The 144179-nt window shown below is 37.3% G+C and overlaps 8 protein-coding genes and 1 long non-coding RNA gene across 23 annotated transcripts in view; 4 read left to right on the top strand and 5 right to left on the bottom strand.

Annotated features, from left to right (window-relative positions):
* The window catches only part of LOC110372408 (dual specificity protein phosphatase CDC14A), a 168351-nt gene extending 165603 nt beyond the window's left edge, over positions 1-2748 (top strand). Inside the window, exon 8 of the mRNA XM_064041695.1 lies at positions 1-2748. This exon is cut by the window's left edge and continues 1727 nt beyond it. The gene's annotated coding sequence lies outside the window, so the exon portion shown is untranslated.
* On the bottom strand, positions 2737-33384 carry LOC110372398 (fibulin-1). 2 transcript variants are annotated; one of them, XM_064041693.1, is made up of 24 exons: positions 33108-33384; positions 16260-16431; positions 15957-16035; positions 15524-15661; positions 15052-15259; positions 14599-14763; positions 13959-14168; positions 13501-13650; positions 13273-13378; positions 13117-13178; positions 12890-13018; positions 12451-12607; positions 11439-12022; positions 10896-11078; positions 10411-10518; positions 9939-10064; positions 9343-9543; positions 8318-8469; positions 7646-7860; positions 7097-7248; positions 5386-5521; positions 4707-4827; positions 4181-4299; positions 2737-3771 (listed from the first exon to the last, which is right to left on the bottom strand). In XM_064041693.1, exons 1-24 carry the CDS (start codon positions 33163-33165, stop codon positions 3609-3611), a joined length of 3894 nt encoding a protein of 1297 aa, XP_063897763.1. In that variant the 5' UTR covers positions 33166-33384; the 3' UTR covers positions 2737-3608. The 2 variants fall into 2 exon arrangements, with proteins under 2 accessions (XP_063897763.1, XP_063897764.1); XM_064041694.1 differs by having other exon boundaries at positions 14599-14721.
* LOC135118833 (uncharacterized) lies at positions 29925-30900 on the top strand. Its single transcript, XR_010277816.1, has 3 exons — positions 29925-30421; positions 30629-30691; positions 30769-30900. It is a non-coding gene; the product is annotated as an uncharacterized LOC135118833 (long non-coding RNA).
* Positions 33385-37183: 3799 nt separating the features above from the next.
* On the bottom strand, positions 37184-47009 carry LOC110372422 (delta(24)-sterol reductase). Of its 3 annotated transcripts, none has more exons than XM_049849670.2 (10): positions 46726-47009; positions 43314-43517; positions 42420-42575; positions 41532-41756; positions 40934-41028; positions 40418-40592; positions 40063-40206; positions 39485-39682; positions 37981-38115; positions 37184-37492 (listed from the first exon to the last, which is right to left on the bottom strand). In XM_049849670.2, exons 2-10 carry the CDS (start codon positions 43503-43505, stop codon positions 37289-37291), a joined length of 1524 nt encoding a protein of 507 aa, XP_049705627.2. In that variant the 5' UTR covers positions 43506-43517; positions 46726-47009; the 3' UTR covers positions 37184-37288. The 3 variants fall into 3 exon arrangements, with proteins under 3 accessions (XP_049705627.2, XP_049705625.2, XP_063897944.1); XM_049849668.2 differs by having other exon boundaries at positions 46824-47007; XM_064041874.1 differs by lacking the exon at positions 46726-47009 and adding an exon at positions 43785-43838.
* A 701-nt stretch (positions 47010-47710) lies between these two features.
* LOC110372428 (carbonyl reductase [NADPH] 3) lies at positions 47711-50702 on the top strand. 3 transcript variants are annotated; one of them, XM_049849671.2, is made up of 3 exons: positions 47711-48584; positions 49411-50067; positions 50352-50702. In XM_049849671.2, exons 2-3 carry the CDS (start codon positions 49422-49424, stop codon positions 50558-50560), a joined length of 855 nt encoding a protein of 284 aa, XP_049705628.2. In that variant the 5' UTR covers positions 47711-48584; positions 49411-49421; the 3' UTR covers positions 50561-50702. The 3 variants fall into 3 exon arrangements, with proteins under 3 accessions (XP_049705628.2, XP_021184802.3, XP_049705629.2); XM_021329127.3 differs by having other exon boundaries at positions 47711-48772; XM_049849672.2 differs by lacking the exon at positions 47711-48584 and adding an exon at positions 48840-49057.
* On the bottom strand, positions 47877-48296 carry LOC110372429 (protein lethal(2)essential for life). Its single transcript, XM_021329132.3, has one exon. It carries the CDS (start codon positions 48294-48296, stop codon positions 47877-47879), a length of 420 nt encoding a protein of 139 aa, XP_021184807.2.
* A 57-nt stretch (positions 50703-50759) lies between the features above and the next one.
* Positions 50760-69200, bottom strand: LOC110372427 (uncharacterized). Of its 4 annotated transcripts, none has more exons than XM_049849661.2 (17): positions 68948-69200; positions 63047-63162; positions 61656-61730; positions 60418-60531; positions 59805-59954; positions 58190-58276; positions 57593-57782; positions 56844-56975; positions 55946-55987; positions 55795-55864; positions 55063-55184; positions 54232-54774; positions 53360-53970; positions 52888-53060; positions 52313-52462; positions 51856-51962; positions 50760-51538 (listed from the first exon to the last, which is right to left on the bottom strand). In XM_049849661.2, the coding sequence occupies exons 2-17, from the start codon at positions 63077-63079 to the stop codon at positions 51222-51224; spliced, it is 2916 nt and encodes a 971-aa protein (XP_049705618.2). In that variant the 5' UTR covers positions 63080-63162; positions 68948-69200; the 3' UTR covers positions 50760-51221. The 4 variants fall into 4 exon arrangements, with proteins under 4 accessions (XP_049705618.2, XP_049705616.2, XP_049705617.2 ...); XM_049849659.2 differs by having other exon boundaries at positions 55063-55217; positions 68948-69199; XM_049849660.2 differs by having other exon boundaries at positions 50760-51508; positions 55063-55217; positions 68948-69199.
* Positions 69201-70234: 1034 nt separating this feature from the next.
* On the bottom strand, positions 70235-84939 carry LOC110372425 (collagen alpha-1(I) chain). Of its 7 annotated transcripts, none has more exons than XM_049849651.2 (20): positions 84830-84939; positions 83170-83265; positions 81656-81838; positions 81324-81454; positions 81031-81204; positions 80768-80896; positions 80307-80693; positions 80076-80226; positions 78945-79573; positions 78753-78861; positions 78045-78178; positions 77495-77642; positions 76993-77091; positions 76475-76618; positions 75791-75949; positions 75036-75150; positions 74510-74640; positions 73828-74045; positions 73338-73668; positions 70235-73244 (listed from the first exon to the last, which is right to left on the bottom strand). In XM_049849651.2, exons 2-20 carry the CDS (start codon positions 83237-83239, stop codon positions 72475-72477), a joined length of 4212 nt encoding a protein of 1403 aa, XP_049705608.2. In that variant the 5' UTR covers positions 83240-83265; positions 84830-84939; the 3' UTR covers positions 70235-72474. The 7 variants fall into 7 exon arrangements, with proteins under 7 accessions (XP_049705608.2, XP_049705607.2, XP_049705612.2 ...); XM_049849650.2 differs by having other exon boundaries at positions 84737-84931; XM_049849655.2 differs by having other exon boundaries at positions 78045-78163; positions 84737-84931.
* Positions 84940-85767: 828 nt separating this feature from the next.
* LOC110372389 (catenin delta-2) lies at positions 85768-130839 on the top strand. The gene is made up of 20 exons (XM_064041872.1): positions 85768-85923; positions 91501-91664; positions 112395-112515; positions 113640-113765; positions 114168-114323; positions 114789-114874; positions 115838-115976; positions 116554-116650; positions 117179-117358; positions 117501-117682; positions 118804-118963; positions 119564-119753; positions 120130-120221; positions 120550-120725; positions 121971-122112; positions 122619-122791; positions 123334-123499; positions 124061-124189; positions 125720-125850; positions 127048-130839. Exons 2-20 carry the CDS (start codon positions 91624-91626, stop codon positions 127174-127176), a joined length of 2616 nt encoding a protein of 871 aa, XP_063897942.1. The 5' UTR covers positions 85768-85923; positions 91501-91623; the 3' UTR covers positions 127177-130839.
* Positions 130840-144179: the final 13340 nt, after the last annotated feature.

The following is a 144179-nucleotide window of genomic DNA, read 5'->3' as shown; positions in this document are numbered from 1 at the left end:
ACATTTTGTTGTCGTCTTGTGATCATTATCAGTTTTATATAATAGTATATAGTAAGTATGTTTATTCGCCATGCTCAGATATTTTATGAACTGCTATTATTTTTGTGATTGCTTGATGTACACTGAGACTTGGTTTGTGCAATATAAAGCGTATTTTATATAAACTAGTTGACATATGACCTGACATTGCCTTGGATATATTTACTACATATACCGCGATGAGTCTTAGGTATACACTTGATAGTTTTTATTGAAATAGTCTAATATAACAGTATATATACAATAGTATATAATTTTATACAGTATAGTACTTCTTAGTGTGCATTAATTTAAGACGGTTACGTTTGAAAGTTGTCACAAATGCTGTGTGAAGGTAGCTTAACATTATAATGTTAACGTTAGTTGTAGACGTGTTAAGTGTTTATACGTTTTTAGGTGAAACTAATTATTATATTGTAGCATTGTTTAGTCACAAATATAACAGTTGCGGTGGAAATATAACTTCTATCACCCGACCTTTGCTCTAGTAAATGTTACGGTAGATATCACAAAATTTATAATATTGTTTTTTTTATTTATTTGTGTATAGATTTATTTACTTATATGCTTGTTATTGTCTGTTACTGTACTTTATAAGTATTTTATTTTTTTCGCAGTATTATGTTTTGAGAAATCTTTAAAATGTATTTATTATATTTTGACCGCAACTGTAGAAATGTTGAAGCCTATCTGAAGTTCCAAACTGTACGAATTTACAGTGTCATATCAATTTGTACACGCTTGTGTATCGCGTCCTGTCGCGGGCGACTCTATGCTTCTGAAATAATATTTTGGTGCCTACAAATAATAAAAACCTATCTGTTGCTTTGTTTGCTAAGGATCCAATTTTAACATTAACTCCATACAAGTAATCAAAGTCAAAAAAGTTAATCGAAACTAGACTAGTTTTCACGTTAAAATTACAAAAGGATAGCACTCCCAAAACTCTCTGCAGAAATGTCAGGTATCTATCTCTAAGCAAGAAAAACTAGTGGCGCCTTTAGCTCCTGTAGCACCCGGGTGCAATCATTGCCCATTATTTAGATCAAAGTCCTTAGAGATTATTTTGAGTTCACAAATATCTTAATTTCTATAGTATTAGTTAGGTTGTGTGGACATAACATAATATACATGGTATTTGTAGGCACTAAATGTAAAAAAATAACTATAAATTCATTACTGTTGAATGTTGTGAAGACTGTTGTCTATGCCATTTATCGTAATAGTATTATTTAATTAATCTGTACTTACAGTTTGATTCCTTATTCAATTATAATTATTTGTAGACATACTATAAATTATAATAATTTACAAGAGTTGTTTTTGGTTGTCATTCTATTTTCTTTCTTTTCTGTTTCAACTCTTTATTGAAATTGATTTTGTGCCATTTCTTTGAATTAAAATAAATACATAAATTGAATTGTAAGTACAGTGAACAGTATAATAACGATACGCTTTAGAGGTGCGGCAGCTAAGGAAGGTAATTTGTTCTCTAGTAATCTGTTGTCGATAATTTTACTGACATATCAATATATCGATGTTTGTTTACCTTGCACTAATGTTTATAGTTTTGTAAATAAGATATGTTTTTTTTTTTGTGATTTGATATTTGGGCGCTTTTTAACTTAAATGCTTTTTTTAAGGTAAGGATATTTTATCCCCTGGTAACTCAAAGATAGAACCACATCAGAAAGTTTCTTTTGCAGAATCTTGATTCAAAAGGTAATGGTTAAATAAAATTATTTCCTTGCACTTAATTTAGCTATTGGTAAAAAGGCGCTCAAATGTAAATTATTATTATGATTTTCAAAAAATCTCCATTTCAATCATTTGTACAGTTCTATCCAAAATGCAGTGTTATAATCGCAATGTTTTTGTACTACTATGTATTTAGAATTTTATTTTTGATTAATTTTTATAATTCGAATTCTTTTTTTTGTGCCCTAAGGTCCAAAATACTTTTGTTTTTTGTTCTTCGATAAATTTTTCCTTCTATTTTTCCGTTCGTATATTACTATGTTTCATAGTATAATATTATGATGTTTCCATCTCCAAAACTTTGTGTTATTAGTGGAGACTTTGGCTATTTCTCAAAGTTTTGCTAAAGTTATTTTTCCTAACCTATAAATATATCCTAATTTTTGGACCTTGTGGCTAAAAACTGCAATGGTGCAAGACTGTTTTTCCACTTTACTTTAAATCACAATTACACTAAACTTGGATTAATAGGTGCATAAATAAGTATATATTTGTATATGTAGAATAACTATTACTTTAAGGACAATTGCTTTGTTAAATATTTTTTTGTTTTTATTTTTCTACTATATTATTCATAAATTGCAATCACAATACACAGGCGTTTATTAGTCCAAGTTTACAATCAAATATGCGAAATATAATAATTTGTAAGAGTTGTATTTTTATTGAGGATATTTTTATAACAATAATATGTTGGTGCGCAGGAGTGGATGGAAAAGGGACCAGAGCGTTGTAGAGATACAGAATTTGTATTGTCATTGTTTTGCATCTGTTGTCTAGATATAGTTTAAAATATTAATTATGTTGTGATCTTGAGATCTAATCAGTTACTAATGTAATGTGCACTTACCATAGGTATATATTTGTATATAACCGAGGTATCACCATCGTTTCGTGGTGTACAGAAATATGCTTGTGCTTAATAAAATTAAAAAGATATATTCCAATTTATTTTTGTTGTTTTATTTACATTGTCTAGAATAGAGAGAAAAGGGTACAAAATAAGCAAGGCGGAGTTCCTTAATTATTAGGTATTTAATACCAGACAATATATAAATATTAAGTAGTTACTACATATAACGTATAACAAGAAAGGTAACAAAAAGTATGACTTACAATATTTTATTACAGGTAATGGTTGTTGCACAAATGCTCTAAGTACGTGCAACCATGTTAAAAGTTTGATAAAAAATAAGATAGAAACAGGCAGTAGAAGTCTTCATTGCTAAACAAGCGATATATTTACGCAAGTAAACACTAATCGCCATAGTCAAAGGCCTAAGTTCACCGACAACATAAGCGTTAGTTTTTAAACAACTGTTCACTAGCATTTTTACATAGAATTTTCAAACTCATGTTATGTATGTAAAACTACTGTTTATGTTGTCATTGAAAATGGTCTTTAGCCCTAGATGTGTCTTTGGGAGCTTGTCGGGATAGTACAATTCTTGTCCGAACCACTTAATTATTTCTTTGATTAGTGGTGGGTGGGCAGTAGACACTCGTTTAAACAATCTGACCTGATCATAAATAAATAACGTACTCATTTTCGACTTGATGTCTATTTATTATATTTTTCCTCTTCCACCAACGCATCTACACATTATTAATATAAGATTTTGTGAAGATAGTTACTTAGTTTTATGTTTTTTTTTTTGTATAAATACAATTTTTAAGTTCCTTTCGCAAGGAATCTCCCTTTTTTGATTTGTGTAATTGACTCTTGAAGTCGTGTAAATCAAATAAATAACTAGGGTTGTACTATCCACAACAGTCATCTTTCCTTACGTCTACCTCTAAAACCTGATCCCCTAGTACTCATACTGCGACACAATGACGACAAGCCTGGCGACTGCCGACCCTGCGAACATGGTGTGCTGGTACAGCGACATGGTGAGCTCCAGCTCCACGACCTGAGGACCTTGCAGTGAGCACAGGAGAGAGATCACGCAGGTGTTGCCTGATGGCCGCATGCTGAGGATGGAAAGAGGTTTTTTTTTTCGTCATTAAGCTAGATTCTGCTTGATTAGTTAGAAGTTAGTCGCCAGACTCAGTGGCGGCTTGCAACTAAATTCAGTGCCCGAGAACGCCGCTTTTGGCCTTACTGGCTAGCTTCTATTACCCGTTATTACCTAAATAGGATTTCGGAGCAGCGACTTATCTTACTCAACTATAATTCTTCAGATTGTTTGTGATTTCAGGATTTTAGTGTCTTTAGTTTCTCATTATAGGGAACGCCATATTACTTAAAGAAACTTGGTTGAGTTCTGCCAAAGCTTGGGCATGTGCTGCTTTTTGGTTCATTAAAGAAAAGATGGGAAAGAAAAACCTTAAAAAGCTAGATAGATGACCATGGTCAAGTATTTTAAGTCTGTAAACTTACTCAAAGCAACTGAGGCCAGCAGGATTAACTCCTGGCGACGCTTCCACAGATATCATTCTCATCTCGAAGCTCACGACGGACTCCCGCCACGCCGGCCCGTGCATCGTGAACAAGTCCACCTGGAAGTTACAAATGAGTAAATAGGGATAGTAGTAGGTAATTAAAATTTAGTGTCCCTTTGACTTCATGGAATATGATTTGAATAATTGATTTCTTGAAGTAGATTAAAGTAACTACGTCCAAAACCTTGAAGTTGACAAAGGTACACGCAACTTGTGAACCTTTTCTTTTTCTTTGTCCATTAAATATTAATTCGGGTCATATGGGGATGCAGGATTAAGTAGGTACTATCCAAACAAATCGTAGTTTAATATCAGATTCAAAAGCGTTTGACGAAGACTATTTGCTATATAGGTACCTACCCACTTATATAACATACATATAGTAAGTAAGTATAAGTAGGTACCATAATCGTAACATAATTGAGAATCACTAATTTTACGAATAAAAAATAGTAGCTACTTACACTCCCTGAAGGCAGATAGATGTTGGCTACGAAGGTGATGAAGTTGTAGCTGTAGGTACTGGGCCGCTGCAGACACGTCCAGTCGCCCACCTGGCACGAGCGCTGCACGCGGACGCAGCGGCTGGAAGGTAATCATCAAGTTTTATTGGGATTCTTAATTAATTTGTTTTGGTGTAAGGATTTACATGATGATGGTGAGGCGTCTTGTCACAGGTAATACATACATGACATTTAATTTATTTATCGTAGTCCCCGAACGCGTGTTAAGTTGTTTGTGTCCCTATTCACATTATTTTCTACTCCAGTCTTGCCAAGTTATGAAGACCTAATACAAATAGGTCTTCGCTGGTAGATTTATGAATTGAGTAGTGTGTTAGGCTGTGTCACAAATAACATAAATCTAGCTCCTCGAATAAGATCTGGTTAATAGAAGTGCTAAAACCAATGGATTGATGAGTGGGCTTAAAACATATGATGAACCCTCAGCAAGTAGTACTAGAGGAAGGCATGATAGATTGCCGATTGCCATTTAAGCTATAGACTTACTCCCCAGTGGGGCCCATCAGGGCCAAAGCCTTCCAGGACTGCGGGATAGTTCGAAAGACTTACCGCGGCCCTGGTACATAAAAGGCTTCAGCAAGAACATGTTGGATTTTACCTAGCTATATTATAGACTTACTGTTTATCCTCGAGCCGGTATCCAGCAGGACAGTCGATGTGGTGACAGTGGTAGCTGCCGCGTGTGTTCTGGCACACGTGGCCCGCCTCCGCGCTGTGGGCGCAGCGAGCCTCGCCTGTCTCGCACTCGTCTATGTCTGGAGGGAGAAAATGGGCACATCAGATATTCAGGTTCCCTTAGTGGAAAGTACAAGATTTTTGTCATGGTCATCCCCTGCCACTATATCCTAATCATAATGTGGATACATTCTCGCTGATCATCTTCCGCACAACATGATCCTCATTTCTTGGCATCCCATGCCTTAACATGATTATCCCTTAAATTGGCAGTGTACTCCACAAAAGACATTAACTTTTTTTAAATCGAATGTAGTACCAATCTTTAAAAAAATACAATTTTTTGTTCTTTTTGGCTTGTCATTATTGTATATTTTGGTAGAAAAAATATTTGAATGTGGTTCCATTGAAAAATAGCTGTCAAATTCAAAATGTCTTCGAAGCGGTCTGGTGTATCCGGGTCACGGGTAAGTTTTTTGTGTTTTTCTACATTTTTTTGGATGGGACTTGTGGTTATTTGGCTTTAAATTGCATAGGAACATTATAAATAATATCAATCATTCGTAATTTTGTGTGTAAATAATGTAATCGCAATTTTATAAGTTCATAACTGTGTATGTACTCCCTGAATACCGTTGCCAAGTACGTAGTGAAGTCCACAACATAAACTTTGGTATACACGGAGTACATTGCCTATTACTTAGAAATGCAAACTAGCCTTTGTTTGTTTGGTTTTTCTGTAAAATGACTTCAGTTGTGTTGTGAATTGTATGTCATACAGCATGTTCTTTTTCTTTTTCAGCAGTGCTTGAACCTGAAACGACCTGATTTAGCAGATATGCTTATATCTTTGCACCCGACCCCTTTCAAGACGTCGGCTCTTGAAAGGGGTCCGGTACATGGTGGAATTTGGGTAGGTGAAGGAGAAAATAATTCAGAAACCTACAGCTGAACGGCCGGTGGACAGTGTCAGAAAATGCTGTCGGACATTTTCCAGAAATAGCAGATAAGCAATCACGCTGTAGGTTTTGCAAAGATAGAAGAACTAAAGTTTTTTTGCGTGAAATGCAATGTGCTCCTGTGTTTTATGGTAGGAGAAAGTAACAAAAGAAATTGCTTCCGCTAATCTCACACGCAATAAATGCATATTATGTAGTTTGATAAGAATTATGATTAATAAAGTGAAGATTTTACTAAAATGTGTTTTATTCATATTTTGGCAACGTACTCCACGTAGTACGAACAGAAGAACCACTATAGTTGGCAACGTACTCCCCGGAGTACATAGATTTTCGCGAAAACTGTAATAGGTAGATTTTTTTTTCGATTTTTTTCTGTCATCTGTCATCGTAATAAACCAGGAAATAACAAAAAATAAGTAATTTTTTGTAATAAATTGATTTGCCAATTTAAGGGTTAAGGAAGGGTTAAAAAACTTAGTAGAATTTATAATGTACCACATTTGGGTCCTAGATTTTGGGATAGATAAATTGGACCCAGCTGTGCTTAACATACTTGATGCTAATCAAAAGAAAGGGTAAAATACAATTAGAGAGAAACCAATCCAAAACCTTGACAGAGATAAGAACAGTCCGATTCTTTATTACTCAATGGCCAATAAAGGTTATATGTTTTCGTAGGTCCTAGGTCCTTACCGACGCAGCTCCTGCTATCCTCAGAGAGCCTGTAGCCAGCAGGACAGGAGCAGCGGTAGCTGCCGGGCTCGTTGATGCACTCGCCGCCGCACAGCTTGCCGCGGATCCTCACTGAAGAGTACTCCTCGCATTCGTTCACGTCCACGCATTGTCTGAGAGGAATAAGCAGGTACAGAAAGTTTGTCAGGCAAATACATAGATTCTACTCCTCAACTGTCAACACAAAACATGAATAGACGAATTGCAGTAACTCGTTGAATCAAATGTTGCAAAAGGTTTCAATAATGGTCAGTTGTTTCGACTCTAAATATTATCTTTATAAGGAGAATCAGTCTAAAGGCTCGACCCTTTTAATTTGGAGAGAAATCCAGCGGCTTCTGAGAATATGAATACTTTTGTTTTAACTGCTTGTATGCCGCTAATCATAGAACAATAGAAAATCATTTGAGTCTCGAGTATATAATTCAGCGCAAAGGATTAAGCATACAAATGAAGCAGATCAAAACTGATCATGTTTGCAGATCCATCATTTGTATAGGTTCAACTTACTTCGTCTCCTCATCCAGTCGGTACCCCCTCTTACAGTAACACCGGTAGCTGCCCCAGGTGTTGGAGCAGCCCTGGCTGCAGACCCCGGGGGTCTCGGAGCACTCGTCCACGTCCACGCACACCTTGTCGTTTGAGGGGGCGTTGCGGAACCCCTCGCGGCACGCACAGCGGTAGGAACCGTATGTGTTTAGACAGTCGGCGTTGTAGGCACATGGCTGGGGATGGGAAATGGAGATCATTTTATGGGTGTATGAATGATTGGTCAATCATTTAGATAAGTCTATATCTTTACATGTAAAGCCCAGAACCCACGTTTGACGTTCAAAAAGTGCTGTTTTGCAGCCAACTTTGAATAAATGGTTATTGATTATTTTTTACCACTTTTTACGTTATTTATTTACATTGGAGCTTGGAGGTGATTCTATATTTGTTTTTACTTGAATAAATTAGAAAACCTCAGAAGGCCATTTTGTACAGCAGCTTGATAATCTGATACTTAGAGATTATGTCATCCGTTGTCTACATAGAGCCTCGTAGATCGAAAACCACAGTATAATGTGATCATCAGAGTAAGTTTAGAGCTTAAAGCAGTTGATGATTTCAGACTTCATGTCTAGATTTCCTCGAGAAGTTTCCCTCCACCATTCTACAGAAGTTATGAATAAGACTTACGTTGCCATGCATGCATTCATTGATGTCCTCGCACTGGTTCTGGCCGACGAGCCTGTGTCCGGCGGGGCACTGGCACGAGTAGCCTCCGTAGAAGTTCTCGCAGCGCTGCTGAGGACCGCACTCAGAGACGTTGCGGGCACACTCGTCGATATCTGTGTGGGGAAGGAACATGATTATAGTTTGAAATAACTTATGTGCAATAATAAGTAAGACAACGGAAAATAATAATGTTTTCTAGTTTTAAAGACCTCAACAATTTTAAAGACTTTAGTAGCAACAGATGACTTTATAAGCAGACATGTAGGTAGCAAAGAGGACAATTCAAAACGATTTAACTGCTGAAAATGCCATTAATTCGAAAACAATAAAAAATCAATTGTTGTCTCACGTGCATCTTCGACTCAAAGGGCTAAAGGCGCGGTTCCACCGCGGTGCACGGAGAGGCTACGCACGTGTATTAAGCTTCGCTTTGTAAGAAAATGTATGTGGTTGTGTCCACTGCAACCCACGGAGAGGCTACGCATGAATTGACGTCATTGATACACGTGTGGCTTACTCGAATAGGCGGTTACATAGCTCAACGCTGTCAACGTGGGTCTACGTTTGAACTGGAGTACACGAATAAGACCCACGACTATGTACAGCTCGGTTATCGCAGAGCAGTTTTCAGTCATACACGTTGTGGAACGTGCCACGCTATGCATAGTCGTGGGTCATATTCGTGTACTTCAGTGGAAACGTAGACCCACGTTGTCAAACAAATGAATACACGCAGCTAAAATGCGCCGCGTGTCCGTGCACAGCGTGTACTGCGGTGGAGCCGCGCCTTAAGGAATGAATTACCTGATCTAATTTCAGCTGACCTAATTTTGTTTGGCACATGTGTAGATTTTTTATGGTCACCTCCGACTGCCTCCCAGTGACTTATTTGTTTAAAAGTGCTCATGGAAACAACCCAAGCAGAAAATGGACGTGCTATAATGGTTGACCAGGTTCTTGAAGTTCTATAAAAATTCCCCACTCACCGTAGCACCTCTTATCAGGCGTAAGCTTGTACCCCCAGGGACAGGAGGCCACCATGGCGCCGGCGTCGGGCAGGCGCGTGTAGGCGGGGCGCGGCGAGTAGGGCCCGCGCTGCCCGTACTGCGCGCCCACTGTGATCACGTTGCGGCCCGAGGTGGGGGCAGGGGATAGGGTGCGGGCTGTTGAAGATGATGCTGGTGGTGCTGTGAATTGGAAATATGTTAAGGGTTAAGAATGTTTTCTACATATGTGGTATGAGTTAAGAATTTTTTCATCGATCACATGTGGTAAAAATATATAGGTACTCTGATTCGTAGAATTTGTACTGGTGCAAGGGTCTCATGATTACTGATGAAAATATACGTGCCGGCCGATGAGATTGGTCATTTTTTTTTTAAATTTGATTTGTAGTAGCCGTGATTACACATTTATTTACGACCTCTTATCAGGGTAGAGGAACTTTACCAGTTTTCTGTTTCTTTTCATTGTCGCTAATAGTCACATTCTCAACATGTGATCATCATAATGTGAGGCCCGAATTCACCAACAACATTGACGGACTAACACTTTTTCACACGAAAATTTTCAATTGACTTACAGTAAGTTGGTCTGTCAACCTCCCCGCGGCATCTCCTGCCGCACTCGCAGCGGTATCCTCCTTCCACGTTGATACAGTCTTCGCGAGGTGAACACGTGGCTTTGTTCGTTGCGCATTCATCTATGTCTGCAAATTATTATAAAAATAAAATAATATCCATCAAGTTGTGTAGCCACATTAACTGATGTTGAGTGGATCAAAATTCAAAGCACTCCCCAAAAGCTTTTTCATCATTTATTGATAGCATCGTCATGTCAGCCGAAAGACGTCCACTGCTATACAAAGGCCTCCCCCAAGGTTCGCCAATTTGCTAAATCTTCAGCTACCCGCATCCACTGCTTCCCGGCGACTTTGGACAGATCGTCAGTCCTTTTAGCGGGGGGATAGCTAAGGCACTCTCAAATTCCGATGATTTTTTAACACATTTTTAGCCTTTTATTACTCTGCCTGGTCATAATAAAAATGATCTTACCAACACATCTGCCTTCACTGGAGTCGTAGGTGTAGCCCAGCTCGCAGGGTGCTGGTGGATACCTGCGCCCCGGCCTAGCGGGGGTGTAGCCCCATTCCGGAGAGCTTACTGCAATGAAATTATCTTAATTAATAGAAGGAGTTGTTATTTGAGTACATAATTAGATAGAAATTAAACTGCAAAGCGACGTCGAAGATGAATGTATCTCTCCAATAAATACAAGTTTAAGTAGCGTAGTGTTCTAAGTTACTCTAAAATTGCAAAGAATGTCGCTGTAACTGTGGTCCTAGCTAATTCTTAAAAGTAGAAGTGGTTTGTTGTGTTGGGATAAAGGAAGCCACGTTTGGCTGAATCAAAGACTCTATGGACTGAACTTACAGACTAATGTTCTACGTGCAGGAATTTTTGCACGTCAGGTGTTTCTTTGTAAACGCACCGCAGTAGGTACAGGATTTATTTTTGAGTAAAGTTAAGAATAAACTCACTGGCAGTCCTCTCAGTGGTGGTACTAGTGGTAGTGGTACTAGTACTAGTGGTGATCACCACGCAGTAGCCGCCGGGCTCCCTGCGGAAGCCGGCCATGCACTCGCAGATGTAGCCGCCCGGCTTGTTCACGCACACCTCTGTGTTCTTACAAGAGTGCTGCCCGAAGGTACACTCGTCGATATCTGAAAGGTAACGTAAAGATTTTTATTTTAAACAAACTTCTGTTAGGAGTCCCTGAGATTAGCGCGTTTAAACAAACAAACTCTTTAGCTTTATAATTTAGTATAGTAGATAGGCCTTTGCAGGGGTTGGATATGCTTACAACACTCAAGACATGGAAACGATCTTTAAAGCTCAGATTAACTTCTAATTGAAATGTGTGCAGTATTCTATGACTGTCTATTTTTATAATTTTGTCATTCTCCAAGCTGCTTCACCTGGTTAATAAAATTCGTTTGCTTATCGGGAATAGGTGCCAAGCAGTACTTCCTTATTTTTACAACTGGTAGTTGAGATATGTTTTTTTATTTTTATTAACTTACCAACACAGTTCCCTTCAGCATCTTTCTCATAGCCATCCAAACAATGCAGATCATTAATGTCGAACCCTGGCTCCGGTTCATCAGGTTTGTCTCCACCTATCTCATTCGTTCTCCTGTCTTCTGGTGTTTCAGGAGTTGGCTTAACTGGAGTTTCAGGTCTTGGCGGTAGTTCTGGAATCGGAGGTGGCTGTGGCCTGGGTTCAGGAGTTGTGTACACATCAGGTCTGTAACGAGGATCTGAGCCTGGTCTTCTAGGGTTGTCAGGGCTGGGATAGTATTCTGGTCTGCGATAATCTGGTCTCCTATTGTATGGGTATTCAGGCCTTCTTGGTGTAACTGGTTTGACTGTGGTACTCGTTGTGGGTCTTCTGGGGTAATAGTAGGGAGGGTACCTGGGTCTGACAGTAGTGGTGGAAGAAGTGGTAGTGGGTTTGGGAGTGGTGGTAGTAGTGGTGGTGGTAGTGGATGTGGTGGTGGGTTTGGGAGTGGTAGTGGTAGTCGTTGTGGTGCTAGACGTTGTGGGGATTGTTGCTACTGTTGGAACTGTTTCTGGGTATCCGCTGTCGGTTGTTGAGTTCTCCTCGCTGTAAAATAACATTGTAGTCTTAAATAAAATATATTCTTCATTTACTTCACCACCTCCCAATACGGTCCATTGCAATTGACACCTCCATGTTATGTATTTTTTTGCAGCTTTTACATAATATTGTAAGTTAAATGCACCAACGATACTATATAAATTACTAGATCCTCCTAAATCCTGAGGCAATATATTAATATTTTCTACTAGCTGGTGCCCGCGACTTCGTCTGCGCAGGTTTAGTATTTCGAACAATATGTTTACAAATTGTAGCCTATGTGTTATTCTGATGTATAAGCTATATTATTGTAAAGTTTCATTAAAATCCATTCAGTAGTTTTTGCGTGAAAGAGTAACAAACATCCATACATCCATACATACAAACTTTCGCGTTTATAATATTATATAGTAGGATTTTATCTCAATACTTACTCTGAGTCATAATACTCGTACTCATACATAGGCGGGTTGGTGGTGGATGTGGTACTACTGGTAACAGGCTTCCTGGTGCAGGTGAAGGTACCCAACAGGTTCAGACAGTGCTGCCCGTTGTCACAGTTGTCCAGCTTCAAAGAACATTCGTCGATGTCTGCAAGAAGGTTTCTGATTAAGTCATCAACATAAAAATTGGATAATGCACCGATGAAAATGAAGGACTGTAGCTTAGATATATAGGTCTTTTGACATATAAATATATTAAACAACTTTCGTCTAAGCATCACTGAGTCAAAGATGGCCCAGTGAATTTCTTTAAAACCTTGGCCTTCTGTTCTTAAGCAGATTCATTTTAAAAAGTTTGCATATTATTTCATTTTATCCAAACAATTATTCTGCATCTGTGTTCTCATTATGATTATTTTTATGTACTGACCAACACAAGACCCAGAAGTGGAATCCAGCTCGAACCCATTCTTGCAGCGACATTCGTGACCTCCAAACGTGTTGATACAGTTCTGGAACTGGTCACAGAGATGTGTGCCCTCTCTGCACTCGTCGATATCTGAAATGTAGAGGAAGCACGTCATACCCCAATGCCTTAGACTACCACTACTTCCAATAAAGAATATTACCATTAGGTATGATATCAATCGTACTCACCTTCGCATATTGATCCACCTGGCCGAGCCCTTGTTCCTTCTTGACATGTCTTAGTAGCCAACCTAGAAAATACCATCATGAAGTTATCTAACTTAGAAAAAACGATATTATGTATGCTGTTTGTGAAGATAAGCAATATATAAAGCTGGTACTTACTTGGGTAAAGTGCTAATTTTGGACTTGCAGTTATAAGCTCCGGGTAGATTGATGCACACCTCAGTTCGCTGGCATACTTCTGAACTCTCTTCACATTCATCAATATCTGTAACAAATCATTCAGGATACTCAAGCTTTGGTAACTAATCTTCCAAGAATATTGGAAGGAAACTGGTTTATGTAAAATTCTGATACTCTATTTATTGACTGTAAGTAAATTGAGGATACCTTCGCATATCCCAGTGGCACTGTTGACCTTAAAGCCAGGAGCGCAGCGCTTGGACACGTGATCCTGACAGAAGAAGCTCCCGTGTGTGTTGATGCAGTGCTGTGATAGATGCTGGCAGTCGTCTAGGCTTTCACCACACTCATCGATATCTGAGAAAATAAAAATATAATTAAGTATATTGAACAAGAGACGCTTACTGATAATAACAAGACATATGAATAGTGAGTTACTGGCTGCATAGATCATAACAGCACGGTGATGAAAATAAATTAGTGAACAGCTCTCTTGTAAATCAATTTGATCATAAGAGAAGTCACATTCTTAAATCAGCAGAATTGGGAAAAAGATATAACAGATGGATTCTATGTCTTTCAAAGGCAATAAACGAACACTGCTCCTTAAGTTTAACAAGTACCCTGTACATAGTAAGCAAAAGCAGGTATTTCATCATACTAACCAACGCACTCATCATCAGGTCCCGCCCTAAAGCCTGGTGGGCAGATATCATTCTTAGGAGAAGTGGAACTGACGGTAGGCTCAGTGACAGCCCCAGGTAAGGCCTCTGTGAATGGCTTGCCCGTCTTCCCGGCGCACTTGTAACCGCCTATCGTGTTCTCGCACAGGTATTTTGGACAAGGTGGTCGGGGCAGCTGGCACTCGTTGATATCTGGAATTATGATAGATAGATAGATTATTCTTTATTACACACCAAGAAAATTAACAACACACAAAGAACAGTACAATTGGCGGTCTTATCGCTAAACAGCGATTTCTTCCAGACAATCTTTGGAGGGAATTTATCTGAAGAATACATTGAAAACGGGCAGTTCAGGGTATGTTCATATTTCTAAAAATATTGAGAACAATGAAGTGTGTTTTATGTAGACGATTTCATTTACGTATATTGTGTTTCTTCTTTTGGATGCTAGGGGAGTACCATAGTAATGTTTATTAGCAGCTGACTAATTTGGACTAAGGATGATAATTCCAGCTAAGTTTGATATTGGCATTGGTATTCTTACATCCATTTGGTATAACTAGATTCAGAGGAGGTATGCCACTGATCTACATCATGAAATACTTAGTATTCTACTCACCATCGCACACCTGGTTGATGATATTCCTCTTGAAGCCAGGAGGGCAGCTGAGGCCCACATCCCTCTTCTTGATGGGGACACACTTGAAGGCGCCGGGAGTATTGTGGCACACCGTGTCCTCCGCTGTACACAAATCATCCGTAGCTTCTGCACACTCATTTATATCTATGTGTGTAATGAATAAATACATACATATAGAAAAGAAGCAGAAGATGGAAAATAAAAAGAATACATATGGATAAAAAACAGAAGATGGAAGATAAAAGTAATGATAAGTACTGTAAAGGCAAGTTTTTAATTATTTAGGCTATGCAAAAGAGATGTCATTAGATGGTTTGGTAGTGGAATATGCAAATATGTAGCTGCAATTTCGTTATGGCATAGATATTTATAAATCAAGCTTCTATAACTTTATTTCAGAATCACGGTGTACTAAAATTATATCAGCCATACCTTTACATGATTTCTTATCAGGTTGAAGTCTAAATCCTTCTCGACAGGAACACCGTATGACTCCATCGTCATCGTTACACTCATGTTCACAAGAGTCTTTGTTACACTTCTTCTTCTCCACTTTCTTCTCAGTAGTGGTCTCTACCTTCTTCTCTGTCGTAGTCTCAGGTTTCTTTTCTGTAGTCGTTTCTGGAGTTTCTGCTGCTTCCTAAAACGTTAACAGAACAATTATAACTTTCTTGTGAGGTTTCATTCACACTTAGAGCCTGTGTCATATTTGAGTAGGTTGCTAGCTTGTGCGGTGCAAATACTTAGTTAGAGTTTATTATTGGTGAGTAATTTATTTTCTCCATGAATTTCTTTATTTTATTATTAAATTAATGAAAGACAAACTTCGACATCTTTTTGGCCACTAGCCTACTTCGAGAGTTGTTCTAGAACTGTTTGAAAAATTAAAAATAATGATATTTACCAAACAGCAGGCATGGAAGGCCCCCTTCCTCAGCGCAGTAGAAGGACTGACACCCTCGGGAGACGGTGCGGATCCACACGCCGCCTTGCCTTGAGACTCTCCCGTCCATCTTCCAAATGAACACTCCTCACAACACGTCTGGAAATAAACTTAGTTTAGGACATAACTTACAAATAACTAAACTAAATATAAATATTTAGTATAAAGCTGAAGATATTGTATGCTTGAACTAGCTGATCTCCGGAATTATTAGTTAGTCCTAATTTTTAAATACTTTTAGAGGTAGATGAGCCGAAAATTGAAGAAGGCTAAACTTTGTATTAGGAGAGCAAAGTAGCTCCCACGGTTCCACAGAGTTAAATCGCTGGCGAAAACGTGTTCAAAATATGATAATAATTAATCAATTAAACGAAATTAAAGGAGTTGGCATTACCGTTCCGATCTCCGAATCTGCAGTACTACATCGCTTTGAAGCAGCTAATTTCATTCCAGCTGAACATGATTCTTTAAATCTGAAAATCAAATCAATTGTTAAGTAGATAATCTTTCCTTTGGCCATTTTTACCCAATCTCTAATATATACCTACTGTTTTTATTATGGAAGTAATAAAAAGAAACCTTCATCTATATTTACATAAAAAAGAAAAGGGCGTCTTCCAGTATTGGAGACCCCAGGATGCAAAGAGAACTTTTGTCCATTATTCTTTTTTTATCTCCAATAGATCTAATTCCTTACAAGAACTGCTGTTCACAGCAGCTGGCCACCGCAGCAAGACACACAGTCATCTGCTCCGGCTCTATATCTGCAGGGGGGGCGACGCTTGCGCATGACGCTACTGTCATGGCCGCGCTCTCGCCGTGTGCGCAGCATGTGTCTGTCACTTCAAGCTCTTCTGATGATGATAAGGCTGTGGAAGATGGGAAAATTGGTGTTAAGACAGATGCTTTTTGGTCGTTTTGGGAGATTGAACCAAGTTTGGTTGGAATGTCTGAACTTTTGAAGGGGCTTAGAGAATGGTGTGGTGAAGTTGCTTAACTATATGTTTATTTCGTAGTGGCCAAATATTGTTATACCTATATTATGCCGGTTAAAACAGAAGACGAGGAGAAGGAGGTTTGTTTTAGCAGTTATTTGTGGGCGTGGGTATCATTATCATGGCTATATTTTATTCGAATGCGAGAAGTTTCCAACAGATTCGGCTGAAACCGCGAGATCGCCTACCACTATTAGGTATCCTGTCTTTAACTAAAGCAAGACATTGTCAGTTAACCGGTTAAATACGAATCGCTATTTAAGTGCAAACCGCAGTTTGTGTTCTGCAGTAAGCATTATCCAATTCAGGAGAATCAGGTTGAAGAGTCGCGGGCGGACCTTATCGACAATATGCATCAGAACATGCGTAGGATTCACTTCATCTACAATGTCATGTTGTAAGATTGCTCAGTGACAAGACCCATTGATAAGACTTGTCATTTCATTTCAAACTTTTGAAATTATTCCTTTTGACCAAATTGCTTTTTGTTATTTCGTGTGTGTAGAAAGGGACGCGGTTCTGAGGAAGTTGCGTTAACCTATCATATGGGAGTCATGAAATGCGACATTGAAATCTTAAAGTAGTACACATGCATATCTATAGGGGTCGTATTTGCAATCTAATTACTTTAAGTAATTAAGTAGGTTTACCAACATAATTATCCTTTAAACATCACGATGGTAAAACATTAAGATTACATAACGAAATGCTTATTTTAATTTTATTAGAGTACCAACCGAATCAAAAGGGTACAACGGGACCCTATTACAGACTCCGCAAACCGTCTATAGCCAGGCCTATGTAGGTACCTATCTCATAAACAGGGCCGCGCCGACCCTCGGCAGCGCCTGTGTGCGAAACCTATGAAGCGCCTCTTTTTTAACGAATCATCATAAAACGAATTTAATTTTTGAATGAATATTTTTAATTGTTAAATTTGACTGAAATAAATGTTCTCCAGTCAGCGGCGGCCCTAGCCATTGCGAGGCTACGTGCGGCAGGTCTATGCGAGGCCCTTTGTTCTACGTGAAAAGTCTGTTGTGAGCTAGGAGTTATTTTCTTGTTAATAAAAGGACTTACAAGCGGCGCTACCTTCTAGGTTCGGCTAAAAAAGGATTGAAAAAATAAAAGAAGTTTAAAATAAAGCAGAGCGTGGCGAGCGCAAAAATTTTTGAGCTTTGGGTCACTAAAGCGCCTAAATTTGTATATTAAAGAACGGTGCAAGGTGCAGTCGCGAGCGCAGCGAGCGCGAAAATTTTTGAGTTTTGGGACATAAAAGTACTCTAATCATGTTAGAAAGAACTATACCGACAAGCGAACAGCCGCGAGCGTAGCGAGCGCGAAAATTTTTGAGTTTTGGGACTTTGGGTTTTAGAATGAACGGTAGGCACTGACAAGTGAACAGCCGCGAGCGTAGCGAGCGCGAATTTTTTAAAATTGTTTGTTAAAGCTAAGCGTCCACTTGTCGGTATCGTACGCAACGGACGTATCGCACGCAACGGATCGTAGTATTATTTATATAGAAACTCAAACAAGTGCGTCCACCTGTCCGCATCGTACGCATCGCTTTCTACCTAATTTTTTATAAGTTTTAATTTAGACAATATATAAACAATTTGACAGCTGTATGCCCTAACATTACAATAGCATTACGAATTATGCTAACTATGCCAGTTACAGTAGCAAGCGCGGAAAGGTCCTTTTCTAAACTAAAACTTATAAAAAATTACCTGCGCTCTACAATGAGTCAGGAAAGATTAACTAATTTAGCAACAATATCCATAGAGGAGGCCATACTACTAGTATTACACACACTTTCAATCAAATGATTGTTCATTTGTTTTGTTTTACCTTAGCTATCTCGTTCGTTAAAATCGAGGAATACCCGTGATCGCATCGGGCTACATTCAGAAACTCACTCATACTCAAACAAACTCGGCGCCTCTACGGTTTTAAATAACTAGTACTTTTTCCCTGGTTCAAAGAACTGCCGCCGTTTTAACGTTGAGCTCGTAAGGAATGTAAACTAAAACCCTAAACGTAAAATGAAACCATAAACGTGAATAATAATAAACATTAAATATTGAGAGACTTGTTCAATAAGCGTTATAGATGTTTTGTAGTTTACAAGGCCTATGTTGCGCCTATTGTACCTAATTGTCGATACTCCACTACAAAAAACAATCATATAGGTAACAAAAATAATTTAGGTGGCAGTGGCGGCGCGGCGCCCCTATTGTCTTGGCGCCTGTGTGCGCCGCACACTTCGCACACAGGGGCGGCGCGGCCCTGCTCATAAACCTTGATACTTCAACAGCTAAAAGTTTCATACATGATGTTATGACAACAAATACTGAAAACCAGAATATAACAATTATTTCAGGAGGCTAATATCAGACATAATTATTTTAAGTCGTTTTATACTGAGATTGATACATAACGGAACCCTTCGCAAGCGAACCGGACTCGCACTCGACCAGTTTATTACTTGTCTAGCATTAATCCAAGCTCATGTGTGTCTTACTAATTGTCTGATTAGGATAAAGTCAAGAACACATGATGTTGGTAGTTGTCATATAAATTGTCGTGAGATGGGATCGTGTGCTCACTGCTGGCACAAACAGTTTGCATTGCTTAATAAGGCTCCGTGGTTGCACACGATCTCGATTTTCATATATTTTGGGAAGAGATACATGAATGAGATTTTATTTAAGTTATATGGAGGTATTCCCAATATCCTTATTTCCTTCTCAGAAACTAACATTCCTGTAAATTCTCTAATAATCTTGTATTTATCATCAGCCTTTTTATTGTCCCACTTCAGGGCACAGGCCGCTTTTCTTACAGAGAAAAGAAAATATCACCACTACGATTGCTCAAAGGATTGGCGATCAATTATTATTGATGTTCTAGGTAGGTACCTAATCAAACTTATTATTTTTATAATCAATTCTACTAAGTCTTAAATTGCATATTTCTTGATGAAATACGACACTAAAAACAAATTGATAATCTTAAGAAAGCACAGAACACCAAAGAATTAATAGGTACCTACTTTACCTAGGTAGATAATAAAAAAAAGTTATGCATGTAGGTAGGCTTTCATTTCTAAAATATTCTAAAACATTTATAAATCTGTCTTATTACATTGTGTTACCACACTAACAATCGTCAACTTTATTATCATTGTTCGTGCGACGGAACGCCGCCGTCGGGCGAGCCAATGTTGAGACCAGAAGTTATGCATAGACAACGCACACGCCGTGATTCGTTTGGACAAGAAAAACTTTCGGCAGAAATGTCAAGATGGCCGCGGCCAATTTGCTCTCTCCTCGGCACGTCTCAATTAAAATATTATAAATGTGTAAGTACGCTTAATATCGCAGTGATTCCCAAAAAAGTTCAAGTCATAACGCCGTCGCAACATAATAAGTGGACCTTCTTCGTCGGATCGTACGCGAAAGAACAATATTTACGAAAAGTGTTGTATGGACGCACGTGGTGTGGTGGCTTGGCGTAACGTGTGCTGCGAAGTGAGACGTGCCAACTTATCCTATTCCTTTTGCATTTAAGTCCTATCCCTTTTCCAATCTGATTTTCGGTTCTTCTTCCATTGTGGTTATAAAATTTTCGCATGTCAAGCTTGCACGGTGTGGGGTGATGCGCATACGCTTCAGCTCGCCCGCATAAGGAACGCCTGTTAGCTAAGTAATCGCTGGAAACCGTGAGTACCGAATACATTTATTTATCAAGCTAAAATGGAATCATCAGATAAAATGGATAAAATGCTAAAAGATTTAAAAAAGAAGCGTGCATCGACAAGATGTCGGCTTACTAATTTCAAAAAATATGTATCTTCCTTTCAAAACGTGAACTTGTCATTTCAACAGCAAGAAGAGCTAAAATTACGCGTCACAGGTGCTCAAAATATCTTGTTAGATTTTAATGAAGTTCAAGGTAAGATAGAAGATATCTGTTCTGAGTCAGAAATTGACATGCAGCTCGAATCGCGCGAAGAGTTTGAGCAAGAATACTACAGGGTTCTTGCCCTTGTCAGAAGCATGGCAGGCTCTGATGAGGGATCTCAGCAAGATTTGCCGAGTAACAGTACTGCTAAAATAAAGTTACCAACCATCACAATTCCTAACTTTGATGGAGCTTATGAGCAGTGGCTAGAGTTCAGGGACACATTTTTGTCACTAGTTCACAACTGTCGCAGTATAACACAAATTCAAAAGTTTCACTACCTGAAATCCGCACTTAAAGGAAGCGCTAAAGCTGTAATAGAATCATTGGAGTTCTCCGCTGACAATTATAACATTGCATGGGAATTGTTAATCAATAGGTTTGATAATACTAGGCAATTGGTTCACAATCATGTAAAGTCCATGTTCACAATTCAAGCGTTAACAAAAGAATCTCCGGTGTTATTAAGAAAACTAATTGACAATATTTTGAAAAATCTCCGTGCATTAAAACTATTAGGTGAACCAACTGAGCACTGGGATACATTAATTATATATATTGTAGTTTCCAAATTAGACCCCATCACGGAGCGTGACTGGGAGGAACATAAAATTAATTTAAACACTGTTAATAATTCAAAGTCAATAATTAAATTGGAAGATTTATTACAGTTTCTTAGGAATAAAGCTGAAATATTAGAGACTCTCATAGTATCACATAGCAAAATAAATACAACCAGTGGATTTGAAAATAAAAAACAAACAAATAATATTTCCACATCTAAAGTTCATTGTAATGTAGTTACTAATAAATCTAACAATAAATCACAATCTAAGTCTACAAAGTTCTATAAAAATTGTTTAATGTGTAATGAAAAACACCCTTTGTATTCTTGTCAAAGTTTTCTTGATTTAAGTGCGGAAGATAGATTAAAAATAATTAAAGACAAGAATTTGTGTATAAACTGTATGCGTTCCGGCCATTCTGTAGGTACTTGTGTCTTTGGTCCGTGTAGAAAGTGTGACAAAAAACACAATTCATTAATTTGTGAGGTTGCTAACTGTAAGGATAAAAGGTCAATGACATCTAGTGAGCAATCAGCTGTTAGCAATTCAGAGCTTGACACTAGTAATATAACACATAGTAACTCCTTACAAGTACACAATATTCAGGCGGGCTGTAACAATGTGACTAAAGTTGTCTTATTATCAACTGCCATTGTCGATGTACGTGGCCAATCGGGTGAATACCATAAAGCGCGCGTTATACTGGATAGCGGAAGTGAACGTTCATTTGTTTCGCAATTTTTCATAAAGAAATTAAAACCTAAAATTATACAGTCCACTCAAAATATACATGGTGTCGGAAACTTAATAACACAGTGTTCGCAATCCTGTACTATTGAGTTTCGGTCACGAAATGGAAGTTTCGCTTCGCGTGTTCAGTGTTTAATTCTCCCGCAAATATCATCAAAGTTACCTACAACAACTTTGAATATAAATCATTTCAGTATACCGGACAATATCACTTTAGCTGATCCAAAGTTTTACGATAGTCAACAGATAGATATGTTGATAGGTGCGGATTTGTTTTGGGAGGTTATTTGTGAAGGTAAAATGCGACTTACAAACGGCCCTTACCTTCAGAATACAAAGTTGGGTTGGGTCGTGTCTGGTTCAATTCAATGTTTAAATAATCCACCTATTAAAAATGTTTCATGTAATTTTACACAGTCATCAATATCTGATGATGATTGTTCATTAGATAAATCTTTACGCAAATTTTGGGAAATAGGTGACCGTGAATAATAATAATATCGGCACCGACGAGGAACTCGCATGCGAAGAACATTTTACCAAAACAACAAAGCGACTGGCTGACGGGCGCTTCTGTGTGCGAGTGCCATTCAAGCGTTCGCCTGATTGCTTGGGCGACACTCGTACTCAGGCCGAAAACCGGTTTTACTCGTTAGAAAAGAAATTACTACGTAATGCCAAGTATAAACAAATGTATAGTGATTTCATACACGAATACATTGACTTAGGTCACATGAGTCTTGTTCAAACGTATAGTACACCGCATTATTTTTTACCTCACCACGGAGTGTTTCGTGAAAACGCTACTACTACTAAATTGCGTGTCGTTTTTGATGCCGGAATGGTGTCGAGTTCAGGTATTTCTTTAAATCAAATACAGATGGTTGGTTCCGCCATTCAAGGTGATTTAATTTCAATTTTACTTAAATTTCGCGAAAATAAATACGTGGCCTGTGCAGACGTCGAAAAAATGTACCGCCAGGTCTTAATAGATAATAATCAACGTGATTTGCAGCTTATCGTGTGGCGCGACGATCCGTCAGAACCGTTAAAAATATATAAATTAAATACCGTAACTTATGGCACCGCGTCGGCACCATTTCTTAGTTGTCGATGTCTAAAACAATTAGCCGAAGACTGCGAGCTTCCGTATGTTGCAGAGACGATTAAAAATAACTTTTACGTAGATGACTTAATTTGCGGAGCGAACAATATCCATGATTTAAACGCAATTTGCGAGGGCACTAGTCACGTGTTACAGTCTGCATGTTTTATTTTACGTAAATGGGTTTAACTTTGACCGCGCGAACCTTAATGATGTGCAGAATGTTACTAAGCGACTCGCAACTGGCGATAACACTCAGAACAAAACTTTAGGTATTGGTTGGAATAATGCGTCAGACGAATTGAACTACTATTCGCAAATAAAATCAGACTCAATTATTATTAGTAAACGCATTATTTTATCGCACGCAGCCCAGATTTTTGATCCGTTGGGGTTAATAAGCCCGTTTATAACAATAGCCAAGACATTGTTACAAAAATGTTGGTTATTAAAACTAGATTGGGACGAATCTGTTCCTAGTGACGTAGCTTATGTCTGGAACCGGTTTACTAGCAACTTATCTTCGCTTGGCAATCTACGTATACCGCGATATGTTATGTGTTGTGACCCAATACATACTGAACTACATATATTTACTGACGCCTCGCAGGTAGCGTATGGTGCCTGTGTTTACGTCCGCACTATTAATAGTGAATCTGTCGTTACGGTGCGCTTGTTATGCGCTAAGGGTAAGGTCGCACCTACGAAACCCACAACTATACCTAGGTTGGAGTTGTGTGGCGCGTTATTAGGAGCGCGATTATATTCCAAAGTCATTGGCTCTCTACGTTCTACAGTCAATAATGTCGTTTTTGGACTGATTCCACCGTTGTTCTAGGATGGTTGGGTATGCCTCCTAATTTACTAAAAACATACGTCCAGAATAGAACGGCAGAGATCCATGACCTAACCAAGGAGCACCCATGGAGACATGTCTCTGGCAAAGATAATCCTGCGGACTTAGTGTCGCGAGGAGTATACTTAGATACACTTAGTTCTTCATCATTATGGTGGGACGGCCCACAATTTTTACACAATATAGACTTTGAAATAAAAAATACATCAAGTAATAATAACGTAAATTGCGACTCAGAGTTGCCCGAGTTAAAGTCTAATGTTCTTTGTCACATAGTTAATCAGTCAATTGATGACAGTTTATTTCCATTTTCCAAGTTTTCTCAATATTTAAGATTGAAGCGTTCTGCTGCTTATTTATTTCGATTTATTTATAATACGCGCAATAGAAATAATAGGCGAACGGGCTTATTAACCGTCACGGAGCTCGAATATGCGGAACTTGCTTTGGCTAAATTGAGTCAACAAGAATCTTTTCCCGATGTTTGCGAGTCGCTTAGTAACAAAAGGGTTATAAAGAAAAATGCGCAATTGCTTAAGTTAAATTTATTTCTTGACAAAAACAATTTGATAAGAGTAGGTGGACGAATACAACATTCTGAAAATTTTAATTTTAACAAAAAACATCCAATTTTATTATCTGCGAAACATTGGTTTACCGTGCTCCTCTTTCGGCATGAACATCTCCGTACCATGCATGCTGCGCCTCAGCTATTGTTATTTACAATAAGGGAATCTTGGTGGCCGATCGCCGGTCGCAATCTCGCAAAATGTGTAGTGCACAAATGCGTGAAGTGTGCACGTTTACGCGCGACCACGGTTACTCCGATCATGGGTAATTTGCCTCAAGAACGTCTCGACCCTGGTTATCCATTTATACGGTGCGGCGTGGATTATGCGGGACCGGTGTTCACGTTGAACCGTAAGGGTAGAGGAGCAAGGGTTCAAAATCCTACATTTGTTTATTTATATGCTTCGTTACGCGTGCTGTCCATCTGGAACTTGTAAGCGATCTCTCATCCGATGGTTACATGTTGGCTCTCAAGCGGTTTATCTCGCGGCGTGGTAAACCGATTGAGATCTTTTCTGACAATGGCAAGAACTTTGTAGGTTTAATGAACGAATTTTCAAAATTATTAAATGATTGTTCTGATGACATTAAAGAATACGCAACTTCGCAGACTATTAAATTTAAAATGATTCCATTTTATGCTAGCCACTTTGGAGGCTTATGGGAAGCTGGCGTTAAGAGTTGTAAGCATCACCTCCGTCGTGTAGTTGGCAATGCACATCTCACGTTTGAAGAGTACACTACGGTTTTAACGCAAATTGAAGCTATTTTAAACTCACGTCCTTTAACTCCCATGTCCACCAATCCTCTTGACCTTCTCCCCCTTACTCCTGCTCATTTTTTGGTTGGCCGTCCACTGACTGCGCCTGTGCCTGCCGACGTCCACGATGTTCCTGAACACCGACTCACCCGATATCAGAGGGTTGAGCAAATACGGCAGCACTTTTGGAGGCGTTGGTCTAAAGAATATGTGTCAGAGCTGCAGACCAGGAGCAAGTGGCAGGAACATAAAAATGACCTAAAAGAGAACACGCTTGTCCTTCTTAAGGATGACAATCTGCCACCGTTGAAGTGGAGCTTAGGAAGAATACTGAAAACCTACCCTGGGAAGGACGGTATATCTCGTGTTGCCGATATACGCAAACAAGACGGCGTAGTAAGGCGGGCATTTTCCAAGATCTGCCCGCTTCCTCTAACCGACAATTAATACTACAAATCAAGCCAAGGAGAGAGGCGTCATTCAACTTTGAAACCTGACGCTTTCAAGGCCGGGAGTATGTTACCACACTAACAATCGTCAACTTTATTATCATTGTTCGTGCGACGGAACGCCGCCGTCGGGCGAGCCAATGTTGAGACCAGAAGTTATGCATAGACAACGCACACGCCGTGATTCGTTTGGACAAGAAAAACTTTCGGCAGAAATGTCAAGATGGCCGCGGCCAATTTGCTCTCTCCTCGGCACGTCTCAATTAAAATATTATAAATGTGTAAGTACGCTTAATATCGCAGTGATTCCCAAAAAAGTTCAAGTCATAACGCCGTCGCAACACATTGATTAATATAAAATATGACTAAGAAAAGCGACATTATTGAAATCAATCCACTATCTAACATGCTTCAATGTTTATAATTATCGCTTGATAATCCCGATGACCTAATGTTCAAAGATGCAGGGCCGATGTATGTACTGACTGACTGACGGACTGACCATAAAACGTGCTGTGTACAAGCAAACGATGATTTTATTACACCTGCACTGAATTAATGAGGCTAATGAATACTTTATTACTTGTCGGTAATTACTAGTACTTAGTTGGATTTTAACTAAAAGATATCGATATACTAATATAAAGCTGTAGGTAGAGTTTGCTTGTCTATATGCTCGAATGCGCTAAGCTCATTTACTACCGGACCGTTGTGAAAAATTCTTTCTTTGTAAAATAGGCCTTTTGCAGAGAATGAGAGAACGGCTAAGGTACTTATTTAGCAAAGGTTTCAAATAGTTCCTACGGGATGCGGGTGAAACCGCTTGATGAAGCTTGACATAGTTTAAAATAAAACATTTTGCAATATTAATCAAAGGATCAACTGATTTAATATAAGTTCATTTCAATAAAAATCTGGGTTGATTTGAATAGATGTCGGCTATTATAGAATTGAAAATGTTATTAAAAAGAAACATAAACTCAACTTTTATTTCGCCGACTTAATAAATCTAGCACCAAATCGCAGCCAGGCCGACAATATGTCTTACTCGACAAGGAAGGAGTGAGTCAACTTCACCTAATCAATTAATATGAAGTAGGTAATGACAAGACATGTCCTCACGTGATGATCATACTACTGACGGCGAGGGTAGCGTGACACATTTCTCTTTCATCATTACATGACCACTTAGGACTTACATAAACAGATTATGAGACAATTTCTATGAAATGTTCTTAGTTTGTTCTCGGAACTGATGTTCACTCACTCATTTGAGTTTTGTCGAGAAGCTTTTTGACAATGCAGTGGTCAAAAATGTATCAAAACATCCTGCGCATTTTTGGGGCTTCAAATGGCTGGCTTAGGTACTTCAGAAGTGCAAAGTTGTAAGCTGTAAGTGGGGTTTAACTTCTTGAATGCCGCTGATTAGAGAACAATATAAAATCCATTTATCTCGACTAGATCTGCGCACCGGCATACAAGGGGTTAATTAATACCACCACAGGCAATGTTTGTTTTGACTTTATGTAATGAAAAGATTTTTTATAATGTTTAAGTGATATTCTTGATGACAACGTCACAACGTGCATCATAATAATTAAGTGTGTTGCTCCAGTCATATAAAGATTTCAATAAATAAAATCAGAAATAAATCTGAAAAATTTATCTGTCCTCCAGCTAAAGCTTTTAAAAATGCTGAGGTCACATAAATAAAGAAGTGCCTGTTGACAAAGAATGTTCTTTAATCATCTCGCTTCAATTAATTCTTTGTGGAAAGCTGACAAACGTCACCTAGAGGAAAAGGGCCAATTACTGAACACTACATCAAAACGGCAAAAATATAAACCGGAAAATATTGGAGTAAAAAATAATCCTAAACAGAAAGAAGAAAAAAGACGCGGCACACGTATCACACACGATGAGAAAATAAAAAGAAAATTACAAAAACAAGTTAAAAAAAAACTAAAAAAACTTACTAATTAAACACCACATTTTCAGTCCATTGGTGTCCTATTCCTATTATTTCTACTCCTATACTTTTGTTTTACAATATTAAAACTGAAAACGAAAGCATTGAGGTTGCTCTTTATTCCTGAAAGCCCACAAGATAATTTAGCTCGCAAAACTTTATGCAAACGTAGTTATAAAAATCTTATTAATATAGAGCACGTTGGTTTAACTGATCCCATCTCGCTGTGAATCGCGCCACGGCGTTTAATGAAATATTTAATAATTCCCAACTTGCCTCAGACCACGTAGTGTAACAGTACCCAAGGAAAACAGACTTTTAGTCGGCCGAGAGTTTGTTTGGGCTCATAAAATAAAATGGTAATTCTTACATAACAGCGATCAGGTATTTGGCCGGTATTAAGACCGACTGCTACCGGCTGATACCGACCGGAATTTTCATAAAAATATTTTTTGGACAACCATTGTGTCAACTGTCGGCCGACTGTTTAGTTTTCAGTGTGCGGTTACTCTAAAGTTAAACAATTCTGATAAGCCGCTAGTTTACGTTAAACTGGCGCAATTTTCTAGCTTTACTTGGAGTTTTTGAGGGTTAATCTTTTTGTCTTTTATATATTATTTCAGGAGGTTAATTTATCATAATTTATTAGGCTTTATTCTTAACGATAAACACAACAAAACGATAAACATTGAACTGCCTCTTAAGATTATCTCCGAACTTTAAATACCTACTTAATTGTTTTAATTTTACCCTATGCAGCTTTAATTTTGTATTTGCAAGGGTTACATACCAATACAGGTACCTATCAGGTATGTCAGAACGTACACAGAATCAAGTAAAGAAGAACTGCGGTAAGTATATCGTGCTCAAACCTAAAACTTGTATTGGTAGTAAAGTTTTTCCTAGGTCACCACTTAGGATATTGCTCCATCAATCATCGTCGAACAATCACACCAACATCAACCCAATTCCTGGACAACTGATGGAGATCTCTAAGAATTATTTCCAAAGAGTTCCTAAAAGAAAGTTTGGCATATTACCTTGATAAGAGTAAATACATCGATTTTATTTTAAGTAGTATTTTGATTAACTTCAGCTGATTTCAGCGATTAAGAGGGCTATCACAAATTTTCGAGTTTTATACGAGTTTTGATGCGTCATTATGCTTTGGATATAGTCACAAAAAAAAAACAAAAATAAGATTAAGAAAGTTTGATCATTTATCTTGGGGCTGTTTTCAATAAATATTTTAATTTGTCCACGTACATCAGTAAAATCTTTGTCTCTGCAAAGCAGTAGCGGATTTACCAATAGGCCAAGTAGGCCAGTGCCTAGAGCGGCAGATTTAGAGGGGCGGCAAATTTAGCAATTTTTTTTACAGGTTTTTTTTTATAATTGAGTATATGAGTACACAATCCATATATAAATAAACGATTAATAAACGCAAAATTAATAAACTGTAATATATACTTAGGTACTTACGTGATCATGAATGTTAAAATATTCTAATAGCGTTTCAATAAAAATAAAATAAAAAATCCGCTCGCTTCGCTCGCGGTTTTTTCATCATTCCTGGTTTGTTCTGCGCTCTTTGAGTCCTCAATCTAACAAAAAGTTAAAGCACCGAAGTAGCAAAAACAACTGACGCTCTACACTGACGATTTCTAAGCTGTTTATGAGGTGGAGAACTTTTGGAGTATTTTTGTGTTCCAAGACTCAAAAAATTTCGCGCTCGCTGCGCTCGCGCCTTTCGCTTGTCGCTGACTATTTTCTGATTTCTTTAGGTATTATTACGTCCCAAACATCAAAAATTTCGCGCTCGCTACGCTCGCGGCTTCTTCTATTTGCACTGCTTTTTTCCACTCTTGTTTGGGTAGGCATTTTTGTGTCCCAAAACTAAAAAAAATCGCGCTCGCTTCGCTCGCGACTTTTTCACTTTACGGTGGCTTTTTTTTTACTTGTTTTCGTACAAAATTTTTGAGTTTTTTACAATTGTCGTTTTTTTTGGGGGGTGCTCAATAGGTACTCCGCCCCGGGTGCCACCCGATGCTACGCCGCCACTGAATCATAGCACCCGAACAAATGAACCGATTTCAAATTAATTTTTTTTTGTACTACAGGTGTTTTACGAGCGAGTGTGACATGTTTGATGAAAATCGATTGAGCCGTTTAAAAGTTACAGAGGTTTTACGCTTCAAAGTCGCTGACATATAAACTTGTTACTTAACATTAAACTCTTCGGTACATAGAGGCTTGCAAAAATAATCTAGTAACTGACAGAAATATCATTAAGTTCACAATCATTAGAGGCGGCAAAAATTGAATGGCCTACTAGCGGCAAGTTTGTAAATCCGCCACTGCTGCAAAGGATGTTTCATAAAATGTTGCTTTTGGGAATCTTTTGATGCTTCAGTACTACGAGGATATAGCAATTTAACCATTTATAAAAATGTTCAAGATACAACTATATCTTGTACTTGTGCTTGCTTACACCAATTTATTACAATTCATACAGTAATACACCAAAAATAATTCTATAAAACTGAGAGTTACTGACAATTTTCCGTACAAAACTATATTTTTTATCTATGAAAGTATAATCCAAATTCAAATAAAACATATTTAATAATTAAGGTGGTATTGTTATAAAGCTTGAAAAAAAAATTGGTCTATTTAAAAGTAAAACAATATTTTAAAATAATTTTTGTTTGCAATGCAAAAATCAATATAAATCTTGTGACGCGCGGTGTTCAACTTTAGTCAGCGCCAAGCGCTTATCGAGGGAGGACGTATCGCTCGCTGTTGCGCCGCGCAAACTCGCCGGAGCTCGAAAAATATAGCGCAACCTGCGCAACGAACTCGTTTTGATACTAGTGAGTTTTTATTTTATTTATTAGTTATAATGATCTGATTGAAATGTAATATACACAAGTATTAACCCATGATATTCTAATGCGAAAATGTTATAGATTGGGTTCTCTTTTTTTGATGTTGATTATATAGAAATATGTACGTAAATGTCATCGTCGTTAGTTTCGCTGTTGCATAATAATATTATTGAATATCTTTGATTCTTGCAGGATAATGAAAGCATATTTAATTCAGATTATCAGACTCAATCGGATACCAGTACAAATAATATGGTAAGTATTTTTTGTCACTCGCAACAGACATATTTGTTTTAATAAACTATTTACATTCCTAGTTTTTATTGTTGCAGGAAAATGAAGATACAATACATGGAAGACGAATTATAGATTTTAGTTTTTTTATAAATCAATTACTTATACCTAATTGATAAACATGGTGAAAAGTTTGGTTGTCGATTAAATAATTTAAAAATTGTAAACGATTATTTGTTTATTGTAACTCAATCGAGCTATTCTAGGTTATAAAATTCATCGGTACAAATAATATTTCATAAACTATAAAACCAATAAACTATTTCGAAAATAAAAGTGGCAAAGTCTCAAGTTTGTTTGTGCCGCGTGGCGGTCCGCAGGTGTGCGTTGCGTATTTCACTAGACGCACACGCGCGCAAGTGCTGCCGGCTATCGTCTAATTTACCTAAACCTGAGCGATTCGATTTTGTAATAGCGCTCTTAATTCGCAGAAGGATACCTAACTGTGTATGTTGTAGATACCTTACTTTTAAAAACGTTTCAGACTCACGTGTGTTTAAGACATATAGGTATTTGTATGAATTATTATAGGTAAAGTTATAGGTAAAGCTGAAGACTTTAATTCAAGGGGACAAACACTACTTTTTATTCAAGTACCTAAGTACTTAGTAAAAACTGAAGAAACGTACGTCTGCTTCAATTAATCTAAACCAATTTTAGCTAATTTGAAATTAATCGAACAGCGACAATTAAAATATATTGGATTAGCCAACGATTATCATTATTGCCCGATTAAGTACAGTTTAACTAATAATTAGGGCACTTTAGAATTGGGTTAATGCTTAGTCACTAAATGGGTGTACTTAAGCGTGCTTAGGTATACACCGGTCAGCTTATTAGTACCCTAATTACATATTAATAAATTATCACCAGTTTTAAACAGGTATTATGAGTTTAAAATATGATTTAACTTAACCATCTTAATTTTAATCAGAAAATACAGTTTGTACACTTTTTTCCAGCGTAAAATACACCTCAAAATTTTAGGAAAAACTTAAGTAGGTAGGTACTAATATTTTGTTCACAAAGGAATTGTAAGAAGTAGGTAGAATTTTAAAGGAATTATGGGCTGTGGGCTGCTGAATGTAAACTATAAGCCGCTACCATTGGCGCAAAGACGATCCCATATTTTTCATTTCAACGCTGAAACCGGACTTACACTTAACTAAAAACACTTAAAATATCAAAGCAAAACGCTAGTCTTGTAATCAGTCGTGTAATAAACTTACGAAACTTTATCTGGTGACGTCATAGGTGGATAACCCGGCCACATGAACCCATAGTAACTCTGGACCGTGTCACATTTCCACTAATCTGCCAGTTAGCTTAAACAGCAAACAATTTATCTTTAATTGTAAGTTATCTGCTTCTTAGAAATCGCGGTGGTTCTTGTTTTTTAATATTTTTTAAGAAACTGTTAAGTTATTGCCTACTTTTATCGATGTTTGTTTGTTCTTGACATAATTTTGTGGCATACTTACTTATTTATCGTTTTAATGTAAGTACTGAATAGCTTATTTACTCGCTTGCATTTCCCTGCATTTTTCTCACTTTCCACTTTTTTTTAAATGAGAATACCTAGGTGTTATACTTACGTATGAGTCGGGTTTCTTTTTCACAACTTACCTACGTAGGTATTTCAATTTTAAAACATGTTTCCTTTTTTCCAAAAATATTGACATGAATTCATATCGTTTATCGCATTTTATGATGTGTCAGTCATAGGGTGCAAATATGAAATAGTAGTAACAATCATAGACCCTGTTTGGCACAGCTAAGTTATGTATAAGTAAATACTAAGTAGGTACATTTTGATATAGTATCTATTCAGACTTAACCAATTTAAAATTGATGTTGTTAACAGCGGTCGTAGATCGCCTAACAAGTTTAAGTTAGGTTTAAGTTGGCAGAACTCCTGACCGAAGTTATGCATAAGTTATCGACAGGCATCAAAGTTTGCCGAATCGAATCGACTGGGAAGCTTCTATATCAAGAACCACTTAGTAATCAACTTAGTACTGCTTATTGATCCTAAGACGATTATTAAGTTGAGCTTAAGCATTTAACATTAGATATTGATTCTATCTTAGATTGTAAGGTAAAGTAGATCTTAGACTTAGAGTTAATTGCCCTACTTTTAGAAAATTGCGTTAAATTTTTCACATGATTAATTCGGTCAAATAGTAACGTTTTTTTAAGAATTATTTAATATTCTGTTTTTAGGAGAGTAGAGTAATTTTTACTTTAAACTTAGTTTTTTTTTTTCTAGATTTTAACCGCAATTTTCGCCAACACGCGATGCACATCATAGATATAAATACATACCTAGAATAAAACTATATTTAAACAATTGTTTTGCAACAAAGAAATTACTCACCGCTCACAAAACTCGCCGAAAAACACAACACTAAATTGAACACGAATAAAGTCTTCATTTTCAAAAAATTACAAAAAAACACACACTTAAACTAAAACGAGAGCGTTTTCACTGTGTTATATTTAGTGTTTTTAGTAACCATAGTTTAATATTTTAGTTATTTAGTAGTATATTCTGTGTTGAACCGAGATTCCGCGCGTCTTTAGAACAGTCGCGGCCAGCAATGATAGGGCGCGCGGGTCATACTGTGATAAGATTTCTGCGCATGACACCCGCGCAGACGGGGCATAGTTCAGCGGGAAAAACTTTTCGAAAACAACGTGTTTTTTTTTTTCTAAACATGTAGGTTGGTTGTTAAAAGGACAGTCCCGTTTCAATTAGTTTATGGTATCCATAGCCAAAGTAAACCTTGGTATCTGAAACTTTGGAAGAAAAGTCATAATTAATTATGTACCTAATACGTATCTGCGTACAACATTTACGACAAATATTCAGACTTATTTACAAGATTTTAAATAAAATATAATAGAGTCTAAACCTACCTAGGTAAGTACTTATTATTAAAAAAACGTAAAAATCGCCGTCAATTGGGAGCCAAGAAGCAATTATTTTAAATATTTCATATTTTTTCAAGCAATACAAATTCAGGAATTTCAAATATTTGTTAGTATTCTTTTTTTGGAATTTTCCCCGTTAACAAGTGGCGCAACAAAATCCCGCATCGAGGAGAGAGTGTGAACAATGTGTGTACTTAGTAAGTTGCTAATTAATACGAGATTGTGTGTACTTTTGTCTGTACAAGCACACTTTTGTATGCACATTGTTATAGTACGGGAGCGAAAGGGAACGTGCAATCTGCACTAATTACCACCAACGAGGTTATACCAAATTAAGGGAGGGCTATTGTTTTAAATTACTTATTTGTTTTGGCAGCAGTCCTTGGAAGATTTTAGTTTGTTTTAAGAATGTTTCCTTGAGCAAGCTGGAAGGACAAACTTGATAAAAAAAGCAGCCATCCTCCTGCCCTTATCCCAATTTTATTTCGGGTCGGTGCAGCATGTTTTCTCCTTAAATACCTGATAAAAAAGTATAAGAACATTATAGAAATTTTTATTTATTTATTTAAAAACATACACACTATCATTACAGTTTACAACCATTAAAGAGTGTCTCCTCAGTTTAACTCGGACAAAAATTGTTTCGGTCTTTCGGTAAACTTTATGTTTAGAAATTAATAATCTTTCTTAGAAGAAAATGTTGGGTTTTTCACCAGGAATAGATATATCATTAATAGACCATGACCTGTGACACATTTCGCGATACAAAAGCTGGTTCTAAGTATATAATCTTGACTTAACCAACGAGACCGATAAATAAAACATATTCTTTAATTATTACTTAGGTAACTCATATTTAACTCTTAGTTTTATACTTCTTAATCTTTAGTTTCTTTACAAGTTATCGTTATTAAGCGAATTTCGTAATATATTTACTATTTACTAAATGTATAGTTAATAACATTATTATGTTCATTAACCTTAATGTTATCAAGCGTCAACACATTTGGTATTAGCCAATTCGTTTATTTACAATTTGAGATAAAACTAATTGAGTATTTCATTCTATTTGCACCGAAAGTCGTTAATTTGGATCTTTTGTCCTTTTAATATACTAAAGCCGTAAATATCTTACGTTGTTCAATATATTAAAAAGACACCCAATAAAAATGCTTTTAATTATACCAATGTATCTTCTTCCAAAATACAAAAAAAATACTCAATAACTATAACAAAAATAACATTTTCAAAAAAGCTAAATCCTCTCCTTAACTACTTCTTTCATATTACATAACCGTGAATTATGAAAACAATCAAAGATCGGGCAATTAGTGAAATGTACACAAATATGTGGTAGGTACCTACTTGCGCGCACGCATCGCTTTGCGTGGAAATTGGGCACGGCCAATGGGTCAAGTGCGGGCGATAACGACATTAAGTATATCTGTCTGTACTGACTTGAGATAAACGCGTTGCTCTGAGAAAAACGAGAAATTACTTATTCACCGAATCCAATATATCTAAGATACACCTCGGAACAATGCTGTGGACGGTCGAGTCGGTAAGCGGATTCAGTTGCGGTTATCCGCCCGGCTAGACAGAAACCGAATTGCGAAAAACTATTGAAACGTATGGTTTAAATCAGACATTCCTGGTGGTTGAGGGGTGCTTGACTTACAGGCACCTTACGCCCGCGTTTTCACCTTACACACGGTAGGCAGTTTTTGAGTGAGAGGGTTGAGCGGATCCCGTAGAAGCCATTTAGATTAACTTGAGCTAAGTTTCGCCATAAACCGAGGCAGAACGCGGCGCCGTCTGTAAATCACCATATTGTGTTACCAAATGAACCAAATTCGAAAATCTTTCTACTGAGTAAGTACTTAGTCATGGAACCTTGTAAGACTTGGTATGACTTTCGTATAGTCAAACTTCAACCAAAAAGATTGCGACTCAAAAATATTGCAAACTCAAGGATACCTATTATGCGTCAGTTTGACCGAGATTTACGTTGACCTCAACGCACCGGAAATCCTTAGTGCAATGATGTTCAAAGAACTCATCAGAATCGAAGAGACTCGTTTTGAGGGATTTCATCACAAATTGAATATAATCCTTGTAAAACACTGGTACTCAGCTGTATCCGATTATACTGGAAGTCGACCCCACCATAATATGTACCTAGTTGGGAGTCTCCGGAGTTAAAATTTAGAAAGAAAAATAAAACCAAACTTCAGAATACCATATAAGTAGCAGAATATTTAGTATTTCTACAATAAATAAACCAGAAAAACCAGAACATTGTTGGCATTTTTGCAGACACCTAATAATCGTATCATGATGCCTATTTCTTGAATGTCAATGTAGGCAGAGGAAATGTCAAACGCATCATTTGGCGGGAACATGACCATTGCGTTCGTGTCTATGGTACGTATGTATAGTTGTATATTCTACGTTTAGCAAGACCTATTTGCGTGCAAGTTAATCTTTAAAACAAAGTGCTGAGCCGATTAAATTATGGTTTCTTTTCTCACCACTTGAGCGCATTCTAATGTAGATTTATTTAAGTGCAGCGTTAAGTACCTACACTTTTTACGTTTGTTAGCTGCAGTTTCTGTCTATTGAATAATTTTGAATATATTTTTCTCAATATTAGATCATTGGTCGTCATTTTATTATCTTTTTTCACAGCAAATAAGCAAAAAGATAAGAGTACTCTTTAATCTCGGCAAAACTTAGTTTAAAGTCTGAGCATGTTCATTTCCTATGGTCTTCATTGGTCTAGTGGTCATCGGCAACTACTTCGCAAGGGGTCTCGGGTTCAATTCCCGAGTCGGGCCGAAATTGCTTGTTGCTTTTCGACAAACAGGTAAAAGAAAAAGAGACACCTTTCTATTTTATAAAATATTTTTTTATTACGCTAGAATAACAATTTTATTATAATGCTTACATTTACCTACTTACCGATAAATTATTAAATACACACAAATACATCTATTTCACTTCCTAACTTTCCTATTGACCTTTCCGTAGATTTCGGGGAAGGCCTCCTTGCAATATGGGAGGCTGTCCCTCACTTTGTCGTAAAGTGTGTGATCGAACATGGCACGGAACTCCTCTCTAGTAGTGAATGTGTCAACGTAGAGCATCGCTAGAAGCCATCGTAGTCGTAGGTACAAAGGGACAGGGATATAGGGACAGAAAAAGCGACTTTTTTATACTATGTAGTGATATTTTTATTGAGCTAGCAACTAGGTAGTAACAATTTTATTATAACGCTTATATTTACCTACTTATCTAACATACATTTATTTCACTTTCTAACTTTCCTATTGACCTTCCCATAGATTTCGGGGAAGGCCTCCTTGCAATACGGGAGGCTATCCCTCACTTTGTCATAGAGTGTGTGGTCGAACATGGCACGGAACTCCTCGCGGGTGGTGAATGTGTCAGCATAGAGCATCTGGAAGCCGTCGTAGTCGTACAAAGGGACATAAGGATATAGGGACAGAAAAAGCGACATTTTTATACTATGTAGTAATATTTTAATTGAGCTAGTAACTAGCTAGTCACAATTTTATTATAACGCCTATATTTACCTACTTAACTAAATACACAAATACATATTCACTTCCTAACTTTCCTATTGACCTTCCCATAGATTTCGGGGAAGGCCTCCTTACAATACGGGAGGCTGTCCCTCACTTTGTCATAGAGTGTGTGATCGAACATGGCACGGAACTCCTCTCTAGTGGTGAATGTGTCTGCATAGAGCATCTGGAAGCCGTCGTGTTGGGAGACGAAGGCTTCGATGCTGCGGGTTGATCGGACCTGAAAATTGAGTTTTAGTTGAGGTATTTATATAAGTTATTAGAAAAAAGCCGTCATAGTAAAAATGGTCTGTATTGATATAATCTTTGATATAAAGGAGGATACGACTGTCAGAAATATAATACTTATTGAGTTAGGTTAGGTAAAGTATTTTTCCATTATATTTCCCAAAATTACCGTCAGTCAAACTTCGTAGTAGTCTATCGTCCATACCCATTGTAAAGTAAATGCACACACAACGTTTCAGCCCAAAGATAAAAAAAAACGTAGGCCTGGCGGTAGCTGGCTCTTGGGCTATTACCAGCAATGGCAGTCATAAAATATCCCATAGTGGAGTGGTCCCATAATTATCAATATAAAGAAAATAAGGCCAAACTCGATGTAGCTCCTATCAACCGTTGAAGACTTGTTGACTTTATACACAACAAAGTGAAAATAATGACTCCTCTAAGAATAAATTAAACTAAACTTTATTTCAAGGTACTTACAGTTTCATATCCCTTAGCTTTAGGCACTCCATACACGCCGATATCTACAAACATCTGTGAGTCTGCTTTCGTCTTGATCTTCAGCTGTCCCGGGTCGTTGAACACTTTGAAAGGACATAGCCAGATAGGGTACACCTGGTCAAGAAAAGAAATTATGTTAATTAGTGAAACTTGAAACTTTGTCTAGGAATAACCCTGACCCTTTAACCCTGGCCTTTTATAAAATCCTCTACGTACTTGTACTACTTTCTAGACTCAGTAGCGGCGTAAGGGGGGGGCGGAGGGGGCGGTCCGCCCCGGGTACCACGTCTCGGGGGGTGCCATCTCGGTCGGCACATATCTGCACGACCAGGTTGGCACGGGCAGAAGGGACAAGTCACTGAGGGTGCCATCCTAATCCGAAAGCCTAGGTTCACTACTAGTCACTGCACACTATTCAAATTTTAAACAAAACTACAACAGTGCATACGCAACACGTCGAGAGGGGTGCCAGTCCGGCTGTCACCCCTCTCTTTCTTGTTTATTTTAGTTTTTACCTGATCACTTTAATTAATTTCTCAAAGTTATAAAAAAATCCTTCCTTTTTTCCTTCCTTTTTGATTTATTCTGCGCTCTTTGAGTCCTCAATCTAACAAAAAGTTAAAGCACCGAAGTAGCAAAAACAACTGACGCTCTACGCTGCCGATTTTTTTCAAACTTGAGTACTTTTGTGTTCCAAGACTCAAAAATTTCGCGCTCGCTGCGCTCGCGCCTTTCACATATCAGTGACTTTTTTATAATTTCTTTTGGTATCAAAAATCATATATTTCATGCTCGCTACGCTCGCGGCTTCTTCTCTTTGCTGTGTTTTTTTTCACACTTGTCCGGGTACTTTTGTGCCCCCAAAACTAAAAAATTTCGCGCTCGCTACGCTCGCGACTTATTCGCTCTCCGGTTTTTTTTTACCCATTTTGGTACTTTTCTGTTCCAAAACTCAAAAATTTCGCGCTCGCTGCGCTCGCGGGTTTTTCACTTGACGCGGGCATTATATTAAGTCTAGCAAAAAGCACCTTAATGATTTCTACACGATTTATAAGTACTTTCATTTAAAATTTTGGTCCGTGATCATATTTTGTTGTTTTTGGGGGGCACTCAATAAGTAGTCCGCCCCGGGTGCCACCCGATGCTACGCAGCCACTGTCTAGACTCACTTACAATGATTAAAGCTTATGCTCACCGACAACATAAACTTAAATTTTCTTGTAGCAAATGATTACTATGAACTAAGAAAACATTATGAGGTTATCAGGTTTTTTTTTTTTTTTTAACGGTACTGATGACTACTTTCCTATTTCTAAATCTCGCTGTATACTGTATGATCTGAAGGTTCTAAGATTAATCTTTTCCCAAATTCGCCAGACGGCCTCCGTTCAGTTAATAACGAGAATGCATTTTGGCACATAGTTTAACCAGCAAAGATGTTCCCTCCTGAATAAAATACGTCCAAATCCTACAGCCCACTTACTTCAATCTCTTTATGGAAGACATCAATGGCCTTCTCCAGGTGTTCGACAGGAACTAACATGTCTTGGATGACATGAGCCTTGTCATACAGCTTGGTGACGGCTTCTGGCTGCGTCAGTTTCAGCAGAGAGACTTCCGGAGGCATCAGCCAGCCCAGCAAGTAGCGGAATATCCAGTGGTTGCCGAACGGGATGATGTCCTGAAAAGGGGGAACTTTTATGGTATTTTTTTTTTGTATCTAGAGGATTTGGAAGATTTTTTGGTATAGTTGGCGCCAAACTTAAGGGGATTGCTTCGCTGCGTAGAAACCTTTTTTTAGGTACCTCACAGTAGACAACCAAGGGAGGCGCGAGGGTTTTGCCTCTATCAAGTCCTTTAAAATTCACTAGATAGAAGACAGCAGAGAATATTACAATGCCATGTTAAGGCAACGATGCATGACCGGACAGATCTGGCGGATAACTTCTGTTTTTCTGTCTGTCTGTTTTTCGTTCATCTTATTTAGGCACAATTCCGGCTATTATGTAGTTACATGAATTTTCCACTTCATTTGAATTAAGCTTGCTTGAATAAACTCACCTGCAATTCCCAGAAGAAGCTCCTAGTATGCCTATGATAGTAGTCCCGGAGTGGGATGTAGTCTACTGCGGTTCGGTTGTTCATGAGATGACGTTCCACTTGCTTGAAGAACCACTCCGCATACCAGTTGCCGATGGGGTTGTACTATAATATACAAAAATATATTAAAAAAAAATATCATTTTGAACTTCAGTCATTTTAAATATCACTTAATATAAACGTCAGTTTTCTTACTGTTTACATAAAAAAATCATAATATATCTACAGTTGTTTTAAAAAAGTGACATTATGTTAACGATGAACGTGGGTCTTAGCATTACTTGTCGAACGTGGGTCTTAGTATGGATAATAATACCTCTCCATCATCCCCGATCTCATCAACCATGTCTCCCGTCATGAGGACTCCTGACTCCTTGGTGTACAGCAGGGCTTCTATGAACTGATGTGGCTTGGCCTTCACAGACTCTTCGATGAAATGGTGTGACAATTCCGACAGTTTGTTGTATGGACGATATTCGAGACGGATGTATCTAGTCGAAAAGAATGGGTTTTTTGAAGAAATATGTAATAATCTCAGTGACACTGGTCGGATTTAAAAATAAAAAATAGTTTTAGATAGCGTTATTGATGAAGGCTACACAGGCTACTTTTATGCGGCTTCGCAAAGTGGTTCCCACGGGACGTGGGTGAAATCGATGGCAATAGCCAATTTGTCATAACTTTATATATAATGCTTTTAGGGAAAACAAATGAACTGGTTTGGTTTTTAATTTGCAATGATACATAAATGACTGACGAAGATAAAATAAAAATAGGTACATCACGAAGATAGCTTGGGTTTGAGTTAAAATTAAATAAGATGTTGAATTACTTTTTAGCCGGAACAATTTTGATGGTAGCTGAAGTCAGGAAACCAAGCGTGCCATACGACCAGGGCACTGCGTAGAACAGGTCAGGGTTCTCATCCTGCAAATAATAATTTATAGACAATTAGAGCCAATTGAATACTGGCAGCATACATGAGCCAGGTAGTTTCAATTTTAACAAAATTACTCATGATATGATAGAATCTAATAAAGTTGTTTTTGAACAAGATTTTAGAAGGCCAAGAGTGGATCTTCCACCAATCCAGATGGTATTACTTGACACGACACTGCAGCTAAATTTCTTCTTCTATTACTTCGTGTGCATTAGTTTTAAGTTGTTTATTAAATATGTAGGTATATGATTAGTATATGATTTAATGTTATGATATGTATAGAATTTTCCATGAGCCTTAGATACCTGATTTAAATAAATAAAAAACCGAGTATAGAAGTATCCGTGTGAGTGAGAAGATGTCTCACAAACAAAAACCAACTCGTACATACTACCACAGATTACTATAATAGTTACGCTACCACTACTAAATTTCAAGAACATTTTTAAATCTGTTGCTCTTACCATGCTTTAGAGTACCAGCATCTTACCTTACTACACGTGACCACAGATCCATCAGCGAGCACCAGCTCATACTTGGTACAGAAGTGCTGGAACAGCCCATAGATGTGGGAAGACGACTCGACTCCTGTGCCCATCACCAGCCCGCCTACTGTCAGCTGGTCTAACTCTGGAACTACTGCTAGAGCTAAGCCGAGAGGTTCTAGCGTTCGGGACAGTTGGCCCATTGTGACTAGAGGCTCGCATCGGACTGTCTGAAAATAGAGGATTTTTGCTTATATACTAAAAGATATATGTTTTGCAGGATCGAGTTATGATATTTTAGCACATTTTTAATTACTCATACTCAATTCTTTATTGCATACCATAATGTAGGTTTAGGTAATTAAGTGTAAGGTAATGGAGAGACCATTTTTATTAAATAAATAGTGGAGCAACTACTGATGAATATGTCTCAAAAATATGTCTCAATTATAATAATCGCACATTCAAACAAAATCACCTATAACGGTTTAGTAGTTATCCATGATAAAGCAAGCGGATTAAAGTTTCAAAATAAATGGTGATTTTATTCTACACCAACACAAACAATTTGAATCGACGCAAATGCTTGAATTTTATTGGTTTTATAACTGTAAACGGTTTTGAGTGTTCAGAATTGAATTTCAGATTTTCGAATATTTTATCAAGCTGAGAGAAATAAGGTAGGTTTTAATGCAAAGTTGGTTACACTATGCTGCGATACCCTGTTAAATAAACTGGCTATCTATATTTCGATGAATCTTTTATTAAAATGCTGAAAATCATTTTTCTTGAACACGCTTATCTATGGAAATACTGGTTTTGGCTGATTTTGAAAATTCCTTCAAAGTTAGATAGCCTGCAGAAGTTGAAGCATAGTAGGAGAAAGTACATACCATATTCTTAGTATCAACTTCGAGGACATCGACGAGGTTGACTTTGATATTCGTGAAGGTTTTCTTGTACATGCCCTGACGGAAGGACATGGCCTGCCACGCCGGGCGAGCCGTGCACAGCTGTGTGCTGCGGTCTCCTGACAGCCAGGCTTTTACCTGGAATCAGGAAGTTGTGGAAATAAGTGGTAGTTTCCAAGTAGCAGTACAGATTTCGAAGCTTACCAAGAATATCCTAAACCTGAATTGACTGGCTAATTAACTCTTTTATGGGAAATCATCAAATGAGTGCAGCGGGAGGAGTCAGACTCTTACGGACTAAAACATGGTCATGTGCCCTTTATGTACCAGGGCCGTGGTAACTCTTTGGCACAATTGCCCAGCCCACCATAATGATACCCTAGACTTAAGAATACTACTGCTGTCAGTAATTCTTAGCAATCCTGGTGATCAAACCTTATCCTTTCTTTGATGAGAAACTCCGCCTAAGTCGCAGCGAGTTATCGTTGCAATTTGTCATTGCTGGGTTTAGTCACCGCGATTAGACGCTTCAATGTGACTTTGCTTTGTTATGTTACTTTGTTGTGACTTTGTTATATTATCTTAATGCAATTACGTACTTTCTTACTTTCTAGACGTAAGGCTGCGGTCAAACCAAACTGACTGTCAGCCGCCGAATGTCAGCGTCTATGCATATTACGCATAGGTAACGAAACGTGAACGAAAAAGATAATATGTAAGTATGGAAATACAATAAACTGCGTAACGTTCGCTCACATTCGGCGCCTGACAATCAGTTTGGTTTGAATTAACACAGCCTATGGGTTGGGTTCTATCTTTACATTTTTTTTAGGTAGATGTCTATGTATATTTTATTAAGGTGAACCCCAAACTCACCTGTCTCTGCACATCCTTAACTTTCTTGTCATGGAACTTGGGCGCGCTGTTCAGCTTGAAGACCACATAGTTCCTGAAGGTAGACCAGACCTTCCAGAGCATGGAGATGGGCAGCAACGCCACCAGCACCACGATCCAGCGGTGTTCCACCAGGATGTACTCCAATAACGTCTCCGTTTGAACGGTGGTCATCGTGATTTTGAACTGAAGAATTTAGGAAAAAAGGGAGGATATTAAAAGTCATAAGGATAAGCTTTATTTGCAAGATAAACAATTTAATTGTAAAGTGTTGATCGATAAAATTTATTTCCTTTTTATATTTTTTGTCTTTTCCACCAATGGTCTTTATTGGGACCTACGATATAACCATGGAACCTATTTGACATACAAATGGTTTTGTGAATAGCATTTCGGATGGTCCGAAACTTGTCGAAAAAAAGAGGGCTCAGTCATTGTCGTTACGCTACTTACTACAATGTTGCTATCTAAGGACACAATTTGGAATGACATCAATGACCTGATATGTTGTAAATTAGACGTTTTCGATTAAAATTCCGATAACATTCCTATCAATGTTGCAGGTGTTTGTTATATTATCAAATTAGGAATTACGGATTAGTATTTAATTACGTAGGCTACATCTTACGGATGCATGACCAAATTTTTTTTAGTTAACAAAATGCCAAAAATAAATTAAAGCTTGTTTAAATATCTAATCTGATCTAGGTACCTAATAGGTTTTGTTACTTAAATGATTTTGGAAACGGTTTAATTCATGGATAACAATTCCATCGCTGACGTCTGGGAGCGTATCAAAAAGGCTACAAACTCTACAACTCTACAAGATCATTACCTCCCTGGATCGCTCTGATAGTAGATAGTATGTCTAGAAAGTTCATCCCCGTACCCAAGAGGCTGGCAATAGCTAGCCGCTACCACGCAAACAGTCGACAACGATGATGGGAATGAACTTTTTGATGCTTTTTAGTTTAAGTTTTATTCTAATTATTTACTAGGACAGATTTTTTTATATTTTACTATAAATATGTAAATATCTTTTAGCGTTAACATAAAATATTGGAAAACATTCTTTTACGTTTCACGGGTAATTTCGATGTATACAAATTTATTATATGAAGGCATATTGTAAGGTTACGTAGCTTAAAAAATAATTAACTATTTCCTACCCATTATCTATTAAGTAAGTACCATTAATAAATGTATTAAAATGAATCAAAATGACAGCTCCCAGAAATGAAAGGATCGTATATTCTTTAGGCCCTAATTTAGCACTGTGGGTACCTCTGTCCCAGCCCAGGGTCAAGTCGACAAGGACTACTCTACTTCATAAATGATTTTTAGGGTTCCGTACCCAAAGGGTAAAACGGGACCCTATTGTTTTCGCTCCTCTGTCCGTCCGTCCGTCTGTCACCAGGCTGTATTTCAAGAACCGTGATAGTTAGAGAGTTGAATAGAATAAATATTTTGGGGAACTCCCATATAACAAACGTGATTTTTTTGCTCATTTTTGCTCTGGTACGGAACCCTTCGTGCGCGAGTCCGACTCGCACTTGGCCGGTTTTTTTATATTTTGTGGTCTACTTATTGGCCCAGAAAAAGCCCAGAAGCCCATGCAGTGCCCAGTAACTAGGGTCGCTTTTTTCAGGGCTTCAAAGAAGCTCCCAAAATTCGTATCATAATGATTCATGCAAGTAATAGTTATTTCTGTTTGATCGAGAAATTGAATGTAAACAATGAAAAAAAGATAAGCTGTCTTCTCATTGTTTATGCATGCCAGACAACGTAGCTATAGAATACATAATAGTCTCGTAAGTCCAGAAATCCAAACTTTTTTTTTTGCAAATAAGACGATTTTTAGACAAAATTACGAGTTATTAAGTCTACAGTGACGATAAAACGAGTTTTTACACACAAAGTAGCAGTATAGTAGATTTAAAAATGTTCTTTAATAAGGTCCACGGTCACAGACAACGTACCTACTTAAACGTCAGTTATGTTAAAATAACTGATAATTATTAACTATACATTTTCGAAGAAAACAGTTTTTTTAAGACTCTCAAACTTTAATTTATACTTTTGTGAAAAATAATGCATGTGATAGGTACTACGCGAAACGTTAACAATTGAAACCCAATTAAGCTCATTAAGAGGAATGGCAAGGTTGAGTCACAAAATACATAGGTACAGAAGTCAATCTCATGTATGTACTTCACTTTTCATGCCTAAACTCGGCGGTCGCGCTAGGGTTGTCAACTTTTTTATGCGCATAAAACTAACGTACTCGTATCTAATTATTTATTTATTGTTGAAAATAAAACAGGAAAAATGAAATATAAACCAATAATAATAAAATATTTGATGTGGCATAGGTACAAGAGGTTAATAAACACTTTCAACGGAAATTAGTTTGAACGAGATACCGATCTTTTTCAGAAACAAATTTATAATTTTGTTATTCAGACGTATATACCATAAAACACTATGTAAAACAAAGTACCTCTTTACTTGCGAACAATTTTTTTTGTATGTAGGTAATTGGTTGGTACAGTCCCTAATCTAAGCTTGCTTCTACCTACAGAAACCTTGAATGCGAGTCCGACTCGCACTTGACCGGTTTTATTTCGTCTACCTTACAACATACTCTCGCCATGATCACAAAAATTATTAACTCCTACTACCTAGTAATAATCTTTGAGGGTAGGTTGGCAGGTTCGCCTGGGTCGACACTAGCAAAACTTATTACGGCATTGGGCCAGAGACCGCCGGGGCTTACCTGCCCACCTAATTGTACCTACTGCGTTTATTAAACGAACCATCGAAATATAAGAAAATAAGTAGGTACATTACATACTATAGGTACTTACCCCTCTGAATCAACCGGGGCAGGCTAAAAAACGACAGTTCACTGTTTATTATTGTATTAAAACAACCGTCCACTGAACAGTTACAATACGACATTTTTGTTATTACTTTTTCTTTTGTTATTAAAATTAAAAATCAAATTACAGTTAGATATCACAACGCGTGCACATTTATCTACCTTGTGTGTGCCGCGCGTATCTCAAGAAAACGGCAGCCGCGCTCGCACTGTTTTGAGTTGTTTTGAGACAGCGCGTCTGTGAACACGCACACATAGACACCTATGTCTGCGTGACTCGAACGCGCTTTGTATGTAGATTGACTTCTGTACCTATGTATTTTGTGGTTGAGTTAAATAAACACAACAAACAATAGACTATCGAGAGACATTAAATTCCTTTTTTTTGTTCTCCTTGAACACTAAATAAACAACATAAATATACCGGTATGTTGGTATCATTACCACCCATTAGTAAACACACCATCATCTTATATTTAATCAATATTTTTGTACAAACCTGAGAGGCATTACCTCTTTTCCCTAACACTGATTTATAAAACTCTCGCAGCTAAGAAAATCATAAAGTAAATTAGCCCTTTTGTTACATAAAAATTGCTTTTCTCACACACCTTAAATTTATTATTTTTTAAATATCACAGCGCGGAGTCCGCATCACCTGAGAACCGGCGGCAAACTGAATTTCAAGGGCAAAAATATTACATTAGGCCAGCGAACTGGCTACGAAAGAACGAAAATAAACCTTATGCCCTTGAGACAGAATCTAAATTTATTTAAATCGAAAATAACACATGTTTTTTTGATTATTGTTCTGAGTATATATTTGAATTAGGTAGCTAAATCAAATGTTATCAACTTAAAGATTGTTGTTATCTTTGTTAATCCGGAATGCGTAATGATTTTGGTTGCTAAGCCTCTTAATAGTAAAAGATAATAACTCATTAGCAATCCAAAAACGTCATTGTTTTTACGGAATGACGATGACAGATAGTGCAAATGTGCGGGAAGAGAGACTGCAGTGCACGAGGTCCCAGTTTCGATTCACGGCTCGGGCCTAAACCTATTCGTTATAATATTTTCCTAGTGTTTTACCAATCTACATCTATGTATCCAAAATATAACTTTAATGTTGTTTTTTTTACCTCACATTTAGGTTTATTTAGTTAAAAGACTTAATTTTTTAATGAATTAAGTTTTTGGTAATTTCTATACCTATATCTATCTTTAGGTATAGGAATTTTTATAAGTATTTTTTTATTATCTTCTCTATAGGAATAGGACTGGAGAAGACAATAAAAAAAATAAGAGACTGGCACTCTATTGATATTCTTTAATAGGAACTCCCTCGTGCAAAGACATAAGACAACTCAGGCAAGATAATAATCTTATCCCAAATCTCAATCCTGCTATTTCATAATAATCTAAGATACCATTATTTTTTCAAGTATCATGACAGATAAGCATTTTCTAGAAATAAAACACATTAGATATTGGCAGTAAATTTTAATATCACAAAATTCTTATAAATATAGCATATTATAACTTGGTTTACTTAGGTACAATATCACTCTTTTAACCGTAACCAACAGAAAAAATACAATGTTGATTATGAAATACCTATAATACAGGAAAAAAACAATTCACCATGTTTGTCTTTAAATTGGTCACAATTTACTTTTGGTAGATCCTTCGTGTTTGACGGCTATCACAGTATCTTTCTTGACCACTGGTACTCTAGGAACGGAAATGATAAGCAAGCCATCAGCTGTCAACCTAGACTGAACTCCCTCCATCCGACACCCCTCAGGCACTTGGAACCTCCTCATGAACTGCCGAGCAATATAACCATAATTGTCTTGCTTTTCCTCATGTTTCCCCTCAACGACTACGAAGCCGTCAGCTGTTTTCACCGATATTTCCTCGGGGGCATAGTCCTTCACCTGTATAACTAATTCGTACTTATCATCCTCCTTTTTGACGACGTTCTCTTGCTTCCAAGGGAAGCCGCCCAACCAATCGATTGAGCGGAGCAGTGTGTCGTCCCCAAACATGGGAGGTGTTTGTATCGTCGGCAATTGAAGCATTACGACTGTTTATTCTAGAAATGTCATCAATAACTCTACGTTCACTACGCAGTTGCCACTACGGCTAACGCGCGCGTTGACCCACTTTCCGTGTATAACTAAACCTGTTTTGTTAGTTAGTTCGTCAAAGTTAAGTATAGATGGCGCTATTTTGCTTATCTTTAAATTAGTTTTCTGTGGTCAGAATTAAGTTGCGTGGCGGCAAAAGTTCAAGTCTTCATTTTGTAAACTTACTTTTTAGATATTGTTTGTACTATCATTACATTATTTAAAGTAAACTAAGCTAACGTAAGTCTAATACTTACAATATTTTGTGTTTAGTTTTAATAGTAAACATCTTAACATGTGTAGGCACAGATAAATAATTTCACAACTTTTTAATCATGACATAGCCAAGGTCGACCTAAGATTTGATTAAATTCTAGTCTGTATTTGGATATATTTAGAACACATTAACCTTGTTTGTGACGAAATAGGTAAGCAACCTATACTGAAGCAACATGTGCCTATTTCTAATATTTTTCAGGATGACATTAATTTTGGTCAAAGGTTACAAAGATCGATGTTAGATCATATCATCATCGGACTTTCACACTGTTTAGGATTTGAGTTAACATTTTAACGTAATGTTTATCTTTTTATTGCTAAATTGTGTGATTTATAATTTGATATACGATTTGTAAATAATTATAAAACGTATAATAACTGCAATCTAATAATTATTGCATATTTTGTTTTCAACATTACTTGTTCATTTCGATGTAAGTATGAAAATAATGTTTATAAGTAAACGTACCTTAGTTAACTGCGATTTTCAGCTTATTGTAAGGCTATTTTGTCTGTTACAAACTTATAATTAGGTATATAGACTTAAATTAATTTCTATCTACAATTTTAAAATAGTAACAATGATGTTTAGCTATGTTAAGTTTCAATATATTGTGTAAAGTCATATCTATCAGTAATGCAAACATTTTCAGCAGTATATAAACACAGCAACTACTGTTAAAATAAGATAACTACACAAGTAGTTCCTTGAACGTTTTTTATTAAATGTCACAACTGATAACCAGATAACTACCTATTTATTTCGGCAAGCATATTTTCATTTCAGATACTATCAAAATGTCATCAAAAGTAGCTATAGTTACAGGATCCAATAAAGGTCTCGGATTCTCCATCGTGAAACAACTTTGTGAAAACTATAAAGGAAAAGTTTATTTAACATCGCGGGACGAAAATTGGGGAAGGAAGGCATGTGAAGACATAAGAAAATTACTTTTGAATCCCATTTCATTAAGTTTTCATCAACTAGACGTTACAGATAAAGAAAGTGTGAAAAAGTTTGTGAAAAATATCCGTGATAAAAATGAAGAAGTCGAAATATTAATAAACAACGCTGGCATTCTATTTTTAAAAGACGCGCCAGAATCTAACATCGTTCAAGCGGAACAGACTATCGCCGTAAACTTCACCGCATTGGTAGATTTCACTGAGGAAATTCTACCATTTATGAAAAGTGGCGGGAAAATTGTGAACATTACGAGTTCTTCCGCGCATTTGTCGAGGATACCTTCTGAAGAGTTGAGAAAGAGGTTTCTTTCAGAAACTTTGACATTGGAAGAGTTAAGGAATTTAGCTTACAGTTACGTTCAGGATGTGAAGGAAGGTCGAGATATAAGTAAAGGATGGGGGGAGTCACCATACGTTGTGTCCAAAGCTGCAGTCAATGCCTACACCTTTTTGTTACATCGTCGATTACAGGAGAAAGGTACCTAATTTAAATAAATTACTTTATATCATACAAGCGTTAAAATTAACCACAATTTTATCTATAGTGTACACATACATGCGCATTATAGTGTACATTTTTTCTTTTCTGTAGGTAGCTTTCACACATAAGTAGAAACTATTTGTTCCTATCTATCACAGTTTGGAACCGAATTTTAAAACTGTTATTTCTTTGGAACTTGGCCTGAGTGAAACAGATTTCTAATTTTATCTGTTCGAGCCCACTATTTTAGTATTAAAACCTACTCAATTCTTTTGTTTCAGGAATAATAGTTAACTGTATTCACCCTGGGTACGTAATGTCAGACATGACTCGAGGCGCCGGTTCGATTTCCCCGGATGACGCGGCGAGCTTGCCGGTTAAACTAGCCCTGAATCCCTGGAGCGCAGGCCTATACGTGTGGCATAATGGTAGCGAAGTGCCCTGGGACGGGCCAGATCCCCGGGTTTATATTGATGGTAGAAAAGCGTAGAACTCTTACCAAAGAAAATCAGGTCAGATAGAACTATTCGTTATACAATAAAACTTATTATAGGAGTAACTAAATATTGTATGTAGGCTGAATTTTAATTGTTCTACATCCAAAAATATACCTGTTGATCTACTAACATGTTGAATATTATTTTTTTGTATTGTGTAAATGAAAAGGTATGTCATTAAAAGAGTGAATGTATAATTTGTTGCTTTAATTTTAATGATCTTTCTCATGGTTAATGGCTCAATAAGGTACAAATGGAACAGCGATTTATTGGCATCTCATTTTAATATAGAAAATATAATCTGTCATAACAGGGATATGATTCTAGTAAATATATAATATATAACGAATATACATATATTACGCTCAGCGAAACGCAGTAAAGAACGAAAAAGAATTCACTCTAAGAAATATGATAAATCATGACCGGGGAGCGAGCCGAGACCGAACGAAAATAAATAAATCAAACTTTTTTAAATAAAACAAATAGGTTAATTTATTTTACAAATTCCTTTGTTATCATATTTCTCTCGTTAAAATATGCTCTTTCTTAATACAAAGATTTTTCGATCACATCACCAACGGAAAGAAACAATAATATTACTGAATAGAAAATATAATATCCGCCGTGGGGAGGGGTGGAATTGCACGTGGTCTACTTGGCGTCGATGCACTCGGCGGGGTGCTGCGGCGGCTTGGCGGGCGCGAAGCCGGGCGGCAGCGGGATGCCGGCCAGCCCCACGCCCCAGCCCAGCTTCTGCCCCCAGCCCAGCCCCGCGGCCTGCAGCTTCACGCCGTTGGGCTGCACGGACAGCTGGTTGAACCGCGCGAACAGCTCCTGCTGCTGCTGGCTCAGCTGGCCGCCGCTCGAGTTCGCGCTGCCCACGTTCTTGCCGAAGTTCACCGACGTCGACATTATCGCGGGGTCCATCTGAGTCCAGTCTGAGAACATGGTGCTATTTGAGTTATAACCTGAAAAGGAATTCACATTGCGACGTAAGGACAACTGTTTCTTTTGAGGAATAACAGAAATGTCCTGATCTACTTTCGAATAAGTCTTCGAGCCTTGAAGCTCGGCAAGTATATTATCAAGTGAACCCTTTTTTTATAGCGCATAAATATCACATACATAACAGCTGGTAGAAACAGTTGAGAAAACAAATGATTATTTTCCATACATTTGTCATCAGGGAATACTAAAATTAAAACAACAACTACGATCACAATCCTTCTCAATATTAATTCTAAACATATAAAAAGTATATAAAATAGTAATAAAAGTCAATTACTTTGGTGGTGTGTCTGTTGTGGGCGAGGCTGTGGTAGACCGAACGCGGTCATATGACTGAACCCGGGCGGGGCGAGGCGGGAACGGCGGACACGGTCTATATTGTCACTGGAATTTAGAAAAACACAGACATTTTAATAAAAAGAGCATAATTTTAGCAAAACTTTGATAAATGCTTTAGTAAAATTTTGAATGATGGTCAATTCGATTATAATTATTCAAATTTACAAAATACTCAAATTTTGAGTCTATTTCACCTATGTTAAGTAATTATGTAAATAATGTTGTGCATACGCCCTGTCAAATATTCTGGGCAGTAAAAGAACAGTATAGCATATAACATGAATACATAATCTGTCTGCCAGTCTATAGGTTTTGCGTTGAAGAGTGGTAAACATACACTCTTTTTTCAATTTTCAAACGAACTTTCAACCTTAAATATATTAGGAAAAGCTTACCCGCTAGAAACTGTGTTTTGCATCATTTCTGTCTCCATGAGTTCTGCAAACGCCTTCTGTGTTTCCTTGAAGGGGTCGAAATCTAGGTCGTCGTCACCGTCGCCGGCGGCACGGCCGCCATTGTTTTCGTTACCGCGTATATTGTTCATTCTGAAACAGCAAAGTCATAGTTATAAATTGAACATCCTTGGCAGTCGTTACGGGTAGTCGGAAGCCAGTAAGTCTGACACCAGTCTAACCAAGGGGTATTGGGTTGCCCGGGTAACTGGGTTGAGATGGTCAGATAGGGTAGTCGCACCTTGTAAAGTCCTTGTACATCTGGTTAGACTGGAAGCCGACCCCAACATAGTTCTGAAAAAGGCTTGGAGGATGGACGTTTGCATTTCCTGTAGAAATCGACACAATATTCGTTGTGTCATGCGATTGTTTACGGATAGTTCAAGAAAAGATATTTGAAGGCCTTTCAGTGATAAATCAGTTGGTCTCATAAGTCTTCCAGGGGACTCGCTAAGTCAGGAACACGGTCCTTGAGTTGACTGCAAGTAGCTGCCGCATCTGCTGAGTGAGAGTGGTACCTCTGCTTGTGCTCCATCTCCAGGCGCTCGGCGCTGAGCATGTTGTGCGGGTAGCGAGCATGCTCCACGTAGCGCCGCTCGTCCGGCCGAGCCAGCCCCAGCCGCATCTGCTGAGCCTTGTGGAAGTCCGTGAAAAACTTGTCCATGTTCTCTGCCAGGTACCGAACTTCGTTCTGTTGATAATACACAAGCATATTAGAAAACTGAAGTTTTCGTACATTATCATCTGCTGCAGATACCTATTCTATGTATAAAATCAATATGTCAAATCAATCACAATGACCATGTCTGGGCAGTACCGCACCACACCACACTTCAATATTTTGTTGAGAGTGTCTAAAATTTTCAATATGAACAAAAAGGTCAAAATATACATATAAAAAAAAAATATATGGTAAACTGAATCTAAGACTATTTGCAAGGAAAATTACTTTTTCTTGAAAATCTAATTAGGTAAAGCAAATATACTCACTGCCGACTGTGGTGCATCGAATCCATTGACAAGGCCAGTCTGTTGCATTTGTTGCTGGTTCTGTTGCAGTAACTGTTGATTGTGCATCATGAAGCCGCCGCCCATTGTGTTGCCGACCATAGAGTTGCCAACCATAGAACTGCCGCCCATTGAGTTGCCGACCATAGAGTTTCCAACCATAGAATTGCCCATTGTATTATTGACCATAGAGTTGTTGACCATGGAGTTGCTACCCATTGTATTGCCCATTGTGTTTGCCATAGAGTTGCCTCCCATTGTGTTTGCCATAGAGTTGCCTCCCATTGTGTTTGCCATAGAGTTACCACCCATTGTGTTTGCCATAGAGTTGCCTCCCATTGTGTTTGCCATAGAGTTACCACCCATTGTGTTTGCCATAGAGTTGCCTCCCATTGTGTTCGCCATCGTATTGCCACCCATATTATTTGCCATCGAGTTGCCACCCATTGTATTTGCCATCGAGTTGCCACCCATTGTGTTTGCCATCGAATTGCCGGCTAGTGAACTCGCAGACAGCGAGCTACCGCCCATGGAATTGTCTACGCGCATACCGAACGGTGGAAGCATATTGGGATTTTGATGAAAATTAGCACCTGCACAAAAATCCCAACTGTTAACCCTGCCAGTGATAAATTAATAACACATGTCATATACAGCGCGTACCATACACTTAGAGAATGGACTGTACATTATCACTTCGGTTCTATTAAAAGAAAGTTGAAATCTCAGCCCACAGGTATCTCTGTTGGACTGCATATAGTGCTTGGGGATTAAACTGGAACAAGCAACTTCTGGTCGCTGCATTTCTGTAAGCATGTCCATTCTCTAAGCACAGCACAAATAAAAGAATTTACCTAATAATTCACTAGCGTTATCGAGTCCTATACTGTTGGACTGCATATAGTGCTTGGGGTCCAGCAGTCCGTGACGGAGGGGGTCTGACTGCCGCACGAGCATTTCGCTGTGTGACCTCTCGCGCAACAACAGACCACGATCACCTAAGAAGGCCGGTGGCCTCTCTAGCAGGAACCCTTCGTGTAGACGCGGAGCTAGTAATGACTGCGACTCCAGAGCTTCCAGTAGACCATGTCTTTCCGTCTCCAACTCTTCAAGCTCCCCACATAAGAATGCGTCCCCGTCGAAATTCTGCGTTTGATTACTGAACGGTTTACTATCTAATTCGACGTCGTTACTATCATTATTAATACTATTGCTAGACTTCTGTTTGGATTTATCAGTTTTACTTTTCTTGCTAGTTTGTCCGTTTGTGCTAGTTTCCTTGGTTCTGTTCGTTTTGCTGTCTGTGTGTGTTTCTTTACTTTGTTTCGTTTGAGCCTGTTGCTGTATCTGTTGTGTGGGACTGGAAGATTCTGATGTGCCGTTTTCTTGTGACTTAACTGGAAACATAACATGAAGACAATTATTACAACTGAATAGTATACTCGGTAACACTTTTGTACAACAATGTATTATTTTTTTAAAGATCATATCGTCGATAGTACTGCTATATTATAATTTTACCGTAGCATTACCATAAAGCTTATTCACTTTATCGGAAAACTAATGTAGCGGTATTGCAGTACAGCTGAAAGATATCTGAAATATTCAAAATAAGCATCATATGAAATGCTTGTAATATTATTCTTCCTTATAATTATTTTCGGGTAATATAATAGTGTACGTACCCTGTGAGTGTAGTGGCTTGGGACTGGGCTGCTTGCGGGCGGGGCTGTCGGCGGGCGGCGAGGCGCCGAGGCTGGGCCAGGCCTCCTTGCCGCCGCCGCTGCTGGACGCGCTACTCGAACCACTGTTGCCGTTTACACACTCTTTTTTATTAGATCTGCAAGTGGAAGCATGTACTCAAGTTTTGTTGACGGGTTATGAGTAACTGATCAATTGATTTTGTATGCAGTGGCCGGTGTATCTATAAGAAAAATGTGTTGGTCAAGCTATAAAAAGTTTGACACACAAATATTAGATTAGATAATATTTTTTGGACCACCATCGTATACCAAAGTTCATGGGTATCAAGCCCAAGCCAAAAGTTATTTTACGTTATTTAATTATAACGATAACACAACCATATAGCCATAGCCGTGAAATTGCTACCATTATTGGTCATATCAACGATTTGACAACAATTTGACTGAAAATGATTCAGTTAAAGTTAAATGATGCAACACACTGTCAGAGTTATAAAATACGATTGAAGATTGCCAGCCACTACATACAAATGAATCAAACTCCAAAGGACGAATACAGCTAGTGTCTATATTTACAATTAAAATGTTGTGAGAACTGTGCATGAAACATGATTTAAACATAATGACAATCTTAAAACAATCGTTGTTAATACTTATATACTAGTTTCCTCAGCTGTATACGCCCGTAAACCATTTTTTTTAAACGATACTCACTTAGAAGAATTGACTACGTTTATATGAGAAGATGTGACCACTGTGGTTGGTATAAAGTTCGATTGAGTACCTGAAATTTTCAAAACAACATTTTAGAATGATCTAGAACATTTTCGAGTGTATTCGAGTGAAGAGAAATAATGATACGTACCATCTTTTGAACTGCTTTTTTCTGCATTCGTACTAGAATTACCTGTAATGTGAATTGTGTTTTATGTTTAGCAAATCTTTCTTTTTGATTAACGAGCATTTTAAAGCATAATAAAAAAAACTGGGTACATTTAAACCCATGATGTCATGAAATAAATGAGATATGGATAGCAACAAGTACAGTAAAATAACCATTACTTCATAAGTAAAACTGGTTATTATCAGGCTAAAGATATTGTATGCTACAATACAGTTACAAATGTTTATTCAGTACTATCGAGTTGATGTTATTTATTAGTTCGCCCACGCCTTTCAAGACGAAATAACTTGGCACGTGTGTGCGAAATCTTTATTATGGTATCTTGTTTCGATATTGATAAATAAACATTGAAATTGTGATCTAAAATTGTTGTCTTGTTATATTTTTTTATCTAAGAACCTAGCAAACTTTTGGTTACATACTTTTGCTTAGTGGACTAAAATGGGTCCTACATTTTTTTATTAACTGTGTCAAGACCTCTTAATTATTTAAGCAAATCGCATTGAAGATGACAAAGTGCTTTTTTTTGTCAAATAAGTAAACAATTATTTTCTTTATATGTATCAGACTAAGTAAACTGTAGATTAATTTGTGATTTTGAAAAATTTTAGAAATCTTAAGATACACAGTATCCTAGACCTACCAGCGCTTATATCGACGCTGGTCCATTCTGGTGATAGTTACAATTCCTTCACGTTTGTTTTTATTTCACTGTACTTTACTCTTCGTCATTAAATTGGAAAATAGTTTTGGCATTAGAATTATATTTGATATGATTACCAGAATGGACTAGCGATAATAAGCGCTGGTAGATTGGCACCGACTACCAGTTTTCTTTGGTAAAGTTATCGTCATGTACCTGAAGTATTATTGTGTTTGTCATCGGGTTTGTCCCGTTGCGCCTGCAGCAGCTGGTTGTGCAGCTTGCGCTCGTACACCTGGTGCAAGCCCGCGTGCATCTCTTCCTTCGTGAACGACGCTTTCGGATCACCTAAGAAAAACGATGTCATATAGTTAATTAGACTTATATAGAAATACTATTACACTATAGAATATTATTGAACTTATATAGAAAGATTCGGATTAACCTTTACTCATTTTAATATCATAATTGCTTAAGCAACTGTTTATGGCGTTTTCACGTCAACCTATCGATCCCATTTTAAATAAAATTAGAGCGTTTAATGAAATTAGCCTATAGCTTAAAAAGGACTTCTTTTTATTAGGTTTCGGTAAGTATTGCCTTCAGGACGCAGTTGAAACCGCGGAGCCTAGTCTGCCTCAATTATTTGAAAGTTTTTTTTGTAACCTACGTATAGGTAGACATGTGTTGCTGGGAAGTTCGTTGCGCCATATCTTCCCAGCAAAGACATAGGAAGTGGTGAACAGTGGGTGTTTTGGGGGTTGTCTTTTAAATGTCGACGTTCAAAAACTGCTGTTTAGCAACCAACTTTGAATTGGAGAGTTGCATTATAAGTTGTCTTGATAGATGGCAGGAAAGCCCAAATTTTTTATCTTCAAATAGAATTACAAATAGTTCAGGTAAGTTTTGGTATTATAGATACCAGATACCAAAATAGGGAAAAATCTTTTGAAGGACTCCGTTACCTAGCTCGTGCAGATACATGCAGTCGGGCTTGGGGCAGGGCTGGTTCTTCATGAAGTTGGCGCAGTACTTGGTGGTGCCGAGCGAGCCCTTGAGCACGCGGCCGTCGAGCGCCACGTTGTTGACGCCCTGGATCGCGCGCAGCGCGTCCGCCGGCGACACGTACGTCACGTACGCCGACGCTGACGGACCCTACGGAACAAAAAATTGTGTTATAAAGAAAGAACAAGTATTTTAAAATATAAAATGAATATTAAGAACAAAATAAAGAGAACTTGTGTACATATAGGTTAGTAAACAACCTTGAATTTCATTCAACATATAATATTTTGCTCAGTTAAACTAATTTTTCGAAAATTGAAGCATTTAGGTGAAAAGAAGAAAACTGAAAATTTATTTTCTTGCATGTCCACCAAAATTGTGATATGAACACGATACAATTCCAAAGTGACGATATATATCCTATTCTAAAATTAAAAAAAATCTTTTGCCATTTGTTTGGCTCATTCTTCGTTCCGTAAACTTAAGTCTTTATACTTACAGTTAAGCAAAGCCACGCAGAGGTAGTATAGTTTGGAATATAAAATATAATATCTTACCTGTGACCCCGCATACGTGGTACTCTGGTTTATAACTACTTTGTGAATTTTGCCATATTTGCCAAAGTACTCTTGCCGTTTGAGGATCTGCAACAGCGAACACGTAAAACTATATTCCTTTTTATAGAAATCGATGGTTGAAGTCATCAAATATAAGGCACTAGTGGTGCTAATGGGCTCCTCGGCAGTTTATAGAAAGAAAATTGCCATCAATCGGAAATTATGAACTATTTATACACTAACTGGTTGTAAAAATGGGTGAATAATATTGAAATAAAAGGTACTGGTTAATAAAATGTCTATGCAAAAGATGAGTTATGCCCGATTCGTCATTTTAGTGATTTGGCATCCATAAAAAACGTGTCCCAGTTGGTCATTCAATCAAATATTTTATTTTGCTTAGTCCCAATTGGTCATCCGTACTTTATTTTGTAAAAAGTACTGTCAACAAGATAAGCTTTACAATATTGTAATATGTTTTTTTTTTATTTATTTTGGTTATGTTTTTTTGACTATGGCAAGACGCTATTAATAAAATCGCGATTTCAACGGCGTCACACACCGCACGGCCAAAACCAAAATACCAGGATCGCATAAATCAGATGAGTAATATACCAATCAGCGAGTGTCCATGGAACTGCCCACCGTGTACTAGGACCGCATAACTTACAGGAGTATAGCAGTCAAGAGTGTCAGGATTTTACGTTTTTTTCCTAATTGTAGATAAACATACCAATTTACACCATCATTCATCATTTTTATGTATACAATCTCTTTGCTAGTTATGGGCCCCTGGTACTTTTGTTACTTTTGTTACAAAAAATATCGAGTCACATTTTCGGGTTTATAAAATGCCCAAGTTGTCTTCACCTGTGTTTTAATGTTATATTTATATGAGAGCTATACCTTTACCTACATCGAAGTTTTTCATTTAAAATTTCTTCTAACACTTTTATTTCTGACGGTACCCTGATACGTGAAATTTTATGCGGGTGACGAATCGGAACTCAAAATTTAAATATTAAATTATTTATTTTGCTCGAATGACCAATTGGGACTTGGTGTATGGAAAAAATAGTTGGTGACCAATCGGTACTAATGACAAATTGGGAATAACTCCAAAAGATGTCTTGGTAGGCAATTCATAGGACATTACATAGCCTCCATCCTTACAGACAGAATTTTTAGGCTGACTTTATACATAAATATAAATAGGTGTTCTTTAAAATTGCCCGAATTTACGAAAGGCGAATTCAGCAAAATATTGGCTGTATGTAGGGCTGCCATCCGTCCGGGTTTCCCCGGATTTGTCCTCGTTTTGACCCCGTCCGGGGGACGTCCGGGCGGGTTTTCAAGAAGCGTCCGGGGAAAACCCGGACACTTTTCATGTAAGAAAGCACCTTACTGTATTTACGTATTTATCGGCATTATGGTACAAAACACTAACTTCATTCGGTGTAAGAGCAGTCCGGGGAAAAAATGCGATTTACGTCAAATGTCCGGGTTTTTTCAAATCTTTGTCCGGGTTTGGCGAAATTCGAGATGGCAGCCCTAGCTGTATGTATGGTAACAATAATTTATTCTTTCTATCATAGATTGTAAAATGTTGTGTCACCTCTGGGTCGGCGAGGCGTACGGGCAGGCCGACCACGAACACGAGGTTGTTCTGCACGACGCGAACGTTCGCGAGCGCTCGCCGCGACTCCAGCGTCTTGTTGCGCCGCTTCTGCTCGCGAGCCTTCTTCTCCGTCTTTATTGCTGCCACCTGGGACAAGAACATGGTTTACAAGTGTTACAAACTACTGTCAAACTCATTTTTGTAATCCATAGAACGTCTATGGAAGACCATTAAATAAGAAAAGCTAAGTATGGTCTAACGCTAAATGCGTGATAAAAATTCAGTGTCCAATGTTTCTTTGTTATCTGAAAAACGAACTATTTCAATTTTTATAGTCACCATCCTAGTCAGAGCGTGGATATCTTAAATCTGACATCGGAGGTTATACATGGAAATGCATCTTTGAAAAGGAACATACACTAAGGATAGAGAAACTATAGTTCATATCCCGAGCCTTTTCCCAACTACATTAGGGTCGTTTTCCAGTCTAACTGGATGCAGCTGAGTACCAGTGTTTTGTACCAGGGTTTAGAAACCATAGTTAATAAATAAAAATCCCGTTTCTTTACACTAACGAATAATTAATTGTTATGAATATTTGAATATTTACCTGCTCTTGACTGAGCGGAGTGAAGTCTGCCGGGTTCTCCGGATAGGCCTTCCGACACGCCGGACATAGGCCGTTCTCGCCTTCCCGGATTCGATTCCAGCAAAACCGGCATATCTGGCAAGTTACACAAGCACTTTAGAACGACGTAGAAAGAGATTCTATTTGTTTAGTTTATTTTGTACTTGAAGGTGCTTATAACTGAAACGTATTGTGTAAATAATATAAACCATTGCATCTATTACTAAAAGTCAAGATTAAGTACCAGATAAGACTCCAACATACGTCGAGAAAAATAATTATTTTTTAATCCTTACTAATAAATCAATAAGTTCACAAAAGTATTTTTGTTTGAAGTACAAATAGCCCATTGGAGTCAACATTTCTATAAAATTTTCAAAAAAAGCAAAAGCTATTTTCAAAAAGGTATCAAAATATAATATTTATAATCTATCCTTACTACACATTATCCTCGAATTGTTTATTTACAATTTCTTTATCTAATAGATAGCAGGCCACTTTATTTTAATCAACTTTTCAATGACAAAAGCTACAAAATGTAGATAGATATCGATACCCAATCAAAAAGAGAGTATGTACGCTATTTTTGAAAAACAATCAATAAATTGTTTTTGTAAACAACAATTATACGGTAATACTGAGGTTTCCCCGCAGCTTCACCTTCTAGAAATTTTTTCGAGATAACAAACTCTTATATGTGTCAATCCTTCTAGAACGTTTTGTGTGACGTAGTACTAATCATTTCATATTTATAATATAGGCTTTGTTTACATTCAAAATGCTTTGTAATACATTCTTGGGGCAGGTCGGAATTAGTTCCACATAGCAAGGTTTGCAATAATTTTATGAGTGCATGTTGCAACTTAATATAGCGATGACGACATATTTGATTGCAAAATATTCATACTGAGTTCAATCAAAGGTTGTAATTTTTTTTAACTTTACAAGAAGTTTTTATTCAGATAATTTTATTAATAACAGGCTTCTTCATAATGGTTAATTTTAAATTTTATACAAAATCCAATATTACACTAATTACAAAACCTGTTTTGACTTTCAAAATGCCCTTTTGTAACAAATAGGGAAACAAAAATATTTTTTTTAATCAGGTTTTGATTTTGTTTACATTTTAAAATTCCTGTTGTGTGAAGATCATTGGCAGTCCCATTACAAATGTTACAGCTTATTTACTGTTTAATATTAAAATAAAAGATACATACTTGGTATCCACATGTGCACGGGTAGAAGTGGAGATCGTCCACCTCCAAGGGTTCCATACACAGGGGACATTCCACCTGAAATATTTAAAAATTAAGCATTAAAAAAACATCCAAACTGCCATTCAAATGGCTCAACTAGCAATGGTATTTTATCAGCCTTGTTTGCAATTTTCGATTAGAGATTAAATTTCGACTTGAGGTCCATATAAATTATGCCAATAATATATGTTCACAAAACAACTGATAGATAGATTATAAAAATTCGCACTGTGATATAAATATGTAATTTAAAACTCCATGCAGAAAACTAGCCTGAAAGTTCACAGGTAGTTTTCAGTAATGCACCATTTTGTTATAATAAAGTATTATCATTTCCCATTTCGTATGTTATTCCAATTTAATATGCAACGAACATCTAAAACTCGATGGACCTTATTTTTTTCTCAATAAATTACAAATGCAATTGATATGAAAGTTTAAATATAGAATGGATATGTGGTGATACGTGAATATCTAAAATTAGACATGAGTGATACGTAGGTGGAAGTCTGAAAATGGCTCCAATGACTGTGAAGTTATATGGAAATTCTCTCTCTGTCATGACGTAGGCATGAAATACGGGGGAAGAGAAGATCCGAGAATGACAGACTAGAGGGGGAGAAATGAGAATGAATAAAGATCGAAAAATCCATGGCAGGAGAATGTGTGCAAAAAAAAGTTTAAATTATATGATTAGTACTAATTAAATATGACATGATAAAAGCCGTTATTCTTTTTCTTGGATGGTAAATAAATACATCATTAATAAAATTATCTCTACACTAATTACTCTCAAATAATGCAAAGTGCAATGGTCATTATACAGCGATTATGAAAACTGGTTTTGTGTTTTTTATCTTACTTTCAAAAATTGATAAATATATTTTTATAAAAATTAATTTCAACCGACTTCTGAAAAAGGAGGAAATTCTCAATTCGGATGCTGATTAAAAAGTAAAGTTTTAATTTCGAAACCGTAGTGTCAAGTGGTCAAAGTCACAGCCCAAGAGGGTCAAAGCGGTTCACTCAAAAACCTTCAACTTAAAAAGTTCGCTTTTAATAAGTGTTTTTATAGTTTTTGAATTTTTGCACCAGTAGGAACATTGAGATGATGATTTATGATTCAATTGCTGAGTTTACGAAATAATCCGCTAGTGTGTGAAAGCTCTAACCCTAAGCTGAAACATAGCGAATAGTGTTAGTGCAAGTTGAGTAGGGAGTTTCATACAAATAATGCTGAATGTCTCGAATTGAAATGATGACGACCCTTTTACTGCATAAAATTACTCCTAATCTCTCTGATGGGTCATTCCCATAATTTTCTCATTAAAAAAATATATAAAAAGATGAACCTGCTCTTCTCCACTCTGGTTCAGCACTGACATCCTAGCCCCAAGAGCCAATGGTTCTGTTCCCTCCTGTAAATGGCAGGCGATCTTCAGTGTACACTAGAAAATTCTACTGCCACCTGAAAAGTAAAACATGAGTATAAAAAAATGTGTTATTTTTGTAAACACGCATACTTAAAAGTAAAAATTTTGGTAACGTTATTTTCTATATTTATTTATAGCTGGTTATTTATTAGCAAAGTCCAAACTTTTTTTTAATTTTCTCTGACTTGAACAAATATACTTAAATTAAACAAATTATTTTGTAGCAGAAATTCTTTTTTAAATCTCTCTGAACATCTGATTTTAGATTTCGCTTAATTAATGGATTTCTGATAAAAAAAATAAATAAACACAGATGATATTATACAAATGACTATTAAAATAACACAGTTCAGTGCAAGTAACATCCAAATTGTAAGAACGTTAAAAAAGAGAAAGTTTCTCGATTTATTCAAATTAGCAAATGATGTTTTCGTAAAATATCCTTATTCATACATTAGCTGTGTTTCGAAAGTATATCTGTCTGTTATACTTCTACAGTAAACTCCTAAACCGATTATGATGAAATTGAATGTCACAAAAGGAGTTCTTATCTGAGTACATGAAGGAAGCTTACAATCAAAAAGCGTACAATGAAAATCCAAAAAAACTCTTTCGTTATCAATTTAAGTACATATTATATCATACCCATTGCATATTAATCAATCCTAAGTTTAATTTATCATATTACATTTTATTATCCACTATTGTATTTAAAATTTTTGTTTAACGAAACTAACTAGGTGGGTTCTGATATCAAATTTAAATAAACATGAGTAGTTTTGTATTTACATGCTAATGATAATAAGCGTGTAAACGTAACAAGACGTTATAGCCACGGTTTTAATCTTAACAGCTGATTAATATAAATGTACAAAAGTTGCATTACAAGATAAGAGAGTACAAGAATCTTTAAAGGATATGGAAAAAGTCATTTAACCTAATAGTCAGAAAAAATCGTCAAAAAATTGAAACATCTCTATGAAGTCACAGATAAAAAAATATATTAAACTATCATCGAATATACGTCATGAGAAGCTAAACCTAAATAGAAAAAAAATAAACAAGTTTAGTTAGTAAATAGATAAAAACATGTGTGAACGTCAGGAATGCATAATGGCTCATTAAAACAACGCGGCTGATAACAGGCTGCCGATGCCGCGGCAAGCAATGATCGGCCGTTGATGAGCATTATGCAAGCTCGGTTAGAAAGGCAGGATTACACTGTGAGGTCAATACATTTCATATATAAATATTTACCTCATTTTATATTGTAGGTATCAAAAGCTGAATATGATTTAGTAACATTATCTCAAAAATTGTATTTTATTTTATTATTGTGTATGTAGCTTTAGGACTGCAAAATTAACGTTACTAAATGCATATTTTGTATTCAATTTCCACCGGAATTTGAAAATCATTTGCATGCGTTTTCGCGCTCCTTGATTCAAGCACGCTTTGATAGTGGCTATGCGTATGCGCCAGCGCACTTGAGACGCGCACCTAGTTCACACTTTATAGATTACAAAACTGATTTAGTGAAAGGTTAAACGCCCCTCTTTTTATGACCACCATAGATTCCCACAGCGGACTCTCACACAGTTGCGTAAGAAGTAATTTATTAGTTTAGCTCAAAAATCTAATCTCCTGCATTTTTAATGTTTTGAAAAGTTGACCGTAAACGAACCGAGCCATATCTAAACATAAATAATATAGCGTCAAATGAATCACAATACCACGTAATTGAGTAATAATTTCTTCCTCGCAAAATGGGTAATTAATCATCAACTGAAAAATACAGTCCGAATAAACAACTAAATAAAAATGATATTAAACTATTTTTTTTGAATGTTAAAATAACGCATGTCAATTGTAAACAATGGTAGATAATTTTACTACCTAGAGTTTATTAATAAAAATCATTTTAAAGATAATGAAAATCGTTGCTGAAATGGAATTACCGTGCATAAAGATAGTGTAAATTTACTCAGAAAAAATCATTAGTAAATAATTTAAAAAATCCAGCTAGACAGACAGATAAACGTACCTAATAAACGGAAGCAATTAGCGAGTCCACATGGTTTTTAAAAATCATTTATCAAGTGTTTATAAAAAATCATAAACATCTCCCTTATTATGCAAACACAGTTTATCGCGAATCGTCACTGATATGAATAAGATATCGATAGCGTGCGCCCGAATTAAGAAACGATAAAATTATGTTTTATACATATAAATATTGAATATTAATGTTATAAGCACAAAAGTATCTCTGTCTGTCTGTCAGGCGTTTGAGCAGGAGCTCCTCAACCTATTAATTTATTGATACACAGATAACCTGAGAAAGGACTAGGCTAGCCTATATTTTATCCAGATGCAGAACGTAGTTTCCACGGAACTGCGGAAAACAGCTACAATCTATAAAATTTTAATTTGGACACAACTGCTTTATCTGTGAGGTTGATAGCTCTGCACTAAATTAATTATAACAGCCTGTGTTTATCAATATTTTTAAACGAAATTATATGAGTTTATTTGGGTTAGATATAGGTTAAGAAACAATTTCTAGTAATAATTATGTACACAATGTGTACGAGGTATAATTAGTCGTGTAAATATTTCTTATACATATAGTCTTCTATATGTCATTCTGTGGGTTTAAAAAAACCCGAAACCCAATTCATCAATATGTATTTGTCTTGCTATTTTTCTATAACAATAATAAACTCAAGGTGTATAGAAACATAAATGTGCCTATGTCATTAAGATTTTTTCTAATGATGGTCATTTGATGTGACCTGCAAGCCAACGTGTCAAAGTCATAACGTACACATAGTAGAAAACCAATATCATTAGGTACATATTGCGTAGAAGTTACAAACAGAAATAGGGTTTAATTTATAGTATAGATTTAAGTATGGTACCTACATATTTTGTATAACATTAATGCAAGATATTATTTTCACTAAAATTGGCCAGATAAGAACATAGATCAGATCAAATCTCAAACCACCTTATTGTAAAACGTGGTTTAAAAAAAGTACCAGCTTTTGTACCACCTTTAAACCACCGCCCCAAACAAAATCAGTGGACTAAAGCTATTACTTCTTAAAACCACGTTTTATAATAAGGGGGAATAGGTGCAATATAATCTAAGTTATCAATAGCAACATTTAAAATCGCATTTAAACAGCTGGGTAAATAAACAAAGAATGCAAGACATAAATGCTTACAGAGTTGGATAAAATCAATAAATGTTTTTGTTTTTAAAATAAGATACTGCCTACTTATATGTATTTATACACACTTAGGTTTATTTTTAAGTCACACTAATATTTGAGTTTAATTGACTTAACTGGTGTTAATCCAATAAGTGTGTGAAATTAACAATGAACCTAATATTTTTCTTTGACATGGCATTGTGAAGAATACTAGAAATAGGTATTGTTGGTAAACATGACATCCTATAATACATATGATCATCAGTACTAATACATATAATAAAGAGGAAACATTTTTTTTGTTTGTTTGTTTTTACCCTAATGGCTACTGAATCAATTTGTAAAATTATTTTTTTCAAACTCAAACTCGTTTATTCAAATTAGGTGGATAAATCAGCACTTTTCGAACATCAAAAACGAAAGACAGCCCCCAAAACGCCCGCCCTTCACATTTTACTGGAAGCTACATTTTCCCAGAGAAGAAGATTTTAGATTTTATCCTGGCATGGGCTGCAGTTACCACGGAACGCATGCCGAAACGGCCAAACAGCCAGTTAGTCATAAATGTATGTATTTTAAACTTACACCACAAATTATGCTCAATTTAGAAATTAAAGCCCATGTTCCATGACAGTCCTATTTTACACTACATTAACTACAAAGTACTCAGGTAAAATTAATATCGAACAAAGATATTTCCTCAAAAGGACTACATAATACATGAACGTCAATAATTCATTTGTTTTCCTGTTCGATTACTGTACATATCTATGTACGATTGTTGTTGGAAATATAACTCAAATTATTATGGTAAACCTGTAAATTTTACCTGAGATAAACAAGAATTTCGAAGGATAAACTGTATTATGTGTGATCTCATATTATTTGTATGCTTTTGTTAAATTCTCAGATACATAGAAGGCATTGATATGGACATTTTGTAATTTCACAATAGATTACTGCAATTAATATCTTGATAAGTTATTGCTTGAAATACTTAAGTGTTACTTAACATAAAGTTCTACTTCAAAAGTGTTTCAGACCCCGGTATTTACATGAGTGTGACAGAGACTGAATGATATTCAAGCAGCCCTTAAAGTTGATTTCAGTGTTCAGCTGATTAAGACATAATATGTGTTCATATAATATATGTTCTAGTTCTGCCTGTGAGTGTAGTTTCTTTGTTTATGATTGCATTTCCCACTTTCACAGATTTTATATTTACAACAACAACAAAATTAGCAGGCTATTTGAATTGAGTAAATTTTTGGAAGTACATATAGAATACTTTACTTATTTGAATGTTTCAATTTTATGATTGTTAAGGTAGAATTGTCTAAAAAGTACTATGAATAAGTATTTATCATTTTGAATTTGAAAACAAAGAATTTCTGTGATATCTTTACTTACTTTTTGGTTTATTTGAAAAGAAAGCTATTGTTCTATTGTTTGTGACAAAACACACTATTTCAATAGATTTTGGTATGTGTAATCCAAGAATTTGATCACTTTATTGATTGTTAGATTACCCTCAATAATGAAAATTATACTTTTATTAGCTACCTCACTTGAAGTAAAACTGGTTATTTTGTGGTTGATTCAGATATGTCAAGAGATTAAAATGATAATCATGATACTTTACCCCCTGTTTAGGATGATTTTTTTGAAAAAACACAGTTGAGTTGTATAGATCCTGATTGCTTCACAAAACTTTTAAATTCAACGTTTCACTGAAACATATTGGCCATATTGATCAGATATCTTTGTGTAAAACATGTAAAAAATTCACATTAATTACATTGTTCACTTGTGACCTATTTAGTAAAGTTGTGTAAGTGGGTATTGCATTTTATTAAACCCAATTAGACCTTTATCATCTACAGAAAGACAGTACTTTAAAATAAGAGAAAGATAACTTGTAGTTACCAAGAAATTCTACACTAAGGACATGTTTTCTATGTGACAAAAAGAATTGATTATTATAAAGGCTTTTGTTTCTAACAATATGATTCATATATTAAAGCAGATGAACAAAAGACTTGATCAGTCCAACAAATTAAAAGAAAAAAGCCATATCCAGGCAAAAACTTAATGAAAACAACTGAATGATCAGCACAAAAAATGTTATCTGCAATCAGCTAAGATTCTATAAATAATGTTTTATTCAGGTAAACAGTGCAAATAGGTTTTCAACAATAAGTTGGGCGATAAATGGATCGCAACAATGACTCAACCCTGCTTTGACAAGTTCACAATTTGACATTTTATCTAAGAAAAAACAATTCAGTCTACTGCTTTCGTAAGCGTCTTGTAACCACTTTAAACACTCAATCATCAACATATTTTTGAAAATAATACGTTTACAATCTCACAACACAGTTTACGTAGCATATTATGTACCTACAGTCGTAACTAGATGTACGTCGGTCAGCTGCCATTCAAAAGAATATGTGGCAAAAGTCAAACTTTCATTTCGTACAAGGATACACTAAAAATACATTAAAAACACTCAATATACAACTAGTTGCGTGTAGGAATATGCAATCTTTGCTTTCATCACACGATTCCATTTTAGGAGAAAAAAATTAAAATCGATGTTTACCTTACGTCTCCTCTCAATGCAAATCTTTTCTATTGCAGAACCGAGACTGCTAACCCTTCCGCTAGAGTCGACGATGAATCCTTTCCAATGGACCTACAATGCGGTTCACGAATCAATTTAAAATAAAATGCAAAGCTGAAATAAATACAACTGTCCCGAAGATATTTTCTGCGAGTTACTATACATTTGTTTTATGAAATGGCCTAATCTTTTACAAGATTCCGTTCTGTATTTCCATAGACAAATTCATATACTTTTTAATTTCGAATAATGAATGAGTAATTTTCCACTTTTGTCAAGGATGCTACTTTCTCTCATAATTAATTATTTTTCATAATGCATTTTTATTACCATTAATAAAAGAAACTTGTAAAAAATATGTCTCTAATATAAGATAACAAACTAAGATATAAAAAATAAAGTTTATTGTAACAAAGCGACGTTTCGTAGTGATACAAGAGACAGAAATCTGTTGCGTAACCTCTGATTGGTTGATATAAAGAACCAGAGACAAACTCACATTTTTGAACCAATCACAAATTGAAAGAGCTTTGTTGACGTCGCTATCGCGTCACATTCTTCTACAATTTTCAAGATCACATAAACAAATAGAAGATTTTTTATTTCATTAAAATATAACTTATTGCTCAAACTAACTTTGAAAAAAAAATGAATCTTTTATTAGTTGTATTGTGTTAAAACCATTAATTAATCAGTTAATATACTACTCCATCGATGTGAGTATAGCCTGTGCAAAAAATATTTTTAACTTCCTTCCGCTTTCCTAATAGCGGTAAATTCAAACTAGCACGTAAAACATTTTTTTCGTGTGGTTGAATTATAAACTAGATATCTACGACCTGAATAGATATAAAGCAAGTTAAATAGGTAAGATATAAATGTAGAATACCAACATGTCTATAGTTGCTTATTTTAGCTTATGTGTAGCTAGGTTTACTTCGATAGATTAATTGGCAAACATTTAGCAGTTTCGTGTCTCCCGGGAACTTCATTGTTCATCCACGCTAAAAACTAGCCTTATAGCCTTCTTTGTTAAATAGGTTATTTAGCACTGAAATAACTTCAAATCGTACCAGCAGTTCCTGAGATTATCGCTTTCAGTCCAAGTATATGTGCTGGTAATACATTTTTGATGAACTTTGATGTAATGAATGATGGGTTGCATGTTTTTTTACCACATAACGCGCAATTCCCTGGACAATTAACTCGTACGTAGTATTTAATGTATTTGAGATGAAAGTGTATAAAGGTTAAATAAAACATGAGTTACAAGCATATTATATATTTTTTTATAATAATTAAGAATAAATTCTTACATCACGAGTTATAAAATAAATACATTTATTGCCTTAAATTAAGTCCAAAAGTACTCTGTACAATTATTGTTAGCGATGTACAAACGAGAACGACAAGTAAAAAATATCCAAAAACAAAAAAATAAAATTAAAAAGGGCCTTATCGTGAATCAGTAAAGTTTCCACAATTCTCCGTGTGACAAATCTACGAACAACTTAACAAATTGTGTCAGAATCACAACCAATAGTTTGCATCTTAATTTCATCTCTTATCAATATTACACAAACTATTTTTATATCATTGCTCTTCGCTTATTACTAAAACAAGAACCATTCTTTACCTTATATTATAATTACAATTAAATTAAGACTATCTAATTGCTAGCGGGTGTTTCTTACTGGACTGTTGTGCTGTTTCTCACATTACTCCATGCCCTTTGTAATCTCGAGATCTAGAGCTGAGTGCAGACTGTGCTACATTGAGCTTACACCGCGGCTTATAAATCTTTATAATAATTTCGTTGGAACGCGCTTCGTGTGTCCGAGACTATTTATTCGACGTGTTACGTCACCCAACGATACTTGGCAATTGGCACAAAGCAGTAAATGAGATCACGGGAGTACTGGACTAGTATCGTTATGATGCTCAAATTTAGCTTAGACCTTACGTTGGACACATTCGCCATGTCCCAAATGTAACTCATTATTCCCCGAGTGATTGCAACTACATTAAAAACCGATTAACATATCGCTGGCATAGATAATTTGACACAGTTCTAGACCTATTCAAATAAAATGGAGATCATAATTTGCGCGATTTTGTCAACACTACGATGTATTTCGATGCCGATATTATTTATAACACGTCTTTTTTAACTGTTTGATACTATTTTAAACGTGAAGCTAATTTGGGTGATCATTTGTGCTACACAAATTAGCTGGCCACGTTTAGAAATATGTAAGATGTGAGTTGGGGATTTAGTTTATTAGAGTGAGAGTAGTGACGATGTGCATGATTCAGTATTAGTGTGGAGTAGTGCAGTCTGCACGCAGGTCCGCTGTGTGATCGCTCATCGCTCCGCATCCGCCGGGGTTCATTGCTTTATAAACAAGGCATTACTTAACCAAGGCCACTGTGTCAACCACAATGTGCGACTACTAGCCTAGCATATTAATATGCCCTATGTACTATGATTAAAACAAAAACTGTTGCGATCAGATAATCTTGGCATTGTTCATACAGAATTACAGACGATAATAAATTAAATAAGACGGTTAAAAATATCACGAAATTAAATTCATGTGGCAAATAATATGGCATCAGATTTTAAGTACTTTTAATTATTAAAAGTAAAGACTACTAGCACTTGTTTTTTGCAAGTTTTATCTTTAAGTAGAGTATAAAACGATAATGATATACTCGACACAAGCGGTATTGTTATATTAAGAGCCTAGTAAAGGTATTGGAAGACAGAAAAAACATTGCTATTCAGATCAAATGAAACAGTTAAAAAAACTGATTAATTTTCAATTTCTACTGACCGTTAAGCCAAATAATTATAATAAACCAATTTCACTAATTAGATTAATTAATATAAAACTAAAATGGACAAAACATATAAAATTATGTACTTCTGTGTTATTAAAGTAACCAAAGTGCGGATTCAATAGTTTTAAGATTACATTTTAACACAGGGTCGGGCTCCATTAATTTCAAAATTGACTAGATATCTGTGTGCATAGGAATCATATATAAAAAATAGCTAAGTAAAGGAACCGATACACTGAAATTCTGGCATGTCTGTGTAAAAAACCATCTAAAACTAATTTATTGCCATAAGCAAAAAATTACGTCTAAAACTGTACTTTAAATTATGTAGAGTACACAATAACACGTCTAAATTTTGTACAATTTGTACAAACGCATCTGCATTCACTAACATAAAATTCATGCTCAGTCAAGAAACCTAGAATAATGACCTAAAACGAAACCGATACGCTACAATAAACATAATAAAATTAGTTAGAAAAACTTCACAACATCGAAAAATCTCACAATAATACGCGGACTAACGAAAATCACTAACAAAATATTTGATCTCTCATTTCACTGGTGTACAATTTATTAAGTACGGTCGCGTCGCTCGCCGCCGCCGAACACAAACTACCACCGATCAGTCTGCAATACAAAAGAACGACAGTCGCGGGGCATCACTTGGACGGCTGGTAGGGCGGGTAGGCCTGGTGCGGCTGCGCGGCGCGGGACCCCGTCGCGTACAGCTGCTGCTGGAAGTTGTGGAACTGCGCCGCGTACGTGGGGTCCGCCGTCGACGGCACCGCGAAGCCCTGCCCCTTGAAGCCCGGCCCCGGGCCGCCCATGGACGGCGGCAGCGGCTGCGCCGAGCCCATGCGCACGTTGCCGGGGCCCATGCCGCCCTTGACGCCGCGGAAGCCGGGCCCGCACATGGGGTTGGGCGGCGGCGCGCCGAAGGGGTCGGGCAGCTTGGGCGGCGAGTTGAAGCCGGCGGGGTAGTGGTGCGGCATGCGCAGCATGGCGGGCGCCCGCATGACGCCGCGCATGCCGCCCTCCATGTCCATGCCGCGCGGGAAGTACGCCACGCCGCCCTTGCCCTCCATCTGCATCTGCGGGTTGGTGACGCGCTGCAGGAAGTCCAGGCTGGGCGGCCCGCGCGGGCCCGAGTTGCACGCCATCTGCGGCCGCGTGGGCAGGTACTGGATGGTGTTCGGCGCGCTCGCCTTCACCTGCACGTTGGCGCCGTTGAACGGCGGCATCTTGCCGGCGCCGCCCATCCGCGGGCCCATCATACCGGCGTCGGGGCCCATCGGTCCCATAGGTCCGCCCATGGGGCCACCACCCATTTTCGGACTAAGATTCATGTCTGGTGGGAAGTCACCGCCGCCCATCATTCCCTCCATGGGTCCTCCCATTCCTGGTCCTCCCATGTTGTCCATATGGCATCCTGTGGGAAGGTAAATAGTTGTATTATCATCTTGTACATGATGTACATGTACCATGAAGTACTCGCTTTTTTGCTTGCAATAAATAGACTTACCTAAATCATTCATCATCATATGTGGATGTCCATGCGGATGCATTGAGTGATGGTGCTGCATGTGGTGTGGGCCCGAGCCGAAGGGGCCCATGTTGCCGCCGTTGGGACCCATGGGCCCACCGGGCCCCGGGCCGCCGCCGCCCACCGTGTTTGTGAGCTGCTGCGACATCTGTGCGAGCGAGGAGATGGGGTCGAAGGAAGACGTGGATGTCATGGGCCCGTTGGGGCCCTGGTTGGGGTTAATGGGAATGTTGTCTGGCCTGTTCATACTGCACGGACCGGGGAAGGGTCCGGGAAGACTCGTGCTATTTGGCCCACCAGAAAGTGTCGTCTGTCAAGAAAAAAATGTAATTGTTTAGAAAATGAAAATGCATCAAAACGTTACAAAATCTAAAAAAAAACATCTACAGCGTATGTTTCAAACCAAAATTCATTAGGCAATCTTACATAAGGCTACTACCTGACATTCTTACTCCATATAACAACTGACCTCATTATTCCCAGCCATGGAGTCATCCATGGTCTGGCTGGGCGTTGTGGGCGGCGCACTGGACGCCACGCTGCAGCTGCTCTTGCTACCACACGACGACGCCGACGACGCTGGTGCGTAAGGACCTTGGCTCAAGCTTGAAGAGTCACGCTGGGGGGTTTTTGACGCACTGTCCTGACTCGATCTGTTCGATTGCGGTGATGGCCGGGATTTCTCGTCTGGAAATTGATTTGTGGATTAGTTTAAGTGGTTTGATATTTGTCATGTGCTGATGTTCCATTGTCTATGGTTAATATTCTAGTCTGGATCATTGTTCGGCGGTTTCACCCACGTCTCGGGTAAACTTCTTCCTAAACCCGTATAAAATATAGCTTACGTTCACCGAGTATAATGTAGTTTCCCAACAGTGAAAAGGTTTATCAAGACGCCTATACGCCTAAAAGTTTCCTGTTTATTATATTAGTAGTAGTTTGCAATAAACAAATAAATAAATAAATAGTAAATAAAAACTGTTGCGTTAAAAGTTGATACATTGCTTATGTATGTCTTACATAAGATTTGCTAAACATAAGTCTTGACACTACATCGTTGTGACCTATTTTCCACAGGTTGCGTCGTCAGAATTGGATGAAGGAACCTTAGTGTAGATAAATAGGAATATTAGTGTAGATAAGCTTCTTACCCTGACACTTGGTGTTGGCAGCCGAGGTGGGTGTCTGCGGGTTGTTGAAGCCGGGGCTCTGCTCCAGCGAGAAGCGGCCGGCGCGGGCCTCCGACAGCGACCCGTGCGGCTCCGGGGTGCCCGGCATCATACTGTGTAATTGTCACATTTTTGTTATTATTTTTGACATATTCTGGAGTGTTTTAAGACTTTGAATTTAATGGCAAATGGTAGGCCTTCTAACAACCAACCTAACCAAGGCGTGTCGGTAACCCAGCTAAGTGGGTTGAGGAGGTCCGATAGGTAGTAGTCCTTGTAAAACACTGGTACTCAAAAGTATCCAGTGAGACTCGAAGCTGACCCCTTTACAATTAGGAAAAGACTAGGTAGATGATGGTAGGAAAACTAGTTGTGGCCAAAAGTATACCCTTTCTTTTCTTTTGGTTCATGTAAGTCGGTTTTGTATTTAGTAAACAGTTGATTTGCATTCCATAATATAATTTTAAACTTAGCTGAAGTATTGTTAAAAATAAATATTGGTACATACCCGGCAGGTGATTTCTGATTAGAATTAGATTGCGGCGTCTGCCCTCCACTGTTTGACGGCGGCCCGTTGTCTTTTAACGATGTGTTTGGCTGTTTCTGTATCGTTAACTCTTGACCTGCCATAGACAACCAATCATTATACTACAGCCACAAACATACAAACAAATGTACCGGACGAACAATGTAGAATGAAAGATCAAATTAGCCATAGAGTATGAAAGTACGTTATGTTAGCACATTTTCACCAACCACCACCAAAATGAATACAATATATAAATTAAAGGAAACACACACACAAATACTACTATGAAACACATGATACGATCAAAAAACATTCATAAGGCAGTTACATGATTTATAACCATTTTCCTTTTTTTATACATGCTGTAGAAAAAAAATGGGTCCATTGTGGCCTACATTCTCATAAATTATGTAACTGCCTTTATAATAATGAAATGAAGCAAAACTTGTAAAATGACCAAACTTTCTAGTTTAGAAAGAAGTTTCGTTATCTTACAGCATGGAGAAAACATTTAAAAGCAAAATAAAATGCAGTCTTAATTAGACTCTGACAGAAATAATACAACGCAGTTATTGAAAAAAACCTGGGGTTACACTCGAAATTGGTTATACTTACTTTGACCTACAATTTAATAACTTTAATGGGAGATTTGAATCAGTTTCTTGGGATATTTAGTAAGTGTGACCCCAAGTTTTAAGCATTCGATTATTTCTGTGGTCATCCAATCAAGTTACCTTCGAACTGGTTGAGATACGATATTTGCTGCGGTGACGGCACGGGCATCAAACTGGGTTCCTTGCCGTGCGAGTTACCCTGTTGGTTCTTCTGCTGTTGCGCCGCCAAACATTGGAGAGTACGCACAAACACCCCTTCGTCCAGCTTCTCTAGTATTTCTTATGTGGCCAATATTTGTTCCAACATTTTGGTCCAATTTTCAATTAAGAGCCACGCACGTAAGGATGTCAGAGGTGTATTCCGGATTTTTGAACGTTTTTTATTGTTATTTCGTTGTTATTTCATCACACGGTGGGATTTCAAGCGTCAAGCGTTTTGCGGGGGAGGGGAGGGAAAACAAAAAATACGCATTACAACTACAGAAAAACAAAAAAAAATAAGAAAAATACGTGTCACGCCTGTTGGGTGAACGTAGCAAAAATAAAATCTGTCGTGGTTGGGAAAATGTCTAACACAGATAAAAAATATGAGCATGCTTCTACTACTTCTATGGCTTGATATTATGTAGGTATATTTACTTTTTCATGCGACATTTGAGACTTACCATTGACTATGAACTCAAAGGAGAATATTTGACTTTTAACCCCCTTTCAAATTACAAACTCCTGCGCACAATTATCCTTTGAATTCATTTTTGCTAACATTTAAAGTCGTTAATATAAAGTGAGTTGTTGAGTACCGACCTGGGGCGTCGTTCTTAGGCCCGGGCTTGCAATGCGCGGGACTGTTGAGGCCTGAGCCAGCGCGGGAGGCCTCGGCCGACATTGGCATCTGTACGGAACCGTGGCCTGGGGACTGCGTGGCTGCTGACCGGGAGTAACGGTCATCTAGACAACACATGACAGTTTTACGTTTGTATTTATTTTACAATGCAGGTTATATATGTATAATTTATTTATAATTAAGGCGCATTTATCGCTTTGGGGTAACCTGTAATGGTAAATGTATGTAGATAAATAAATAAATATACGAATACACCACTGGTCCGATTTGAAAAAATAGTTCCCACCGAACGCGGATAAGAGGAAATTTGTGATGATGCATGTATGTACACAAAAATTGAGTTTTGGATAAAACTTGTCATTGGTGGGTCAACACTTAATCATAGTAGATATAGGATCTTAAAAAATATGTGACAAACTTTCTGCTAAGGAGTAACCGTTAAAACTCCGTTGCTAAATATAATGCTAACTAAACTTACCTATAGGCACAGAGGCGGAACGGTGTAAGGGCGAAGTCCCGTAAGGCGGAGGTGGGAGGCACCCGCCCCTCTCGGAACACGGTGACTTTACTTGTGTGCCTGCAAATATTCCAACAATTAATGGGTAAGAATTCACTGTATTTAATTCATTGTATAACATTTTATGGAGCCTTTACCAACAATATTGAGCTCGGTTTCTAGTGAAAGAGGGCGCAGCTGCTACTGAGTACCTGTGTTTTACATACAGATACTTCCTCAACCCAGTTCCTAGACAGGTTACTTCTTGCTAAGCCCATCATAACCCATAACAACTGCCAAAAAGGTCAGCCGGAAACATAACGAATATTTCGAAACTGGACAACTCAATACATACCTCTTAGTAAGATTGGTTATTCGGCTTATAACAATCGATAAAGACTACCAAAGATGTTCAGATGTCAGCTGAGACTTGAACATTTCTTTCGAAACACGGAATAGTTTTAATTATAACAAAAATACATACTCATATCATTATCCATAGACTTGGGGTCGTCGAAGAACTGATGGTGTATCTTCTGCCAGTCGATGTCCGCTGAGGCGGGGCTCTTGGGACTGCGCAGCCCCGCCTTGTGCACCCCCGGGCCCAACCCGCCGGGGTCGCCTGGGCCCATCTGTGTGGGTGGAAGAATTTATGGTTATGTGGTATGAATGTAAAGTATGTATATTGAGATTTGTATGTATTTACTAGTGTAAGTTTTTTTAGTTTACAATGTTATGTAGAAAATATCAAAAAATCGAATGAATAGCCGAAGCTTAGGACTTCTGCGAGTTTATTGTCTATGTATAATCATAGACAAAGATAATAATCAAAACGCCAAAAATCATTATTTCCCACAGACGTCCTTTTTCCTATCAAGTGAGAGTACTCAATGGATTGGAATTGGAAATCAATGGTTGAAACCAATGTTCAGTACTGAACTCCCACGGCAGAAATGAAATACATGAAGTTAGCAAACCTAGTTTCAGTATTCTCAAATCTGTCTTACTTATGTAAATAACAAATTGAAACTCACGTTTCTCCCACGTCCATACTCGTCGCACATAGGTCCGTTGACGGGCATCCCATGGTGTTCTGGTCCGCAGTCGCCATGGACCATCCCTCCCATCATACCGCCGTCCATCATGATACCACCTGCAAGTCGCGGCACTTTGTACCATCCAATATGTTGTAGAAACTGGTCGGGTATTGTGGTGGCATGCGATTTTTCTTTCATATATTATAAAGAGGTATAGTGTGTGTGTTTTTGATGTTGTAGATCTACTGAACTGGTAATTTCTGGATGTACCGAAATGATTTTGAATTATTTTTTAGCAAAAGGGAGCCAAGGTATTTGTGAATGTCCAATTAATATTATAAACGAGGTTAAGTGTGTCAGTTTCTGGGGTAATCTCTGGATCTACTGAACCTCTTTTTAAAAATTCTTGTAAGCACCGATAGAAAACCAAGTTCATTTTGAATGTCGTAGGTGTATTTTATCTGTGTACGTGAAATATTTATCTCAAGACTCATGGAAAATCGCGGGAAGCAGCTAGTGTAACAGTTCTCTCAGACACTTCAGAAATTGTCAGAAGATCGTGAAGAATATTTTTACGACAAATTCTTAGTTGCATGCAAAAACGGATAGTTTGTCGGCGTTGTAAAACCAATGTATGTTGGACCAAACCTCCACCACCTTTACACCAGTTTTTGATAAAAGAACACACTAAAGAATGTTTCTTACCGTTCATCGCGTTGAGATTAGGTCCCGGCATCATTCTAGGTCCCATATGTGGTCCTCCCATCATACACGGTTTAGGCCCTCCCATACCTCCCATGGGGTTTGGCATTCGCTAGAATATAACGAATAATTCATGAGAATATTGTATTTTAACATTAATATAAATTAAGAACTAAGAATGTTAGTTCAACTTACCCCCATCGGTCCTCCGCACCCCCTTCCCATATGCATATCTGTACACATCCCAGTCTTCATATCTGGACCTCCACAGGGACCCCTGATGCCTTTCATTCCGCAGGGGCCCATCGGACCCATCGGCCCATTAGGTCCCATACCCGACATCATCGGCCCGTTTGGCCCCATCATACCGTTAGGGCCCATAGACCCGTGCCCACCCATTCCCATACCACCCGGGCCACCCATACCTCCCATCGGCCCACCCATAGGCCCATTCGGACCCATGGGACCCCCAGGGCCCATTGGACCGCCCATAGGACCGTTGGGTCCCATCGGGCCGGACATTGTGCAACTCGGACCTGAGTTCATGCTGTTTGACATGGAAACCATAGGACCATTAGGGCCAGACCCCATGGGGCCATTTGGACCCATTGACATAGGGGGGAATGGTGACATGTTCATGTTTGCACTAGAGTTGGGTGGGTTGATGTCGTTGGGGGCTTGGGAACCATCGCCGGGGCCCTGGTTGGGGTTGTTGCCCCCACTTTCTGGGAATAACATCTGTTGCATTTTGCGTATTGTGGCTAGTTGTTCCTCGCGGTGAGCTCGCTGTTGCGGAGTTAAGTTCTCATCTGGTATTTTCACTCCTGCGTGAAGGTATTTACATTATAATACTCGCAGATAAAGGGTTTTGCGTCATAATATATGTACGTCAGATAAATGACGCGAACACATAATTTTTGCATACAAATTCATGACTAACATTGTAGTAATAAAAACTGCATAAAATCAAAGATGCGATAAGATATTAGCAATGCAATGGACGCAAGTTGATGCAATTTAATTTTGTTCTAAGTAAAATAATATATTGAGATTGAAGTCAAGAGCGTAATAACAGAAATTCTTTATCAATATGACCTTACAGAATAAAATGATTTCAGGTTTATAAGGCTTAGTTGCCTAGCAAAACTATCTAATGAAAACTATCTTTTAACAAATGTATTTGAGAAGCTGTATATGTGTATGTCATATTATATGCGTCCTATGCACAATAAAACGATTTTTTTTCTTTCTATATCACCTATATATAGCCTTTTTGTTAATCTAATTTCATTTTCAACAGTCAATATCTAATAGAATGAGTATTACCTTTAGGCCCAGTCTGGCAGGGTTGATCAGGCCCAGAGTCGGATGAGGCCTGACTCGTGGGCGCATCTTGAGGCGTGGGCCCCGCTTCTGAACAAGCGGGCAACGAACCCGGACCATTTGCCATACCATTTGACATTACAGAGGGGTTTTTCTGCAAATATGAAAACACGTCATTAAAAAACGATACTTGTGAATAACATGAAATTTTTAATATGGGGGAAATAAACTTACGGTGTCCCAGGGCATTTCACCATCAGCACCGAGGCCGTCCATGACACCACAGGACGGGGTGCCCCCTGGAAACCCATCCATCGGTCCCATGCCTGGTCCCATTTGACCCATCTGTCCCGGTCCACCTTTCATCATCATCATTTGACCGCCCGGCCCACCCATCCTGTTGGGGCCCATCATATTAGGCCCCATATGTCCCATACCGCCGTGTCCCATCGGACCCATGTTGGGACCCATGGGCCCGCCCATCATGTGTCCCATTTGATTAGGCCCTCCCATCATGTTAGGCCCGCCTCGCATGCCTCCCCTTGTTTTGGCCATCGCGAGATTGTTGAGCCACTGTGCTGGACTTTGTTTGTTGAACTGGCCCATTTTTAGGGGGTGTTTCTGTAGGGAAAATTAATAACTTCTTAGTACATTTTCTGAATTACAGTATATAAGTCTTTGATGAATGAAATTACCTCAAGATATTTCTTAGTGCCTGGTTGCGCGCAATGATACGCTATGATGGAGTGGTGTTGTCCTGATATCACGGATTCTGCGCCTTTGTTAGCCAATAGCGTCGAGAACACGAAGATTTGACTTTGCTGCTGGGAAAACATCCAGTATTTAATATAACTTCAGTTTTGAAAGAATTAAGAATCGAAAAATTACTAGAATTTATTTCAGAAAAAATGGTTGACTAATGGTTATTAATGACTATTTTACTAAGCTATGTAGTTACCTCCATACTGCCAGCTTGCTTGCTGATGACGTTTGAGGGTAGTGTCTGCGCCTCGCTTGCAGACATGGAGCCCATCGGGCCCCCGGGTCCCATTGGGCCCCCTCCACCTCCCATACGACATGACCCCATATTCTCTGGACCACCGTTGGGGTTGCGACAATTTTGATTTTGATCCTGTAGGTGAGACAAATAACGATTATAGTTGTTGAATATTTCACCAGAATATAAAAAAATATTCAATCTTCCTATTTATTTTTATACAGTTTTAACTAGGTCAAACAGTTTATTCTTACCTGAAGATTACTTGTTGGGCCCCTTAAACCTGTTTGTGGATCCAATATATCATTTGAGTCTGAAGAAAGTCGCTCCGATTTTAATGATCCAGGACCGCCCAATTCACAGGAAGGAGATTTTGTGGGGTCACCTGTAACAAAACCTTTATTTCATCATACTTTCAAGGTTATTTTCATCTTTTTATAACGTTGCTAATACATTTTTTCAATTAAGCTTAAAGAATACAATTTGCGATTCTAAAGAGAAAAACTGGCTAAATCTCCATAAAACTGACAGTTTTGTTTACACAAATAGACTGACTTAAATAAGGCCGTTATAGAGAAGGTCTCACCGTCACTGTCCATAAGGCCGTCGATCTCTGTCTTGATGCCGTCGACGCCGAGGTCGGCTGTGGAGTCTTCGCCCCCGGACTGACTGTGGGGCTCCAACTTGACCCTGTGCGGGGGCTCGTCGGGCTCCTTTTTCAACGCCGCTGGAGTAGGCAGCGACGCTGACGGCGGGCGGGACCCATGTCCTAAACACCAATAAACATACGACTTAGGTGTTGCGGTCACTAAGCTACCATAACATACGAATATTTTGATATTTAGAAGTATCAAACACTTCACAAAGTCCAACAACCTATTATTACAACAGAATTCGTTGTTGTAAAATTGGTTTTATTATTATCAATAAACAGTTTCAATTAATTTAACGTCCTTTCCTCAAAAAAGTCGAAGATTAACTTAGTTCTAAACATTAGTCTCCAGCCAGTTTCATTCATTGAATACTAATTGTGTTGGAGCACAATAAAAATCATTAAACTATGTTAAATTATTGAATGAATTTGTAAAAATTACGAGTTATCTACGACAAACGCGATGCCGCGAGCTAATGAATGCGTTATATCTGTGAAAAGCAACGATTTACGATTTTATAGTATATCTAGATTGCTAATGATGTGAGATAAACAATGACTCGAGCGGGTAATAAATGAGATGAATCAATTACATGCATAGTTGTGCATAGGCTTTCACCATGCTTTAATTATTTTCGTAAAAGTCGTAAATATTTCTTTGTGGTTCTTATGCTGAACAAAATAAGACATAGATTCAAGATATAATAATTTTGCAAAATGTTAATGTTATCGAATTCTAATAAATTGCTGAAAATAAAAGTAATGCCATTTTATTATTTGAGTTTGTTTGCATTTAAGGAAGTGGAATTAAATACAGAATTTAATGTAAATATAATAGGAAGTGCATTATTATTTATTTAATTCTATTTCTACTTGTTGAGATAATGATAGAGATGTGATTTTCCTCTATAATACTTCACAGTTATTTTATACATTTTGTAACACAGAAAAATTATTATCTAAATCAATAAAATATCACATTCTTACTGTGTTATTGTAATACTTGTAACAACAGCAATATTGATGAGCATAGCTAATTAGTTGTATGGAATAGGCTTTGATTTGGTTCTCTGCCAACAATAACACAAATTATGGTGTTCTATCTGAACCAAACCAATTATGTGCTAATATTAATCTTCAGCTATCTTTGATTTAAAAATATTGTGATGATGATTCTATATTTTTACTAGGTAAACAAATATTTAATGTTGTATTCAATTAAATACATTTTTATAATGTGCTTGAAGTATTTCCCTTGTGGTATGAGTTTAATGGATGAAAGCAATATATCCTAACTTTATATTACTTATTTGTTTATTTATTCATTGTAGATACTTGAATGATTCCTGATGACCATTTAACCATAGAAGACAATGAGCTACATTTTATCCAGGTGCCTCGATGAAACAGCGATGAAAATGAGAATAAGTTAAATTCTAATGGCTTACCGGGCTCAGCTGGATCGCTGGGCTCGTCCTTGAGGCGGGCGCCTCCGCCCTTCTCCTTCTCCTTGATCATACCCCTGCGTGCCTTCGCCAACTTGACTGCGCACACAACATTACCGGCTTTATACACAGGTTATTTTTTATCTAATAATTATGGCATTTACCTTATATAATAAGAAAAGTTTTAAAATGAAATAGTCTAGATGCGATTGCTGGATCTATTTGTACCTGGCTGCTTCTACATTGTTTTTGAATTATGAATTTTCAATAAATCTATTTATATGGAGCATATATCTATTTTGAGACACTTATTGGGAGTGACAAATTTTATACTGTTTTTCTTATTTATGAAATTCATTGATAAAATTGTTTATTATTTTATTTAAACTGAAAACATTGGACGAGTGGATAATAAACAAATTCCTGTTTATAATCAAAACCTATACTGATTTATGTAAAAGCGAAAATTCTCCTTGTATCATAGCAATATTGCAAAATAAAAGAAGCCTATTAATTTATGTTTTCTAATAATACTAAAGTAAAAACTTATTTACTTGGAGAAGTCATTTATATGTTTTGCATTCTGACATTGTCTAATTAAGCTAGTATTTGATGTGAGTTTAAGAGCTACTATTTAATATTGTAATATACATAACATAGTGATTAATATAATAGTATGTTACAAGACCTTGATGCTACATACTAGACACAATACCTGTCATGAATAAATTATTAGAATTTAGATAATTTTATGCAATATCATTTTTAATAACAACTTTAAAAACTTAATATAACAAAACATTTTAGTGCATGTTGTTTTGATTGTAAATAAATAAAAAAATCTTTCAATGTACCTGTTTGTCCACTACCGTGATAAATAACACATCTACAGATGATTTACGTATTTAAACACAGTTAAAGTGTTTAGACTGTGCATGGCCAAGGGACAACAGTATTATAAAATTCCATGTGATCCCATGTAAGTGAAATAGTAATGTTGTGCATTTGTATACATACAAAAGTAATCCGCGCCGCGTTTCGTCACGGGCACAATAATTGGCACATGTCCCACAAATCCACAGAACGGCACTTCATTACAAGAATGTCATTATGCTGCACCAAATGATCGAGAGATTATTATAAATAGAGATCACGAAAAACTTTGGCGGTCGGGGGGACGCCGATGGCGCGGACCGACCCCACCGTCACTACCAGGCGCCGAGAAACCCTGATCGTTTCCAGATATTCAATTAAATCGAGAATACACCGCGAATCCCCATAAAAATTCCTGGCTTATTCTCCATACATAAACAATGAGATAGGTCGGGTGTAGACGGGCGCGAGCACACGAAACGCACGTTTACTATGGCCGATTCATTGCCTCGGGAACGCTCTTCGAACGAGATGATACCACGGGAGAAAGCGTCTAACATTATTTTATATCATTCGTGTGATCTAATTAAGGTATAACGATGGGTATGCAGCAAGAAACAAAAAATCGGGATCGCTGACATTTTTGTTTATGGTACATCGACGAGATCCAGAATCCACAAATAGCGAAAGAACGTACACGATTACCGCCTCCCGACGGATTCACTATCACTTGATAACACAAAACACTGTGTTTCTTCACATTTATGTAAGTTTCATCGTCAAAATATACCTGATTTTATTTAATTTCTTTCTATCAGCATTAACACAAATCACCACGCACACACAACACAACATACATATATGTGCACAACACTAGAGCACTGAGCCGATTATCATAATTTATTATCGATTCTGTTTAGTCGAACTCATTCTACTAAGTCGATGTTTTTTGAATAATCGCCGATTATGGTTTTAGTTAATTTGATGATTTCTTTATCTTACCGTTTCACAAGGTTTCAGTAAAAAAAGTAAATTCAATTCAGATTTCTGTTCAATATTTTCGTTAATTTCTAAAAACATTTTTAGAGTCAGTGATATTGGAGAGAATTCTAAAATTAAGAAAACACTGATTTTCTTTTTTGTTTAACGAAATTAAATTAGACATTTATAGAAAATATATGTACCTACAAAAAGGAGTTTATATTTTGATAATTTTATATTTAAAGTAATTGCAGGAGCAATCGATTTTTCGTGTTAAATCTAGTTGATTCACTATTTTGGTAACGCTGGACTTCACTAGTAAGTACAAATAAAAAAAATCGGATACATGTACCAAAGGTAATTCACAGATAATTTATTGCTTTGCTATTTCTCTCCTTATTCTATCCAGCGGCCCAGAAAAGGATGACAATACTTAATTGCTTCTAAAGGGAAGACATTCTTCTACTTTATTTAATTAATCAGTAATATTGCTATGAGAGACGATTTCTAGTTGTAAGAAATCAATATTAACGAATTATTGCTATATTCTCAGGATTGTATTCTGTATTCATTGGGAAGGGAAAATATTCTTAAATTATTATTATGTTGTTATATAACAATATGAACGAAATGTTATTTTAACTGATGTCTATCAAGACGCTAGATTTCTTTGCTTGAATTAATGTTTTTATTTATTCTTTCTAGGCTGAATCAACTTGTCTGAGCCAGCTTAAAGTCAACCCTGTAAAAAACTAAATGAAGTTGTCTATGATTCATTTACGGTGAAGGGAGGAGGGACGATTTCGCTTCGTTGTCGCCCAAATTATAATTTCATGGTGATTTGTGATAAAATCTTCGTATGTGGATTGAAATAAGTGACGTTATTTGGTGCTTTATTTGTGTGTAAGTGTGAATTTTACACCTATTCGTATAGTCGTTGGTCGGAAAAGATTACATTCTGACCGCTCCCTAGGCGTAGAATAGTACGTCAGTCGCCAAGTATTTTTCATGCCTGTTTGTACTACTTGCTTTAGTAGGGGGCCGTAATAGTAAAAGCTGTTGGAAAGTGCAATCGTACGGGAAACTGATGGTGTAAAAAAGTATCTCACGTTCCATTTACGAAGCGTTTGCCGTGTTGGTGCATTTGTAAAGTTTGTAGCCATTTTCGGTGAGTCTTCATACATTTCGCTATTTACGTGTCGATGCCGACGATAATGTGTTTTACGCGATGAATGACCGCCAATTTCGTGATTGGTGAGCTTTGATAACAGTGGCACACAGATTTATGTCATTATTTCCCAGATAACTTGAGATTCTTATAAGCTTTATACATGGATGTAGCTTGGAGTGAAATTTTATCATGTTTTCTCTCATATATTGTTGTGGAGGTCGTGAATTTGTATGAAAAGTGTGTCAAGTTTTCGAAGAAATTGTGCAGGTTTTATGTGTTAGGAGATGTTACCATTACAATTTACATAGAAGATTCTGTAAGTAGGTAAATTGAATGCTTATGTATGTTTCTCTTTGCCCTACATTAGTCAGTTTGTGATAACAAGCAGTACACACTTTAATGACTATTTAAATATAAGTAGTCTTGTGAGGAAATGGGAGGAAAGTCATATCTGCTAATTAAATAGTTGTGCCACAATTTCTTTAGAGTATTGTAAAATTTAAAAACCTAAATTAATTTAGGTTGCACCTTTACTGCCTAAAAATCTAACAATTGTCATAGATAATATCACCAAACAAATTATTCAAAAAAATTTAATTTAATACAAATCAAATTCATTATTACATGATTAATCTTTGAAGGAAGATATAAAAAAAATAGTAAAACTAGCTTCAGTCTGTCATAATAATTATGATTATGTTCATTCATCTAATTTTCGAAGATTTAGAAACAATATCTTATGTTTCACCAGTTCACTTATTTCATTGCCACAACATGAAAACAAAAACGATAAAATATCTTATATATATAAAAGAAAGTCGTGTTAGTTACTCCACTTATAACTCAAGAATGGCTGAACCCATTTAGCTGAATGACATAAGATAGTTTTGTCACATCAACAAAAATACATCGGGACGCGGGTAAAACCGTGGGGAATGACTAGTTTAATATAAAAACAAAAATCAAAACTTTCAAACCGTGTGAAAAATTCACACTCAATTTACCATCTATTTACCTTAGTACAATAGTGATCGCAACAGTTTGTTGGGCAGATAATACACCTTTTGGCTTATTATGGTGCCCTAGTACTTCTATACACATATATACTATATAAATGTATGTATGTAAATCCATTGTGATGGCTTGTAAGTGTGTCTAATCAATTTGTGAGCGGACAATAAAATTGTTGGATCACCTAGCCTAGCCTTATTTCGTATGCACTGTAATGTGACAAATTGTTTCGTTCATAATGGTTAGGGCAAAGGTGAAAAGTGATAAGGAAGTGAGTAATTAAGGTGATCTAGAATTATATTAATCTATACTTATACTAGCTTTGTCACCTGCATCCTGATAAAACTGCTTCCCGTAGCTGGATAGTGACAAAAACTATTATATAATTTTCATACGGTTCAGCCATTCTTAAGTTATGAGTAACAGTGTAACTAACATGAATGTCTTAGATAAAGATTATAAAGCTGTAGTGTTTGTTTGTATGTGCTGAAATATTTGATTTGTAAGATAGCCAATTATTACTGAAGAAGACTGTAGGCAACTTTTTATACAGGTGCACAAAGTACTTCCCAAGGAATGCAGGTGAAATCGATGGTGGATGCTAGTTCATTTTTTTTTACTACCCCTAAAAAAACTTAAATGTAGTACATTTTATGAGATAAATATCACTAATATCAGGAAGTAATTCTGTTTATGTGAAAGAGAATACAAATACACATTGTCATTTCACTTCCCTATCATTTCACATTAGTTTGTTAGACAATAGATTGATCCATGAAACATGTATAAGTTGTTGCTTTATTTGTGGAAAAGTGAAATTTAAATTGAAATGCAATGCAGTAGAATCCTACTAAAATAAATGCAAAAGTTGAAGATGTATGGATGTATATGTGCATGTTTATTACTATAACATAAAAACTGCAGAATGGATTTTGATGAAACTTATGCAGTTTATACCTCAGTATAAAGTTAGGTACTTTTTATCCAAATGCGGGAAGTAGTTTCCTTTCAATGTAAGAGAAAACACAGGGAACATCTAGTGTACTATAAAAATGCCATAACAAGACTGGTAATCAGTTGTGCCATGTACACTCCAAAACTCAGCCAGATTCACTCAAGTGACCTCTAACAAGCTTTCATGACATTGATATGTAAAAAAAAATCTAATACACCAGTTATATTTTGTATGATACATTAACATCTATTTATCTTTGCACAATAAATTCACATTCACATACAAATCCATTGTTAAATACTTTCACTGGATAGTTTGAACATTTTACACAAATGTTTAGTCATACTACACATGTAGTAGAAAGTGATACAAAGTAAACATATTTTTGTATGTACAAATATGTATTTGCTCATACACAAATGAGTGTGTAAACAAGAAAATGTGTCTACGTTTGTTTGGGAGTTTCTGTAAAAAAACAATAGAATTCTTAGAAATTTTTAATAATTTCTCTTAAAAATTAAGCCTCAGGTTCTCTGAGAACCTTAGATTTGTTGATTGAGTTATATGGTAAGCACTTTAAGAGTAAAGTTCTTAGTGCACAGAGAGAAGCAAATCATGTAATCATGATAAAATGTTAATATAATATCTAATATGAATGGTTACATAAAAGTACTTACAAGAGCCTGCCAAAATAAATCCACGTCAACATTTATTAGGCCTTTCATATATTAGTACATTAAGTAGTATACCTAATTCTAAATGGATCAATTTCTTGTCCAATTTAAAGTAATGAATTAGTAATTCTTTCCAAATTACGTCTATAATTCTTTTAGAATGGAGTCTGGTAAAATGGTTTAGTAAATCTTGAATAATTGGCTTATTTTATTATCGTCAAACTCATAAAACCTAGACTTCTAAATATTTTTTAAAAGGAAAATATTTTAAGTAGGAACATTATGCTTATTTCAAAGCCACAGTGGTTTTTATATTTTTTTGAGTTGGAAAAAATGTTAGTAATATTCAAAGCAGAAACATTTGCCGTCGTTATATTCCGCGCTGCATCGGAAGTCCTATCATAAATATTTTGAGCTGCCTCCGTACTCCTCAGGCTAATTGCCGAGGCAATTAACCCCGTTATGAGCAAATGTACTGCGAATGTACCAAACGGCGACTGTGAAGACACCAGATTAACAATGGGCTATAGAGCTTTCTTTTATTACCACTGTATACTTATATTTCTTTGATAAATTGAAGTTAATTCATTCTTTGTGCCGCACTTTTTGTTTTGGTGTCTTACGAAAGTACTTATTGTTAATTAAAGATGTAATTAAAAAAAACAATAATATGCTGTATTTAAAAAGTCGTAATAAAACAGTATACCTTCTACCACAATGAAGTAAAAAGTCCTCACTTCCCTGATGACATTTCAAACGATATAGGTATTATTGAAATTTGGGTTATTGGATCTAATCATGCATAAAATAAAGCATTTGTCTGAGAAAAAACATAGTATCTACGCAATTACACTTGTAATATTGACTTTTATTAACAGTCTTTGCACAATGTTTCTGTTTTTGGGAGTTGTGGCCAAAAATATAATTAGTTACGTACTCGTAAAGTTTTAATGATTTGTTTGACCGCACGTGCCATTCATTGCCAAGGTTTCAGATATTGTCAAATGAAAAAAAGTTGAATTTTATTAAGTGTTTACTTAATCTCGTATTAATTAAATGAACAACACATTTGAATCAGAAAAACCTCATCAAGATTGCAGTGATGAGAATTGAGATTATTTTCTTTCTTGCTGACCTAAATCTCGCTGACCAATTAATCCATGTTTGTGTAATCATCAGTCATCAATATTGTATTAATTTCATCAAGGAGATGTTCATCAATCTAGACTAATTGGTTTATGGAATTCTGTAATTGATATGGATTAATAATTGAGTCTTAGGTAACCTTCAAACATTACACCTGAGCGTGGTTACGTATGTTTGCAAACTTTACTCAGCTTCTTAAAATAAAAAGGTACAATCTATCTTATAAAAACTTAAAAGAAACTTCATAATGAGGGTTATGCTTGTGACTGTCAAAATTAATGAACTTTTTGCCCTTTTTCTAGCGTACTCTGGCCCTTGCCCTCTGGGCACTGAGACCAGTGAGACGAATGTCCACAGAATATTTATTTTATTATAATCTAGACAAGTCGTGTAGCGTGCAACAGGACCGTAAAAGATGTCTGTCACTTTCGTATCGCTGTCAGATTTATCAATTGAGGCACTTATAAAAAAGAATATAATACAGCTTAAGAATAAGCGAAGTTTTACGTAACTTAAAAAAGCTGTAGTCCAGCAGGCTGCGATTAAATAACTATCACTTTTTGCTGCCAATGAAAGTTCCCCCGATTTGCAATGGTAATCTTGAGATAATTTTATTCTGCATACAAAGAAAGGCATATCTATATATTTCGCCTTTGCCGTCTCGTCCATTATGCCTCATAATAAATGAGGGACAAGAGGTCACTATTTTGGGTAATTTTCGTTGATCTTTTGATAGCCTGAGTAAAACAAGGACTTTGTTTCACGGACATTTTGTGTATGAATCAGTATTTGTTACATACCGAAGATAAAGAAAAGAATTTGACATTGTCCCTATTTATCTTACTTTGTAAATAATTTATGTGCCTTCAAGAACAGAACATTGTTTATTGTAAGAATATTAATGACAAATTATTAGCGTGGTATCACTTGTTGAATACACATTAGTTTTATCGGGCCATTGTTTATAAAATGATACAATACTTACCTACATGAGTAATACTTGTAACAGTCCTTAACCGCAAACAAGAATGCATTCAATGTGCATTGCACAGATTATTTATTGTGATCAAGGTTTTAAATCTATAAGAAAATAGGTTTGGTCTCTCGAAGGTCGATCATTGAAAGTGATAACACCTAACATCTTTCAATATAAATTCTTTGACGTGAAATACAGTTTAGACATTTTTTCGTGGGCCGGGTAGATCACCTGTGATAACTGAATCGCTACAAACATTAAGCCCACTTATGGTTAAACATTACCCTCGTTACGTCGCCGCCATTTAAAAAAGTTGGAAAGTACAACAAGTAGCTTTCCGACGCGATATTCAAAGCGTTTGTGTGACATTTCTGAGCTCCATATTTAATCATTACCAAAAAAAATATCTCCTCATACCACAAAGTTTCCCCCGCACATTCCGTCAAAGTTTATTAAAGTTATTTGCATTTTTATTCGTGCAAATGGGCGTGCTAAGTGCCGGGACCTAGTTTCCACTTTGTTTTTGATATAACGTTGTTTGTTACAGGTGAATTGAATCAACATCAGTATTATAAAGAGCAGCTCATAATGACATTACGTTGTAATACATTAAGAAGCCATTAGGGTATCAGCGGTCGAGTTTAGAAATGATAAGAAGACCACAGCAGACATGGACGGCGTGAAGAAAATACATTCTGGAACACTGTATCGGTGAGTTGGACATATTTCCTTACATTTATTTAGGTCATCAGTCTTTGTTTGATTATTTGTTTGGAAGAATAAAGTACCCAGGATGGAATGGAAGTCTCAACACCAGTCGATTATAACTTATTTTATAAGTTCCTTCGTCAGTTGGCCCCTTAATTTTATAATGAACATGATTACTTATCCAAGTAAATTAGCCTAAGTTCCACAAAACGCGTGATGAACAGAATATGGTAGGATTTTATCGCAAATGAAATCTTGTAAGCGGATCCCTGGTGACCGAGTCTGAAATTCATGCTCTAATAATGGTCTTTTGTGATTTTAAATGCTTTTTCGAATCCGGCAAACATAAAAATTACGAGACACAAATTCTCCATTACACATATTTAGGACACATATCTAACAAATGTCGACTATGTATTCTAGAGACAGGTGTTAGAAAGTATAAAGTGAGTGCTTATTTACGTGTCAAGTTTAACGTAAAAAAAATCCAAATAGTCCTGCCAACGCAGGTAAGAGATTGTGGATCTAGAAATATTTAGAAGTCGATATCACCCCTAGTCCGTCGACGCAGACATATTATCCTTATTTTCATTTAAATAAATTCTTTTCCTCAGCCTTCAACCTTTTCTCAATATGATAATACTTCAAGATCGCGTTAAACGCCAAAACATATCGAGTTCCCATTTCTGCTGAAAAGGATCGTAACCTGAGATACTATCTTTCCTTATGAGTTTGCCATTGAATGGCGAAATAAGTTTTTCGGTTAGCCATTTTAGCTAGGCTTAAAATCTTTGCAGGGCTTCTGCAGTGACATTTATTAAACTTGAGAATCAAAGGGCTATTGTCCTTGTGATCCCTCATAGGTCATAAAATGTAAATAGAAGATAAAGTATAAAATGACAGTTGCCTAAAAGCGATTGGTGTGACACCGAAACCTTTGATTTACACGCTTGAGTGCTATAAAAATGGAATAAACTTAGGTACTTCTAAGATACGAAGATACAGGCTTATAAGGTCAATACGGCGATAGACTAAATGCGTTAGCGCTTGTGAAAAGAGCTTAGCTCCGTGCCTTTTTTCTCAGCTTAGGTAACCAGAATATTAACGAAAACCTTGGACACGATCCGTGTTTTATCTAGTCTTTTACGAGTTTGAAATAGCACTTTCAGTAAGTTCCTGAGGAACCTAGATATTTTCTGTAGACATTATCGTTAATATAATCCTATCTCATCCTCGCTTTGTCTGCACGGTAGTGTAACATTGTCAGGATTCCATCAGGCTGGTATCTGGCTCCGTATCAACGCAAATACATATTAATGCCATAACTGGGAACTATACAGTTGTACCTGAATTATACAGCAACCGCTGAACGCTGGCGCGCGTTTCAATGGGCTTTGTACCTACCCCAGCTTTGTCACAGGCTCTGCATGTCTCGCCCGCAGCCAAACATTGCTTGTTAATACACTAGTTCCTACGATAACTTAATAATTACTGTTTATGTACGTAAGCGTCTAGTTTTAATTAGACGCTAACTTTTGGCGCTGGAAGAGCGGAATTTTGGGGAGTTGTATCCACTGCTCCGAATGTAGCAGTTATTTTAACGTCGTCGTTGTGTTTTACTGCTAGGGCATCTAAAGAATTCACTCAGGGCCCCCTTCATTTTAAAGTCATCATGCTCGAGAATTTGCCAACAAGTTTACAAGTTATTGCGCTTGCAGAATTTTGCTCCTAATCTCATTTTGTTTCGCAACCCGCCATACAATCGACTCGTTTTCGATCCCGATTGAACTAACGAAATTGATACAAAGCAAAATCTGATAACCGTAGCTTATATTGCGAAATAGGTATGTAGATTTGGTTATTGCGATTTTCCGGTCTCGATAACTTGGTGACACAGAATCGATTACTCGCCGCAAGCCACTCGATATGTTCACCGTATAAGGAAAAACGACATGCCTAGACCTTCTTTACCTAAAGCATGACGCAATGAAGTTTTCTTTAAACTATTATAACGAACAGTTTTAACTTATCCACGATCTTCCCACTGTCAGACACAATGATAGTTAGTTATTGGAAATCTGATCCGAAATCGTTAGCTGTCTTTTTTTATTGACGTCTCAATGGTCTAGCGGATTTGCGAAACTTCTGATTTGATTCGAACTTCAGCTGAGGTTTTCGATGCATTTTAAATTACAACTACATGAATTTCAGCTTTTGAACGTTTCCCGTAAGTCACTTGAGGAATCACGTAAAGGTTGCCTGACATTTATAAACGGTCATTCAATTAGATATTCATTCCCAGTAGAGCCTTGGGTATTCTGTTTGTCTGAATGATTCTCAGAAATAGATCTAAACACTCCAACAATAATTTCGACCCGAAAATCCTCGAGCCCATGGGACAAAACCCCTATTCACTGAAGTGATCCATTACGTATTTTCACTGGTTATTAAAAAATAGACGTTGGCATTGATTCACGGGACAAACCACAATAGTCTATTGTGTAACGAATATATTGTTTGCTGTGTGTATGTAAAAACAATAACTGACCGCACTGATAGGCGGTGTTCCATTTCCATCCCATCTCGTGTAGTGAGATCACTTCATAAACAACACGAGTCCATTTAGGCCGACACTTGTATTGGCTCACTGTGCTAGCCCGCTGTACTGGCAACACAATACCATGTGCACGTGACACAACAATTTGTACTCGTAATTATGGTAGATTACTTTTCCTGAGTAATCCACATTTCCCTTTGTAAATGTAACATTTAGTACAGTTTTTTCGACGCCTATTTAGTATTCTTACTACCTTTGTGCTTGGGAGAACGTAATTCGAGGAGTTGGCTTCGGAATGGGCTTTGTCGACCAATTTTCTGAATCTCCACCGTTTCTCGACGCCTTACTTTTTATTTTCAAGCTAAGTAATTGATATGTCTCGGGGGTACAAAAAACGAACATGTCTACAATAAGTAACAGAATCGCGTTTGTTTTCGTATTGTATCATTTCCACAACCAGTACAAGGTTAACCACTCCAAAATCGTCCCGTCAGGGATTTATTTCATAAAAATGGAGGATGTTACGATTTTATGTGAGTTTGTTATCGTACCATCACGTTTAATTTTCTGATTCATTATCTGCAGAATTTTTCGTTGCCCTTATTGAGCGAAATGAGTTTTGAACAAAAGTTGATGTTTAGAGAAAACAATAAATCCGTCTTTGAAGGGGTTCGGATCAGTTCGCGATAACGCGGTTCGCGGGCGAATGAAGAAATCAAGAAGATTAAAAATAACCCGGTTGTATACAGATGGAACCCTCAGTAGCGGCCACGGCACACCTAACGTGCGAAATGAGCCTATTTCTGCCTTTTTTATTTTACCTTTATCGGTCGTGAGTCTGCCAGAGTGACTGACTTATTCCATTCCTTATTCCTCCATCTGCAGTCCCACAACTATCTTTCAGCGTAAACTTTAAATTCATGTTTGTATTTCTTCATGTCGTATGGAGACTTCCAATGCGAGGGTCTTAGAAAAAACAGTAGTAACACGAATACAATTAAATTAATAACGAGTGTGTATGGACCAAGTTTGTGCCTTTGCGGACAGTTGCCCCATTTGTGGTTGTTATGTAATCAAACCCCGTTCCCAAAGTCTTGGCTTGAAACCGTTCCGAAATAATATCGGAAACGTAAAAACGGGGGGTTGACGCTAAAGTTTGATCACGGAAGTTTCTCATTACTTTCGTATTCTGTCGGGTTTGTTGTTGATTTCGCTAATTTTATTGGCGATGATACCTGGTACTTACCTGTAAACTGTGCGTAAGAATTCAAACTTAGATGGTGTTTATTTATTTCTATGTAAGATTAAAGCCCTTGACAACAATAATTTTGTAGGTAAGTTTGAGTATTTCGTGTATTATTTTGGTCAGAGGCAGCTTTGTTAAATAAAATAATGGATGCTTTGCGAAAACCATCGGAATTCTAATAAAGCGTCGGGAAGTTGTATCCTACATTTACCGATTTCCACTTCGAATCAGGATTCATAAAACGAGATACTAATTTCAATAGATTAGACCTAGAATATTAAATAGGGATCGGGTTTAGGCAACAATTTATTCAGCAGCTGGTCACTGTTCTAGTGCAAAATAGGTACAGTTCAAATTTCAAGCATTATCTTTCCGGATATCAAGTTATACTCGAAGAAATACTCCGTCGCCGTCTAAGACCTAAAAACTAAGCTTTTGTATGCTTCCGTCTCGACTGTCAAGGTCTCTGCGGTACACAAGAAAAGAGGGATTAAAGAAAAGCCACGGGACCAGTCTGTTTGTTTTCCAACGTCTCATAGGCAAGGCAAGACATATGTATGTTTGTATGTATGGCCCTCTTTAATTTCACAAGCGATATTTCTATTTTCGCTCACGGGCGTGACCCTTTACTTAAGGTTGTTTACCAAGGGCGTCACATAAATCTCCTTTTCTTATGCTTCTAATAGAATACCGTATTGATGTGTATTCAAGATTTGCGTATCTATTTATTCTGTGAATTTACAGTATATGGAACTATGTATATTAAAGAGTAGAGTGGTTTGTCATGTCTCTTTAGATGCCAGAAAAACTGTGGTAGTTGCCGAATTTTCTTGGAATTATAAGGTCTACCGAAGTACCTGCCTTAGTGGGGTCTATAAAAATAAAATTCGACCCACTGTCTTAGCTCAAAACTATAGGTTCCAGGGATTAAATGCTGATGAACAGTCATTTCTAAAATTGTCGAGTTGAAAATACCGACCATGAAATTACATATTTTTTAACAAAATACCAAAGCAACGATCACAAAAGACAAGCACACTGCAAGCTAGCAGAAGTTTGCTTTTCTAGCTTAAATAATAATCAATACAACTTCTAAGACCATTGTATACCTGAAAAGAATCAGAAACACAAAGATCAGGCAAGCTACTCAGCATTAATACCCCTTGTTCGTAATCCATTTTCATTTCATTGAGTCTGAAATGGAGATACACTAAGTTTCACGCTAAACGGATTACCGATCGAGTTAAGGTGTAAATCAGTATGTATATGGGAATCTGGGTACGGGAGCTGCATTCGCAATTGGCAGGAGCGAATGCAATCAATACTCCTCTACTATTTCTTGCTACCATATGGTAAATTAATTAGTGGTTCGTTCGTTGCTTTATTTAATAGCTGTTACGTTAACTGCATTTCAGGTTATATAACGTTAAACTTGTACGATATCGTCATTGCCTTCGAACGATAAAGGTGATATTGCATCGATAGTTTTATGACCCGATAAGATAGAAGGACGGGCTTACACCTTGATATTGACAGTTTTATTGCAGAATTTCTAACTCATTAAATAACAGCGTCTGAAAAGTTTTTTTTGTTTCATTCGTCTGTCTGGGTGTTCGGAATTTCGATTGTTAGATTTGTGCTCGATTTCGTCAGACATTTTTATTAGAGTTTGTAGACTATTTATGCCCGTTATAAGTATTTGAATGGTCTCTCGTTAAGCAGGTGTTCCGTCTTTATAGTCGGCGTGTTACCCGTCTGGCGTTAGATGCACAAAGCAAGGGTTTCTGTCAGTTGCAGCGCTTCCCCAATTCCTGCTTTGTTCTAACATTTGTAACTAATTATGTCTTCCTTTGTTTATGTTCCTCTAACGACTTCAATATTAGAAAGCTTGGCTTGTATTTCATGAAGGTATGACAGAGGTTCAGATGTTTTCGTAAAATGTTCTAGTTAGAGCCTAATGAGAAAACGACTATAGAGAATCTTTGGAAAATAAATTCTTATTCTATTCCAGCTTTTTAAATTCACTAATAGAAAATTCAGGGAAGCAAAATCAAAATTACATTTGGCCAGTATTACCATGCTAGACACTACCATGCTAGACAAATACGTAATTACCAGAGAGCCAGCTACAAATCTTAGCTCATACAATATTCCACATGGCTCCGCATACGAACGTAGTAAAAACACACTTATACAAAACTGTTTTCTCAAATAACCTGCGTATTCAAATTCCTTTGCTGACTACAAGTACAAGAAACTAAACTCAATATTTAAATTAAAGCGCGGGTTATCTACATCTCATTATAATAGCCAATATGAGGCTCCTGGTATCGTACTTACATACGTAAATTAATTATATGAATTTGGCGCGGGACTCTCTATTCTGCAAAGTAAGGGATTCCCTATATTTTCTTGTACTAATTGAAGACGTAAAAGTAATTCTAGAAATGATATAAGAAACAATCGGTTAAAGTTATCTTCATTGCTGTGGCTTAATCAAAATGTCCAATGGTCATTCGGTCGTCTATTGGCTTTTCCTTTCGTTCTCTCTTCTGTGTTCTGAGTCTCAAAATTAATTTAATGTTTTAGTCGAGGTATAGTCCAATATCGAAGTCTTCTACGTGTATGTTGTTGTAATAGCAAGGAAGACTTCTAGAAAATATATTTACAATCAATAGAATAAAATGACTCCCTCCGGTGCACCCGGCAACCCATCTTGATATACCCAGTTTACGGTTTTTCAACACAGTGCATCACAGTGAATTGTGAGAATAGGAAAAATTGCATTTACTAGCGATTCAGGCTGAAAGAGTTATCTTTATAGAATAGGTACAATTTAAAGTAAAGTTCACTGTTTTCATAGCCCTATTGGTTGTTTCATTTGGGCCTAAAGAATCGCCGAAAGAACCGAAGGTCGAAGCGTCTAACACTCTCAGTTCAAAGGATTCCATTAATAATTCAACTTTTACTTCGTGTAATAATACTCTGAATATAGCTTCCATTTATAAAGTAGTCTGAGGTAAAATAAATTGTAGAATTTAAAGAAAACTAGCGAAATTTCTTTCGTTTTGAAAAGGCTGTATAGGTCGTTGACTCCGAATGGCAGGGCTGTCCTCCCTGGCGTGAGCGGAGTTTAATTAGGAGATGGTACTTGTACGATCTTTTCAATTTCGGGAGAACACGAGACATTAAATGTTTGCCCGGTATAAAGATTTTGCCATTGATACGGTAGACACTTTCGAGGCTGTTGTTTATGAGAATATCCCCTAAACATTTTACTAGAAGTAGATGTTTGTAAAGTAGCGCAGATTTGAATGCCATGTCAGGTTGGCAACCCAGGTCCTATCTACTAGTTCAATAACCGTTTCCTTCGTTCAACTTTTACGACTTTCGCAAGATGATAACAAGTAACATTTACACATTATAGTTCTGTTTTGCCACCAGACCAGAAATATATTCTTTTCTTTTTAATACTCAGATATGTTAAGCTGAACTCTAGGGCATAGACATAAAAATTGTCTCATTTCAAATGCAAATGTGAGTACAATACACAAGTTGGAATGGTTTTAAAAGTTTCCTGTGGGGCTGGAGAATCCAAAATTAGATTTTGCAATCTGAGTGGAGGTGTCTGAAGTTGGCCGCTTGATCCCCATCGATCGGGGTGAAGGGAGTGAATATTTGCTCGATTTTTTACTACAGTGATTACGACTGGCCGTCCATAATGAGAAAACGAGCACAAAGCCTTACAAACTTCGCTAAAACCTTTTTGGTAGCTAAGAAAAAAATTAACAACTTTTTGGGGAAAATCGAAAGGGTTTAACAAAGTGGCCCGAAGCCCGATATTTACGCGTACATTAACTGTAATAAAGGTAATTATTTTTTACGTAATATTATTTCTCGTTGTTTCGTATGTTCGTTGGACCGAGTCGGTGTAAAGGTCTTACATTACATTTATTGTTTGAATAATTAAACAGTTTGCGCGAATTAAACAGTTATTTGTTCTCGCTGTTATAATATCCATGTTTATGGTTTGTGATGTCAAGCATTACTTCCTGTGCCCTTAAGGTTTATAAAGGATTTCATTATTTCACGTCACCGTGCCTTTCAAAGGGATTAGATAGACATTTGTGTTTGAGGTGGATTTAATGTACTACAGCTTTTTATTTTGGATGACAAACTGCCTATATTGCATGAATATGCATAATGCCTATGTGATATTAGGTGATCCGTTGGCTAGTTACTAAAGTGTATTTATTGGTCAATGAATAAGTATTTGCCGATTTTTGCAGTACCTAACTACCGATCTTCAGTGCTTCTGTGACATTGAGTACTTTATAAGTATGTGTATCGATATGATAGTTGAATGGTGGTCTTGTTGCTATGTTTATCTTAATCCTTATCACTGTATCAATACGCCGGGTGATACCGATGTCATAAGCTCATATCAGTGAAAGAAAGAAAGAAAGAAAGAAAACTTATTTATTGACACAAACCATACATACACATAGAAACAACAAAAAAAAAATAAAAGAACAAAAGGTTGCGTCAAATAGGTCCAGTTCAGCATTATGCCAGACAGCTAGTGTCTGACGCTGGTTTTCAACTGGACCTATGCGGAGTTGCGGATGTCCATCGGTATGAACTGATTTATGCTCTATAGAAAAAAATAATAAAACTACTAAACTATGTACTATTTAAAAAAGAAAAGAAAAAGAAACGTAAATCATAATCAGAAGGATTAGTCACAAAAATTAAATAAAAATAAAAAGTGGAGGTAAACGTAAATAAATTCATACCGTGACTAATCGCAATCCTGAGGAAGCATCGCTCAGTGACGATTTTATTTCACACAGATGAAATGTTACAGTGTGCACACATTCAAAGAGCCGTAACTGGTTGCAACATCTGTTATCATTGCTCAGCGTGCCACCGATCATTGCCGACATATGTATATTAATGAAGAACACAAACAAGCAATTATAAATTGTGAAATTGTGCAAAATCATAAAACAGTTTTTTTTTGTTCGTTGCCAGCAGTCCACATTGGGTGAATATATTTACAGTTAATTATGTTTTTACCTACTACTTTTTCCTACATACAATTTGTTTTATTAAATATTGATTTTACGTTTTAGGTACCTACCCTACGTTCTTGAGAGAGAAAAAAAAAAAAGTATATTTGGTAATAATAGCATTCAGGCGAAGGTACATAAGATATTTGCAAGTGCAAAAGTCTACTTCCCTGTACAGAAATGATCACCGTGCACCACGTACACGCCGTAGGGTGCACCTATTGCCAGAAGGCCATACCCACAAGGTAAGTACCGCTGCTATACGCATAAAGCACATGTGCTGCAATTTGCAATATTATGACGGGTATTTGTTACTTTCAGGCCTCCAGACATGGCGCACCCATAGCGCATCATGGCCGGTGACCCAAGAGAGACCAGGAATACTCAATTTAAGCTGTGAGAATACACTACACACATTACATACACATTAGCCTCACGCATTGTCATAAAACTACAATAGTATGCTAAGTGGGCGATATAAATAAGATTTATATCCATTTCTTATTGATATAATTTAAAATTTAGATAATAGAAATATTTGCCTTCGTCATATCGAGCTTCCGCTGCGCATCTACCATGTACTGCCGTAAACGTCTCTTAAAACTATCGACTGTGTTCATAACTCTAATAGGTGGTGGAATATTGTTCCACACTTTCGCTGCTGCATATCGGAAACTCCCTCTAAACGCCGTGGTTCTATGTGGCTGGATGCAAAGTTGTTTCGAGCATTGTCTTCTAGCGCATGTGCGGCTGTCATTAATCCAATTCAGCTTGCCATATAAGTAAGCTGGCTGTTGGTATTTAATGACTCCAAAGAGAAGACATGCTAAATGCAGCTTACGTCTTGACTTCATTTTTAGCATGGCGTTTTTGTTGAGGAATGGCGTGACGTGACCTCGTCGGGGAATCGAGTAACAGAAACGCGCACAGGCATTTTGCACTCTCTGTATGAGTCGGTCGGTGCGAGCTAATAGACGTGGCCCGTAGACTGTGTCGACGTAGTTTAATTTAGACAGAACAAGTGATTCAACGAGTTGTTCACGAATTGTCTCTGATAGAAAAGGTCTGATTTTGTACAGTATTTTCAGACGATAGAAACAGTTCTGTACCGAAGAAGCCACGTGTTTTTCGAATCTTAAATTATTGTCCATATTTAAACCCAGATTACGCGCCTCGTCTACTCGCTCAATGGGTTCACTCATTAGTTGAAGATTGAGTGTTGGCGGAAGTCTTTTCAATTGCTGCTTAGTGCCAAACACCATATATTTTGTTTTGGCCGGATTAAGAGCCAAACAATTTTCTTTTGACCAGACGGCTATTCTGTGAAGGTCTTCATTAAGGTCAGTTATGGATGTTTTATAGTCATCTGGTTCAAAAGACAAGTATAACTGAACATCATCGGCATATATATGATATTTACATTTTCGGAGGCAATTTACAATATCGGCACAGTATAGAATGAAAAGAACAGGGCCCAATATTGATCCCTGAGGCACCCCTCTATCGACCGAAGTAAGGGCAGACGTCAAGATGGTTCCATCGCTTTGGCTAAGCCGTACTTGCTGCCTTCTGTTAGTGAGGTAGCTTTCGAACCATTTTGTGGCAGCGTCATCGAACCCATAGAATTTTAATTTTGAGAGAAGTAGCGAAACGTTTATTGAATCAAATGCCCGGGAGAAGTCCAATAGAACCAATACTGTACACATTCCCTTATCTTGAGCGGCTAGAATATTGTCTGTTACATCTAATAAAGCTGTAGCTGTACCGCGCTGTTTACGAAAACCGGACTGTAAATCAGGTAAAATGTGATTGGCTTCCAAAAAATTTGTTAGTTGCCGACAAACTACCTTTTCCAGGACTTTAGACAGACAGGGCAATATACTGATGGGCCGTAAATCTTTAACGTCAGCTGGGTTTGTATTCTTGGGTAGGGGCTTAACGAGGGCAATTTTCCATGCATCAGGGAAGGTGGAAGATGAGATAGAAGAATTTAAGATGTTAGTTATCGCTGATAAGGTTTCTGGAAGAGTTAAATCCAACATCGTTAAAGTTATATTATCATGACCTTGAGCGTTCGATTTTAATTTCCGTATTATATGTGAGATTTCCAGCTCTGAAACCGGACACAGGGTGAAAATTGCTTCGCTATACCTATTAGCCCTATAAAACGCAAGTTTTAGATCGCTAGCCACCGGATCTCCAGGAACATTCAAAAAATGACGATTAATACTATCCGGGTTATTGAAATGAGACGGAAGGTCTTGTCTCTCTTTAGCCGTTGTAACTGTAGATTTTAAATTCTTCCACAATAGAGTTGGATTGTTAATTTTATTATTAATATTATATTTAAAATATGCCACCTTTTCGCTCCACAAAGAACTTACTACCAAAGACTTAAGCTGTTTGTAGTAATCCTTTTTTGTTTGTGACTTAGTGGTTCTATAGTGGGCTAAAGCTTGGTCCCGCAGTCTCATCATTAATTTAATATTATCGGTGATCCAGGGGTATGTGACCTCCTTAATTGTACATGTCTTGACCGGTGCATGTTTATCAAATAGCGTAAGAATACGTTGATTAAAAGTATAAACCATTTCATTAACGCTGGCTAATGTGGATATACTATCGCTGTTCAAGTCTGTAATGTCAGCATTGAAAGTATCCATGCATATGCTCTTAAACGGTCGATATGTACAAACATACGGCTTAGGTTTGGTGCTCCTAATATTAAACTCGCTAACGATGATGGAGTGGCCGTTAAATGAACCGAATGCTTCCACGGATGTACGAGTGGCCTTTAAGTCAGTACACAACAAGTCTATGAGCGTTTCGCTGTTACCTGTAAAGTGAGTAGGGGAGGTGACCAACTGAGTGAGACCATGGCATTTTAGAAACTCGGCAATTTTTTTTGATCTGGTTTCACTTGGAACTAACATATTTACATTAAAATCGCCGAGCAAAATAAAATTATCACAACCCCCCAGCGTACTTAAAGTATCTGTAACGGCATCTATAAAGAGGTCAAGGCCGAGCCAAGGTGGCCGGTATGCCGTACCTATGGCGATCTTCTTACCGTTAATAGACAGTGTCAGCCACATCTGTTCGACTGATTCGAACCTGGGATCGACAGCGTTAGTCCACGTTCGCGCGCTCAGTCCCTGGCGTAAATAAAAGCCAACACCCCCACCACGGCCCGAGCGCACGCTCGCTGGTCGCGGCGCGTGACGTAGACGATAGCCCGGCACTCGCGGAGCGCGCCCTTCCTCGCCCGCACGCAACCACGTCTCATTAATGGCCATGATATCAAACTGGTAGTTCTCAAAAGCTGCAATTAAGTCATCATGACCGGTACCTAGCGAACCCGCGTTGAGGAATCCTAACTTAAGACATTTATTTTTCCTAGGCATCACAACAGATCATTTCAGTTTCCAAAAAATAAAATAAAAACAAATGCAATTCGAGGCGACATTGTTTCGACTTTGCAAGTCAAGCGCAGACGGAATATGGACATGAATTTGCGAGAATAGGCACGTAAATTAAATATATCGCATAAGAAACGGGTATAGAAGAATAAAATAACGATGTGGACAATATAATATAACAATAAAAAAAAAAAAAAATGTATCTCAAAAACAGTGTGAACAAAAATATATACTCATAACAAATAACACTTTCCGAAACAACGTGTATAAGGTAATTCTTAAAACTAATTCTACAGTCTACTTTTATATTTGGGCAACGAAACATCTTGGTGACAGTACAATTAAACAAAAGTGGCAACAAACTTATTTTTGTGTAAAAAATCGGTCAACATCCGCCTCCACTTTCAGTTGCACCACAGGCTCACCCTCGTTTTTGCGTGCTAGTATCCGTCCATCCCTGGTCCACGCATATTTCCAACCATAACGTGCCGCTGCCTGACGCGTCAGAGAGAACAGTTGCCTGTTAGTTTTGGTCAGGCGCTCGTTTATGTAGATGCGTCGAGATTCCCCAGGCACTTGGATGTCTTGCGTGCACAGGTTACGGCGTACTCGCGCTGCGCTCAGAATACTGTCGCGTGTCACGCGCCTGGCGAATCGGGCAACAATAATCCGCGGGCGGGCAGCAGCGGCTCCCTCTTCTTCTGTGCGGTTTCGCAGCACATTACCCACGCGCCTGACGAACACCACGTCCCGCTCATCGAGTTGCACTCCCAGCTTAACTGCAAGGATGCTCAGCAACTGGCTTGGGTTTTCTCCCTTCGTTTCGGTAACACCAGACACCTGGACATCATTAAGCAGTGTTTCCTGGTCCCGCTCATTAAGCTGCAACTTTAGGTCCCCAACAGTAGTCTCCAGCTCCGTAAGCCGAGGGGAAACCGACTGCTCGTACTTGTTTTCTACTATGGCAACTCGATCTTCCAGGGCGTCAACTCTGCCCATCAGTTCAGCTCGAAACTCGCGCACTTCATGTCTCAGTGCGCTGACTTCGCCGCGGAGGCAGCGGATCTCCATAGCAAGGCTGACCTCTACTGTTTCCTCAACGCACGTAGCGCTTGAGGATGGTGTGCTAGCTGTTTCCAGAACACATACTTCCTTTTGCTCTGCCATAGACCGCTCGACCACCTGTATCCCTGCATCAGCCGGCGGCGAGGGGCAGATCTCTATGCCTTTAACAGGCGTTTGCGAGTTGTCCGCTCGTGGCTGTTTAGCTTTACAGCCTGGGCACATCCAGTTCGGAGAGATGTTCGCGGATGCAGGTAAATTAACGCAAATGCGGTGAAATGACGCAGGGCATTTGTTGCACTTAACAGTGTCACGCACTGCGGTAAATTTACCGCAAGCTCCACAGTTTGGCATTTTGTATAAGAAAAAACAAAAACAAACAAAAAAAAAAAAGTTTGGGTGTCCGGACTCGAACTCGCGACTTATCGCTCACTTAGTATAGACAGTTTCCACTACGCCACTTGGCTACTGGCAAATTGTGTTAAATAGATGTTCTATCTGTACAGAGGAGTATTATTTTTATTATAATGATGTGGGTGTCATAAAAATGTTCACGTTGAATGACACTGCACTTGCACTTTATAGATCACTTTTTCGAGATTGTTATTTGTGATTTCCACTGTAAATACTTAGTGAATGTACATGAAAATTACCACAATTAAAGTATATGTGACACAGATAATTTATGCTTTTGATTTTAAAAGTTACACCACTGTTTATTAATTTTAAGAAATATATTTGTACGAGCACAAATTAATGTAACTTTGCTGTTTCGAGCGTACCCGCAACTCCTTGTGCAATCCCGATACTAATTTATGTGGTGTTTGTTTAACACAAACATGATTGACTGTGTTTATTCAACTAGTTAGGTATTCCGTGTATATTGCTATTTCGATATTGGAGTAACAAACACGTATTTGTATTAACTACCGGCTTCGGTAAATAAACGAATTTATCATGAAGATTAAAGTCCAGCAGTGTATGGATTTGAAAAAAATACTTTATAAAGGTTGTTAGGAGTTCAAAAATAACTTCTGCATGATTAATTTTATATCTTTGTTGTATTATTAAATTAACAACGGACACACCAATAAAAAACAAATAAAACAAAAGTATCGTGCGGTCGATGCGCTTGATGACGTCATAAGTTAGGAATTCCTCCGCAGATTGCAACGCTGTGCCGGGATCTCATGACGTCACATGTCATATTGTCCTTTTTTCAAGCCCTATAATAGTTATAATTGTTCGCATCGTCATCCAATTGGACCACTTTACGGTTCATAAATCTTTACCTGTTCCGGCTTACTATAATCTGTTTAGAGTCCTTGCGTAGCTTTGGATAGATTTATCAATGAAGCAAGTATTGGGTGCTTTACGTTTTTTTTTAATCGGTAATTTGAATGGACTTATTTTATTGTGATGTGATGTCGTTTGTAGGGCGTCACACTCGTCCAGCCAGATTCAGAATTCTCGGTTTATCCTAGCCCAAAAAGAAAATCCCGAATTCTTCACAAAATCTACAGCGATAATTGAATAAAATGAGGCCTACATAAAACAAGAGAATGTCTATCATAAAGCTTGTAGTAGATGGACACAAATTAATTATACCCGCCTACTGGCAGAGCGGGAGGGTGTGAGGGAAGGGTGGCTTCCCTGGTCACGATTAAAGTGGAATCGTCAAAGAAATACATTCAAGATATTGAAATTAATGAAACCCAAATAAACGAAACGATTGATTGATATTAAAACAGTAAACAAATTGTATAAAGTTCACCTGAAATACAAAAGTAGGCAAGTACTTGGAATTTTCCGTTGTTTTAAGAAGTTTATTTGATCTTAGAAAAATACTGTATATAAATGGCACTCATTATTTCTAAATGTGGTTTTTAAAAGGTTGTTACCATGAAAGCCTTTTGTACTCCATCTTGATGTCGCACAATAATTCTATTCAATTAAGTATATAAGTACTTTGTTGATTCTATTCTAGTCGTAGAACCTGAGTCTATTTAGCAGCCAAGCATATCAATAATCACTTTAAACCGTGGCTTACAACATAGCGGGATCCTGTTACATACAGAACCTAAAATTATCGCGCAAGTCACAATTAGGCACGTCGGGCATGCAAGACGGGTAATATACGTATATGTACGTGATAAGTGCAATAACTGTGATGTGATTAGCCAAGCCTGCAAAAGAGGGGCACCTCTAGTATGACTAACTAGATTTCAAAGAAGTGCCTTGCGGTATTCCTCTAGAGCTCAGCTTTATCTATATTGTCTATTATGTCTGTTCCAATCGTGGGCAAGTTCTAAATAGCTTCACGATTTTCAAAAGTGCTGAAGAAAATTTCTGCTTTTATCGCAGGCTGTTCTTCAACACCTGACGATTTGAACCAATTCAAACGCGAGGCTTGGTGAAGGGTTTTCAAAAACTTAAAGAATAATAGATCAGTAATAAAATAACTGTCCTCTTCCATTAAAAGTTAGTCGATCTGGATTTCATAGATTGCCGTCTCGAACCGTTCGCCAGAGATAGCTTCTGGATGTAAAATTTTTGACATGCGACGCTTTTAATTTAAATCAATTATAGAGTTGTTACTATCCAGTTAAATGTTAGTTATTTCTTTAATTGGTTAACGTTTTCCACTTCTAGTTAAGCGGATGTGACTAAATGTTTCTATTTTACGCAGATTGTGACTCAACGGACATAGTTTCAGAGTAGTATAGTCCGCTATCAAAATGAAATGCATTGTCGTATAATTTGGTTATGCTTTAAATTAGACTGAATGTGCTTCAATATTTAGGTCTCTCGTACTAGATTTTGGTTTATAAAAGATTCATCTTCGATAGAGCGAAAGCCGGTCAGGATGCTGGTCAATAGTGTTAAAATTCTATCCTCATTTAAATGTTGAACGAAATTATCAATTTAGAACATAGTAGCTAACATTAGCATTACAGTATGTTATTAACAGTCCACATAATTACAGCGGTCGTGACGTATAATTGTAATTAAAATTGTTCACTTGCATCGTGTAATTTGAGGCTCAAGAGCTCTTCATAATTGTTTGCTAGAGCCAAAAGCGAACGATTGCACTGATCCCACGGCAGGCCGGATGTTCTGATTCAATTACTTCGACCCAAATTTCTCTCGTATCCCATGCAAAACATTCGTATTTCTTCTAGAATTTCTCATTTTAGCAAAATCAATCATTTGATTCTACTTTAGCGCCGTTATAGGGATTCACATTAATTACGCAAACAGCCGCTCGTGGCGTTTTAATCGAGCTTCGTTCGAGTGTAAACTGTCGCCAACCGTTCGCTCTAAACTCAATCATAGTAATGCATTGAACTACGTAACCACGTTAGTTGTTGGAGGAAGTAGGAACAAACTGTGCATTGGTCTCATTTGTGCCAGGACAATATGCACGGCGCCGATCAATACACGATACATTTGATATCGTACGTTAAGCCACTTAAATTGTTTACGAAATACGGATTATCAGGGTTATTTGTTGCCGCTTCGTGGCTCCGCCGGGTCGACCTTAGCCCTAAGGATTCCTTAGGTTAAAGTAAACATTTGTGACTGTGTTTCTTAAATGTTAATGCTGAACGAATCTTCTGTCAGGGTTTTTGTGATTCGAAAGGATTTTTGGAGCTGGTTGTCAATATTTTGGTTCGTTCAAAGCTTATTTAAATCAAGGGAAAATAAGTTCGGCTCTGCTAAGGGTTCTATTATTCAGGTAGCAGATAGCAAGCGGAATTCGTTAAGCCTTCGATATATTCTTACGTAATTTCCTTGGACATTTCTATAGACGTCTTCGCTGTGAGATCTTCAAAGGGGACGATTTCAAGGAGAATGTAAATGTTGATTTCTGACTCAATTTCTTTGAGTGGGAGACTGAATTCATGCCCTCAGATTGTTGTTAGGAATGTTATTATAAAAATATAATTAGAAATACATATATAATAATGAATGTTATTTCAAGGTTTTGAAACGTGATATGTGGGAGGTTTTCCAAATTATGTAAATAGAAGTTTTCATTGAACACGTTTTACGTAAAGATTTTTGTTTTGTCGTTGATAGAAAATGATTTTCCACAATCTAACTTATTTAAACGAATTGAAGATTCCACCAGAATAATGTGAAATCTTTCAGAGCAGCATCCCTCACATCTCGTACAACGCTATCTGGCAATCCTAAGTCCTAAAGCGCTATCACAGTTTCTCTCATCTAATCGTCTATCACAATTCCTACCACAATCTTAATTAAATCAGCGCAGCCAACATACAGGGTGCTGCACTATTTTATACGCGTTCAAATTCAATTTACTCTCAGTTCAACGACCTCAAACAACGTCTGCTAACAATGTGCTTATTGATTGATTTATTTTTATTTTTAAACCACAATAAGTATGCAGTTTTATGAAGAGAATTCTGTATCATGAGATATGACGTTACGGGTTTCAAACGGCAATATTTAGGGCCATTAGTAAGGCAAATTGACATCAATTTTGTATGGCGTTCTATTAATTTGATATAATGTTACATGGAGCGAGCGCTCGTGCTAATTAATTGTGTTATTTTAAATTAAAGAATTTATATTATACGGCGGAAATTAGTTATTGCTATTGTAATTTATAGGACTTAGTAATATTGTAAATGTACTTCTATTTATCTAATTGCCTTTCTAAATTATAAATTACCTTATTGATTCATTCCTGTATCTTTAACTAGATAAGTATGTAAAAATATTAAACAAGCACTCTTTACCAGTAAACCATAAGCTTTCCCCACAAACTCTTTGCAAGACAAAATAATGATAGCTAACCCCGTACATACACCTTAATCCCACTAACATAGCACATAGATCCCTTTTGATGTCTTTCTCTATGCCGTCTTATCTGTCTATCTCGTTTATTTCTCAAGGTTTACTCACTACACATATTTTAATAAGATTAATGAGTACACAACTTATTGTCTTAAGAGGCTGTGTCGCCAAAGGTCGGACAATTATTATCTGACTAAGCTTCGAAGTAACTGGTAATATTCAACAATAGATTTGTAAGATATGCTTGGGTCAGTTTATTGATTTACTATATTACTAGGTCTTATCAATCTTGTATTAGGAAACGGACAATGGTTTACGAAATCTTGAAGGCTTATTCTTGACAATCGACCAGAGATGCGGTGAATGGATTTTGTAAAAGATAATATGGCTGCAAAGAGTGTTATTTGTGAGACGATGTCAGAGAAAAGTATGGAAGAGGACATGCTGTGCCAACCCCAAATAATAAATTGGGATGAGGATGGGGAATGATGATGATCTTGAAAAAATACATTTTGGTGAATCTTTTTCGACAGTCTAGCTAGATGATTATCTGGAGTTTCTCAATGAAAGTCTAACAGTTTTGATCCTATCTGAAGTTTGAAACCTAATGCTGTAGGTCCCGGCTGGGATTTCAGCGAGACGAAGGTGGAAGTGAATCATATTGATTTCAGGAGTTTCTTTTGCAATAGAGTGTATATAGAAAGATATCTTCTGTCCGAAGTAAATGAATTTGGATTTTGTAATATTCTTTGGAAGGGCCTACCAAAGTGGTTGGTTTTAAACACATGCAGATAAAAATGTTAACTCAATTGTTTCAATTTTATTTTAATAAAAACTATCTTCTATATCGAATTCAAAGAAATATAGTAGTAGTTCCATGTATTTAGTCATACTTCTCTGAAATCTAACTGTGACTTCAAGCATGAATGGAGACGTGTCCTATCATCTCACGTAGGTTGTCATTTTGAAATGATGATAAGTTATCAATTAGTTTTTGTTCTCGGTTTTGGAGAGTTCGTTCTTAGTATTGATAAGAATGTATGTTATGAATATTCTCAAAAATAAATTTTATTAAATTGATGAAAAACCACATGTCCATGAAATACTCTTTATTTCGCAGATAAATAAGAAGCTGTACGTTTCAGAACTGTCATGTTATCTAAACTTATTTTAGCTTCTACAATTATGCCTATTGTTCCGTTGAACTGTCTCAGTGTTGCATGATTAATTATATCAGCACTGAAATTCATAACCCGGTTAATCACCCCAGATTTTAGCATAAACAACCATTTTTAGTTAGTGCTGTAGACTTTTTTATCGATGTCATCTTCTGATGATTGAATTATTTAATTATGTAATACCTCTCAGATAAAGTATATTACAGTAATAATTATATCGCAAAATATTTCTCAACCTTATCGATATTTACGTTAACACGTCTTTAAAGTAGCTTTGAAATAATTGTGCGTAACGATGCATATAAATGTCGGTATCATTGCTAGAGCGAACTGTATTGATATCTATTAAGACCTGTTGTACAATATTAGTTGTCAATGCCTAGATCTTTGAAACTATGACTTTGTAATAGATGTGTTTTGGTCTTGTGAAGTGTTTGTCGTGATTTTTTGTGGTTTTAAAGTTCTGTGTCCAAATGTTGGTTATCGGCTGTAGCCATGTTCCACCAATTCGGCAGTATGACAGAAGACGGTTTTGCATTTATTGGCCTTCTAACACAAGAACATACAGGTTAGATATTATCACCTAAAGATTCTTCAATAATGTGTAATTGTCTCATTTCAATTTAAGTAGCATAAGGGGTGATCATGGTACGAAAGTACGCGTGTTTATTTCGGTCTAGAACTATTTCTGGGAGAGCTAACTTTCGATATCTGCGAGACGACAATCAGAATAAAACAGCTTTATGTTCTGAATATTTTATAGTAGGATATAGAAAGCTCTTGGTTATTCCAAAACCTTGTGGTTCTAAGAAAAAGTAATGAGTAGGCTAGATTAGTGATGAAAGTTGTGACTTATTGTTTTTCCTTATTATCTTTTTCGGAAACTGTTGAATTTGGAGTTGGTTTCCCAGGCTTTAATATTTAATAACACACCATTTATGTTAGTTAAAAACATCACATAAAACAATTTGACGAAAAATACCTCAGACATGTACGCAGGGTTTATCACACAATGTTTCCTTTATATGATGATTAAGCCTATAGGTTAAACAGGACAATCATATTTTTCAAATCATCAATAAACCCTCCCGCTGTGGGTGGAGTAAGTGTCAAATTCATACTGATCCTTCAGAAGTCCTTTGTAGACCTGAAAAAGCTCAATCCTTTCCCTCCATGAGAAGTGGCCTTATGCAGTGGAACAATAAAAATGCAGATTATCATTTTACAATTGTGTGGTGACTGTTTCAAATCATTCCTCAATCTCCTGACCATACAGTACTATCTGAATATTCTAACATTACGTGTATCGTCCCTGATCTTCTATCCCTAAAGTAAATATCCTTATATCCTAAACTTACATGTATCGTTACAGCAACGGCCCCGTGGAGGGCGCGTACGGCCCGCAACACAGTCCGGTGTCGCGGTCTGACGCCTCCACTGAGGACGCTGAGCTGTCGGCGGCGCTCGCCCACCAGCATCACCTAGCTATGCAGGTCAGTTATATGGTACGGCTATCCTTTTTTTACTTTTTATTTATTTTATAGCCTCCTTTTTGCTGTCCTTTTTTGAGTTATCAAGGCTCAACTGGTACGCTGAATTCCGCGAAGTGAACTGTAAGAAGTTTGGTATTTCGTGTTTCCGACATCAAGATTTAAAAAAAAGTCAAGATCTAATGTTTTTATTTCAAATAGACCTTTGCAGGCTCCTATGAAACGTCACTGTCATATGGCTTTCACAGTTCTAAAAAGTTGGTCTCATGTAGAAGAGCCGGCAAGAAACTCCATGAGAATGAGAAGGTATACCCCGAAAGTTTTTTTGATAGAATGATTTTTGATCACCACTTAAAATTGAGTGATGTTTCAGTATTCGGATGTTATTCAACGTCAATAAATAACGAGAACATGATATTTCATATACATTTTCAACGCACTTTCAAATTGTAAATTCTGTCACAGCAAGCAGTTATTAGTGTGCTTAAGGCAGGCTTTACTTGTGATCATTAGTAAGATATTCTTCATCAAGGACGTTTCGGCTTTATTTATTCGTCAGTAAACATGATTGAAAATAACTGGAAGTCCTATCAATACTGATATAAAAAAGACAATAAGAACTGCGCCCGAGTTTCTTGGAAGCAACCGTCGAGTTGACCTTTGATCTTAGCAGATTCGTTTCATTATAATGAGATCATCATCAAGATAATAAGATTATAACATAATTGCTTTCAATTTTAGCTGGTATCATGCTATTTGCTCTTTAAGCAAAAAATAAAATAAGGTTGTGGTATTATTATGTCATGTTCGTTTGGTTTCCCAAAATCTGAAAGACAAAAAGGATTCTAACCTCTAATGGATTTGTTTTTTGATCATATTCGTGGATGCAATATACCTATTTGCAATTGTCACATATAAAATCCCACACATAGGCGTCTCGAGGCTTCTTCTGTCTAAAATGGTTATGGTGGTGATATGGTTACCGAGCAATTATTGTGACGTTTCATATGAGCCTGCAAAAACATTTGACTTTAGTTTTTTAATCTGTGTTCACACAAATTTTTGTTACAACAATGTATACGACATACGTATATATCTTGATGGTAAAACAAAGTATTTATTTCCAGGCTGGTGAATACCCGGTAGTGGGGGCGGGCGTGGAGCCCGACTACGGACAGTACGTGTCCTCGCCGGCGGCGCACTACAATCACATGGGACACCTCACCATGGCGCCTTCGCAGAAATACCCTCACGTTAGTATATACCACAAAGCAGACTAAGTAGAAACCATGTTGGCATACTGAAAAACCGGAATAAAATAAAACTTAACTTGTAAAAGGCATTAATTTTTCGATGGCCCGACAGCATGGTCCTTCCACATGAACTGATCCGATTGCCCCTTTTTGATGTGGCGAATTTGTGCCCTTAAAATCAGTGATCTCGAACGAGAGAGACTGAGAAGCAGGCACATCCTGCTGTCAAGCATTTATGCTGACAAAAGAGATTATATGACACGTGGTTAAGAAACACGTCGACTCCTAGGTAGTATAGCCTTATAGTAAGAGCATTTAAACTTAAATAACCTGCGGATATCCTTATAATATTCCACTTACACTCTTCATTATGTTTCATCCCACATATTCTACGTTCTCCAGGTAATGGACTCAGTATCAGTGAGCGGGGGAGGCAGCTACGCGGGCGCTGGTGGTGCCGGCCACTACGGCACGTACGGGCACTACGGCACGGCGGCATACCAGCCGCAGACGGCATACATGGTGGACACGGCGCAAGTGCCGCAGTATATGGGACAGGTTTGTGATTTGTTTGTAGGGGAATAGAACTGATAATTGCAGTGTTAAATTGGTGGTTCCTAGCTGCCAAATTGAGCAACTTTGGCTGTTGTTGATAGTAGACAGAGGCCAGAAAGTCTGATGACCGGTCATGCCAAGGGGTATGGGGTGATCTGGGTGTCTGGGTTGAGATGGTCAGATAGATAGTCGTTGTATGTAAAAAACTATTTCTCAGCTGTACCTGGTTAGAGTGGTAGACGACCCCAACGTAGTTGGGAAGAGGATGAGAGCTGATAATTGTTGTACACATTATGGCAACTGTCTATACCTCAAAAACTGTTTATACCTACGGGCCGTTATTATATTATTTAGTTTGAGTTCAAAATGTACCTTATGTATAAAAACATAAGGATCAGAATTCCTCACGAAACTGGTTTTAGCTTACTTGTTTCAGTTCAAACTATAAAAGGATTGTTTGTTTGCCAGGAATACGTGGAAGGTGGAGGCAGCGCTTCGCCCCGCAGCGCGTCCCCGGGTGCTCTGCCACAACACAATTTACATTTACAACAAAGGTAAGTTTGTTTGTTCACTTGTTATACGAGATTATGACGTAAATAAGTGCTATTTCGTCACAATATGACACAATTAAGTCTAGGTTGCTAACACAGTACTATAAAAAACAAAGTCTGGGTATAGTTATCGGCACGAATCTTGAGCTCTGACCTTCACCTGCGCAGAAGTAATTTATTGGGTCCCTTTTGTGGTATGAAGTGAGGGGCGGGGGCGGGATAAAGCGGTGATTGGCCCGCAGCGCATCGCGTCATAGCCGTCACTCGGCATTGGTTCTTTGCTAATAAATCACTTCTGCGTAGATGTAGGTCAGAGCTCAAGATTCGTGCCGATAACTATAAACCAGCAAGTGTAATGTATAATTATAAACATACTCACTACCTGTCTAGAAAGAATTTCTAATATAAACGCAGTTATGTAATCGTAATGCTGATCTCGTTACGTTTAAACTGCAATATTGATATTACTGACAATGGATGCGTCACAAATCTCGATCAATGATCGATCAATGATGTAAGATGACAATAACCATTCATGATATAACTGGTTCAATACTGTAATGTGGTTCTCTTTCATTCAGTTGGTTTGCGACTTTACAGTAGTGAAGTTCTGTGTTAAGTTGGTGATTTTATCGATATTTATATTGGAGATTTGATTAGTGTTTTTTGGTTTGTGTGTGTGTGAATCAGTGATTTTGGTTTTTAAATCTCTTTGACAATTAGGCAGGTGTGTGTGCTAAATTGATATTTCAAAAAAACCGCCATTGGGAAAATATGAATTGGTTTTTCTGAAGTCAAAGATTTTACTTACGTAGTGCCTTAGTAAATACATTTAATAATTATATTTACTACGATATAACGCTACCTTTTAAATGTCACTATACATAGACATTCTACTTTTGTGCGTTATATATTTTTTTTAATATTTTATCGATATAAATCAACATATTCCACCAAAATTTGTAGGTACGACTCAGCGTCACTGGAACAGCTAGGCCGGCACTACTGCGTGACGTCACCGCGCGGGGAGTACGCGCCCGACGCGTACGGCTACCAGCACTACCCCACCGCGTACGAGCCGCCGCATCAGCCGCCGCCTTTTAAGGTAAAACACATTTTTTTTTCTAAGCCAAAATTGTCCTACCGCTGAGCAAGGACCTCCCCATTTTGTCTCCACACCTCACGATCTTTCGAGTGTTCCCACATATGTAAATATTTTAAATGTTAGACAGTCCTAAATTCATAGTTCTACAACATAATAAAACGTTTTAAATTTTAGACAGTCCCAAATTTAAATTAGACCAACAAACAGCAGCCACAAATTGGTCTTGAGTGTTTTAAGACATGGTTGAGAATTATAGGATCAATTTATCGGAAATTATTTAGGATTCCTAAGAAGTATTTTAAACAAGGCTGCTGTTTTTCTTATAAAAGTGTAATAAAAATTCCCTTTTCCAGAACTTCATTGTCTCGCATCTAAGTGAAATAAATAGGAACATCGATACAAACTTTAGATAAAACTACAATAGATTTTTATCCTTCTTGCCATGTAATCAACACCAAAAATGTTTTTCTCATATATGCTTAATGTTTATTAAATGGTAGTTTCTATTTACACCAGCCCCCATTGTCCTGCTAATCGAATTTCAACCTAGTTCTAATATAATTTCTTTACCATACAGGACTCACAAAATGGCCTAAGCCTAGGCAGCGCCGGCGGCCAGTCGATGTACGGCGACGAAGAAGAACTACAGAAACAGATGGCCAACATGGCTCTAGGTGAGATAGGTACTTACATGCACTTTCGTAAATATACTGTACTGCTTGTTTCACTTCACTAGACATTAACAGTGTTATTACAAAAAAAAGCAAATGCTGGACACATCATATTTTTTTTTTTATCACTGTCGAATATCTATTAAAATTTTTAGTAATTACTGTTCGTATTTAGTAACTTCAAAGCTAGATATCAACAAAGATTTTACTGTCAGAACTTTATGGCTTTCGATGTTCATCTTAAGTTTTAAAATCATCTTTATCATCATGGCAATACAATAAGCTGGACCAAGGCGTAATTATCATTTTGTGGTGCTAACTTTTGACGCCACTGGAGAGTAAGGCAAATTGCTTTATTTTGGGTATTTCCTTTCAAACTTTGTGTGTTTTAATAATTTTCATCATAAACCACGTTTAGTAGGATCAAAATCTAAAAAACACACTGTTATCTATCATTTCTTATTTCTACTGCAATTTTTTCTTACACAAAACCTCAACAAACAAACATACTTAAAAATCTTAATTCCCCAGTGCACGGCAGCGTCGGCGGCCGCGAAGAGACCGGAGGCCTACAATGGCGGGATCCCAACCTACCCGAAGTCATAGGCTTCCTCAACTCCCCGTCAGACGTCGTGAAGGCGAACGCAGCGGCTTATCTACAGCACCTCACCTATATGGACGATCCTAACAAACAGAAGACTCGGAGTTTAGGTAATTTGAACTTTAAAGACTTATGTTATAAGGTTTAATTTAGGAGTGTACTACTATAGTGACATAGAGTCCTTGGCAAAAAGGATACATACTATATTGGTGTATGTTTTTGCTAATTAATGTATTTTTTTTCTTCCCCCAGGTGGCATCCCCCCGCTAGTTCGGCTTGTATCGCACGAGAACCCAGAAGTATGCCGCAACGCTTGTGGCGCACTACGCAACCTGTCGTACGGGCGACAAAACGACGAGAACAAACGCGCCATACGCGACGCCGCCGGCATCCCCGCGCTCATGGCGCTGCTGTGCCGCGCCACTGATATGGAGGTATGTCGTACTGTAGCACATAGAGAACAAACGCGCCATACGCGACGCCGCCGGCATCCCCGCGCTCATGGCGCTGCTGTGCCGCGCCACTGATATGGAGGTATGTCGTACTGTAGCACATAGAGAACAAACGCGCCATACGCGACGCCGCCGGCATCCCCGCGCTCATGGCGCTGCTGTGCCGCGCCACTGATATGGAGGTATGTCGTACTGTAGCACATAGAGAACAAACGCGCCATACGCGACGCCGCCGGCATCCCCGCGCTCATGGCGCTGCTGTGCCGCGCCACTGATATGGAGGTATGTCGTGCTGTAGCACATAGAGAACAAACGCGCCATACGCGACGCCGCCGGCATCCCCGCGCTCATGGCGCTGCTGTGCCGCGCCACTGATATGGAGGTATGTCGTACTGTAGCACATAGAGAACAAACGCGCCATACGCGACGCCGCCGGCATCCCCGCGCTCATGGCGCTGCTGTGCCGCGCCACTGATATGGAGGTATGTCGTACTGTAGCACATAGAGAACAAACGCGCCATACGCGACGCCGCCGGCATCCCCGCGCTCATGGCGCTGCTGTGCCGCGCCACTGATATGGAGGTATGTCGTACTGTAGCACATAGAGAACAAACGCGCCATACGCGACGCCGCCGGCATCCCCGCGCTCATGGCGCTGCTGTGCCGCGCCACTGATATGGAGGTATGTCGTACTGTAGCACATAGAGAACAAACGCGCCATACGCGACGGGAATAAATTCATGTGAAAAAACTATCTTAGGGCCTTATCACACAGCACACTGTCTATCCGTCGAAAGACGACAGGCTTCCTAAATACGAGAGACACGCTGTACGCGGTTCTCAAAAATTGTCAACAAACCTAACGGGCCCCATCATGTAATTTTAATCGTGATATTCCTGCGGTTTCACCCGCGTCCTAGCTAACTTCCGAGCGAACCCGGAGCAAATAAAGCCTATTTTCGGGGGAATCATGGTACCTTTGCAACAGTGAAAGGATGTATCAAATCGGTACAGTAGCTCCTGAGCCTCAGCGCACCTAAACGAAACACTGAACATTTTTAAAAATATTTTGACTTACTAACCAATTATATTTTTACCCCCAGGTAAAAGAGCTAGTAACAGGCGTAATCTGGAACATGTCTTCGTGCGAGGATCTGAAGCAGTCCATCATTGATGATGCGGCGCAAGTGATCGTCAACAAAGTCATTATACCGCACTCCGGGTGGCATCCGACTAACCCTGGCGATACCTATTGGTCTACTGGTGAGTTTTTGACGTGTATATTGTATGTTCACGATGGTACTGATGACCTCTTCTTCCAGTAATAGTTTTTATTATGTAATATTAACGATATTGTTTACTTAACAATGAGAAGATATGCCATCTTATACAGATGTTTTGGAATGTTTCCCACTCTTATTTACCGTGAATGAATGATTTTGATACATAAAAAAGTGCAAAATTTTTTAATTATTTATCGTGTGAGTTAGTAAAATAAGTAGTACTAATAGTTTTCGATGTCGGGCACAATTTATGCAGTCAAGTCAAATCAAAGGTTTCATAGTTTTGGTTAGCGGTGTTACGTATTCAAATGCTATTTTGCCCAGTAATAACTGAGACCTTATTTTTGATGAGAAGTCATCAAATGACTCCTCCCGCTGTGGGTTAGCAGCGTGAGGAAGTGTCAGACTCTTATTGACTTAAACCCATTATGTTCCTGCGTAGGCCTTTTATGTACCAGGGCCGCGGTAACACTTTCGAACAATCCCGCAGCCCTAATAACTAAGACATAACCTCGACGAGAGTTTGATTGGTCTTTTAGAGGATAATGACCAAAGTTTCTAAAAATTCCCCGTCTCGCAGTATTCCGCAACGCATCCGGCGTCCTACGCAACGCGTCATCAGCGGGCGAGTACGCGCGGCGCCGCCTGCGCTGCCTGGCCGGCCTCACCGAGGCGCTGCTGCACGCCGTCCGCGCCGCGCTGCAGGCCAACGCCATCGGCACCAAGATCGTCGAGAACTGCGTCTGCGTGCTGCGGAACCTCTCCTACAGGTCATCATTATCATCATCATCTCAGCCATAGGACGTCCACTGATGAACATAGGCCTCCCCCTTAGATCTCCACAACACCGCTTGGAAATGACCTGCATGCAGCGTCTTCCGGCGACATTTATAAGGTCGTCTGTCCCCGACAACAACCATCTGGTTTGAACATATTCCCTTTGCTATAGTATGAAAATTTACACGGGGGTAGTCTGAGCCAGTAAAAATTTACCATGAAGATTTCATGTTTAAAACCTTCCATAAAACAAATAGGTAGAATATACATAAGTGAGTAAAGGAGACCCGAATTAAGAACCAGTTTTTCTTTTTTTTTAATCTTGAAGCTTATTTTTTTCCTCTTGTTAACTTTGATGTGTTTCCGCAGATGTCAAGAGATAGAAGACCCGCTATACGACACACGAGCGCCTCCCACACAGTCATCGGGACAGGCGAGGATACAAGCCAGTGCTTCTAAAGGTAACACTTTATTTCACCTATATGTAACATTTTTAATTTTACCTAATATTCATAGTTCACATAGTTACCACAGATATAGTATTTCGTATATTTGTAGTGTGTAGCTCACACCTAACTTAATAGGGACCTTACCTAGCATGTGCCTTATCTCCGCCGTTCATTAGTAGCGACGCCAATGTTTCGAGCAGCCATTCAGTTTGGCACAAATTACTCAATATTTGATTTAATGTTGTAGCCGTTAGTTTTTGTTGAAAATAATGAGGTCAAATGTTAAAATCTTTACACATAATCTACAATGTTTTTAACGTCCCCATTCCAAATTTCTTAGGCGAAAACCTGGGCTGCTTCGGCGGCAGTAAAAAGAAGAAGGAAGGTTCATCATCATCGAACTCGACGAGCCCGCTCGGCAAGAGCGAGCCCGACACGCAGCCGCTCGGCGACACCAACAGCACACAGCTCGGCTACTCCGTGCCTAAAGGCACTGAGATGCTCTGGTCTCCTGAGGTGAGGATACATAGCATCATACAGGAATATGTACATCATCAGCGAGCCCGACACGCAGCCGCTCGGCGACACCAACAGCACACAGCTCGGCTACTCCGTGCCTAAAGGCACTGAGATGCTCTGGTCTCCTGAGGTGAGGATACATAGCATCATACAGGAATATGTACATCATCAGCGAGCCCGACACGCAGCCGCTCGGCGACACCAACAGCACACAGCTCGGCTACTCCGTGCCTAAAGGCACTGAGATGCTCTGGTCTCCTGAGGTGAGGATACATAGCATCATACAGGAATATGTACATCATCAGCGAGCCCGACACGCAGCCGCTCGGCGACACCAACAGCACACAGCTCGGCTACTCCGTGCCTAAAGGCACTGAGATGCTCTGGTCTCCTGAGGTGAGGATACATAGCATCATACAGGAATATGTACATCATCAGCGAGCCCGACACGCAGCCGCTCGGCGACACCAACAGCACACAGCTCGGCTACTCCGTGCCTAAAGGCACTGAGATGCTCTGGTCTCCTGAGGTGAGGATACATAGCATCATACAGGAATATGTACATCATCAGCGAGCCCGACACGCAGCCGCTCGGCGACACCAACAGCACACAGCTCGGCTACTCCGTGCCTAAAGGCACTGAGATGCTCTGGTCTCCTGAGGTGAGGATACATAGCATCATACAGGAATATGTACATCATCAGCGAGCCCGACACGCAGCCGCTCGGCGACACCAACAGCACACAGCTCGGCTACTCCGTGCCTAAAGGCACTGAGATGCTCTGGTCTCCTGAGGTGAGGATACATAGCATAATACAAGCGCATTTACATACGCCTAGGACGGATATTGCAGGGAATTTAATGACCCGGCCCGGCATCCCACGTAGATAAATAATATGGGTGCTTGAGTCTTCCTCAAGAGACAGTCGTCCTTCAATATAAATAATCTATATTGCGCCCATCAAAGAATAGCGTACTCTTCAAGATGTTCAAGTATTTATGAAGCTAACAGGTCACTAGATACGGGAAAGTCATAGCCGAAAGTTTTTATTTCAAACAGACCTTTGGAGGGTCTAATGAGTGCCAATCTGATGGCACGAATCCCAAAATGGACTCCTAAGCAGAAGAATTGTCAGGAATTTTACAAATCAATCTATCATAACTAATTTTCAAAGACAGCAATTGAAATGCTAGAGTTCGCTATGTTTTTCAAGTTTTTTAACACCGTCTATATTCCCACAGGTGGTACCCCTATACATGGCTTTACTGCAGACCTGTTCCAACCCTGAAACCCTGGAAGCGGCAGCAGGAGCCTTGCAGAACCTCGCCGCTTGCTATTGGCAGCCCTCCATCGATATACGTGCTGCCGTCAGGAAAGAGAAAGGTTAATAATATACCTTATTTTTATGGTAGTATGGTTCAAAATCGATTGAGGTTTTATGAGGAGAAATTAGCATGCTGAAGTATATAACTCATTTGTTTGGTGTTCAAAGTTTCTGGTTATGTATTTGACGTTTATTTACTTACACGTTTGTAAACTATATTTTTTAATGATACTTAATAAAATACATTTAAAAATAAAAACAATTGGTGACCTACAAAGCGGTTACCAAGTTACCAGTTCTTGTGTTATGGGTGGTAATAAGATTATTTATGACATATGCTCAAATTGTACCTTATTTACAACACGCTTAGATCCAAATTTTGTTGTTTGACAATTTTTCTTTGTTTAGGTGGTCTTACCATTCATAAACTCATAAACACCACTGTTCTTCCGCTTAACCTACAAAAATCTTCGCTTACCCTAACTCTAAACTTTCCGTAGTTGCAATAGTTACCCCAAACCGTCCACCAGACAGTGAACACCGGTAATATACCCAGAATTTCCAGGTTTACCCATTCTGGTGGAACTTCTTCGAATGGAGGTGGATCGCGTGGTGTGTGCCGTGGCCACTGCTCTGAGGAATCTGGCTATAGACCAGAGGAATAAGGAGCTCATTGGAAAGTATGCCATGAGGGATCTGGTGCAGAAGCTGCCCAGTGGAAATCATCAGCATGACCAGGTTGGTGCTAAGGTATGGTGGTAGAAAATTATATAATAGCATAGTTGATCTGGTCTGGTCTTTGGTGTTTTTTATATGATAAAAGCTTATTTGTCCCAAAATAATTCGGATATTTAGTTCGATGAAAGAAAGCGTAGAGCGTTTTGTCCAAAAAGAACAAAGATTACGCTACGCTTTCTTATTTTGTAATTTTGAAAGCGTGTTTTTTAGTTTATTAAACTATTATTTTTATAAATAAATAATGTCGGGACACCTTGTTCACACACGGAGCTCAAGCGTGTGCAAAGTTTCATCCCAATCGAAGACCGGGAAGTGTGTCAAATTTAGATTCCAAGATTTTCTTACATACATAATTAGTTACAAGTGAAGCTAAAATAAGCGTGTTAATATTGAAATATTGAAAATACTTAACTAAATGTGGTTACAACGAGAAAAGCATAATGAAAAAGTTTGTGACATTTTGTCAGATCAAAAAATGATACCATATATGTTTTGGCACATAAAAAAGAAGTTTTAAGCAAACATTGTTCTTCATTTATTAGGGCACATCAGACGACACTATAGCAGCAGTACTAGCTACCCTGAACGAGGTGATCAAGAAAAGCGGCGAGTTCTCCCGCTCGCTGCTGGAGGCGGGCGGCGTGGAGCGGCTGCTCAACCTCACCAAGCAGCGCCATCGACACACACCCAGGGTGCTCAAGTTCGCAGGTCTGTCTTATACCACCAGATATTCACCCTCCAATGTCCCCCCAAAAGTTAAGGGCATACCTTGAGCTAGAGGAGATACATGACATACAAAAAATACTGTATAAACAGAACGATACGATATGAAGGGACAAAACATGTGTCATAATAAAGCAAAACGACCCTCAGTAAACGTATGGAACCTACACGAGATTGTCACAGCTCTGATTTTCAGCAGAGGAAACTAGCGGTCTGCCCATCAACTTTCTTCGTCCATCTTTAAAATATTTCCACCAGTGTCGGTGAAAATCATTCAGACCATGATTAATTAAGCATTGCTATCCGACGTAGCAATGTCGCCAATCTATTAGGTACATTACCGGGAGACATTAATTCAGACGAAATTTTTAGACACCCTTTAGTTTGATTTGATTTAGTTTATATATTTCAAACAAAATAATGAAATTTACCCACGTCATGTCTCCTTTTCTCTGGTTAATTCACGTCTTGTTTGAATGGCTTACCGATGTTACATATTGTAACCATATCAATCTCCACTTCATCATCAAAATCCTCACTCCTCAGGCCAAGTGCTGATGACGATGTGGTCGCACGCGGAGCTGCGCGAGGTGTACCGCAAGCACGGCTGGCGCGAGGCTGACTTCCTGACTCCCGCCCGAGCCGCCCAGCCTCGACAACCTTCTACTGCTAGCGGTATGTACATTAAATTATTATAGGTGGATAAATGGAGTAGTCATATTATACTCCATTTGAGTAGGCACTTACAAGAAATAAGAGTTTTTAATTTTTGGTATGGGTCAAATGGAGTGTGGTTTCTTATCGTCTGTAAGAAATTCAGAAATAAAGACAAGTATAACTAAAAAAATCATAGCCGCTTGTCTTCACTTGACATTGCTCAGTGATACATGGATCGTCACGAAAGCCAAAAAAAAAACTTATACACAATTTGGAAAACTCCATTTATTTAGAAAATAAAATGGATAAAAGAAAACAGTTCGGATGATCGATACCTATTACCCTTACAAGCCACACTAAGTTGGTCTTACTTTGTAAAAATCAGAAATAGATGCTCCTTGACGGTGCAGTGTTATTTATTTCTACTGCAAAAAAAACATAATTTAAACAAACATTAAGTAAATGTAAATGTGTACAAAATTATAGGTCTTTTTAGACTAGATTGTAAATACTGAAAATGTGTCTATATGTGTATAGTTTACTGTGTATCATTGTCACTCATAACGCTATGTGAATCTCACGCTAACATTGCTTAGGCTACACTATGGGGCTTAAAAACATTAGTTTTACTATATATATAAAGAAACTTGTATATACGCTTTCAACAGCTTGAATATGGAAGAACTTTTCTTGAAAAGAAAAAAACAATTAAATGCGCAAAAGTACCTACATGTAAATTATGGTCTTTCATATGGCAATGGTAAGTTAGATATCTGGCTATAAATATTACTATCTCTCTAAATCACCTAGATGTATATTAAAAAACAGATATCGTTAAATAACTCTCAGGAAAGCCCTGTAGTGCAGCCTAAATAATAAAATCGCCACAACTAATAGTGAACTAATAGTCACGTACTAAATGTTATACATTTTACATACTCGTTTCATGTGTTCACGCTTCAATAACTAGCGAAATAGGTGTAATTATGTCGCGTTGTTGCGGTACTTATTTAGTAATTTTAGTAATAGCGTGACATGGACTTCAGTTAATTAGATCTGTACAGATTTTAGGACTTGAAGAAAAATTCATAAAAGTAAAAAAAAAACTATGTAAAATTCTTGATTTTGGTCAGTCGTTGAGTAACTGTCAAGTGTAAAGTTCCTTCTCTATTGTAGACAATTGAACCAAGAAGTTAGCACACTAAAAGAAATACATAAAGATTAACTACTATCACAAAAAATCATGTTTTCTTCGTGTTCTCTACACGTTAAAACATAAGTAATTTACACCAATTAAAAACTCAACAGTTTAAAAGTAAACTCTACCCATAGAGGTACATAAACAAAAGTAGTTAATGCTCAACTGAAATCAAATTATATGTGGGATTGCTGATTGAAGGAAAATTGTTTACTAAATGATTTAAAGTCTGACAGACAGAACGACATTGACGTTTCAAAAGAAAAAGTTCAAAAACGAATTTTAAAAAATCCACAAAAGCAATGTTAGCGTCGATTCACACTGTAAAGTCGTTGCTATGGGACGCGTAGGTCAGGGCACGCCGAGCGCCGGCGCGGGGGCTCCGCACTCGCCCAGCAACGCCAACAGCACGCTCAGCCGCCCCATGGCCAGCACCGGCGGCACGCGCTACGAGGACCGCACCATTCGCAGGCATCGGGAGGTAAACGCTTATATAATGCACTTTCTTTTATAATTACAGCCTTGTTTTACAGTGAAAACTTCGGAAGACAATTTGATATCAATCAATTACATCTACATTATCTGACACTTAGATAAAACTACTTTTTCGGATTTTATCGCGGATATTTTAATTAAATCCAAGTCAAAAACTACAAGACCCTTGTATATAGTGAGCTCGTTCTGCGTGGATCAGAATAGCTGTTTTTAACTATAGTATCAAGACAACCAACCTTAGTCTGCCCGTGACCATGGCTGCTCTTAAGCATCCGAAACGTTGGGATCAAATAATATTAACATAACCACGATAAAATCCGTCAAAGTAGTTTTGTTTATTTTGTTTTATGGCACTTAAATAAGCTCTAACAACCTTATCACTTACGGGGTTTTCACTCTATGGCATCGATATGGGCTTTGCTTGTAGACCTGTTGATTATTATTTCGTTATGTTGATCATATTATTCTTGGTTATATTAAAAAAAACCTAAAGAATTAATAAAAGTTTTATTGTAATCGCCCTAAAATCATGTTTTAATTTTTATTTTATTCAACAAGTCTTGAGCCCAAAAACACATCTCTACGCTGTATTTACTGTAAGTTGAACCACGAAAGATGTGTTTGATGAACTATCATGCTATTGAAATAAAAAATACAGGATACACTTTTGAACACAATAATGATGTGTACATTATTGCCACTTTAAATATTTTGCACATACCACTGCTTTTCATACACTGTTGATATAAGCACTATGCTTTATTTTCAGGCACTGCATTTACACTACAAATTATACTGTGTGTTTAATACACTGGTTTGCGTTTTTGTGTCTGTTGCACATTGCAGTTTGTTTCAAAATTTAATACAAGCTTTAATGCACTGACAAAATTAATATCATGTAACTACATATCACCTTTTTTGTCACAATAGGTTTGCTAATGTAAAAATATTCTTAGGTTCGCCCCACGACACAATGACGTTTTATTTGCTTAAGTGTTTATTTTCAAAGTGTATATGTTAACTTGATATTGAGATAACATTATCAGTGTGTTACTGGTAGCAACTCAGATATACTACGGTAGCATTAACGCCATACATGACTTGTGAAATGGACAACCAGTTACAATACTAGTCCTATATCTTCTTAAATAGAGTGTTCTAAATTTCTTATAAATGTCCACAGAACGATGATATACCAGCGATGGAGGTGAACAACTACCACGACGGTCTCGGCATGGGCAACCCGAACGGGAGGCCGATGAACCTCCAAGGTGTGCAAGCGCAGATGCCCATGCCTCCTAGCAGTCGTTAGCCAGACGGCGCGATGTCACGGTGAATTTTAACGTTTTACTGGTGGTATGCTGTCCCTTTTTTATCGTAACTTTACTATAAAAAAATAATTGAAGTGAGAACCTCTCTTTTTTTGAAGTCGGTTAAAATTATTTGGTTTCAAAGAAGGTAAAGAATGGCTGAAACACAGTGGCATTAATTAAATATAAATGGGTGTAATGTAGTCAGTCTCATACTGATTTTTGAGTATTTATATTTAATAAAACCTTGAATTCGTTTTGTTGATATTGTAGTCAAGAACTAACAAAATGGGATTACAAAGTTCTGTGATTACAATATTTTGAGCCAAAGTGTGATAGAAAAGGACAGCAGTACAAAATCAGTATTACATTAATTTTAATCGCCAAGAGAAAATAAAATTGATAGAAAAGTTTCAATCAATGAAATCAAGGATCAAGATTTCTGTGCTGCGTTCACACTTGAAAATGACGAAAGGATATTATAAGAATACCTTGAAGATATGTACTTGTGTACTAAAAACGAGTGTGAACACAGCACAAAGTCTTAAACATAATGATTTTGTATATCTTATCTGTCTACTGTGCTTAGGTAGATTGACGTCGTGAGAATTTTCACATGGCAATATTATTATTTTTTTACGCTGGCAAGTTTTGGTTGTGTAACGTTTTTGTATTTAAGGAATAAGAACAGTATTATCGTTGTTGTGACAAGAAAGTTGTTTTTTATAATATCAGATTTTTTTATACGTGAAATTCTCACGGTGTCAATAGAGTACTGAATTTTTGTATTTATTATGGTATGAGAGGTAACATGCACAAGCATTTATGTTAAATAATCATTTAAATGTAGTGGTCGCTCGTTTGATGTGGTATACGCTGTTTCTACGTTCATTTTGTACAGTCATCGACAAAATCAAGTCACACATGATTCGTTTTCAACATTTTTAAATTACTTCAGACTTGACGGAGTAAGTGGCATATAGATCCAACTTCTACTATAAATTGATATGAAAAAAGTAGTCTTTATACACTTTACTGCCTGTAAATTGACTGCCAAGTACATGTAAGAAGAAAACTGTAATACCAAGTTGATTATTGTGAAGCATATTACAGTTATCTTTTTTCGATTCTTCCTTCTCCAAACTTGTTGTGATTGACTGTACATTAAACATTAATTAGCCTTGAGGCCTAAAGTTTAATCATCGCATTCGGATGTACGTTTTATACAATTATATTATTGCCATTATGATTTGTAAAGATATCATGTCAATTCCCTATGTAAATAGTCGTGCCATTTCTGTATTTATAATAATATAAATCTTAAAAGGGTTTTTCTGTAGGTGTGTTGTGTATTTTCTATTTAAAAGTTGAGGCTCACCGTCATTGGAACCGATTTGTTTTGTTGAACAATACATTTGGTGATTTTGTAGAATATTCTGGAATTAAAATGACCGGGTTACACTCTCCTACTAGAAAAAACTAGAAAATGTAGTTTTACTGATAGAAAAATTATCAATCACTCGATTTATTTTCCTCGGTCTTAAAATCGATTGTGGCAGCTTACAACCGAGTATTCGAAACATGAAATTGAACAACAAAACAAATCAAACATGATCTATACTAATATAACCATTTATACCTAAAGACGTCACCAACGTTTTACATTGATACATTTCAAATATTCGGGATTTGAACATAATTGTTATTATTTATGAGGATTAGTTTAGATACGCTCGGAATCTGTAATTTTTCTAATTAAAGGTTTCGCAGTAAGGTCTTATAGTATTTAATGATAATTATAGAAGTTTTGTAATATTTTGTATCCATTCCAAACCTACGGTAATGTAATATAGACGTCTATTGTCCTCTATGGTAAGTAATATCCGTCTTATATATAGCGTTAAGATGCGTATTCTTGGGGCGTTCGCGTTTTATTTGTATATGTTTTTTAATTATTGTGCAATGGGCTAAAAGTGACATCTTTGTTATGGACATATTAGCGAAAATACTGACACATGTGTGGTTCCAGTTAATAGGAGTGAAAAGTAGTGTTGTGAAAGGATTTATCGATGATTTTGGTCTGGTGTTGTAAATGTTTATATTTCAGTCTAGACCGATAGGTGTATATGTATCTGGCAGCACAGTAAATTTAATCGATATCGATAAATCGCTACTACTCTTCAGAAGTATTTCACTATTTCGTTATAAGATAGGCTCGAAGTGTCTTCATAGATGTCACTCTCAGTTCACAAATATACAACAGTTTTACTGATTACAAAGTTACAATCATTTGTAGATAATAATTACGTTGCATTCCTTTAAGCATGACAGTTATATAAAGGGGACCGCTATTAAATACCCTCGTAATTTGCAAACCAATACCAAGAAAATATTTATGTAATTATAGACTTTATTCCTATAGTACTTATGGCAGTTATCGCGTGACAGCTCACGGTCTAAGCGAATATACCCATGACCACGAAAATTGTGAACGACGACAGCTTTAAAACATTAATATTTCGGTTCGTTTCCCTCCGTTTTTGATTTTAATCGTTAGTGTAACTATTTATTTTACATTACCTTGTAAGATTATATATTTTGTAGGTATAATAAATAAGGGTTTTGTGAGAAAGCTAAATGTTTTTTTGGGAATATATTTTATGCACAATAATGCATTTTGATACGTCCGCGGCAGGATAATGTTGACTGACTAACCTGGTACAAAACTAACCTCACCCAGTGCATTAGAATGTTTTAAGTACCCACGTTACGTATGTAAGTTTTTGTATGATATTTTTTATTATAAAATGTAAGCAAATGTACAAGAATGTTTTCATTACAATATGCTTGCCACGGCGTCGTCGCTTCTATGAAGCGAACATTTTTAATGTAATTTCCGCATAAAAAGCTTACTTTGATTGTGTTCGAGTTTGACTAGATGTAAGTATATTATTTACGCAACATTTTATAATTTTATTTATCGTGTCTTTAGACGGCAAATTAGTAAATTGTAGGCATTATTAGATATATTGTTTATATTATATATCTATTAATATTAATGTCTATATTAAATTTTACAGGAATCATCCTTAATTAGGCTTTGTATAGTTGTATGGATTTTACTGTATGAGCTGTCTTGTATCGTTTATGTACTTCCACTTCACAGAAAAAGATCTCTAGATGTTTCCAAATTTTATTTTTAAGACGTATAGTTTCACCATTATGTCGGGCGTCTTAGCGCTTATGTTTGCTGAGCCCGTGACGTCGGCAACGCATCAATACAGCCTTGAACAGTGACGTCACATAAACACATTATAAATTGACAACTGATGAGTTGATGACGCCACGAGTCAGCAAACGGCGAGTCTTAGTGTTAAACCACAAGTAAAGTATATTAACGTCTATGGTCAACCATAGGTTATAGTTGTTGGAACAGTAATACTCGATTATTTATATTTTATTTAAAATTTTATATTGAGAAAAATAATTAATATTTAACGAGATCGTCTGCGTTTGTCGTTGCGACAGTTTAGTAGTTAAATATAATGATAGTTTGTCTTATGTCCGTTGTATGTAGTTTAATAGAGCATTATTCTCTTACATAAAGATACCTTATCATTAAACAAATTATATTATCAAAGAGAATTAAATGAATGATTTTTTTATTTTTTTTGGTTTTCTTTTTTGTTTCCTTATTTTCCTTTATTTTTATTTTTGTAGTTATTCAAATGTTATGGCCTATGGAGTGCGTCAGATTGCGTTGCACATCATATTGTTACAAGTAGACTCTGTTTATTAAGATGGACTTTATTGCTAAGCGCGTAGAGTATGGATTTGTGTATCACTGTACGAGACTTTGTAACGGAATTAAAACATTTTGTAAACATTTACAACAGGATTTACAGCTGTTAGCGTATAGTTTTCAGCCATGGCTTCCATCTTTGTTTTGTTATCACTGTAGTTAACTCACAATTTTCTAGTTAAATTAGAATATTTTTACCGAGTGAACATAACTGGGTAACTAGGTCAGGTAGCAAATAAATGTAGTGAAAATATTTTTTTCAACTGTTATTTTTAATGATTCTGTCGAAATATATTTTGTTTGAAACCGACGAATTACAGTTACGAAGTGGATTTTAATAAAAAGTTAAACTTCGTCTGGTTGGTCCTTGAAGACTAAAGCGGGCTGTTCACGAATCGTAATAATTACTTTTACTAAAATTATTTTAGTTCTAATTCATGAATAGCAAATTCCTATTGTCTATGGACGGCCAGACAGGAAGTGAAGGCTTTTGATATTGTTAAGAGAAGTCTCCTACCTGTATGAATGCTCACGTTTTATATTTATCAGTAGTAACATTAACGTATTGAAAAAAAAACCAGTTATTGAATTGAATTTATAGGTGTGATAGACGCATAAACGAAATTGTAATGAATTATCGTAAGTTGCATTTTAGGTGCGTGCACGGTTATTGGTGATAAAGTAATAAAAAAAGTCTTTTTTTACTTAATGTATTTAATAAACACTAATTGTTAATAATGTGGGTGTTCTGCGGAGATCGCGGTGTCACGGTATTCCACAACAGTATTATTCAATAATCTCATGTACCAATGTTGCTAATACACTTACATACATTTAAATAATTTTATGAGTTTTATTTCTATTTCCTGGTAGCACCTCTTACCGTAGAATACATTTAAGAACCACGGTTAATGCGAGCCCGGATAAGCATTTTTGCAGAAAATTAGTACCCATAGTAAGAGCAGAGGCAATCGAGAGGAGTGGTGACAAAATAGGGAGCCAGAGAAAGGCCCAGCAGTGGGACAGTGCGAACTACGAAAAAAAAAGAGATCCTACGACAGTCGGATATGTGTGTCACAAGGTGTGGGAAATTCGACCCTCTGGTTTTCATCGTCAGGTCATTGGTCAGCTTCAAACCTTCACTGTTGAATAGAATTAATAGTGCTTTCAGTCATACACAGAATAAAAATAACATTATTTTACGGGAACACTGATATAATTCTTTATATACCTAGCTACTGTTTTGATTTCTCTCTCGCTACAACACAAACGCCGCCTAAAACTCGGCGGTTTCAAAACAGCTAATTTAAATCAATTTCCATTAATAAATAACTTTAATTAACTTAAAGGTTAGAAGCATAAAATTAATCATACAACCCACTCTATTATATGTACCTGTTCTTAGATTAATGAGATACAAATCATTCACGTGATTGGTTTTCAAGATATCGCGGAATGAGAGATAGGAACTTATAATTTACCGTGTTATTAATGAAGTAAGCAATAATTCTGAATTGCGATCAGCCCCGGATCTAGGGGGGGGCAAGCCGGGGCCCATGCCCCGGGCGGCAAAGTCAGGGGGCGGCAAAATCAGGCGGCTGCCTGACTTTAAATCCTACATTCATCAAAGATCGCAACTTATAAGAACTGTATCCAAATGTATGGATAGCATCAGGGCTGTCTTAACCTATGGTGCAGGGTGTGCGAATAACACGGGCGCCGCGGGCTCAGGGGCGCCGAAGCGAATTTGTGTTAAATTCCGCGTTAAATATGAGAAATTCTGGAACAAACACTACTTTTATGTCCCAAAACTCAAACATTTTCGCGCTCGCTTCGCTCGCGGCTTCTTCACTTCATAGTATCGTTTTATTAATTATATGTTTAGGACTTTTAGTGATCCAAAACTCAAAAATTTTCGGGCTTGCTTCACTTTACAGTTGTTTTTATTTTTCAAAAAGGTAAAAAGGTAGGGTCGTTTTTAAGTTTTTTTATTAATAAGAAAGTAACTTCTAGTTTCCGTACTACTTTAAGTCCCAAAATTTATAGGCGCCAACACCAACAAAGAGTTATGTACGTTTGGGCTACATTTTAAGTAATTTTGTTTTGAGTTCTAAAATATAACAAAAAATTTTGCGCTCGCTTCGCTCGCGCAATCAGAAGCCATATCCCCATGTTTTTGCATTCACCAACAAGCAATAACTTATGTACGATTGGGTTACATTTTACGTAATTTTTGCTTTCACTTGGTAACAATAAAAAAAATTCGCGCTCGCTTCGCTCGCGCAATCGACGACTACATGCATATCTCGCCCAGCGCGCTAGCAGACTTAAAACCGGCACACTGTGCGAATAACCCGGGCGCCTCGGGACGCCCCATCTCCAGGAAATTTCGATGAAATTACACCCGTTTGATAAGGAAGTTCCATCGTATCACGATACTGACAAGAAAAGTTTCTAAAAAAGTTGCCTTCGCTTTGTTTAATTGATCATTTAGATTATTTTTCACTTTTAACATCCTCCAACTAAATGAAAAAATTCTCGCTCCCTACGCTCGAGGCTAAATGACAATGTGCGTGCTATTTTTCTGATGGTTTATTATTTTATTGACGCACCGAATCAATGAACACAAATGGCATTCGCTCTAATCGCGGTTTATTTTTATTTGTACATAATTCCCAGTTTAATTTGTAAGTCTTCAAACAAATATCTTAAAAAAATTCGTTACTTGACAATGTACTTGATCAGGTAATTTTGTGTCATAGGCTCAAAAAATTTCGCGCTCGCTTCGCTCGCGCAATGTTATGCAGACATTCCCTTGTTAGCTTCGTAAATCAAATCCACATTGTCTTACCTTTTATAAGTCAAATGTAGCAAAAGAATATATATTTATGGAGTCCTCAAAAACAAAAAAAAATTGCGCTTCCGACTGCTTGTTACTTTACAACGCTTTTTAAAACTTATTAACTTTTTGTGTACATTAATCTGTCTCGACTTTCATAACTTGGCCTACAGTTTGAGCCTACAATGATTTGAACACATTTTTTTAAATCCTTTACCTACCAAAAAAGTGACTTTCGTTGGTGAAAATAAACATAAGTAGGTAGAGGGGCGGCATTTTTCAGTTATTGCCCCGTCTAAAAAAAATTGAAGATCCGGGGCTGATTGCGATTAAGTACTCGTACAAAATGTTTATAATTATATGCGAGTTATTTCGTTATCGTAATTGGTAAGTATTTAACTTGATTTTCGCGAGTTCAGATATCTAGAATATCAGGATGATCCGAAGATATTTAGGTAGTTATTAAAATAAGGTCTAATAATGTACTGAGTAAAATGAGATAACGAAATTTTTGGTTGAAAGAAAAAAATATTTAAATCCCACTTATGCGAGGATTCCTCATAAGTCCCATAACGTGATCAAGCAAGCTCATGAACACAAATCTTAACATACCTATAGGTATAACTTTCGATTATATAGGTATTTAGACACTCAGTTTATCGCTAAATGAATTAATGATTGGGCTTGACTTGTATCAACAGTACCTATAAAACCTATGGTATTTTAACCTCGCAATTTTCAGTAAACGGTCAATGAAAATTTCTTGGCATAAAGAACTGGAGTGCTTAGGAGGAAGTAGGTAAATGTCACTCACGGGTCAGATGAACCTTTTTTCGTAACATATTATTCAGTAGCTACCTAAAGAAGCAATTATGATTTACAAATCAAATAAAAATGAATATCTACAAAATTTACTTTCACAGGACGGAATCGCAACCAATACCTAACATGTAACTAAGCACCTAATTTATTTATTACCGTAAATATATTTGTAACTAAAGCAAACGACAGCATACATTAACATATTCAACCGGCATGAATCCCTCACGGGTTGCGACAGCTAATTTATACGTAAACGCATTACTTTACCCTTAAATCACTTCAATACACAAGATTACCGTTCTAATTACTAGTTAAGTTCATTAAAACGGATTCACGATCAGTGTAGTTTCTAAACGTACATTTAACATGGTAAACGTGTTGTTAGATCGTGCGTTGGGTATAATTTTATAATCATATGCCTTAGATTCTAAAGGGCCCTGTTTATATCTAGTATTGAAAGTTAGGTAAGGTGCTCTGCAAGTTGAGCTTGCCCTATTTGTGAATCAGGATCAAAACGTTCGATTTTTATGAGGAACTTTCCCGCGTTAAAATCAAAATCAAATTATTCGTTGTGTACCTGCCTAAGTATTTACAAATAACACAATATCTTCTATGTATACGCTCTAGTGGACAGACGAATTTATAAAGGTCGCCGGAAGACGCTGGATGCAGGTCGCCTCCAACAGATATCTGTGGAGATCTAAGGGGGAGGCCTATGTTCAGCAGTGGACGTCCTATGGCTGAAATGATGATGATGATACGCTCTAGGATGAAATAAGCTACTATTGTCTGCTGCTGTTATGAAAAACACGATTTCCATAAAGTTGACCAAGTCCTGTCAGATACAGGGCTCAGCCGTTTAAAGTTAGGTACCTATTGATTATTTTTTACTTGTATGCAGGTGCCAGAGTGTTTAAATTGGTTGTCTAGCAACTATATTGAGAGCTTAAGTTATGATTGTATGTAAGTATCAGGTATTAAGTTTATAATGTACCTAATCTAGATTGTGAAATACCCGACTAGCGGAATATTTGGCCTGTAATGTTAGGTGTGATTTATTTTAATGTGCCGTTTACTTGCAGTTATAAATTATTCACACTACATACCCATTTGATCTTTGGATAACTGCTTACTTAGATATGTAGATACTGGATTAAATTAACCCTAATGAATAAATAAAGGAATTAGGTAGGTATCGGAATTAGGTACTCATCAATTGGTGTTGGCATGAAATATTTAACAGAGTAGAATTTTTATTATTCAATTATTTTCCATTGACTGAGTTTTTCTCGAAAACTGGCGTTCTTTGTTACCTACTTCATATTTTTGTTTCCTTGGATTTTACAAGCACGCACCAAACAATCACACACAACGGTGGCAACTCCTTTCCACGATTTTTTTGATACACAGGGGATCTGACAAGATATCTCAGCTACATCCGGTTAGACTGGAAGCCGACCCCAACATAGTTGCAAAAAAGGTTCGGAGGATGATGATGAAATCTGACAGGAGATTTGATTAGTTCACTCAAATATTCTAGAAATACACTAACCTTATCATCCATACAGTAGGTAGGTAGGTACTACAGTACAGTCAAACCCGGTATTTACGTTACACAGTTATTTCGCCCGGCTGGATCAAGATCTGCGGGTCACTGCGCCATTATTAGTAATAGAGGCCTTGTCGGCTATTAGACACGTTAAAATTACACCTCTACTGTAACTGCAGTGTATTGCCCTTTTATAAAGCACGATACGACTACGATACGGGGAATTTTAAGGACTTTAACTGAGCCGTACCTATGTAGTAACTATTATATAATCTGTGGTATTACTATCTAATATTATTCATGCAAAAGTAACTCTGTCTTTGGAGGTGTCACGCAGAGACTGCTGAACTGTGTCGGTAGGTATATACACAGATAATCAAGGTAGAACCTGAAAAAGAATATGGTATCTACTGACGAAAGCTAATTTATCCTCTTGAGACATGGATAAAATCGAGGGAAATAGCTAGTATTATACAGGTTTTTACCTCACTGGTAGCCAGTGCACGAATCTTTCTAATAAATGAATACAACCCATTCGTGTTCCTTCAGTCACCCTTAAAGTTGTCCTATAACTTACAAGGCAAGTTTTTTGAACGATACTTACACTAATCAAATATGACGTAGGTAGTGTGTTTTATATGACAAAAAATATCTCAGGACTTCAAATCATTGTAGCTTATCGCCCTTTAAGCGTGATATGTAAAAGGCTACATTAAGAAGGGATTTAACCAGCCTTGTAGGCGTTAGATAATTTTGCCATAACTTTAGCGCGATTGCGATGATTAAGCCGATATGTAGAACGAGTTACGACATAAATAGTTTGTAAGCACTATAAATAAGTACCTAAGTATTAAATATGCCTTTGCCAATAAATTGATTAAAATCGTACTAATTGATTCATACTTTAGTGACAAGTAATTTTAATTATTTAGCTTCAATAAGTATGTGACCAAAATATAAAACATATAGTCCGTGCTTATAGTCTTGTTTTATTTGTTACTTTCATTTGCTTTATAATACATATTTATTTATATATATTTATTAACAAAGTTGACTGCTCATCGAATGTTTTATTGTCCTATATTAATTAATTAAAAATCCCGTACAGTGTAAACAAAGTATTTTACAGGCGATTGAACTACAAAATGATTTATTGACGCATTATGTGACGCCGACCGACGTCTTAATTTAGTGCACGTTACAGTTTCATGAAAGAAAAATGAAATCACCTTTCACTCGGTAATTTTCTGTAAGGTAACTTTATGGCTTTGTTTGAAATTAACTTTAGTTAAATTTATTTTTCCCATTTACGTTTATTATGTTTTAGGTTTCGAGGAGTTATTTAAGAAAAGTTTGGGTAACGGCTGCTTGATTTGGTCAATCAAAGTTAAGCTGTTGAAAGACTGTGGTAGAAAGAATCCAATACATTTGTTGAAGAGAATATGACGTATAGACAACACAAAAGTAGGATAGGAGCATAGAAAAAATCAAATAAAATAAAGACAATACATATACATAACATAAGAAGAATCGTCTGCTCTCATTACCCTCCCACTCAGGTTTAGCCAAGATAAAGAAACTAACCAAATGATGACAGAGTTTTCAGGTTTTCATCATTCTTAGCACTTTCATAATATAGGGTAGGTTAACACAAATACCTTAATTATAGCTCTAGGCTTACGTACTCTCACCGAGGTGTAACTTTATAAGTATTCAGGTTTACAAGCTTTTTAAAACTGCATGTTTTAAGGTATTAAGAAGTGTATTCCTGTGAATAGACGGATACTTGTTTAAGATTCAGGTACTTACTTAAGTTGTAGATTTTATGTAAGACAAGTAATCTTGCTTACCATATCTGCATTACATTTATTTTAGATCATCATTTACCATGAAATGCCTTAAGTTTTGACCTTTCAAAAATCTTTTTATTTTGGTGGGTAAAAAATGGCTTAGTCTATCTAATAGCGCCATCTTTATTTCCTATGACGAACTACAAAGTCCACTGATTATCTAATTAGTTCCGCATTTGGCAACATTTAAAACAAGCGATGTTATCTCCGACTACCCCCTTTTTTACCAGTTTATGCACGCCTGGCGAGTGACGCGCGCACGCACCATTGCAAATCCGCTGGAAATAAACGTATCGCCGAAAGCAAACGCTCGTGCTGCTCCCGTGCCGCGTTGTATCGTTCATCTCTTGGTGATTACATCGCTCGTTCATCTATCTATTGGAGAACCAAAAATACAGTCCACTTAAAATAATGCGGTATTCCAAAAACCACTATCCATGTATGTATTTATCAAACTGTGCTTAGCCGTTTAAGCGGTGAGACACAGACATATATACTTCAGAATGACATACTTTACACATAAACATTAGTAGGTAAGGAAGAAAGTATAGGGACAGTAGTTTTGAAGACTACTTTTATTCAGACTTCATGGTCATATCCTCATTTCTTTCTTTTTTATTTCTTCCTGCCATGACGGGTTTCGCTTTTGTTTTCACTTCTCTTTGGGGAAGTCAAATATTTGGTATCGCCCGCGGTTCTTCGCGCAAAAAAATATCAAAAAACCCATAAAAAGCCTCGCTAGAAGTGCTGTCTGTTAGTGCCTCGATCACCCGGACTCGTGAAAAGACAATACGAAGCAAGTGCGGAGAAAGTGTCCCGCTGGCCGGCCGGCATTCGAGTGCCCCGTCGTCGGCAGACTGCCTTCCTGTCCACTTCCCTGTTTCCCAGGTAAGTTTGTCTTTTTCACTCATATTGAGGGTCACGGGGTTTCAACGGGGACTTCAACGGAGTTTGCAGTAACGCCAGCAATTTCTCCAGCGAGGTCCATTCATTCCTCTATCTATTGGAGAACCAAAAATACAGTCCACTTAAAATTATGCGGTATTCCAAAAACCACTATCCATGTATGTATTTATCAAACTGTGCTTAGCCGTTTAAGGGGTGAGACACAGACATATATACTTCAGAATGACATACTTTACACATAAATTAGTAGGTAAGGAAGAAAGTATAAGGACAGTAGTTTTGAAGAGAAGATCAGTTGCAGTACTTACCTACTTTAGGTTGTGGGCAAATAGTTAAAAAAAATTATGTAGGTAGTCACTTATTTCTTTGTCTACATGTACTTATATCAAATAAGCAGTTTAACATTATGCTAGATCTCCAAAGACCTTGGCAGCTATTTAGATGAACTTTATATATGACCTAGTGAAGAGAAAATTAAATGGAAAACTATACGCATTTTACTCAGGAAAACTACTAAGTAAAATAACAGTTATGAAAATAGGGGTTCCGTAATAAATCATTTTTGTAAGCCACCCTCGTCATACGTATAACTTTCATAATATCTTAACGGTCTTTGTTTTGACCTAGCTAGTATATTTCTTAGTGCTTTTTATTTGCATTTTTATATAACTTGGAAAACTCGGCAAACTAATCGCGGTCGCGAAGTCAATCACATTTTTTTTCCACATAAATCATCATCATCCGAACCTTTTCCCAACTAAGTTGTGTGTTGGCTTCCAGTCTAACTGGATGCAGCTGAGTACCAGTATTTTCAAGGAGCGATTGCCTATCTGACCTCCTCAACCCAGGAACCCGGGCAACCCGATACCCCTTGGTTAGACTGGTGTGGCTTCTGACTACCCGTAACGACTGCCAAGGATGTTCAATGACAGCCGGGACCTACAGTTCAGTTTAACGTACTACTACTACTTTTTATCCGAGTGCGAAAAATAATTCCTACATGAATAAATAAGTTCTACAAAAAAAAAAAAAACAAATATTTCCTTCATTAATAAACCAATTTACCCGACAAAAATGAAACTTAATCTTTGTAACATTAAATAAAATACCTTCGCTTTGTACCTATTGCGCACCTGATTGCAATCACAGCTATGTAGTACGAAAATAATATTGTAGTTCGCAGCAATGGCCATAATATTCAAGTAAATGGAAGCATTTGCAAAGGTAACGGGCCTCGAATGGCCGCTCGGACGTATAAGGGACCTCTGTGGACCTCCGAAGTACTGTAGGGTGACTGTGACGTTAGGAATGTTGGGATTTGTTACAGGAATAATCTACACTAGTCTTGTTAAGCAGAAATAGTTTGGATTTAACTCTCTTAAATTAGGAACTGATTAAAACGAACTACGAATATTTATATTTAACTAGCTTCTGCCAGCGGTTTCACCCGCATCCCGTGGGAACTACTTCCCGTTCCGGGATAAAAATATATATCCTCTAGCCTTCTTCGATAAATGGGCTATCTAACACTGAAAGAGATTTTCAAATCGGACCAGTAGTTTCTGAGATTAGCGCGTTCAAACAAACAAACTCTTCAGCTTTATAATATTAGTACAGATAATAAAAGAAAGTGCTTGCGGCACTAATTATCGCATAGACAAGCACTGCCACAATCATTTGACCAAGATACTCTGTGGCCAATGATGATGATGATATTTAATAATAATCCCCCTAAATAACCTAAATCCTTTCTCGTTACCTACTTTTTATCTGGTTATAAAAATGGTTTCTGCTCAGCAACTGGCGCAATGTACCTATCGTGACGACAATAAGTTTGACAAGAACTTCATTTAGGTACCTAATACTGTTAAGTTAAGCAATGTTTCTCACAATCCTATCGCATGGCCACTCTACTCGTAATATTAGTAACTGTAGGTTTTATTATTAGAAGAATATGGTAAATTAAATTATGTGTTGTCCGTCCGTCCGGTTGTGTTGGTCTGTCTTATCTGCGAACATTTTTAGGCCTTTGCCCTCGTAGGGTCTAGAATAATTCCGATATGAGTATTTTTTGCTCGTTTTCTTAGGTAAGTTCCATACAGAGCAATCCATATGATATATCTACTTGAATGGAGTATTGCGTCTTATTTATTATGGCGAAATCCGATATCCAGACCAATTAGAACCTGGATAAAAGTAGCTAAACATATGTCTAAATATATATAACGTTAAAGCCCAGGAAAACATTATCGAGTAGAACATTTAAGAAATATTTCGTAACTCGGTCACTGAACATTAATAGTTAATCGATTAACATAATCACAGGTTTATTATAAGCAATCAATCATAATCTTACGAAGCGTCGTGGGTGTCATTATTATTGTAAAGGCACCCAGTACACTGCAAACTTTTAGTCGGCCGATAGTTATTTCGGGCTCGTAAATCAGTATGGAAATGAATGGTAGTACACACATAACAACGGTCAGGTTTTGGACCGGTATCAGACAGACTAAAAACTTTTTGGAAGAATGAAAGAAACATTTATTTGCATAGAACATACTTAGGTGGTACAATCAACTTCAGGTCAGTGGTAATAGTTTTATAGGAAAATCGTACTTATTACTATTGAGTTAAGGTGCATGACAGTTACCACTGATGTGCGGTCTACCGTACCAGTTTTTACAAAGGTTAAAAGTTCTAGATGTTTTCTGCCTAACTTGGCATGTAAAAGATCTTTTGTTTTAAAGACTTTTTTCCATTCATCGGGCCAACTGTCGGCCGACTGTTTAGTCTCCAGTTCGTTCTTCTAAACGTGTAAATTATTGACGGCTTAAGACGCGAAAATTGCGAATTATCCGTATTATGTGAATTATTATATAATTTTAATGAGGCAAACGCCATAATCCGTGTCAGATAGCGCCTTTTGAGGATTAACTTTATGTTTTAATTTGTTTGTTTTGCTTAATCTGTGCGATTTATTATGAGACTCTAAAGTTAGGTATTATATTGATGATATTAAATTGTGGATTAAAAAAAAACTTAAGAGTGAAATTGGTTCAAATTAAATATTACCTACCTACCTACACTTTTTTAGAGCGAGATATTGGCTATCCGTTATTTCTCCTATCCTCTATCTATTTACTAATAAACAGCTAAAAAATATTTCACTGTTAGAAAGCTGTACTATCCTCGAGTAGGTAACATAAGCTATATTTTGTTGTACTTATAGGAACATTTTCCCACAGGATGCTAGTACATATTTCTAATTTAGCAAGGCTTTTTGGTCTGATGCTCTAATTTACTACACATTAGGCTGTTTAAATGTACTTACCTAATTCCTAAAATATTTACCTAGGTTAAATCCTTTCACTCAAGTGGCTAGATGCCATTTGAATACGTTTGTTCGTACATTTGATGCGGTAAAACAGATAATTAGCTTAGTGTTTCATGTCAAACAACAATTAGATACTGTCTAGCCGCCAAAGTGCTCTCCAAAATCATTAGATTTTAGATTCTCTCGAACTTTCCACTTTCCCATGGTACTTACACTTTAAGGTATGTTTTAGAAGCGAGCTGCCGATTGCAACTGCAAACCGCACATGCCTCTACTGGTAGACAGGGACTAGTAAAAAGTATTTATTTATTCACAAAACAGCTATCATTAAAGGATATTTGCCAAGGCGGTAGCGTGGTAACATAGCTCCTTTATCATCTATTAACATAGTACCTACATACAATGTAGTTTTTCAAAACTATCTACTGGTAAATATATACGAGTGTACATAAATATTTACATGAAATCATTTTTGATCGAAGCGATAGCAGCACATGCAGTCACACGCTTAATGACCGATTTCATGCAATCGCTGCACGTGCGCAGTTTGCATTTTGCAGCTCGCTTCGAAAGCGTACCTTTACGCTCAAAAGTATATTTTATTTTATTAGATTTTAGTATAACAAGTTCCTGAGGAATGGAGGCATTTTAACGACATTACTATCATAAAAACACAATTGAAGTTTTCTACCTGAGTGTAACAAGTTTCTGAGGCTACATTTCAACCTGGAATTGGGACTTACAAAATAAATTGCTTTCGTGCATACAAAGTACCGGTAATGAATTTTCTCGATGAAAATTTTAATGTTTTAACTATTTAAACAGAAAACATAATTTATTTTGAGGCCCTGGATTCGATTCAAGGAATGGTTAAATTGTGTCGAGTTTTATCTCTACTTACCTATCACAGAAAAATCATCAGAATTTTATCAATCAACTCTGCCTTAATTTTTTCACAAAACCGTGGAGTAGTCTTTTTTCAGCATAACCCATATGAAATCCACCAATTTCCTTTTCTATTTATTTACATTTAGCTATAATCTTCTTAACATGATTTTACAAATAATTCACGTAACTTCTAAATTGTCGTACGTAATACAATTTCACAACCATAGAGAATTTGTGACAATCAAGCTTATGCAACTATCTTCCCGCGAAAATTCAAATTTCGAACACAAGATGTTCGCGCTCGAGTCGGCAGGGGTCGGTGGAAACTTTAAATTTGAATGTGGAACGCTCAACTTTAGAAATGGCGCCCGACTGGGACCAAAGCTTTTGAATTGATGTGGATTTTGTAACATCCTAGTTATTCTAGTTAGATCTCGCTAATGACAGGAATTATGAACTAAATGTGTAAAATGCAAAAGAATTATCTATATTGTATAGCTACACGTATAAAAGGTATATAAAGTGTATATAAAATAATAGTGCATTATTTCTTTTTTCATTGCTTTTAATCTTTAACTTTTTAATTCAATTTTTTACTTGAACAGTCTAAAAATAATGGTGAGCCTTTAATTTAAGAGTATATACACTAACTGTTGTTTCTGATATGTTAAAGATTGTCTGTATGTATCTTAAGTGGTAAGCCTTAATAAATGAACAAATATCAATAAGAGGAAACTTAAATACTTTCACATTTGAAGCGCATAAAACACTCCTTATATTGCAATCAAAGTAAGCATGTGCCAACCTATCTACCAATAAACAGATAGGAAAACAGAAAGAAATCAGCAGCTAAAACAATGAACATTTCGAGATAGGTCACACAAAGCCGCCGGAAGCCCGGTTGCTGGTTGCTGGTTGAAATCACAAACTGCAACCGGAAAACGTTTCGTAGTTTCGCGGCGACAATTTAACGGGAATTTAGGGAAGTGGGTCAACAACATAGAGGAGAGTGTCA

The sequence above is a fragment of the Helicoverpa armigera genome, chromosome 26, assembly GCF_030705265.1.
Source record: "Helicoverpa armigera isolate CAAS_96S chromosome 26, ASM3070526v1, whole genome shotgun sequence".
In the NCBI taxonomy this organism is placed as follows: Eukaryota; Metazoa; Arthropoda; class Insecta; order Lepidoptera; family Noctuidae; genus Helicoverpa; species Helicoverpa armigera.
The sequence above is the reverse complement of the archived record's forward strand: the minus strand, read 5'-3'. Positions and strand labels throughout refer to the sequence as shown.

Bases quoted from the DNA above. Each gene is read 5' to 3' on its own strand.
- LOC110372398 (XM_064041693.1), bottom strand. From the start codon at position 33,165: ATGAAGACTTTATTCGTGTTCAATTTAGTGTTGTGTTTTTCGGCGAGT. The intron at 14,764-15,051 runs GTATGGCTGATA...TTACACACATAG, and splicing joins TGATAAGAAATCATGTAAAG to ATATAAATGAGTGTGCAGAA. The intron at 10,519-10,895 runs GTGAGTTTATTC...ATTTCATTGCAG, and splicing joins CACCACTGAGAGGACTGCCA to TAAGCTCTCCGGAATGGGGC.
- LOC110372422 (XM_064041874.1), bottom strand. From the start codon at position 43,823: ATGTCATTCCAAATTGTGTCCTTAGATAGCAACATTGTA. The intron at 40,207-40,417 runs GTATTATTATCC...TGTATATTATAG, and splicing joins AGATCGGGGATGATGGAGAG to TACAACCCCATCGGCAACTG. The intron at 39,683-40,062 runs GTGAGTTTATTC...CCCCCTTTTCAG, and splicing joins GCTTCTTCTGGGAATTGCAG to GACATCATCCCGTTCGGCAA.
- LOC110372429 (XM_021329132.3), bottom strand. From the start codon at position 48,296: ATGCTTCAATTGCCGACGATACAAACACCTCCCATGTTTGGGGACGAC.
- LOC110372428 (XM_049849671.2), top strand. From the start codon at position 49,422: ATGTCATCAAAAGTAGCTATAGTTACAGGATCCAATAAAGGTCTCGGA. The intron at 50,068-50,351 runs GTACCTAATTTA...CTTTTGTTTCAG, and splicing joins TCGTCGATTACAGGAGAAAG to GAATAATAGTTAACTGTATT.
- LOC110372427 (XM_049849659.2), bottom strand. From the start codon at position 63,079: ATGTCAGTGCTGAACCAGAGTGGAGAAGAGCAG. The intron at 59,955-60,417 runs GTAAATATTCAA...TTCTTGTCCCAG, and splicing joins CTCCGCTCAGTCAAGAGCAG to GTGGCAGCAATAAAGACGGA. The intron at 55,218-55,794 runs GTGAGTATCGTT...TTCCACTTGCAG, and splicing joins AACGTAGTCAATTCTTCTAA to ATCTAATAAAAAAGAGTGTG.
- LOC110372425 (XM_049849651.2), bottom strand. From the start codon at position 83,239: ATGATCAAGGAGAAGGAGAAGGGCGGAGGCGCCCGCCTCAAGGACGAG. The intron at 81,205-81,323 runs GTAAGAATAAAC...TCTCACCTACAG, and splicing joins GCCCAACAAGTAATCTTCAG to GATCAAAATCAAAATTGTCG. The intron at 73,245-73,337 runs GTAAGTCTATTT...ACCTTCCCACAG, and splicing joins TATGATGATGAATGATTTAG to GATGCCATATGGACAACATG.
- LOC110372389 (XM_064041872.1), top strand. From the start codon at position 91,624: ATGGACGGCGTGAAGAAAATACATTCTGGAACACTGTATCG. The intron at 91,665-112,394 runs GTGAGTTGGACA...GTATCGTTACAG, and splicing joins CATTCTGGAACACTGTATCG to CAACGGCCCCGTGGAGGGCG. The intron at 114,324-114,788 runs GTTTGTGATTTG...TTTGTTTGCCAG, and splicing joins TGCCGCAGTATATGGGACAG to GAATACGTGGAAGGTGGAGG.